This window comes from Rattus rattus, chromosome 5 (genome assembly GCF_011064425.1).
Source record: "Rattus rattus isolate New Zealand chromosome 5, Rrattus_CSIRO_v1, whole genome shotgun sequence".
NCBI lineage: Eukaryota > Metazoa > Chordata > Mammalia > Rodentia > Muridae > Rattus > Rattus rattus.
In genome coordinates this window covers 134,493,397-134,631,643 of record NC_046158.1, presented here as the reverse complement: position 1 = coordinate 134,631,643, position 138,247 = coordinate 134,493,397, and the positions used below count along the sequence as shown (strand labels likewise).

Genomic DNA, 138,247 nt, shown 5'->3' with positions numbered 1-138,247 from the left:
CTAAGGTCCTCTGTAATAATAGCAAAACTTGCCGAGCAATAATTGCCGGCAATCTCTCCAGACCCCCACCCAGGCTTTCAAAGAATTCTGAAACAGCTATAGAAAGCATAGACTTGCAGAGTGAGGTTAATAAGCGGTTTAGACAAAGCAGGAGAGAGTCACTGAATGGGAGTATATCAGAAGCGTTTTACTATGAGATGGAGAACATTCGGAATTGACAACACACTAAGTCCGAATTTACAGGTAGAGCCCCTGGGTAGAATAGAAAGAACTATGGTCTGGGAATGTTACTCAGGGTCAGGGTAGATTGATTCAAGGCCAGGATTAATGCCAGATGTAGCTGGCTTTTACTGTAATCCTAGCTCTATACGAGTTTGAGGCAGGAGGATGGGCTAGAGTTGAAGGAAAAAGATAAAACAAATGAATTTACAAAGGGCCATTGCTTGAAAAAAGTTAAAGTTTGTACTTCAGAAACAACATACAACTCACAGGGAAGAAATTGATGGAAGCTGGTAACCAAATTAACAGATGCATGTGTGATTCCCAACCACTACTTAATGTGGACATAAATAGTAGTGATTGTGGGGTACAAAGATGAGTTGCTCAGGTCACAAGAATTCAGCTAAGATTGCCTTAAAGAGGCTGGGTGGTGGTACACGCCTTAATCCCAGCGCTCTGTTAGGCAGAGACAGGATGATCTCTGGAGTTCAAGGCCACCCAGGTCTAGATAGTGAGACCTTGTGTTTTGGTTTTGGTTTTGCCTTTTAAATGCCCTAGGGAGCTGGTTCTGAGTGGGAAGATCCTGATTATTGTCTGCTTGGTCTGGTGTGGAGCTTGCCTGCCGGCATGGGGACATGAGTTCAATCTTGGGGTATGTTAGATCCTAGAGGCTGCCCCTACAAAGGCATTCATCCAGGCCTTGTATCCCATTTAGTAATTCTCCAAGCAGCTAAACTCCTAGTAGGTGACAGCCCCAAATTAGGGTGAGACAGTAGGATTGGTTTCCTAAATTATGACCTTAAATCCTATTTAGTGCCTCCACTAATCTTAGACCCCTTCCCCTCGGAGAAAGTCTGTTAGTGCAAAGGTTCTGAGGGTTCCTGCTAGACCTCTGGGTGTTCAGCTTCCCTTGCGGCAAGTGACAGGGTTCCTAAATCTGTCTCCAGACATCTCTCTACTGAACCCGGAAAGAATTTTTAATATTTAAAATATTAAAATATGTTCTGTCCGTGATGGCAAGACAAATGCCAACTTCCGCACACATACAGCAAGTAGATAAATGGAAAATAAAAAGTCAGACACAGCAGGAGGTGGTATTAAGAGAATAGAAATATAAAATATAGTTTTAAATACTGAACCCTGGGAGCCAGAAGCAGATGATGCAGGGACGTAGATAGGATGGTGAAGAGCATGGACGCAGAGCTGGGGGGATCTTATGCTAACCTGAAACAGCACCAAGGGCTGGCGGTGCAGGTCAGTGGTTAGAGTGCTCGCCCCCTGGGCAGGACACCCCAGGTTTGATCCCAGCATCACTTAGATTGGACGTGGTGGCATGTACCTGTCATCCCCAATTTTAGGATTGGCCAAGAAAAGAAGGAAGGCCATAGTGTTTACAAGAGGACTGCAGAGGAGCAATGTGCCATGTATGTGTGAAATATCGTGCGTGGGAAGTAAAAAGTTCATAATAAAAACTTAAAGTTGGAGCCAGTGAGATGACTCTGGTGAAGGTGCTTCCTGCCAAACCCAGTCATGTGAGTTCAGTCCCCCAAACCCTTGCAGTGAACGGAGCCAGTTTCTGCAAATTGACCTCTGACCAAACAAGGGGTTGGGGATTTAGCTCAGGGCCCTGGGTTCAGTCCTCAGCTCAAAACAAAACAAAACAAAACAAGTGCCAGGTATGTACAGAGAAAACCAAAAGAAGAAATGATAGAAAATTCACACACTGTAAGGCAAAGGTCACTCAGTATTAAAGGATTGAGAGAGTCCCTTCTAAATGATGGAGTTATTCTCTAGGAAGAGATAATTTTGAGCTCCATTCTGAGTTTATGAAAGACTGAACCAGCTGTTGTGGTGACTGGAGTCCTAGCATTTGGGAGGTAGAGGCAGGAGGAGGGTCGCAGTTCAAGGTCAGTCTGGTTAATGTGAGACCTTATCTCAAAAGAAGAAAAATGCCTTTGGTGGGCAGGGCTTGTAATCCCGGAATTTTGGAGGCTAAGATCAGAGGATCAGGTGACTTCAAGGCTAAACCGGGCTACAAACCAAATACATAGGACTCACTTAAATATCTTGATAGAGGAGACTCTTGCAGCCAACAGGGAGCAGACATCAGCAAACTTCATGAAAGTGACAAGGACTAAAGGCGTAGTCACCGGTGTGGCCTGGGCTCTGCTACCCGGTTGTGCAGCACCTTGAGGGCAGCGTCAGCCTGCGTGGCACAGCACACCACAGCGTTGCTTGATTGTTGACGTACTTGACCCGAGGGCCCCAGTTTACCCTTGGTACAGAGCCGTGTCTCCGAGTGTGCAAACCTCAGTGTCACAGAAATTGAGTGTTCCCGTGTCAGTAAGGGAGCTGGAAGAACTGGGTCAGCCGGTGGCCTTGGGGGAAGCGGTCACACCTGTCTCTTGTCACACTCCACACTCATCTACCTGACACCAGTGTGCTGCCTCCCTTTAGTCCTCTTAAACCTTTGGTCCCTGGGCCACCCCGTCTACCCAGAATTCAATAGCTCGGCCTCCTCAAGTTTTCCAAGTGAAACGTCTTTGGATGCCTTAAATTTGACTTGCCCAGAACAAACTCAGTATATCCCAAAATGTACTCCAAACCTCGGTCAGTCCGCCCCCGCGGCACAGCCTCAGACCCACTGCTCAGACCCTGGAGAGGTTTCTGTAATGTGACAGAGGTGACTTCATCCACCTCCTGGGCTAGAGCCACCACCTCTCAGAGGCCCACCTCTGCCTCCCAGGTTTCAAGGCATGAGTTACCGTGCCAGGCCGTGGCCTGCTTCTTAAACTCCAGAGGTTTTGTGGTTCGTCTGCCCGTGTGAGCTGCCACAGCAGGCTCAGATACTGTCTGTATTTTTAATTTATTCGTGTGCTGACGGCTCGTGTCTTTATTGCCGTCTCCTGAGGGGTACAGGCAGGCACTGAGCGGGTGCTGGGTGTGGGGCAGGGAGTGCATCGCTTTGAGAAGACATCACCAGGATTTTAAATGCTAGTGGCTCGTGTGCGTTCTTTCTCCCTATTACTTGAGAGATAGGGAAGGAGGGTCAGGAGTTCAAAGTTATTATTTTATATGTAACAAATTTGATGTTAGCCTGAGCTAACAAAAACAAAACAAAACAAAAAACTCAAAGACTTAATTTAGTGTGCTATTGTGTTTTAATTTTTATTTTTCCATTCTTTTCAACTAAGATGCAAACCCTGCCTGTCATGGCACGGTCGTTTATTCTCCCTGTCACTGCGTTGCTCAGGATTGAACCCAGAGTCTTCCTTTGCTACAGACTCTGTTCCCAAGGGTTTTCTCCTGTTTGGCTCCGCTCTATTCCAGCACATAGGTTGGTGCTAAATAAATAGACTTTGAATGGGTGACCTCCTCCTTGGTGTCTACCGTGTCATCTCTCCTTGGCGTGACTGTCTGTCTCCTTCCAGCCCCTAGATTTTGTGTGAGAACCGAGTTTGCAGCGAGCACAGTTGCTGGGAGAAGTCAGAAGCTGGGGTGGCGTCTCACCATGGTCCTCATGTCCTCTCACCTACCATTCCTTCCTGCCAGTCCAGAGCTCCTGACCTAGATCTGAGCCTGAGAAGGAGAGCAGTGCGGCTTTTCTGGGCCCTGCCAAGCGAAGGTGCAACAGCCCTGTCCCGGGGCACTGGTGTTACGCCGTCTTGGGTGGGTTCCATTTCTGCCTGAGAGCTTCACCGCAGGCTGGCCATAGACAGAGCTGGATCCAGAGTAGTTTTGTAGCTCACTGAATGACTTAAGCACGCTGTCTCAATTTTGTCATCTGCTGTCAGTGCTTCTCAACCTAGACAACCCTTTGGGGGGTCCATGTCACATATCCCAAATATTAGATTATTATGATCTGGCTCATAACAGTTACGAAGGAGCAGCGAAATAATTTTATGACTAGGGTTCATCACAACACGGAGAACTGCATTAAAGGGTCACAGCGTTAAGAAGGTTGAGAACCACTGTGCCAAGTAGAGAGAGTGTGGTGTGGTTCAGACCTTAGACCTCTCCCTCTGTCTGTCTGTCTGTCTGTCTGTCTGCCTCCCTCTCCCTCCTTCCCTCCTCCCCCCCTCTGGCATACAGACAGACACACCCTTAGTATGCACCTTCAGTCCCAGACCCAAAGAGTAAAGTTCATTTGTAGAATGAGGCACCCATGTTTGAAAGTGAGTCCTAAGACTGGAGAGATGGCTCAGTGGTTAAGAACTGAGTGGGTGTTCTGGAGGTCCTGAGTTCAGGTCCCAGCAACCACATGGTAGTTCGCAGCCATCTGTTATGGGATCTGGTGCCCTCTTCTGGTGTGTTTGAAGACAGCTACAGTGCACTTATATATAATAAATAAATAAATCTTTAAAAAAAGTGATGGCTAATTGAGTGGCAGACAAAGTGACCAATCAGAGAAAGATTTGACAGAATAGGACATGCCCAGCTCTCAAGAGAGGGAAGGGAAGCTACTTAAAGAACAGAGCAGAGAGAAGGGTAGAGAAGAAGGAGGCTGCTTTGCTGGGACAGTTGTACAAAGACAGGATGCAGAGAGAACAAGCTAGACATGGGTGAAGACAGACTGAGCCAAAGAATGAGGAGCCAGGAGATTAGAACAGACAGACAGACAGTTAGTTCAGCCAACCTGAACAAATCAGGAGCGGTCAAGAGAGAGGGAGGCCAGATTGAGTCAGCATGGGGAGGAGTCTGTCAGAATGGCTGAGTTGAACCAGCCAGCCAGAGCTCAGAAAGGACTAGAAAGAGTGAGCTTACTCAGCGGTAAGTCTCAGGCTGAAAACATTCTAGGCCTGGATCAGATGGTACAGAGGCTAGAAGCTTCCAGGGCTAGGCTAGGAGATGGAAGCAGGAAGCCTTGGAGACAACCAACAGGAAAATAAGTTACTTTTACAATTACCCAAGCGAGATCCCTGCAGCTACCTGCTTCTCTGCCTCTGCACAGCCAGTGGTCCAGCAGGACCCTCAGTTTACCCTAGAAGCCATGCTCATAACTGAGGACTGCTTCCCGGCGCTGCGGCTCAGGAGAGCAAGGTGATTGGATTTGAGTAACCGGGCCATTGGTAGAAAGTGCTGTATGGAGTCTTGGAGACCTTGGCGAGCCTATTGTAGCAGTTCTTCCCCAGCGGTGTGGACTATGAGTTCCATGTTTGAAGGATCCCACAACCATCTTTTAAAGTTTAGATGGGGTTCCCTGAGCTCAGACTGGCCTTTGTCTCTACTTCCCACGTGCTGGGATTACAGTGTGCACCCTCACATCCAGACTTTCAGCACTGGAGCTTGAACCCTGGGTTTCTCGAAAGCCACCAACAGAGTTACACTTCAGCCCTGTCTGTCTCGGGTGAGTGAAGTCAAGAATTACTACCCCTGCAGACAGTGGAATTGAAAGAAAGAAGGAACCTGAGTTCTGGACGCTAACCAGATCAACTAAAAATAAGTTTTGAATTACATCTGCGTGTGTGTTTAGCAACAACTTGCAGGAGGTCTCTCCGTCATGTGGGTCCTGAGGACTGAGCTCTGGTCATCACACTCTGTGGCAAGCACCTTGACCCGCTGACCCATCTTACTAGCACCAGGGTTTCGCCATGTGTAAGCCACTATTTTGCTCTTCTGCAGCTGAACCCTGTCCTAATTCAAACGGTTCGGGTGACCCCTCGACCTCAGTCCTTTGCTCCCCAGAACAGGTGTGGCCTCTCCTTTCTCTCACATTCTCTACCTCCTCTCGCTCTGGTGAGTTTCTCTGAAGCTCTTTGTTTCCGACACAGGGCTTTTCTGTGTAGCCCTGGCTCTCCTAGAACTCACTCTAGACCAGGCTGGCCTTGAACTCAGAGATCCGCCTGCCTCTGCCTCCTGAGTGCTGGGACTGAGGGTGTACACCACAAAGCTAGGCTTGGAGCTCTTTGCCCTTGGGTGCTAGAACCTGAGTTTTCCTTAGCAGCAGACACTGTTGATCTCAGCCCTAGGCCTAGCTCTTTTCTTTTTCCTTCCTTCCTTCCTTCCTTCCTTCCTTCCTTCCTTCCTTATTTATTAATTTTGAGACCGGGTCTCATGTTGCCCATCCGAGCCTCAATCTTATTAAGCTACAATTCCCAGCCTTCCCCCCAAGACAGAGTTTTCTTTATGAATCCCTGGCTGTCCTGGAATTCGCTCTGTACACCAGGCTAACCTTGAACTCACAGAGATCCTCCTGCCTCTGCCTCCTGACGTTTTTTTTTTTTTTTTTTTTTTTTTTTTTTTTTTTTTTTACGTTGTGTGACAGTACCTTATTGAATTAGTCAAGCTGGCCTTTGAATTTTCTCTGAAGCCTGGGCAAGATCCTCCGGCCTCAGCCTCCTAAGTAGATGGGATCAATGGGCTAGTGTAAATGACAGGAAATAATTTAGAAGTTACCAGTCAGTACCCATAGTTGGTAAAGTCACTTGCTGCCAAGGCTAATGATCTGAGCACCAGGCCTTACGTAGTAAAGGAACCAACTCTCACAGATTGTCCCCCGACCTCTACATGTGTGCTGCGGCAATGCCCCTACCACACACATGTGCACACACAATTAAGTAACTTTTGCTCTTTGAGAGTTTATATATATATATATATATATATATATATATATATATATATATATAAACATATGTCCATGTGTATACCATGTGTATACCATGTGTAGGCCTAGTGGCCACAGAGCCCGGAAGACAGTACTGTGTCCTCGGAACTAGGGTTAGAAGCAGTTGGGAACCATCTGATGTTAGTGCCGATGCGAGTTTGGGTCCTCTGTGAAAGCAAGTAATCCTAACAGCAGTTCGCCATTTCTTCAGCCTCTCTGAGCATTTCATAGATTTTTTTTTTCCTGTTCATCCCTAATTTACCTCCCCTTCTCTGCCCACCCAGGTTTGTGGCATTTTTTTTTAAGTCCTCCAAGGCCAATTTTATGGTATCTAATATTCTTGGATGTGTGGCCTTGTACTGGAGCATGGTCAAGGGGGAACCATTATCGGGGGTGCACTCTTAGAGAAAATCGCCTCTTCCTCTCCCAGCGGCTAACAATCGCTAGCAGTTTCACGGCCTGGGATGGGATTCTGTATTTCTCCCTCCTTGCTAGGATTCGGTGTGCCTCGGCATTGAGCGGGTTTTGTACATGCTGTTGCTACTGTTAGGAGTTCACGTGGGCAGCTGCCCTGCTGTGTCCAAGGGATTCTGTCTTGTAGTTGCCCACTGTCGCACGCTCTTACACACTTTCTTCCACCTCTTCTGCAATGGCCCCTTAGCCTGGGGAGATGGGGATGCATTATATTTGTTTCCTTATATATGTGCTTAGTAGGTCCGAGCATCTGTAGTCTCCTGTTTTCTGCAGTTTGGCCAATTGTGAGTCTCTGCAATTAGAAGTTTCTCAGACAATGAAGGGCATTGATCGATGGATAGAACGCAAGTCAGTGAGAGTCAGTTCAGCACTGTGTCCATCGGGCAGCGTAACAGTATAGAGTCTCCCCTAGGGCTTGTGACCTATTTAAGCCATAGGCTCTTAGCCAAGTAATGTTGCCAGGTATGTGTTCCGTCCTATAGAGAGTGATTTAGACGGAATCAAAAGGTAATTGGTTCTTCTCGTGATGGTTGTGCCACTATTAATCCAGTGAGCCTGCATTTCCAGGCTAGTCATTTTTGTAGCTTGAAGGGCTCATAGCTGGATATGACCGACAACTTTTCTCCTCCGTAACTTGCACAGCACCTTTCTGGACTATGCACGCTAACTAATCACTAGGGATAAACACTTCTGGGTTTGTACCAGCTTGATTTTTTGCCGTGTTCTGTGATTCAGGCATAAGCACCTTTAAGCATATGCTGTCTTCAGCGATACCATCTGGAGGGTAACCAAGAGTCACCTATAACATTTGGGACCTCAGTGGCCAGCCACGTCAATAGGAGCAGCTCATTCGTGGCACTGGATTTTTTTGTCAACCTCTGATGTCTAGGAAGGGTATTGTTGTCCTGTTAACACGGTAACTCGATTTCAACTTGTGTGCATATAAGCTTGTGTGTCTGTGGGGGAGAGAGAGACTTAAGGGAGTCTCTGCAGTAGTCACTTTCTAAGTCTTTTTTCAAAAGGTCATCAATGTTATTTATCCCTTGCTCTATTGTGTTCCCTACCTTACCCTTCACTTCCCCGCCCTAGTTTAACCCTTTCTATTCCATGATCTCTTCATAGCAGTGCAGATCTTCTCCTTTCCCTTGAACATGGCCCCTTCCTACTCGCCTGAGCTTCATGAGTATCGCAAATGAAACGCATGCATCTGAAGACTTAAGGCTAACATCCACAGATGAGAGAAAACGGGGCATCTAACTTCCTGGTTCTGGGTTACCTTACTCAGAAGGATCGTTTCCAGCTCTGCCCATTTACCTGTGGATTTTATAATTCCATTTTCTTAATAGAGAAGTAATAATCTGTTGTGTGACTCTGCCATATTTGCACCCATTCCTCAGTTGGTGGACATCTATTTAGTTCCGTTTCTTGGCCATCATGAATAGAGCAGCAGTAAACATCAGTGAGCAGGTACTCTACAGTAGGGTAAGGCAGCGCGATCCTTTGAGTGTATAACCAGGGTGGTAGAGCTGGCTTAGGTCTCTTTCTGGCTTTCTGAGGACCCTCCACGCTGACTTCCATGACACAATCAGGGACTAAGTGTTCCATCTCCACACATGCACAGCAGCGTTTGTTTGTCATTTGTGTTTAGTTGTCTCAACAGGAGGGTCTCACTGTGTGGCCCTGGCTGCCCTGAAACTGTGCAGATCAAGCTGTCCTTGAACTCAGAATAATCTACCTGCTCCTTTTGGAATGCTGGGCTCAGAGGCCAGGGCCACCCAGCCTGGAGCCACCAGGCCCGGCTACTTAATGTTTGTTTTATGTTAGCCATTCTCTTTGGAGTAAGGTGAAATCTCAGACAAGTCTTAGCCCCTAATGGCTAAGGATGTTCAACATTCTAAAAAAGTGTTTCTCAGCTGGGCAGTGGTGGTGCAAGCCTTTAATCCCAGCATTTGGGAGGTAAAGGCAAGCAGATCTCTGTGAGTTCAAGGTCAGCCTGGTCTACAGATCGAGTTCCAGGACAGCCAGGGCTGCACGGAGAAACCCTGTCTCAACAAACAAACAAACAAACAAACAAACATGCCTTTCCTGTGCCAGTTAGTTCAAGCATTTCCTCTCCCTTTTCCTCCATCAGAATCGGGGTATCAGGTCAGATGTTGAGGCCTTTCATCTATTTGGAGTTGGTTTGTGCAGAGTGAGAGATACAGATGAATTTCATCTTTATCCAGTTTGACCAGCATCATTCATCAAAGATGCATGGTGGCACATGTCTGTAATCTCAGCACTCACACTCGGGTGCTTTGAAGGCAGAGGGAGGAGGATCTCTGAGTTTAAGGCCAGCCTGGTCTGCGTAGTTCCAAGACCACATAGAGAGACGCTGTCCCAGCCTCCGCTTTCTAAAATCCAATTTTAAAGATGCTGTCTTGGGCTGGAGAGATGGCTCAGTGGTTAAGAGCACCGACTGCTCTTCCAGAGGTCCTGAGTTCAATTCCCAGCAACCACATGGTGGCTCACAACCATCTGTAATGGGATCTGATGCTTCCTCTGGTGTGACAGCGACAGTGTACTTACATATAATAAATAAATAAATCTTTTTTTAAAAAAGATGCTGTCTCTTCACTGTTTATTGTCAACTTCTTTATTAAAACTCAGATGACTCCAAGACTGAGTTCTGTTGTCATCTATTGATGAGTGAATGTTCTTCTGCCAGTGCCATGCTGTTCTGTTTCCGCTCCTGTAGCTGTGTAGTATGGCTTGAAATCCGGGAAGGTGCTGTCTCCTTTGCTGTTTTGAAGAAGCCCCAGTAGGTTCATATTGGTCCCTAGTTGCTGGAACTGTTTGGGAAGATGGAGGAGGTGTGGCCTTGTTGGAGGATGTGTATCACTGTGGGCAGGCTTAGATGTTTCAAAATACTGCCATGATTCCCAGTGCGCTCTGCCTAGCAGTTGTGGGTCAAATGTGAGCTCTCAGCAGTTCCTTCATTTTGCCATCAGGGCTCTGACTCTGGAACGGTAAGCCAGATCAAAACTTTGTTCATGGTTTTCACAGCAACAGAAAAAAGAGATTCCTCCAGCAGATTTTTTTGTTGTTTGGAATTGTTTTGGCAATCCTGTTTTTGTTTTGTTTTTATGTATTTCCATAGGAAATTTCAGATGTTTTTCAATTTCTGAAGGAAACAGGATGGCCGTTTTCACAATAGTAATCCTGCCCATCTATGAGCATAGGAGGCTTTTTCTCCTTCTGGTATCTTCTTCAATTTTCTTTTTAATATTTATGTGTGTGTGTGTGTGTGTGTGTGTGTGTGTGTGTGTGTGTCAAAGTTTTCATTGTACAGGTTTTCCCCATTGGTTAGATTTGTTTCAAGCTACTTTTGAGGCAGTTGTGAATAGTCCTGTTTCCTTGTCATTTGTCTGTATGTGAACACGACTGAGTGTGCGTGTGCTAAGGCCTTGCTACTTTGTTGAATGCATTTATTAGCTGTAGGAGTTGTTGTTGTTTTTTTTTTTTTTTTTAGCAGACTCTCTAGGGTCTTTAATTACAGAATTTATGATCTACAAATGGAATTGACTTCTTCCTTTTCTATCTGTATTTCCTTTGTCTCCTTGCTTTGTTTTATTGCTTCAAGTACTGTGCTGAACTGGGAATTGGGGTGGGAATCCTGGAATTCTTGTCTTGTTCCTGATCTTAGTGGAAATGCTTTTTGAATTTAAGATGATGTAGGCTGTGTATTGCCTCGTCGTGTTGAGACATGTCCCCTGCACCCTGTTCTCTTAGTGAATGGACGTTGGATTTTGTCAAAGGCCTCTTCTGCTGCTAGTGAGATTATGTGGTGAGTTGTGATTAGATGTTGAACTACCCAACTTGATCATGGTAGATAATCTTTTTGACATGTTCCTGAATTCAGTTTGTAAGTATCTTGTTGAGAAATTTTGTATCTATTAATCAGAGATAGTGGCCTGTAATTTTTTTCTTTTCTTTTTTTGGTTGGTTTTAGTATCATGGCAATACTGGGTTTGTAGAGGGAATTTTGCAGAATGGTTTGAAGAGTGTTGTTTGTTTTTTTTTAAACAGCAGAATTTCCGGGCATGGTAGCACATCTTTTACCTCACCCCCCTCCCCATTTTTAGATTTTAGATTTTATTTCTTTTATGTATATGAGTACACTGTAACTGTCTTCACACACACCAGAAGAGGGCATCAGATCCTATTACAGATGGTTTTGAGCCACCATGTGGTTGCTAGGAATTGAACTCAGGACCTCTGGAAGAGCAGTTGGTGCTCTTAACCGCTGAGCCATCGCTCCAGGTGACGAAGAGTGTCTTTTTAGTCCTTCTCTGCAGGTCTGCACTTAATCCATCTGGCTCTGAGCTGTTTTGGTTGGGAGATGTCCTACTGAGGGTTTCTATGGCTATGGTTAACACCATGGACACAAGCAACTCAAGGGACAAGTTTATTTTGCTTAAACTTCTACACCAAAGGAAGCCAGCGCCGGAACTGACAGAGACCATGGAAGAGTGCTGTGTGCTGGCTTACTCCCAATGGTTTGCCCAGCCTGCTTTCTTATAGCACCCAAGACCACCAGCCCATGGGTGCTACTGCCTACAGCGTGTTGGGAGGGACCTCCCACATTAATCATCAATCAAGAAAATGCACCCCAGACTTATCCACAGGCCAATTTGTTGTTGGGGGCATTTTCTCAGCTGAGTTCCCTCTTCCAAAATGACCGGCTGTGTGAAAACCAGACAGCATGGGAGATTTTTAATTACTGTTTCTGTCTCAGTTGGTGTTACAGATCCACCTAACATATTTTCTTCATCTTAACTTAGATTTTTTTTGTGTGTGTGTGTGTATACATACACACACACACACACACACACACACACACACACACATCAAGATTCTTTTTTAGATTTATGTTTGGTACAGTATATTTTTATTCTTTTCTTTTTTCTTTTTCGAAGCTGGGGACCGATATTTTTAAAAAGTATATTTTTAAAAAGTATTTATTTACTTTATGTGTATGTCTGTGTCACATGTGTGCCTGGTGCTCATGGTGGCCAAAAGGGGGCATTGGATCCTAAGATGGTTGTGAGCTGCCATGTGGGTGCTGGAAATCCACCCTAGGTCCTGTGGAAGAGCAGCTGTGTTCCCAGTTCCCACCCTCTCTCCAGCTCCTATTGGGCATTTCCCTGATTTATTTATTGACGTCAGAGGGCCCAGTTTGCTGTTGGTGATGCCACCCCTGTGTGCTATAAGAAACCAGGTGGAGGGAGGGCTGGAGAGGGGGCTCGGTGGTTAAGAACATTTGACTGCTCTTCCAGAGGACCCAGGTTCAATTCCCAGCAACCACATGCTAGCTCACAGCTGTCTGTAACTCCAAAATCTGACACCCTCACACAAACATACACGCAGGCAAAAGACCAATGCACATAGAACAAAAACAAAAACAGACAGACGGGTTGAACATGCTGTAAGGATCAAGCTACTGAACAGTGCTCCTCCACGGCTTCTGCTTCAGGTCCTGCCTCCAGGTTCCTGCCTCGATTTCTTGTCCTGACTTCCCTGGATGATGGACCAGAAGCTGTAAGAGGAAATAACCCTTCCTCCCCGAGCTGCTTTAAGGTCATGCTGTTTCATCACAGCAGTGGAAACCCTACTGTTAGTCTGTGTCTCTCCACTGAGAACTGGAGACCGTGTATATCATTATCGAACAGTGTATACTAAGCCCATTTATTTATTGCCTTGTTAGACTTCTTCTGATTTTGTTTTCCTGTTTATTTGCTCCTTGGGCCTTCTTGGGTGTGTTTAGTCTGCTTTTAAGACCTCAGTGGTCTCTCTAGAACAGGTGTAGGAGTCATAATATTTTAAAATCTGTTTTATAGTATCCCATATTCCGGCATGTGTCCTTACATTTTTTATTTGATAGTTTTTGACTGAATGATTGTTTGTATTTATTTTGAGATAGGGTCTTATTGTATACCCCTGAGTGGCTTTGAATTTGCAGAGATCCACCTGCTTCTGCCTCCCGAGAGCTAGTATTAAAGGCACCGTCACACCCACCTTCCTTAGATATTTTTGGTTTTGGCACAGGGCCAGTAATTTTCTTTTTCTTCTTTTAATAATGTCTCCCTATCCGGGCTGATCTCAACCCCCACTAGTTTTTTTCTCAGAACTTTGGAGACAAAAATTCTTCCAGTTTCTGATAATGCTGTAGGGATGCCAAATAGTTTTTATTAAAATGTACTCATCTATTTATTTGTGCAGGTCACAGCGCCTGCGGGCTCCCCGAGGAGGATCTGGGTAGAGCCGGAGCAAGGTTGGGGTTGTCTTTAATGGGCTGTCCCCCTCGCGCTGTGGATGACTCTCAGCGCCCTGTCTTCTGCGCCTGCGGGCTCCCCGAGGAGGATCTGGGTAGAGCCGGAGCACAGTCGGGGTTGTCTTTAGTGGGCTGTCCCCCTCGCACCGGGGATGACTCTCAGCGCCGTGTCTTCTGCGCCTGCGGGCTCCCTGAGGAGGATCTGGGTAGAGCCGGAGCACAGTCGGGGTTGTCTTTAGTGGGCTGTCCCCCTCGCGCCGTGGATGACTCTCAGCGCCCTGTCTTCTGCGCCTGCGGGCTCCCTGAGGAGGATCTGGGTAGAGCCGGAGCACAGTTGGGGTAGTCTTTAGTGGGCTGTCTCCCTCGCGCCGGGGATGACTCTCAGCGCCCTGTCTTCTGCGTCTGGGTCTGGCATACAGTAGGCAGTTACCGAGTAATAGCGGAATAGATAATGGAGCATGTCTCACAAAGGATGATAAAAAAGGAGGCACACATCCTATTTTGCTTTCCTAATAGGATATTAAAATCAAATGCATATCAAAAGGTATTTAGAACCCCAGAAACTCCAAAACACTATCAACCCCCTAATTTATCTTGCCATTTGCTGTGCATTTGAATGTTAAGTTAAACTTAGTGTCCCCTTGTTTTCCGCCCAGAACCACACACCTCGTTCATTGGCCACATGCAAGGGGAGCAGGCTGGGGACAGAACCACAGCCAAGGGGCCCGTGTTGTCTCTTACTCTTGCCCAGGCTGCAGCTGTGAGAGGAGAGAGGTGGAAAACAAGAGGGTTCTAGAAGGCTTCATGCTGGGAGCCCATAGTCAGCAGGTGGGGGCGATCTGGCTTCAGTTTGGGGGAGCAGAGGGTACAGATATATGGTAGGCCAGCCAGAAGTCACTCAGTGCACGGTGAGCTCTCCTCTCCCAGCTCAACAGCCTCTTAGCAACACTGGGGAAGTGATGGCCTTGAGGCGGGCAGGAAGGCTAAGGCCAGACACTGGCTGTCAGTGGAGGCTAGGGTCACAGTGCTTATCTCCATGAGCAGGTCACAGGTAATGTTTGCCCTGTGTGCATGGGAAGTACATTGGTGGGACAGACAGTGGGGAACAAAATCAAGCTGTTTTTGATGTACCTGGACTTGCTTAGTCAAAACAGAACTAGCAGTTTGAAAGAATTGCCCATGTAGGTAGGAATAAACTCTGTGTGTGTGTGTGTGTGTGTGTGTGTGTGTGTGTGTGAGAGAGAGAGAGAGAGAGAGAGAGAGAGAGAGAGAGAGACAGACAGACAGACAGACAGACAGACAGACAGACAGGGGGGTGGGCATGCTATAGTGTCTAAGGACAAGTTTGTGGAGCTCATTCTCACCAGGTTTGTCCTACAAGTGAGTTTACCTGCTATTGGCCCTATTTTCTTTTCTCATGTAGTGACTTTACTGCTTGAGTACACAGGACAGATTTGTGGCACTATAGAAGAGGCTATGGAGAACTCGTGCCTCTAGCTGGGTGGGAGAACCTTAGTTTTATAATGAGCCAATCATGAATCAGATCTCTGGCAGATTTTAAGGAATTTAGATCCGTAACTATCCTTTCCATCTCAAGATGCTGGCTAACTGCCACCACTCTTAGTTGAAAGATCAGGGGCGGGGGCTGGGGAGATGGCTCAGCAGTTCAGAGCACAGACTACTCTTCTGGTCTTGAGTTCAATTCCCGGCAACCACATGGTGGCTCACAACCATCTGTAATGGGATCTGATGCCCTCTTCTGGTATGTCTGAAGACAGCTACAATGTACTTACATATAATAAATCTTTTTCTTAAAAAAAAAAAAAAATCAGGGGCAAGGCAAACTTATCTTAAAGGATATTCAGAATTTGTCAGTTATAAGATGGACCTGTGCAACATCCAGATCCCTCAGCATGGCACCAACTGAGGGGGTCAGGGCTGTGTTAAGTTTGTTCCTTCAGTTAGCAGACTTCAGCCAGGCAGGCAGAGCCAAACGGGATGAGTGCTACCCAAGAGTGTGGTCTGTCCACAAAGAGGAGATGCTGAAGCCCTGGCCTGAACTTTAAAAAGTTCAATACTAGAGACTCACACAGCAGAGGGAGAAAACTGACCACCATAAGCTGTTCGCTGACCTACATAATGTACACACAAAAATAAAAAATTTTTTTTTGGTAGTGGGGGGGTAGTGCCATAGCAGCTATCAGGTCAGTTAAGAGTTGGTTTCTTGGGGTTGGGGATTTAGGTCAGTGGTAGAGCGCTTGCCTAGAAAGCACAAGGCCCTGGGTTCGGTCCCCAAAAAAAAAAAAAAAAAAAAAAAAAAAAAAAAAAAAAAAAAAAGGAGTTGGTTTCTCTTCAAATACAGATTCTAGAAATTGACCTCAGGCCATCAGGCTCGGTGACAAATGCTTTTATCAACTCAGCAACTTGCTCCGCCCCCAGCCCTCCTGGGCTAGGCTCCAGACTTTCAAACTTTTTGCCTTTACCTCCTGAGCACTGGTATTACTAATTAAAGCCACCATTCCAGCCTAAGGGTGTGTGTGTGTGTGTGTGTGTGTGTGTGTTCATGTACACGTGCCACAGACATTTGTTACACACACACACACACACACACACACACCCGTTGGGTGCTGGAAACTGAACTTGGGTGCTCTGGAAGAGCACAAAGTGCTCTGGGCTCTGAACTGCTGCACCATCTCGACAGCGTTTTAAATGTATTGGAGGTTATAATATACATTGGAGGTTATAATATACATTGGAGGTTATAATATACACTGCTTCCCCCTTCCCTTTCCTCCTCCCAACAACACTCCATGCTGTTTCTAATTCAGTCTCTTTTCATTAATTTTGAATCTGTTTTTTTTTTTTTTTTTTATTCTTTTTTTCGGAGCTGGGGACCAAACCCAGGGCCTTGTGCTTGCTAGGCAAGTGCTCTACCACTGAGCTAAATCCCCAACCCCTGAATCTGTTTTTTTAAGGCACAGTTTCATGTATCCCAGGCTGGCCCCTAACTAGATACATGTCCAATTTATGGGACTCTGGGGCTTGATCCCAGGGCCTTGCACATGCCAGGCTGTGTGCTCTCTTAAGATTCTAAGTTAGGTGTGACATCCCTGGAGGCCAGAAGAGGGTATGGGATCCCCTTGCAGCTAGAGTTAGTTACGGGTGGTCGACATACATGCTGGCAACTTAAATCGGGTCCTTTGCAGGAATAATATACACTCTTAGCTGCAAAGCAACCACTCCAGCTCCTGAACACCCTTTTGTCTTAAACGGAGTATTCTAATTCAGTGTCTGATCAACCAGAATTAGAAAGCACACCAGTCTCTTTCTGCACAACACGGAACAAAAGACAGAGGTGTAATGGCAAGTACAAGCGGCTTGGAGGCTGGTGAGGAGCAGCAGAGCGGGTACCCAGGGCCTTGGGAATAGCTCTGGTAAGGACCCCTTGCACACAACAATGCAGAAGGATGGTCACCAGGAATGAGCTCACTGGGAAAGGCAGGGGTCAGAGTTACTGAGTCACAGTGGAAAGCGCAGGCCACCCACGGACCCATGTTCCCAGCCATGAGACTCTGGGAACTACATGTTCCTTCCCACCCGTGTTTCTCCCAAGTCCCCAGCTCTCAGGTAGTCTTAACCCAATGATGTGAGCTCCTGAGGTATACCAGGTGCATTGTGGGTACTCAGTAGACACCGCTCTCTTCCCTTGCTTAGGGCAATGCAATAGAAAGAGGTGTCTAAAATAAAAGGCCCAGGAACCAGGGCACAAGTACATCCCAAGCCTCGTTCAGGAAGTGTGCCACAGGTCCTAGAAGGAGCAGGCCGGGGACCATGAAAACCTGCCTGTGGCTAGAAGTTGAGGGTATGTTCAGTTGACCACGTGCTAACACAGGAACAGGCCTTTCCAATCGAGTGAAGACACAACAGCCAGCAGGGGGTTGAAGTTATTTTTAGTTTAAAAAAACAAAAACAGCTTTCCAAGGGGGACAAAGTGAACTGAAGGTTAGAAGGAAGCTGGCTGTGGGCTTATCAAGAGCTCTCATTCCAAAGCCTGGAGAGAGAACTGAGCTCTTCTAGGGACTGACCGGATCATCAGAGGCACTCCTTGGTGGGGTGGGCAGAGCTGCCCTTCACCAATGCCAAGGTCTGCATGGCTCCAGGCAGCCACCATGTGCCCACTGACATGATTAACGCTATTATTCTCGGGGGACATTAAATTAAGGAATGACACAGGAAGCCAAGACAGTGCCTTATTCAGTTGGATTCTGAATCACAATCAGGAAATAGTCTTTATCTGAAAAAGAGAAAAACGTAAAAACAAGTTACTAAATGTAAACCAGGAGATGCTAACAGTAACCACTAACCATACAATGCAGGAGGGAGAGAGCTTTCAGAAGAGCATCCGCGCAGACTCTCCCCAGCTGGGGACAGGAAATAAGCTACAGGTTCCTTACTGTGGCCTGCCAAGTGGCTGATGGGAAGTGAGCGGCCTCTGCCACACTCCACTGTTTATTATTAAACAAGATAAGATTTGGAGGCTGCTAAGATAGTCTGAGTTCAACCCCCAGGGCTCACGTGGTGGAGGGAAACAGCCAGGTCCCAAGGGCTGTATTCTAACCCCTGCCGTTGAGTGTGCATGTGCGCAGGCGCGGACACACACTAGTGTAAGTGAGACTGACAGACACCTCAGTCCGTCCTATGAAGCCTGCTGACAGACCTGGCCTGCTCTGATCGCCACCTTCCTCAATCGGCACCCCCACCCAACCATTGAAAGGTCGCAGGAAGTTAACTGCTGCTTCCAAGCGAATTAGTCTCACGAATCAGGCTCTCCACAGAGGTGGACAGGCCTCATTTATCAAGAAAACAGGGCAACGTGCTCTCTGTCTGGGCAAACCTCACCGATTTGGGTCATTTTATTGTGGCACTGGGGCTTGTAAATGCCCTCAGTGTACTTGTAAATGTACCCTGAGGTAGACCCTCAAGCCTACATTCATGTATGGCTTTAGGTGCAGGTGCTCTGGTCACCGAGATGTCAACTGAAGCCTTGCAGCACAGTTCAGACATGGGGGCTTGTGCATCAGTGCTCTCACCTTGATGAGAAGGATTCGGTCTGCAGGTTTACAGAAACTGCCCTTCAATTCTGGGCATCAACTGCATCTATGGCAGGACTAGCTCTGTCATGGCACCTTTCAGGTTTCTCAAGTGGCATTCCAACGAACCCCCAGATCACTGTAGACGGGTGCTGGTGGGCTACTGTTTTACTAATAAAGCATAACGACTACTACACGTGACCACATGACCACAGTCTCACAGCTAAGCAATGCGCACGTAATAAGTCACAAGCAAAAATAAACACAACCAACAAGTTATAAGTCCTTCAGCACACATCACAGGCCTGTAGGAGGCAGTGTTTTATAATCATATTTAAAAGTGTGCTCTTTCCGTGCTCATGGGCTGAAGCAGGCACCAAACTATCTTACACACCTTAGTCTGTTAAAATATGGAGTGCTAAGCTCCTGAGAAGCCACACAGTCCATTTCTGTGAGAAGAGACTGAACCTCTTCCTTCCAGTCTGCCCACCCTGCAGGGTGGGACCATGCTGGGGCTGCCCTGCGGTAACCCTCAGGCGGTCTAGCCCGACTCAAAGAAGTTCTGGTCTCAAACCCAGAAATTCTGTATTGACCACATAAAACTGGGTATATAAAAGTATGTACTACGATTTTCATCTGAAACACCCCAGAAATGCCCCGGGGGCTGGAGAGACGGCTGGGCACCGGCTGCTCCTGCAGACCCTGCGGTTAGTTCCCAGCACTCGGGTGGCAGCCCACAATGTTCCCTTACTCCAGCTTCCGGGGGGATCTGGGCCCTCTTCTGACCTCCACTGATACTCAATGGACAAACTCATTCCCAGGCAGACATCCTTAACCCTAACCCTCTACCAAACCCACCCTAATCCACAATAGGGGAAGTCTCTCCAACAGGAGGAAATTAAAGCCATGTGGGGACTAGACATGGTGGCATAGGCCTTTGATCCCAGTACCTGAGAGGCAGTATCTGAGTTCAAGGCTGACTTGGTCTACATAGTAAATTCCAGAACACCTGAGCCTATGTAGAGAACCTCATCTCAAAACAACAAAAGCCATCTGTTGAATGCATTTGTTAAATACTAGGTACCTGGACAAGGCCACGAGGATCAAAGGCATGTTCTAGCGGGGGTGGAGGCGGCAGGAAGGGGAGTGGCAGTGTGGTGGGCCAAGAAACAGCACTGTTTATGGCCACCTTAACACATCCAGAGTATATCTAGACATATCTAGAGTATGAATGAGACACCACCCGCCAGCACGTATACTTCCTGCAGACCTTTCCATGTACTGTCCATGTGAGGGTCTGGCCACTCAACTCCACTGAGACTGGAGCCGCTTAGCCTGTGAACCCCAATGAGAACTCAAGCACCAACAATCCTCAGAGACTGAATGCCCGTGGTCTTCAAGGACCAACTGGAGGTGCTCTTGCGCTGAGCTGGAGTTTAGGTGGAGAGACATGACTACTAAGTGTTTGTCTCTGTGGCACCTGTCATGTCACCTGTCCTTCACGCTGAGTTTCTCAGGCTGCCACTGAGCACCTCAAGTCTGCACAGACATCACCACTAAGTGGAAAGATGATCCCCAATCCCAGTTTTATGGAAACAGAGATCTGTCCTTTACAGTCCCAGGCAGGACGCTGGGCTAGGGGTGTACCTAGCTCTGTGATCGTAACACAGTCCCCCAATGGTGTACATCCCAGAGGACCACACAGCACAGACCTCCACCTCATGTTTTAGAGATGTGGTTGTGGAAGCATCAGGTGGCAAGAGCTGTTCTGCAGCAGTTTTAGAGTAAAGGCACTGACAGCTCTTCTGTGAGCGACTCAGGTTCTCTCTGTCATCTCTCTAGCCAGGCAGACTGGGCTGGAGCAAGAAGAGGCCTGGGAACAGAAGCCACACTGGTCTGCTGCTAGGACTGGCACTTGACCCCACCCTCCAAACAGGGTTTGTGTAGCCCTAGTTGTCCTGGAAATCACTCTACACCAGGCTGGCCTCAAACTCAAGAGTTCTACCTGCCTCTGCCTCCTGGGTCCTGGGGTTAAAAGCATGTGCCGCCATGCCCAGCACCTTAGCTTACAGGATCAGATCCATACAGAGTCTGGATCCACTTATCCCCTCCTAATTAACATGTTCTGCAAACTGAGGCACGATTATGTACGAACTCACACATGTCTAGCCATGGCTTGGCAGAAGGACATTTAATTGGGGCTGGCTCACAGGTTCAGTCCATTATCATCAAGGTGGGAGCATGGCAGCATCCAGGCAGGCATGGTGCGAGCAGAGCTGAGAGATCTACATCCTCATCTGAAGGCTTCTAGGCAGAATACTGGCTTCCAGGCAGCAAGGGTCTTAAAGCCATGCCCCACAGTGACACACCTACTCCAACAAGGCCACACCACCTAACGGTGCCACGCCCTGGTCCAAGCTTATACAAACCATCACAGTTGTGTTGTGCAGAAGTCCTGTAGAATCTGTCTGGCACTCTAGTCTGTGAGTGTGAGTTAGAGGAGGCAGAGCAGGAGGCAGCCCCATGCCTCCCCGAGTTCCATCCTGTGGGCTCCTCCCAATGTGAGCCTCTCAGGGCAGGCTTAGACTACCCAGCCAAGCTTTTCACTGATGACTCAAAATGGCAATCTGCTCCCATCCAGTGGTGGTGGGGAGCTGGCTCTATGGGTTGGAGACAGGACTATAAATTCTTTTTCATATGGAAATAGCTTTTCCACCCTTCTGACTCATAGTTTCCTGGCTCTTAAGATTCAGCCCCTTTTTCTGAGAAATCTTTGTTGATTGTCCAGGCGGAACTGATCAACCCTTCCATGTCCCAAATTCTTATGGGATTCTTACCAAGTTGAGAATGACCATCATTAATATTTGTGTCTTTCTCCCTCATGAAACCACAATTCCTCTATGAGGCTTGCTGAAGATCGCTGGTGGATGCCACCGAGAGTGACTAGGCAGTAAAGCCAGTCGACTCTTTAATCCCCACGAGGCCTGCCTTGAACCTGGGGAGACACTAATGTGCCACACTTTCCTGCTAAGCCACAGAGAACCTGTTACAGGTTCAGGAACTAAATGTGAAGGTGCAAGAACTCTTTTTTTTTTTTTCTTCCTTTTTTTTCCGGAGCTGGGGACCAAACCCAGGGGCTTGCGCTTGTTAGGCAAGCGCTCTACCACTGAGCTAAATCCCCAACCCCGGTGCAAGAACTCTTACCTGGTGCCACCATAATTTCATTTTTCTTGGAGCGAATTCGAAGGAAGGTTAGGTCATTCTGGGGGTCAATCTCACGCACAGTGCTCCGCGCCTTTAAGATGAAGTTGTGCATGAGGTTGGCGTACTGTGTCGTGGTGGGATTGTCCATTGTGCTCTTGATGGGAATGCCTGTAGGGAGGACAAATGAAAAACAGGCAGAAAAGAGGTTGGACACTGGAGAGATGGCTCGATTGGGTTAAGAGCATTTGTTGTTGTTCCTGAGGTCATGAGTTCAATTCCCTGCAACTACGATGTAGCTCACAGCCACCTATAAAGGGATCTGAGGGTACTCTCTGTCATGCTGATGTATAGGAAAACAGAGCATCCGTTTATAAAAATAGAGGTCAGCTTATGCCGAGACATACCAGACACAACCCATTACTGTTCTAGGTAAGGCTGGCTGAACTCTATGTATACGTATGAAGATGCTTTCTTACCTCAGTGTGTCTCTATGTAAGTGCATTGCTGTCTTTAAAAGAGCCCAGTAAGAGGCTGGAGGTATAGCTTTAGTGGTAAAGGGAGTTTGTGTAGCCTGTCTAAGACCTTTCTAAGACTTGGATCCAGTACCTAGCACAACACAACTGTGATGGTTTGTATAAGCTTGGACCAGGGCGTGGCACTACTAGGAGGTGTGGCCTTGCTGGAATAGGTGTGTCACTGTGGGCATGGCTTTAAGACCTTTGCTGCCTGGAAGCCAGTCTTTTCATAGCAGCCTTCAGATGAAGATGTAGATCTTTCCGCTCTGCCTGCATCATGCCTGCCTAGATGCAGTCATGTTCCTGCCTTCATGATAATGGACTGAACCTGTGAGCCAGACCCAGTTAAATGTTGTCCTTATAGGAGTAGTCTTGGTCATGGTGTCTGCTCATAGCAGTAAAACCCTAACTAGGACAGAAGTTGTACCAGGAGTGGGGTATTGCTGTGATAGGCTTGACTGTGCTTTGTTGGATTTTGGGACTCTGGATTTGCAAAGCAGTGGAATGCTTCAAGTGGGGCTTAATGGGCCATCCTAGTAGGAATATGGAAGACTGTGTTGCTGAGAGTGATTTGAACTGTGCAGACCTGGCCCAAGAGGTTTCAGTGAAGTATTTCAGTATGTGGCCTAGAGACTCTTTTTGTGGTATTTTGGTGAAGAATGTGGCTGCTTTGTCCTTGTCTGAAGAGTCTGCCTAAGGTAAAATATTTATACCAATTGCATTGACAAAGGAAGTCTCAAAAAATCTTAACAGAGACTTTGTTCTCTGGTTTAGTCTTTTTTTTTTTTTTTTACGATTTATTTTATTTATATGAGTACACTGTCGCTGTCTTCAGACACACCAGAAGAGGGCACTGGATCTCATTACAGATGGTTGTAAGCCACCACGTGGTTGCTGGGAATTGAACTCAGGACCTCTTTTTTTTTTTTTTTTTTTTTTGGTTCTTTTTTTCAGAGCTGGGGTTGAACCCAGGGCCTTGCGCTGCCCTAGGGCAAGCGCTCTACCACTGAGCTAAATCCCCAACCCGAACTCAGGACCTCTTGAAGAGCAATCAGTGCTCTTAACTATTGAGCCACCTCTCCAGCCCTTATGGTTTAGTCTTATGAAGAACATTTTAATGAAAAGGAGCAAGCTAAAAAAGGAAAAGTACAATTAAATGTTTCACATATTTAAGGGGCACCAGGAAGTGGAATGGAGCTCAATCCTGTGTTCTAGGAGAGAGCAGCTTAAGGGAGAGGGCTTTGGAGCAAGATCCCCCAGCCTAAGTCCAGGCATGATGGTGCACACATTTAATTGCAGGAGACAAAGGCAAACAGAGCTCCAGTTTTAAGGCCAGCCAGGTACAGAGAAGGTTCCAAATAGAAAAAGATTAAATCTAGGCATGGTGGACCACACCTTTAATCTCAGCATTTAGGAGACAGGTATGCAGATCTCTGAGTTCAAAGTCAGTTTACAGAGAAAATTCCAGGATAACCAAGCTTAGGCAGAGAGTAATTCATCGAAAACAGAAAGCTGGATGGTTATCAAGAACAGCAGCAGCAAGTGGAGTGGAGTCTGATCTCAGAGTGCCACCAAAGGCAGAGCTGGAGAAGTGACACAAGCCCTTTGGAGCCCGGGTGATCATGTGTAGACCCCAGACACTGGAATCGGCTGTAAAGTTGAAGTTGCCTTGGATACCCCAAGATGTTATAATACCAGGGCCATGAGATACCTGCCGAGGACAGCTGCTAACGGAGTGGAAGCAGCCCAGAGAATGAAGCTTGTTGCTGCTGAATGCCAGAGCTGCCAACAGCAGTCAGCAAGGATGAGAGGAGTCAGATCTGAAGGCTGCCTTGACATCTGACAGGAAGACACAGTCTGGAGTTTGAACAGCTGATTTTCTGCCTTGCTTTGGTCCAGTAATTTTGACTTTATACAGGATCACAGTTAAGAAATTGCTTGAATCTCAGAAGAGGCTTTGAACTTTGGATTTTAATATTGTTGAGACTGCTATTTGGACTTCTGAAGTTGGATCAGATGTATTTTGCATTATGCTATGTTTAGGTATGGCCCCCATAGACTCGTGTTTGAGCACGAGGGAGTGGAATGTGATGGTTGGTAGGTGTTTGGCAACATGAGGTAGTGTGGCCTTGTTGGAGTGGGTGTGTCACTGTGGGTGTGGGCTTTAAGAAGCTCACTGCCCGGGAGCCAGTCTTTTCATAGCAGCCTTCAGATGAAGATGTAGAGGGGTTGGGGATTTAGCTCAGTGGTAGAGCGCTTGCCTAGGAAGCGCAAGGCCCTGGGTTTGGTCCCCAGCTCCAAAAAAAGAACCAAAAAAAAAAAAAAAAAAAAAAAAGATGTAGAACTCTCAGCTCCTCCTGTACCATGCCTGCCTGGATGCTCCTGCCTTGATGATAATGGACTGACCCTCTGAACCTGTAAGCCAGCCCCAATTAAATGTTGTCTATGAGTTGCTTTGGTCATGGCGTCTGTTCACAGCAGTAAAACCCTAACTAAGACACCAACAAATCACAAAAAGAGCCCATGAAGTAGGAGTCCATACACCCAGCATCCCTGTTGCTGGATTCTTAGGCTAGGCTTTTCCTGGTATAATTAACAGCCAATGACTATCATTGTGTATTAAGTCTCTCCTTTTGAAAATTGAACAATGAAATGAACACTGGGTGTCCTATTGTCATCACTGGTGCCTGCTGTCATGATGGTGAGGGATGAGGCTTCAGCCACATTCTGTTATCAGGTGCCTGAGAATTGGCTATGACCTGTCAGAATGCTCCATCCAAGAGAAGTCAGGACACTTGTGAAGAATGTGGGTTTTTTTTTTTAAAGAATTATTTATTTATTTATTTTATGCATATGAGTACACTGTACTGTCTTCAGATACACCAGAAGAGGGCATCAGATCCCATTACAGATGGCCGTGAGCCACCATGTGGTTGCTGGGAATTGAACTCAGGACCTCTGGAAGAGCAGTCAGTGCTCTTAACCACTGAGCCATCGCTCCAGCCCCGTGAAGAATGTGTTACAGGTGACGCCTCACACCTAAGTGCCTAGACACAGGCCCTGTGAATCTGGCCAACAGTGAACAAACAGCTTGGAGATTAGCCAAAGGCAGCCTCCCAACCATATTTTATTAGGCACCAGGAACACGTGAGGCAGCTGAGCAGGAGGGTGAAGGCACGGGAATGAACTGCAGTGGTCATTTGTCTTTAAGGGACTGATGCTAGGGCCTCAACGCTGCTATTGGGTCCTAGATGGCAAAAACATGCAGCCCTGAGCCTCATGAGGCCTCTCTACAGCTGTACTTTTCTAAGGGTGGCAGTGTGACTGGTGCCTGTTATAATCTATCCACAATGGGACGGTCCTTAAGGAAGGACCCTCGAGTCTGACGACATCCCAGCACCATGCAGTTTTTCTTTAGAGTAAGAGCCGAGCACACTCTATTAGGAAAGCAGACACTCATCTCCCACTGGACTGTAAGTTCCCTGGGGGCAGGACCTAATCTCATTTGCTCAGTAGCATCTGCAGTTACGAGGGAAGCATTTACTGATTCTGGTTATTACTGGAGTCCACCTTCAGACAGCAGAACGAGCTTGGTTATATATCGAGAGGCAAATGTTAAGGCACCAGCAAATTTAACCATGCAGCGGCTCACTCTAAAAAAGAGGAGGTAAAGGAACAGGAACCAAAATCTTGGAAGAACTTCAAACAAGGACGAAATAAAGAAGGATGACAGAGGTGGGGCCTCACAGAGGCCTGCTATTATTAGGCAGCCTAACCTAGTTCAAGCCCTTTTCTTCACAGATACTGTGTAGCTTGCAGAATTAAGTAGTTACCAGGGTAGCACAATTTTGAGGCATGGTGCAGTCAAGTGCTCTCAGAACAAGAAATCTACCCAAGCCCTTCAACGGGGCTCCTGGGTAGAGCGTTTGCCCAGCACTGAAAAGGGCAATGTCCCAGTCCTGCTACCAAGCACACACCCCACACTGACCCCGGCGGGCTGGAAGCAAAGGAGAGCGAGGTTCCTTGTTGACAAAGATGCTGCCCCCCACCCCTTGGCTTTCGGAGCCCAGGCCTCATGCATGCTCTCCTTAGACTTACTGTGTGGCTCAGGACGGGTTTTTAAGCTCAGTTCTTGGGCCTCTATCTCTCAAGTGCTGGATTACAGGCTAGTGCCACCATGCAAGGTACCTACCTGTTTCTCTGAATTTCAATTTCCTTGTGGTAAAATGGATTGTGGTTAAAAAATAAAATAAAAATAAAAAATAAAAACTGGGCTGGAGAGATGGCTCAGTGCTTAAAAGCACTGACTGCTCTTCCAGAGGTCCTGAGTTCAAATCCCAGCACCCACATGGCAGCTCGTAACCTCCTGTGACTCCAGGTCTAGCTCCTCATGCACATGCATATGGTGGCCACTTAACACGCAGGCAAAAACACCATATGCAGAAAATAAAAACAAAAGTAAATCTTAGAAAAGCTTTTGGCTTTGGCTTTGTAATGAGAGGCAGCCATCAATTAAATTTCTTCCTGTTTCTGTGAAGTCCTGGCTGTCCTGGAACTCACTCTGTAGACATGGCTGGCCTCAAACTCAGAGATCTGCCTGCATCTGCCTGAGCCTGGGATTAAAGGTGTGCAGCCCCACTGCCTGGCCTATCAGTTACATCTCTAAACTCACGTTTTCTCAATAAATGCAGGTACCAGGGCTGTCTGAAGGAGTAAAGCGCCCGTGCTCAGAATGAGCACCAGAGGATGTACCGGGCTAGTTCCCTTCTCTGCACCTCCGGTGTAGGAACGCCAACATCTGCCTCTTACTGGTCACTCACGTAAGCTCATTCCCCAGAAGACAGAAACGAGCTCTGAGCACACAGAAATCACCTGGAGGATTAGCCACAATCAATCAATCAATCAGTCAATAGCAGAATCACCACAAGTGGATGCACAGCATCCACCTGGGGAGCACACAGAGCAGGAGCAACATAAATAGATTAATCAGCATTGTGCTTGGCTGGGCACAGTGACTCAAGTTCGTAACCTAGCCAAGGCAGGTAGAAGGAATGCCGTGAATGCTAGGTCACCCTGGGCTATACGCTGAGTCCCAGTCTAACATGGGCTAAATAGTGAGACACAGTCTCAAAACTTTTTTTTTTCTAAAGATTTCTTTATTTATTATATATGAGTAAACTGTAGCTGTCTTCAGACACACCAGAAGAGGGCATCGGATCTCTTTACAGATGGTCGTGAGCCACCATGTGGTTGCTGGGATTTGAACTCAGGACGTCTGGGAGAGCACTCAGTGCTCTTAACCACTGAGCCATCTCTCCAGCCCTCAGAAATACTTAAAAAACAATTGTACTGACACTTTAAATTTTTACTTTAAAAGGGCTGAAGGGACAGTTCACTGAAAAAATGCTTTGTGCATGTGAGGCCTGCGTTCGATTCTCCGCACTTAAAAAAGGTTTTGCTTATGTAAAATCTACAAAACAAAACCTGCAAGGAAGACATTTAAAAGTGAACAACAATAGTCAGGTGTGATTGAAAACACCATTTTCCTGTTCTTGTTTTTTCTGAAGCAGGGCCTTTCTACAGATCCCTGCTTGTACTGGGACTATACAGACCAGACTGGCCTCAAACTCAAAAGAAATCCACCTGCCTGTGCCTCTCAAGTGCTGGAATTAAAGGCATTCAGGCTGGCATTAAAGGATTTGATGGTGCATACTTCAATGCCACCACCCAGAAGGCAAAGATCTCTTGAGTTTGAGGACAGCCTGATCTACATAATGAGACTTTAACTCAAAAATATAAATCTTAACAACTCTGATTATCACATGAGAAAGAAGTTGGATGATCACAAGAACTGAAAAACAGAGATTACTGACAGCTGTGGTCTGTCAGGGCAGTAGAACTGAGAAAAAACATTCATATTTACTAAGATTTCTAAGGTGGTGTAAGCCTTTAGCTCCAGCACATGGAGGGGAAAGCAGGAGGACTGTAATTTCCAGGATAGCTCAGGCCACACAGCAAGACCCTGCCTCAAAGAGGGAAGAAAAAAAGAATCTTAAGAATAGCATCAGGGTTGGGGGTTTAGCTCAGTGGGAGAGCGCTTGCGCACAAGGCCTTGGGTTCCGTCCTCAGCTCAAAAAAAACAAAACAAACAAACAAACAAAAAAAAACAAAAACAAAAAACCAAAAAACCAAAAAGCCAAAAAACCAACCAACCAAACAAACAAACAAACAAAAAACCAAGAATAGCATCAGCACTTTGGAAATGTTTTAAAGAAAGAAACTTAGAATGAATCTGGGCTCACTGGGATTGAGGAGGGACAATGCTTGTGGTTGGTCTGTGTTCTGGAGACCTGCCTGGGTGCAGGATGGACTAAGGGCCTACCTTCTGTGTTCACCACGATGATGCCCTGCACTCCTTTCTGGCTCTGAAGCCTCTTGAGTGTTTCCTCCACCTCTGCCTGCCAGGAAAGGAGACCAAGATTAGGAGTCAACAGGCAGGCTGGATTAACTTCTTCGATCCCAGCCCACGATGACAGTCGTCTAAGGGCACGGAACACCAGGCATTTGGCAGGGCTCCTTGGGCCACCACTGGCACCCGAGGTTCAGCACGGCATGAGGGGCACTGCTTCTGGCCCCTCACACGGGCCAGTCATCCCCTCCCTGCCCATCAGCTGTTTGAGAGCAGAATATAAACACCATTCACAGGAGCACAGACACACCCATGACCCATGACTCACACACAGGGCACAGTATTCTGATGAACTAGAAAAAAACAAAAAAACCTAAGTAGTTTTTAACAGGAAGGAGGCACTTTATTCTTTGTGGGTTAAATATCAAAAATGAAAATATTTCAAAGGGAGCAAAATGACCCCATAAGGATAAATTGAGTGACTTAAAAAGCTGTCACTCTATGTAGAGTGACACTTGGCATATAGAACAGGAAATATGTCTCAGGAAGAGTTCTGATTATGCAGAAACTGCTCAAGGTGGGATGCCCTAGCACAGAGCCCTATCAACTGAGCAGGTAAGGAGATGATGGAGCCTGCCTCTGACGTACATGCTTTTTTGGGTAAGATTTATTTATTTTATATAAGTACACTGTAGCTGTCTTCATGCACACCAGAAGAGGGCATTAGATCCCATTACAGATGGTTGTGCCACCATGTGGTTGCTGGGATTTGAACTCAGGACCTCTGGAAGAGCAGTCAGTGCTCTCAACCACTGAGCCATCTCTCCAGCCCCCATGCATGAATGCTTCTATATAGCCCTGGCTTTCCTGAACTCATTCTGTAGCCCAGGCTGGATTCAAACTAAGAGACAGCCTGCCTCTGCCTCAGCACTGGGATTAAAGATGTGTATTATCACACCTGGTCCTCGCCCCTTAAAAAACAAACTTACAAAGCTTCCTTTCTGAAACCAACAGTTTTCGAGATCATCTGAGACATCTAGATCATCTCTTCTAGACCTAGACTGTGACTCTGTGAGACAAATGTCAGATACTGTGTCTAGCTACTCAGTCTCTTAGAGTGGTCAGCAGAGCAGGTGCCCATAGAGAGGAGCCCAGCTGACCTTCCTTTCACTAGGGCTGGAGCCTGGCTTTGAAGTGTGCTTGGTCTCAGGGTGCGCCCTCCAGGGGCTTATCTAGTCATAAGCCCCTCGAAGGCAGAGTCAGGACGGCATTCAGTCCTCTGTTGGTTCAAGGCCAGTCTGGTCAGCCATGGTTTTGTAGAGACTATATCTCCAAAGAGGGGGAGGAAAAAGGGTCTTTGTAAACAGGGGTACCATTCACAGAAAGAACGGTTCTCCAGCCCCCAGGTCCAAACTGAAGATAGCACAATGGATTACTTTTATGAAAGGCTCCGGCCAACAATCTGGACACTAACAACCTACTTCCTGTAAGAACTGTACCAGATGCTACAGGAATAGGTGGAGGGCTTTTCCTACAAAGGGGCGAGCAACTTGATGCCTCTGAAATCTAGAACCTGGGTAAAAGGGCAGGGTTGTGTCAGGAGCCACTTGCCTGCTTCTGTGAAGAAGAGAGAGAGAGAGAGAGGCGGGGTGGGGGGGTTGGGGGGGTGAGGGTGTGGGGAGGGAATATAAAGAAAAGTCTGCCTGCCAGGAAGAGTCAGGCAGGTCAGGGTCTGCTGGCAGAGTTCCTGGCCTGCTGAGTCATGGAACTAAAAGAGGAGATGCACTTGAGGCTCAAGGTGAGGGCTGAAGATTCTGTTGACCTGGCGGGAGGAACAGGGAGGCTTTGGGATTAAAAACTGAAGTCTTACGTGTAATGTGTATATTTCAGCAGTTGTTTCTGTCAGCTTGTAGCTTTGCTTCCCACCATACTGTGAGATATAAAAGGGCTAAGAAAAGAAAAGGCTGACGTGGTGTTGACCTGCAGCCCTCCCGTATCTGTGTCTTGCATCTTTTTCCTGCCTTTCCTATCCTCACCCCGCCCCCACCCGCAGGGGCTGACTCATACAGTGAGCGGGTTAGTGGGGCTCTGAGAGTTAGGGATCAGGTGAAGGAAATGTGGGAAAAAGTGAGTGCTCGAAAGAGGATAAGGAGCTCAGTGGGTGAGAATTTCTTGTAACAGACACAGGAAAACACAGATAAGGGGCTTGGAAAAAATAAAAGACATAGAGAAAAAAGGAAAAAAGATGCGAAATGGAAACAATCGTATGCTTTTTGTACAAATGCTTAAGAATATGCTTTGCTAAAGTAGGGCAACAGCAATTATGTAATTTTTTAGGTTTTGTAGATTAAGTTTGTCCTTGGTTTCTTGAGGAAGGTACAATAAATTTAGCAACCTAGAAGAGAAAGACTTCAAGATTATTATGATGTGCACGGACCAGGTAAAGTGCCTGTGGATACCTTTAGTATTTGACCTAATTAAGGATAGATTAGATTCTAGACATGAAAGAGAAGCAGCGTCCAGGATGCTAGCAGCCCCAGAGCAGGTCACCATGGTGACAGCCGGGGAAGCAGTCCCCCTCCAGCCCCACTCCCCACCCTCTAGAAGACACTGGAGCACCCACTGACCTCCGAGAGGGTCAGGGGAAGTAGTGGGTAGGGAGACAGCAACTCAGAGCACGAGGCATGGCTGAGTCTGATCCAATCCAGCAGGTTAAGGTCTAAGAAAAACTGTTTATGGAAAATGTTTGAGATTGATAAATGCAAGTGATGAATGTTAGAGGGTGCAAAAATAACTAGATGAAAAATGTCTGGGTCTAAGAAGATGTTCTAATGTATATGAGTGTAAATTATAGAGATAAGAAATGATTTAAGGTATAAAAAAGGCAAATGTTTTATATTCCCCCCCTGCATGCTACTGTTATTTCAACATTCAGAATTTTAACATTGATCAATGGAGCTCTGATAAGCTCATGGAACACTGGCAGTTAACAATTCTGCCATAAGCTCTAGATTTTAATTTCCCTTTGGTTCTCTTCTGAATATAAACTTAAAGGTGCTTTTATCATGCTAAGAACATCTGCTCAATCTGCACATCTAAAGCTCTAACCTCTGACTTTTACTAGGTCTCAAAGCACGAGTCTACAGTTGTCTAACGGGCACCTCCTAACTATTTTTCTTATTTTTCTAAAATATGGATTTCAATACATTGGCATATCCTTTTGTAGACTAAAGTTCACATAAACTTTGGGGAATCAAGAGCCCTAAGACTTGGACTCGCCCGTGACAGATAAAATGCACCCCAGATAAGTACACTGCCTGTTCTGATCCAATCCAGCAGGTGACCCTAACTATAAATTATATAAACTAACGTATATTATACAAGGCAGAAATTATATACATTAAAACATGTATATAATAACCACATGCATGTTCACATATGCAAATATATATAAATTACCCACATAAATTATGCATCAAATATAAGTTATATGAGTTAAATATAAATTATATAAACTAACATATATCATACAAGGTAGAAATTATATACATTAGCATGTTCACATATGCAAATATATATATAAATTACCCATATAAATAAATTATGCATTAAATATAAGTTACGAGTTAAATATAAATTATGTAGTTTATATGACTTCTATGTGTTAATATATTACATACAGTAACTATAAATCGTATGCATTAAATATTAATTATGTACTTTTAAATTATATGTGTTAACTATAAATAATATGTTAAAATATGAATTAAATGAGTTAAATTATAAGTTATAATTTATATAATACACATAATTTCACATGTCCTCAAGGACAGGAAATTATAGAACAATTTCAAGGAGCTCTAAAAAAAAAAACAGTTAAAAAATTTAAAAAGGAGTTGCTGTAGGTTTTGATCTTGGATGCCATGGGACTCTTCCCTGCTGAGTGTCTGGCACCCTACAACTTGGCACAGTTATGCCCCGGTGAAATGGAAGGATCCTCTTACTGGCATATGGCGTGGTCCCTGACTCCAGAGTGGAATGTGATGTATATGCTCGGCCAAGGGAGTGGCACATTTGGAGGTATGGCCCTGCTGGAGTGGGTGTGTCACTGTGAGTGTGGGCTTAAGACCCTCACCCTCACTGCCTGGAAGCCAGTCTTCCACTAGCAGCCTTCAGATGAAGATGTAGAACTCTCAGCTCCTCCTGCACCATGCCTGCCTGGATGCTGCCATGTTTCCACCTTGATGATAATGGACTGAACCTCTGAACCTGTAAGCCGGCCCCAATTAAATGTTGTCTTCTGTAAGACTTGCCGTGGTCATGGTGTCCGTTCACAGCAGTAAAACCCTGACTAAGACAATAACTAAGACAGTCTATTTGGTTTTTGAGACAAGATTTTCACTTTATAGCCCAGGCAGGCCTCCAACTTGTGCCATTCTTTCTGCCTAAATTTGTTATTTGGTTTGTGGAGACCGGGCCTAATTCTGTAGCCTTGTTACTAGTGTCTCAGTGTATGTGCTTATGTGTCCACAGGTGCCTGCAGATGCCCAAAAATGCCATCAGGCCTCTCAAAGCTATCTGGAGTTCAAGACATTTGTAAACCACCCCACACAGGTGCTGATATCCAAAGCTTAATCCCCATGATTGGGCAGCAAGTACCTTCAACCACTGGGCCATCTCTCCATCACCCCCGATTAAGCTAAATCATGTGAAAGCAATGTACTGCAGGCAATAGAGGAGAGGAGACAGTATCCTTGCATTCTCTAACTAGATGTGTGTTTGCATCAGTAAAGCTCCAGGATTGTGGGGTCTGGTGCCACCACACCCAGTACCTCACAGCATTTAGAAAGATTCCAGGCTAGCCTGAGCTACATAGGGTGCATGTTTCTCGAAAACAAAAGAATAACCAAAACCCAAAAACAAACAAACCAACAACAATGGTAGATGATGTAGTGCAGTTGTAGTCCAGTAGGCACTAGACCTTGAGTTCTATCCCTAATATAGCAAAATCTAACAGGAAAAAAAAAAAAGCCTTTAGAAACATTACATAAAAGCTGGGCACGGTGGCTCACACCTTTAATCCTGGCACATAGGAGGCAGGAGCAGGTGGATCTTTGAGTTCAACACCAGCCTGGTCTACATACTGAGTCCCAGGACAGCCAGAGCTACACAGAGAAACTCTGACTCAAAAACAAAACAAAACAAACCAAGCAAAATGATTAAGAAACATAGCATGTGTCCAACAGGAGACAGAAAACAGAAAACACATCTAAGATAAATTACAAACACCTAAAGATTTTCATTCCTTTACAAGGAATGAAAACTCAACAATGCAGGACCATTTTAATGCTGGCTTCATTAAGGCATAGCTCGCAAGATTGATACCTAGCACCCCCTCCCCGCCCCACCGGGGAAAACCACACAACACAGCGTACGAAGCACAAGTGCTGCTCCTTTGGCCTCAGAAATGCTTTGCTTGAAACCCATCATAAATAATCTATTTCATTTAAAAGAAACAACCAAAAATTACAGACCACAGCATTACAACTGAGTTAAGAACTGCAAACAATTTAGATTGTACACCAGGGAAATGGTTTGCCAAATTCTGCTGGAATCATGGCTGGGTGTGGTGGTACACACATGTAATCCCAGCACTCTGGAAGCAGAGCCAGTAGATTTCTGAGTTCGAGGCTCGTCTGGCCTCTATAGCAAGTTCCTGGATAGCTAGCACTCTATATACATACATACATACAAACACACACACACACACACACACACATACATACATATTACACACACACACACACACACACACACACACACACACACACACCACTTTGTCAACTATTACATAGTAAACAGAAACGATCTATCATAGCTAGGTGATGGTGTATACCTTTAATCCTAGCACTTGGGGGGAGAGGGGACGGATCTCTGTGCGTGAGGCCAGCCTGGTTTACAGAGTCAGGTCCAGGACAGCAAAGGCTACACAAGGAAACCCAAAATTCATATAATGATGTCACAAGCATGGTTTGGTTAAATGCTTTTAGACAGCAAATACCAAACATGGACATCTTGAAGATATACATGTTAAGGAAAGACAGGAAAAGAGGAAACCAGCTACGTGATGGAGTAAAACTGGATAAAACGTGTGGATGTTTTATTTAATAGTTGTAATGAGCAGTTTCCACCAACATGAACTACAGAATAGTTCTATATGGCAGGAGTGTCAAAGATAAGGGCAATTACTACCAGCACTGTCTTGGGGAAACTAAACTAAATGTATGGGCGTAGGATACTGTTTGTTTGTTTATTTATTATATATAAATACACTGTAGCTGTCTTCAGACACTCCAGAAGAGGACATCAGATCTCATTACAGATGGTTGTGAGCCACCATCTGGTTGCTGGGATTTGAACTCAGGACCTCTGGAAGAGCAGTCAGTGCTCTTAACCACTGAGCCATCTCTCCAGCCCAACAGTAGATATTTTTAAGTGAATGGAGGAATGAATCAATGAATATACATACACATTCACACATACATATATTATGTGTGTAGTATATATAATTACTTTATAATCATGTCTATAGGTTTGTGCACATGAGTGTAGTGACCCAGGGGCCCAGAAGAGGGTGTTGGTCTCTGGAGCTGGAGTTACAGGCAGTTGTGACCTGTCTAATATGGGCACTGAGAACCTAACCCTGTTCCTCTGGAATGGTAGGATGTGCTCTTAGTCACTAAGCTCTTGCTCCAGATGAGAGTAAACATCTTTATAGTATCAGGTATCATAAAGTAAACCTTATGCCAAAATTACACTAGTATCAATGAGCATGGTGGCACATTGCCCAAATCCCAGCACTTAGACGGTAGAGGCAGGAGGACTGGAAGTTCAAGGTCACCCTTGGCTAAATGGCAAGTTGTGTGCTACATAAGGCACAAAGAAAAAAATAGTCCTGTGCACCAAACATATCAAAAAGGAAGCATACCCAGCTGTCAGCAGTGGTTAGCTTGGGGGTAGGGTAAGAAATGACCACACACACTTCCTACAGACTATATACTACAGTGCTTCATGAGTTTATTTGGAATCTAAATATGTAGCAATTTTACGGATGCAAACAATATAGTACTGATTATAGAAATCTACCATGTATGAAAAATCAGAGCACATTCACACTTACATAAATTACTCTGGGACGTGCTGGTGGAACACACTTTTTTTTTTTTTTTTTTTTTTTTTTCCGGAGCTGGGGACCGAACCCAGGGCCTTGCCTTCCCAGGCAAGCGCTCTACCACTGAGCTAAATCCCCAACCCCGGACACACTTTTAATCCCAGCACTTGGGAGGCAGAGGCAGGCAGATCTTTGTGAGTTCTAGGCCAGCGTGGCCTACAGAAGAACTTTCAGATATATCTGCACATTCCGGTATAGAAAAAACTCCCTGGTCTACAGAGGGAGTTTCACACATAGACACACAGACATAGACAGACAAATAGACACACACACACACACCTGGTTGTTCCTGAAGGAGACTGAAGCTGGGACTGGGGATAGATGGGAGAGGTATTTTTCACTTAGATCCTTTTGTATTTCTTAAAACTCTGAATAAGCTGTTAAAAATTTTAAAAATATATTGATGTATTTACTTTATATATGCACATGTGTATGCAGGAGCCTGCAGAAATCAGAAGAAGGTATCAGATCTAGAAGTGAAGTTACAACCAGTTGTATGTAGGTGTTGGGCTTGAACCTGAGGCTTCTGTAAGTACAACAAATACTCTCAATGGCTGAGACCATCTCTCCAGTTTCCTATTAACATGTTTTTACAGGTTAGTGTTGTGAAAAATAGCATTGCATAGATCTGAGGCAATACTGATCTGATGATGTAGAGACATTCTTTGTGACATCGTGAAAAACACAGAGCCCCAATTGAACAATCGATGCTGGCCACAACAAAAACAGAATAAGAACACCATCTGCAATGTACCCACATAGCCGCCTCTAGCTCGGTGGTTCCACCTTCCCAATGCTGCGACCCTAATAGCCACAAAACTACTTCACTGTCACTTCATAACTGTAAACATCTGATACCTGATCCTTGTGAGGGCTGAGACCCCACAGGTCGATAACCACTGTCTAGGTGGTGCCATTCTGTTTCTTTCTCAGTTGCTTTTTTATTTATAGTTTTCAGCCATCAGTAAATCCAGTTCTAATCTGATCCCTCATCAGGCACGTTATACATATACATGTAGTCCCTGAGCAGCAAGCTGAAGCTGTCAGAATGGCTACACCTCCTTTCCTGCCTCAGCCTGTAGCCCTCACAGGAGCTGTCCTCGGTGGTGCCAACTCCTTTCTCATCTCAGCTATCATGAGGTACCACTGAAGTAGTTGTCCATAGTGTTGGCACCTCCTCTCCGGCCTCCCCAAACAGCTCAGCAGTGATGCCACCTCAGCCAAAGCTGCCTGCAGTTGGGGAGCACTTCCCATCCTAGCTCACGGTCCTAGCGAAGGGAAACGGGGGATGAGGGGGCACCAATCCCAAAGCTCCCCAAGCTCAGGACTTAAAAATCCCAACCAATTCTCACTCCGGAAATCTCTGCCTGAGGAGCTCTGTCCCCTAAGAAATCCTATATAAGCCCTGTTCTTTGTTCAGTTTCTTGCTGCCGGCTCCCCAGAGCAGAGACGGCCATCCCAGGATTCGTCTCTCCACACCCTGGATTTGTCCCTGCAATGAGGCTCCTGAGTCCTCAGCTCAGCTGGGAATACCCTCCCAAGAACTGCAGCACCTCTGCTGAGGAAACTTCCTCTCAGAGCTGTGTGCTTCCTGGCCCTGTGTCTCAGGATGCCCTTCCATTGGGATACCTTCTCCCCTCAGAGCTGTGTACTTCCTGGGATTCTGAGGAATGCCCAGGATACCTTCTATTGCAGCAAGAACACTTACAATACAAACAAGCAAAACACTACTTATATACACAAAATATTTAACAACTAAAATTTCTATTAAGTTTTTGTTTTTGCGACACTGACCAAAACAAAACAAACAAAACAAAAAAGGCTCGGGCGTTTTATATCCCAAGCTGCCCTCCAACTGCAAATCCTTTTGCTCTAGCCTTCCCAGTGCTGGGTTTTTCAAGAGTGCACCCGTTGTAAATAAGATTCTGAGGTTTGCCTTAACGACGGAAAAGGCCTTTTAAATTCTGTACACTTGTGAGGGTTGAAAGCACCACCCTATTAAGGTAGGCAGAGATTTGGGGATCCCCAGGGTGGACCCCGCCGGTTCCTGACCCCAACGCCAAACCGAGCAGCCCACAGGCGGCAGTCAAGCCCGCAGAGTTCGAATCCCAGGGACGACAGTCTTTGGATTCTAAGAGTGAAGACGGCGCTAATGGCCGTACCTACTTCACAGAGCGGAGGAGGAAAGGCAATGCACGTAAAGCGCCTACGCCTACGGTGCCTGATATTTGCCAGACTTCAGGAAACGGTGCAGCCTGGCTGGGGTCTCTCAACACTGACCAAAGTGCTAAACTGTAATCGAGCCGGAGGGCGGGCCTCCGGGGCGGCCCTTCACACACCAGCTTCCGGTCGCTCCGCCTCGGCTGGGACTAAAGGCCCGCATCCCCGGGTCCCGCGGGGCGACACCCAACGACTAAAACCTCTGCCGGGGGATGGCCATGCCGGGCAGCCGGAGCCCACTGCCGCCGCCCTGGGTGGGCACTCACCATCTCGGACAGACACAGCAGCTCCGAATCGCCAACACTCAGCCGAGTTCCCCGCCCTTCTGAGCCTGCGCACAGTCCTTCGTGAAGACGGACAGATCGAACAACCAATCAGTAGACAGTAGTGATGGGGCGGGCTGACGTGAGTCATCGACGCATGAACTCTCCCCACTGGGAAAGACTGTAGCTCTTCTAGTGGAGAATTTCCTCTCCGGCTCTGAGGACGAGGTGTCAAGTCTTGGCTTTTTCAGTATTCAATCGAGGTCCCTGGGCTGAGGCCAACTGTTGCTGGGACTCCCTTTGGCCCAGATTGAGGCAGAAACAATGAACTTCAATGATCAGAGGACATGGGCAGCCCCGAGATTGGGCATCTCTGGAGCAAGCTCTGGGATGAATTAGTCAAGGCTGCCCTCGCTGTGTAAGATCTGGGATCGCGAACTCCTCTGCACGCCTGTGTTTCTTGGGAGACACTTATTTACTTCTCTGCCCTTCCATTTTCTCACCTCGTTAGAGGACCCATTTTCCAGAGACCTGTCTTTGTCCTCTGCTTATTCTTTACTCTTGGAGGTTATGAAAAATAATCCGGGTTTCTAGCAGAACACCTAACTTAAAACACTGGCATGCAAGGATCCTTTTGTCACAGGAAAGTCTGTAGCTTATACCTCAATAGCCTCATATGCGATTGGCATCCCCACTTTCTCCACGAACGTTTCTTCCTGCAATGGGACTTGCTGAAACCAAGCCTGATGATCTACCTCCAGAATTTCATGACAAGTGCCTTTTCTTCAGTGGGGGAAGAGTTCAGCGTGTGGGGTTTGCATCAAGAATGCAGCAGGCATCACTCAATCAGATCAAGGATAATGGTATCTGTATTGGTGTCCTGTGCACCTAGTATGATAGACTAAGGGAGCATGACCTCCAGGTTATTTGCCACAAAAATCCAATCTTAAGAAAATTAAACCCATATTGAGGGATATTCTCTAAGGACAGTCTTCAACTTTCCTAATACTCTGACTTTTTAACTCAGTTCCTCAGGTTGTTACCCCCAAACATACAATTATTTCATAGCTAATTCATAGCTAATTTCATTACTTATGAGTTGTAATGTAAACATCTGATATTCAGGATATCTGATATGTGACCCCAAAGGGGCCAAAACCCACTGCTCTTTGGCACCAAACAGCTCTCTCTCCAAAAGGGCATCTCTTTGAGGGGGATCTCAGAGTCAATCAGGTCTGGTTGGCATACAGCTATAATCTCAGCACTTGGGTGGTTGAAGCAGGATAATAACAGGTTCTAGGGCAGCCTGGGCTTCAAGATGGATGCATGTCTCCAAAGCAAAAACATAACCAACCCCCAACAAAACAAAATCTCCAGGTCCTGAAAGATAAGGAACTGTCACAAATTAGAATATTGGTAGAGATATGTGGACTTTGAGTAGGGAATGTAGGTAAGGTGCTATCATATTAATTTGTTAGTTTCAATAACTGTACCAGGTCAGCCAGGGTAACACTGGACAAAGCTAGATTTAAAAAGTGCAAACAACCCTGAAATTTCCTCAAAATAGGTTTTTAAAAGGGTCATTAGTACATGCCTTTAACACCAGCACTCAGGATTTCTCTAAGTTTGATGGCAGTCTAATTTCCATAGTTCCAGGACAGCCTGGATTACAAAGACTGTCTCAGGCAGGGAGGGGACTCACTGGTTAAGAGCACTCGGTCTTCTTGCTGAGGACTGGGTTCAGTTTCCAGCACACACATGGCAGTTCACAGTCATCTATCACTTTCCCAGTGATGATCTGAGCACCAGGCACACGCGGTGTACACACACACACAGAGGCAAACCACTCATTAAAAAAAAGGTTGTATGTTGAGTGTGGTGTTCAAAAAGACTGGAGGTTGGGTGTAATGGTGCACAATGCACAACTTTATGGAGGCAGAAGCGAGTGGATCTCTGATGTGGAGGCCAGCTTCATCTACAGAGCAAGTTCCAGGACAGCCAGGGCTACTCAGGAAAACCACTTCAAAAATATATATATTGTAAACGAAGAAATGGTTACTGAACGCTGGGAATAACGTATAGTGTCCCTCACCTCCAGGTCTTCATTCCAGGTAAGGGTAGGAGTGGTAGTGAGAATGGAGTCCTAAACGTCCAATGAATTAGTTAGAGCAAGGACCTTCACCTCCATCCTTCATGTGAGCCAGACAAGGATGCAGGATGGGGCAGCTCTGGTGAGGACTCAGTTACCAGTTATGGAGAATTATTCGATAGGTCTTGAAGTCTGATTAGAAAGTAAGACTGAGAGTCCCAAACCCGCGGATCCCGGCCCGCAGCAGCTCTCTGCTCCCAGACCCCGTGGGAGAGAGACCTCACCGCCTGGTCAGGTGGGCACTCCTGAGGCTGCAGAGCGGAAGAGACCACCAACACTGCCCACCCCTGCTCACATCCCTGGCCCAAGAGGAAACTGTATAAGGCCTCTGGGTTCCCGTGGAGGAGGGCCCAAGAGCAGCAGGACTGCTGCGTCTGAGACACCGCCAGAACCTGAAGGGATCCACCAGATAAACAGTTCTCTGCACCCAAATCCCGTGGGAGGGAGAGCTAAACCTTCAGAGAGGCAGACACGCCTGGGAAACCAGAAGAGACTGCACTCTGCACACATCTCGGACGCCAGAGGAAAACACCAAACGCCATCTGGAACCCTGGTGCACGGAAGCTCCCGGAAACGGCAGCGCAGATCTTCCTGGTTGCTGCCGCCACAGAGAGCTCGTGGGCAGCACCCCTCGAGCGAACTTGAGCCTGGGGACCACAGGTAAGACCAACTTTTCTGCTGCAAGTGACCTGCCTGGTGAACTCAAGACACAGGCCCACAGGAACAGCTGAAGACCTGTAGAGAGGAAAAACTACACGCCCAAAAGCAGAACACTCTGTCCCCATAACTGGCTGAAAGAAAACAGGAAAACAGGTCTACAGCACTCCTGACACACAGGCTTATAGGACAGTCTAGCCACTGTCAGAAATAGCAGAACAAAGTAACACTAGAGATAATCTGATGGCGAGAGGCAAGCGCAGGAACCCAAGCAAAGAAACCAAGACTACATGGCATCATCGGAGCCCAATTCTCCCATCAAAACAAACATGGAATATCCAAACACACCAGAAAAGCAAGATCTAGTTTCAAAATCATATTTGATCATGATGCTGGAGGACTTCAAGAAAGACGTGAAGAACTCCCTTAGAGAAACACAGGAAAACATTAATAAACAAGTAGAAGCCTACAGAGAGGAATCCCAAAAATCCTGAAAGAATTCCAGGAAAACACAATCAAACAGTTGAAGGAATTAAAATGGAAATAGAAGCAATCAAGAAAGAACACATGGAAACAACCCTGGATATAGAAAACCAAAAGAAGAGACAAGGAGCTGTAGATACAAGCTTCACCAACAGAATACAAGAGATGGAAGAGAGAATCTCAGGAGCAGAAGATTCCATAGAAATCATTGACTCAACTGTCAAAGATAATGTAAAAGCGGAAAAAGCTACTGGTCCAAAACATACAGGAAATCCAGGACTCAATGAGATGATCAAACCTAAGGATAATAGGTATAGAAGAGAGTGAAGACTCCCAGCTCAAAGGACCAGTAAATATCTTCAACAAAATCATAGAAGAAAACTTCTCTAACCTAAAAAAAGAGATACCCATAGGCATACAAGAAGCCTACAGAACTCCAAATAGATTGGACCAGAAAAGAAACACCTTCCGACACATAATAGTCAAAACACCAAATGCACAAAATAAAGAAAGAATATTAAAAGCAGCAAGGAAAAAGGTCAAGTAACATATAAAGGCAGACCTATCAGAATCACACAGACTTTTCAGCCAGAAACTATGAAGGCCAGAAGATCCTGGACTGATGTCATACAGACCCTAAGAGAACACAAATGCCAGCCCAGGTTACTGTATCCTGCAAAACTCAATTAATATAGATGGAGAAACCAAGATATTCCATGACAAAACCAAATTTACACAATATCTTTCTACAAATCCAGCACTACAAAGGATAATAAATGGTAAAGCCCAACATAAGGAGGCAAGCTATACCTAGAGAAGCAAGAAACTAATCATCTTGGCAACAAAACAAAGAGAAGAAAAGAAAGTAAGACTGAGTTGCCTAGGGGAACAGCTTCAGTTTATAAAAGCAATGTAGTATAAAAGGGTTTGGGAGTAAAAAACAATACTGAATTCTAATTTGGACTCTTTAATTCTATAGATGGCATTAACATATTTTGAGCTATTTTTCTTTAGGTAACCATGCCTCTCTGGAAATAGCCAGAAAGAGAATATAGGGTAGTCACCAGTGTCTGACACAGCTATTGCTAGCCCTGGGATACCATGACTGTTGATGTGCTGTGCTGTGCGAGGCGAGGGAAGACAAACAGAACAGGTCTGATTTAATAAGGACGAATAAAAGCATGGTTGCTAAGTGACCTACAGATATGACTGCAAACAGTCTAGGTATTTCCCTGAAGTTCTAAGGAAGCCCTCCTACCTAAAGCCACTCTTTGCTGAACAGGACTAACAGGGGACTGAGACCTAGGAGGGGCCTGCAGTTTCTACCAGTTGCTGTCAGGCCAGCATATTAAAAACTCACTTCCTGAAGTTTCCTTCTGCTGGGTCAGTTTTAAAGGAAACCACAACCATCCTTGTCTTCTTTCCTGACCCATCAGTAGGGGATTGGATGCGCCTAGTTCCTCTGGAGACACTGCAGGTCGTGCCCCCCCACCCCCTCATCAGACCCAGGTTTGTACCGTCAGCATTAGTGTTACTGTATATTTTTGGCTGTTGTTTATGTCATGTCTGGCTTACCATCTTCTTGTGTTTGAACTTAGAACACTGGGACAGTCTCGGACGACCCTCCTGACTGTTTTCCTAGACAAATTTAGAGACTTTAAAAGTAGGGCTAGAGATTTAGGGACAGAAGTTAGAAAGGACAGACTAATGACTTCCTGCAGGTCAGAGCAGACTGACCTAAGGAGAGGCTCCCTCAGTTAGACTACCACACACTAGGGGAAGAGCAGCCAGGGAGCAGACCAAACGGGAGACAGCAGATACCACTGTGACCCTCTCCCTTAGGACCACGGTGCCTCCAGATGACCAGGGGAACCAACCTATGCAATACCGGCCTTTTTCCACTAGTGACTTATACAACTGGAAGATGCAAACCCCTCTTTTTCAGAAAGGCAAGAGGCTCTCACGAACCTTCTAGATTGATCGATTTTCACCCATCAGCAAACTTGGGACGACTGCCAACAACCACTGCAGGATTTCTTTACCACAGAAGAGAGGGAGGGCTGAAGGGAAGGGGCGGCTCTGTCTACTGCCAGACTCTAAAGGCTGTTCTGGCAGCTTCTCACAGCCCAACCAATTTTGACTAAAATAAGAGACGTTAGACAGGAAGACAGGGAGTCCCCTGCAGCCTTTCTAGAAAGAGCATGACAGCATTCTGGACTTATACCCCGTTAAATCTGGAAGCACCAGAGAATGGGTTGGCCTAAAACCAGCAGCATCAGAGAATAGGTTGGCCACAGTGATGATGGCTTTCATCAACCAAGTCGTGCCAGACACAAATCATAAGTTACAAAGGGCCCAGCAGACTCAAGATTTGGCTAAAATTCTACTTGCAGCAAAGGCCAAGTCCTAAGGGGAGAAACAGCAACAACTTCAACTCTGGCAAGAGATGAAAGAAAGAAGCTTGCCCTTACCCCTGGGGACAAGCCCCGGCTCCAAAAGAATTATTGTGCATACTGTAAAGAGATGGGACATTAGATCAAGGACCAGGACACATCCCTCTCCCCCCAAAAAACAGAGGAGGGTCAAGCAAAAGTGATGGAAATAGAGGAACTAAGTGACTAGGGGAGATAGGGTTCAGTCCCTCTCCCTGAACCTAGAGTAACCATTAAAGTGGGGGAAAAAAACCCATCAAATTCTTAGTATATACAGGAACCCAACATTCGGTTCTCACAGGCTTAGTGCAAGCCTTCTGGCTACCCAGAAGTTGGCACCTGTACACTGCCCGGCCATCAAAAGGCAATGAGAGGGCAGATGCAACAGCAAAGGCTGCCATCCGTAATCCCTTGCCAAGTCTGGCCTTTCGTTTGCCAGATCCTGGGCCGCCTACTCTGCAAGGTAAAGTGTATACTCTAAGGAGGACAGTGCGTATGTCGGAAGTAAGTTACCTGTGCCTCACAGGCCCAGACTGCTGGATGACACCTCACTGGGGACCTGCTCCAGAACGTTCATCCCCTTGGTACAAGGAAAACAGAATTCCGGCGAACTTAAACATTATTCACCTACAATCTTTGGTAGAACAAATTACCTCCAAGTGCCTTACCTGCAAACTTACCAACGTGGACAAACAGCCCAAAGGGCTCCCAACAGAGAGGCGCCAAACCGGATGCCTATAGGGAAATGGACTTCGCTAAGGTAAAACCGGGCAAATATGGATACAGATGTTTATTAGAACTTGTACTTTTTCAGGATGGACTGAGGCCGTCCCTACTCAACATGAAACTGCTCAGTGATCAAGCCTTCCCAGGGATGTAACTCCTGTCATGCTGAACTCTGATAATGGACTTGCCTTCACTGCTCAGGTAACCCAGGGAATGGTGAAGGCCATCATTGTGGGTTGGGAATTACATTGTGTTTCTAGGCCCCGAAGCTCAGGACAGGTTGGATAGAACTCTAAAAGAGACCCTTACCAATTGACCATGGAGACTGGTGGGGACTGGGTAGCTCTTCTCCCTTTCCTTACAGCTTGGACCTGACCCCCTTAGAGATCATGTATGGGAGGCTCCCTCCCATATATCCTAATCTGAAATCAGAAGTATTAACTGAGTTTGCTAATAAACATATTCTTGATTTCCTTGAGACTCTTACATGCAGAAGGAGCTGTGGCCCCGGCTAAAGGCAATCTATGAGGCTGCTCCCCCACGTACCCTGCACACTACCAGACTGGCAGTTGGGTGTTCACCAAGTGACATCAGAGACAATCCCTGGAACATCATTCCATTGGAAAGGGCTATATAGTTGTGCTCATGACTCCCACTGCTCTCAAAGTTGACAGGATTGCTACTTGGATTCATCACACCTACACTGGCCAACCCTCACCCAGATCTGGGTGTGTGTGTGTGTGTCACACCCAAGTGGTGAGTGTACAAGGACAAGAACAGCCTTCTAAAACTCAGGCTTTGGTGTTCCTAGGTTTATTTCTTGTTCTAGTTTCTTCCAGATACCAACCCACATTGGCCTTGGAATTTGACTTGAGTCCTAAGTCATGCATCCACTGGGACATCCTCACCCAGTCAAGTAGGATAGCTCCCCTTGGGACTTGGTTCTCCCACCTTACCTTTGATGTCAAATCATCAATTAAGAATGGCATGGTAGACAGCTTTATCCACAAACTCCATTTTTATGTTTGTCCAGGCCGTAAGAACAAGATAAAAACTTAGACAAGTGTGGGGGTGCTGAGGGATATTTTTGCAAGTCTTAGGGCTGTGTAAGCACAGGACACCTTTGGTGGATGGCCCCAATTCAAGATGGCCTTCATAATGGTAGGTTGAAAACCTGGGGGCCTTCCTTGTGATAAAATACATTTTCATAATGGAGTGTGGTACAGATCCTGTATGTAACCCAATACTTGTCCACTTTATGGAAGAAAGGAGAAAGGGTGCAGACTGGGAGGCATGGAATACTTGGGGACTAAGGACTTAAACCAAGGTTCGCATGTTCCTGGGTGATGTGGGTGTTCTTTTTACTTTAAAATTAAATAGAAAAGTGTTCCAGTCCACTTCATTTGGTCTGGGACCCAGTCCACTATTGGCTCCACCAAAACCTGCACATTATCTTCTTACACCAGGTCCCAGTCCCAATACCCAAACATCAGGTAATCAGACCAATGAGGATCCAAACCTCTTCAATTTGCTAGAAGCTATTTATGAGTTTTTAAACATTACCCATAGCGAACTAACTTCTGATTGCTGGCTATGTATGCCTAAGTGCTAAGTACTCCCCCCCACCTCCACGATAGAATTGCTTATAATGCCTCAGTTACCAAATCCGCTGAAGTCAGTAACTGTAGATGGATGTCCTGAGCTACAGATCGGGCCTGGTTGCATTATTTTACAATCAATTAAGGGACAAGGGCTATGCATAGGTCACCGAGTACCCAAATGGCACTCTGGCCTTTGTGTCCAGACTGTTCTTGGGACGACTGCAATGGTTACTGTTTTAGCCCTGCCAGAAGATGCCTGGTGGGTGGGCCTGTTCAGCTGGTCTAACCCCATGCACTCACACGGAGGCTCTTAATGCCTCTGACTTGTGTCCTGGTCCAGCTGGTCCATAGGTAACTTACTACTCCTGAGACATGGTTCTCAGCCACCTCACTCCGAGTCCTCAGAGCAGGTTTAAGAGGGAGCCCCTTACAGCTGTCGTTTGCCAACCCTCCTAGGCATCAGTATCACAGGAGCTACAGGAATGAGGGTCACTGCTTTGATATTACAAGATGCACACTACTGCTCCTGATGAGAGGCCGTTGATGCAGATGTCCAAAGATTAGAAAATCAATGACAGCCCCAGAAAAGTCAATCTCTTCCCTAGCGGGAGTGGTTTTGCAAAATTACAAGGAGGGCTTTGTGTGGCCCTACAAGAAGAATGTTGTGTACATGCAGATTACACAGGAGTTGCCAGAGGAAATATGGCCAGATTACAGGACAGGCAGCTAGAATGAGAACATTCTATGGAATGGTATGGAAGTTTATTCAAGGGATCCCCCTGGCTAACTACACTGGTATCTTCTGTGGCTGGGCCGCTTATTCTATTGCTCCTGTTACTTTTGGACCCTGTACTCTTAGTTAGTTAACTTTGCCAAAGACTGAGTCAATACTGTCCAACTTATGGTCCTTAGGTCTCATTATCAATTATTAAACCTTGAGGCCATGGTAACTATCGAGGTCCCAGGATTGCCCTCTTAAAGAGGTACTTGTGAGAGGGAGGGGAGAATGAAGGGCCCATCAGCTAATTCTGTTTTGTGTTCAAATTCCATCTTATATCCAGCTTGTCCTCAATTTGAACTTGGTAACTGGAAAATCCACAGTTTGTTTCAGGAACCAAGATACCCCCCAAGTAACTGCCACTCCACCCTTGATAATGGGAAATGACCAGTGTCATGTCCAGGGCAAATGACTCAAGTTAACCACAATTAAATATATATAGCAAAGTTTATGACACTAGCTAAAATTTTTATGCAACCCATGCTTTCTGAAATGTCATCCAATCATGTAACTGCCAAGTAGGAAAGCCCCTTACCCAGCTTAAACTGTTTAAAAGGCAAGGCTGACACCACTCTGCACCTTCCACACCCATCCGCTGTGCGGGAGAACTTGGAGAAGTCCAAGCATGAGCTTGAAGAAAGACTTTTTGCTTCTGCATCCAGGTTGCACTCCTGGAGGTCCTTGGTGGTCTGTGGGGACCCCGCAGTCTGGGCATAACAGTATACAATACGTTGTGGTTACACCTACCACCTACCCCAAGTCCCCTCCTACCTTCTCCAGCAAGCCCGGCTCTAGCTCTCACCCCACTGTTGTGGATTGAATCTGAGCTCCTATGTAGTCTTGAGTGCGATAATAGCCACAATAACTCAGCAGCAGCTATGTTTGGTCTTTTGAGACAGGATCTCACTGAATTTGGAGTTTACCTAGTCAGCTATGCTGCCTCTCTGGCCAGAGTTTCAGGAATCTGCCCGTCTCGGCTAGTGCTGACAAGTCACTGCACTAGGCTGTTACATGTGTACAGAAGACCCAATTTGTGTCACAGCGCACCTTACAGACTGAACCGACCGTCTCCCCAGTTTCAGATCAGTTTTTGCTGTATCAGAAAGGCAATTCCGACAGCGGCCCCTGCACATCTCCTCATCCAGCCGCACCTGAGTTGCAGCTCTGCATTTTTCCACACCTCACAGTCCAGACGGGCTGATGACAAGCCACCATAGAAGACGTCACATACAAGGCTTTCCTACAGGTGATGTACACCATTTTCTTACCAGAACCAACAGAAAAGTATGCAAAATGAAGGACTCAAAAAACTTTAATTGTAAACAGTCTTACAACCTTCTGAAGGACTTTAGAAACCTGACTCCCTGTGATGTGTGGTTACCTGAGAGACAAAGGGAGGCTAGGCCAGCACAGGGACAGTGTCCCACTCCCTGGTTGACTTAATGAAGACACATACACAAAGGCTAAGGGAAAACCAGAAACGGTTGGTGGCGGCTGGAAATAACAACAGTACTGCACCGAGTAGTGACCCTTAAAGAAATTTAGATCCCAAACAGGCAAAAATGTTACCCTGCTAACATGTCAGGTAATTTAACCAGATAAGTAGGACACGGCAGAGAGGGCCGGGTAGAGCTCTGGGGCAGGTGAGCCAACCCTGGGTGAGGAGTCTGCACCTAGATGTGAACAGTCACTGTGAGTCTTAGGAGCTGAATCTGCACACGAAGGAGGAGAAGGCGGAAGGAGTTCATCACTGTCAGTGCTGTCGCTCCACTGCATGGCAGCCCTGTTGTAGAACCCATCGAAGAGCAGAAGAAAAGGCAAATGCTCATTTTACTCTGTTTTTATTTCAATGTAACATGCAGTAAGAAAAAAAAAACTTAACAGGTTGATTAGCATTTATGATGCTTACAGAGAAAAAGGTCTTAAAAGCAACTTAGTCCAGATTTAAGGAAAATCGCTAATTAAACACTCACAATAAATCTATTCCAAAATACTCATTTTGGACCAAAATTTGAAAGCATTTGGTAATATTTATGTCTGCTGTTTAGGTGCATTATCTTATATACTCTCTGATTCTTGGGATATCCAGCCCCCGTTTTTCTAACACAGCAGGGAAGACATATACATGTGATCAATTAAATTAAAGGAAAAAGTGGAGTTGGGAGACTCCAGGGCTGCAAAAATATATACAAGCATTTACCTTTTCCAGAACTAAACATTTCTTCCATAAAAATATTAAATAGCCAAGCCCTATAGAACTAGGGCCAGGACTACTTCAAATATAACTTCTGTATTTTAAAAATATAGGGCAGAAAGCCTTTTGGATGATATTTATACATTTTCACATAATATTTCTAGGTCCCTAAACGAATCATGAAGCATTATGCAGACTCAACAAAGCCTATTTCCTTACATTATCTCTTAATTTAATCTCATAAATCTCTAGTGAGTATGGTAGGTAACTATGCTTTAGTACAAGAATTGGATTCAACAGGAAGTCTTTGTGGAAGGCTTAATATTTATAGCCATTTATTACCAAAGTTCAGGCCTATGTAGTGAACGGGAAGTTGGCAGACATTCGCTCTGTAAGACAAAGCAATAGCATATACATTTTTAACCCTACCAACACAAAGGCAGAGATTCCCTACTTTGGAAATGACTAGGGCTTCTAGAGATGACATGTATCTGCTGTGGTATGAGAGTAAAGAGGGCCGGGGAGGAGCTGAGCCCTCCCTTCACCGACAGCTTCTCAATGAGGCAACCCCTCTGTCACACGTCTCTGCTGATGATGGCAGTGTTAAGGAGTACAGCTGCACGGGTTCAAACTGTCCCAGGACGAGAACAGGACGCGCAGCTAGGGACACAGAAACTCTTTCCTACGGGACAGGGGTTTGTCACACTCTGTGTTCTTGGCTTTATGCTATGCCACCAACACCTTTCAAGGTCCCTATTAGAATAATAAGGCTGATTTTGGGATTTGGCTACAAAAGGGACTCAACTGGCTGAGGTTTCATCCTATTGCCCATAATGTCTATGGCGGCAGCCATCTTGACAGTTTAATGCTAAGCCAAGGTGAATTAACTACAGAGAAGGTCAAAGTGCATTCATCAGTTACTAAAGGAGCAGTCTAAGATAAATGAGTCATGGAAAGAAAAGGGAGATCTAAAACTTTTAGAGGTGAGATTTGCGGATCAGGACCTGAAGAGGGTAGAATCGGCTCCTGCTGTGTCAGGAGTGGAGTGTGAAGACAGCGCAGCTGTGTGGCTGCTGGACGCTGTTCTGGCTGCATAGACTGCACCATTGACCTCCATTTGTGTTAGAAAATGGTTGCAATTTGAATATTTTAGCAAGAATGAAATGTAACTAAGGTGTTGGATTACATCAACACCATTAAGCTTTAATTTATGTGTAGAATTTAAAAATCAGGAATGATCTTACATGAATTCATCTGAACTTATTTTAATTCTAGGTAAATTTCTAAAAACCGTGAGGGAGCCACAGTGCTGATACTGTCTGTAAGGTTTCATATGTGCAAGGCAATAAACAATTACAAACTGAATGAAGAGAGGTATGAAGTCATATGTTGGCGGGGACCAAGTTTTCCCTGAATTCAAATAGACACAACTACTTTGTAGAGAAATGCAAGTCCTGCGTCACTTCCAGAAATAACAGCAGGATGGTGCACTGATTCATGCTCCAGGAATGAAAAACAACAGTCAGGCCAGGCTGAGAAGAGCGGGAGAGCACAAGCCGCAGCTGCTCGTGTGCCCAGACGCTGGGTTAAGCTTGCACCTCTTAGCTAGAGGCTTTACCAGGAAGACCTTGTGTTGTGTATTGCAGTTTCTGAAATGTCCCTGCAGAACCCTTTACAACACCCACTAAGAGACCTACGCCCAAGTGAGACTTTGGACAAATAGCAAACTGTTGTTAAGGGAACAATCTAGTGGAATAAGACAAGGGAGAATTCATCGCTGTGTTAAATCTCATGTTAAGTTTCTGACTACTGTTTGTAGATCTGCTTTCTGGAAACGTTGAGTAGAAATCCAGAATGACTGGAAGATCTCAACGATAATATTAATTTACTTACTCTCAGATAACTCTCTAGTCACAGTCCAAGTTTACAATAAGATGTGCAACAGGCAGAGAAGGAAAGGGACAGACACTGCAGACGAGTCCCTGGCCTCTGGTGGCCTAAGGTCTCAACAATTACTCTTGTCCAAATCCTTCTGTTTCTTCAATGGCAAATAACAGCTTTTCCTTCAGTTGCTCATAGCTCTTGTAGGGTGGGAGGTCCAGGCGGTTAAAACTGAAAGAAAGAATTGCTGGCTTGAGAAAAGGAAACATACAAAGATGCACAGGCAGTGCCCACAGCATCACTTCCGAGGTCTGACAATGTGTGATTAAACCACACAGCCTTCAAGAAATGCCTTTACCCTTCCAAGTGTCTCCTCTGGTAAACTGGGGCAGCAGCACCCACCACGGTGGTAGAGTTAGAAACAGGCACACAGCACCTTGCAGGTACTTAGCAGACCCTCAGCAATGCCAGTCTTCTCCTGCTGCTCCAACTACCCACTGTAGCCCAGTGGTCAGCAATCTTACTGTAAATGCAGGTGGTTTTAGGTGTATCATGTTAGAATAAGAAATGAGGGACCAGCTGTGGTGGCGCAAGCCTTTAATCCCAACATCAAGAGGAAGAGGCAAATGGGCCTCTGTGTGTTTTAGGCTAGCCTGGTCTATGTAGAAGATTTTGTCTCAAACAAAATCCATATAAACAAACTAAACTAAAATGACCCTCACCTAATACTCTGTTCCCTCTAGAGTCTCCTGTCCTGTTCTTAGCTGTGAATTTCTCCAGCAGAGCCATAGATGTTTTTAAGCAGGGTCTGGTTTCTGTGTGTTTCTTGAGGCTGGGTCTCACAGTCCAGGCTGCCCTCAGCTCACTGTAGAGTTAGGGTGACCCAGGGCTTCCAGCTCTGCTGCCTTTACTTCCAAGCCCTGGAACCGCCATCCCTGTCCTAAGTGTCCTCACATTTGTGCAATGCCATCTTCATAAGGTAGCAGGGAGGCTGCTCCTGAAGATGTTACTCATGAAGGAAGATAACTGAGCTTTGTTATCTCTTTGTCAGCATGTTTATGAAGAGCTGGTGAATTAAAACATACGTGTACAACATGAGTGCAAAACCAGTTATATTCTTAGATGGCTCAGCAGGTCAGATGACCCAAGTTATGTCCCTGGGACCCATGTGGTGCAAATGAAGGAACTCCTTCATGGCCCTGCCATTGTACAAATGTAGTAAGACTTCTGCTTCATGTATCTGCTTGTCTGTGTTGATTGTATGCCACACGTGTGTGGTGCCTTTTTAGGCCAGAGAAGAAAGAGTGTCAGGTTCCCTGGAGCTAGAGTAGGTGGTGGTGGTCACCTAAGAAGCTGCTTTCAACCTCCGAGCCATCGCTCTCTCCAGCTCATTTCAAAACAAGAAAAAGAAAAAAAGAAAAAAAAAAAAAACCCTCCAAAAATCTCCCAAACTGAGCACAGGTCCACACCTTGCTAATAAACTCAGAATGTTAAGGATGAGGCAGAAGGATCCTGAGTTTAAGGTTGACCTGGGCTGCATAATGAGATCCTACCTTAAACAAAAACCAACCAATTACTTCCTAGGCTGGTGAAATGGCTCAGTTGGGGAAGAGCTTGCTGCCTTGGGTCAGAAGGTGGAAGAAGAGACTGACTGTGTAGAGCATCCTGTGACTTCCTACCGCATGCTACTGCAACGCCTCCACGCCCACAGACAGACATGCACACACTCAAATAGGCTCATGAATGTAAAAAGTGGCTTCCATTAAAACCAAACTCCTTTCTGTAGTAGAACCAATTTTAATCATGTCAGCCCTGGCTAGCTTACAAACACGTGAAAGTCAGACTATGGTTATTTTATTTGGCTTTGACAATTACTGAGGGGCAACCCTTAATCTGCTTCTCTAACTGCTGGCCTGGCCACCTCCCCACCCCAGCGGTGTCCCCCAGATACCTGGTGTTTCTCCAGGCCTGCGCTAGTGCCACAGCCCATCTCCTCTCTGGCACTGTGTCCTCTCTCCTCATTCAGTCTTGGCCTCTAGCCTCTCCGCCCCCAACCAGGTAACTCAAAACCCACCTATCTTATTTAACCAACAGTTTTAAACTATGAAACAAGGTTTGCACAAGAAAAGCCTGTAACTGTGAGAATTCATTCACAGGCCTAGAGCTTAGGATACAGAATTTAGCATTACAATACAATACATAGCAACAGACCAAACCTCAACAGCTTTCTTAGTGTGAATCTGACTCCCTGCTGCTGCCAGTAGCCCCTACAAAGTCAACTGTGTGTTCCTAGGGGTATTGTACAAAATAAATAATTTACACACACCCCCCACAAAAAAAAACAAACAAACCAAGAAACCATACATTAGTCATACAAACTGAGGGAAGGATCTGATTCCATACATAAAAAGTACTTGACTTAACCAAAGTCCCAGAGACATACATACTGTCATCGGGAGCTGGAGATTCCAAGTGTGTGTTTAGAGAGCACACACCAGCCAATGGATGACAGGGATGCCTTCAGAAACATGTCAGCCCACTTAACAGCACTAAACTCCACACACCTATAAATGGTTAAAGTCCAATGTGCTTGACAGTAGACTGAATTCCAACATAAACTAACTGTACCTGAGATTAAGACCAGTTGATTTTTAGTTTAGTGCATTTTGGAAATGAGGTTAAACTACATTTTAAAAGAGAAAACAAGGGCTGGGGATATAGCTCTGTTAGCAGGTTTGCCTGGTATGTGCAAGCAATCCCGAGGATTGCAAAAAAAAATTTTTTTTTCCCCCTGTTTATCATATTGCTAAGTAAGGATTCTTAAGTTCAAACTCTGTTTCTTGTTTCAGAGAAAAGGTACAAGTATTCTAACCCATGGCAAACGACACACAGGGATCCTCTGTAACAATTACGCGGCTGCTTGCATTACACTGTAAGCCTACTGAGTGTCCGCAAATGAAGATGGGTTCAACTGCCTGGTACAGTAGAAATCCCAGCATCCGGGAAGTAGAAAGATGTGGCATTCGAGAGAAGCTTGAGCTATGAGTCCTGTCCCAAAAGGGGTGTGTGTGGCACTGCTGAGACAGCTCAGAGGTTAAGCGCTCTCTTGTGGCTCTTCTGGAGGACCTGGGTTCAACGGCCTGGAGCTGCATTAGTGGCTCAGAACACCTGTAACTTACACATGATGCACATATACTCATGCAGCCTCATACACACACACAAATAAATCTTTATTGGGTGATCCATAAATTCTGCCTCGGTAAAGTTGTTGAGATATGGGGGAATTATTTAAATTATTTCTTTACTAGTAAGTAACCATTCATTAGTAAGGCTAAATGAATAAAAGACTGTTTTCTTTATTTCTGATTTTGCTTACCAAGTATGGCTTCTGGGTAACCAATTTTCTTTGCCAACTTTTTCGATGCAGAACTTCTGTGGTCCATTACTCCCTAAAACATAATGAAAGTACAAAGTTTGTTGATTCAAAATTCTTTTTAATTATGCTTCCCAGTTCAACAGCAGTATTGCCATTCAGAACCACTGATACACAGGCCCTGTCCCAAACCTACTGCACTAAAAACTCCAGGAACAGAGGCCATGCTACACATTTTAACAAGCTTCCGGGTGCTTCCAACAAGTGCTGGCATTTGAGAATCATTTTGTTAATGAAAACCTGCAAATGTATTTATCATTCCTTAGCACATAGCACAATCACATATTTAATAACAGCCCACATAAGAATACATGAATGTCCAACTGTTGAAACTTTACCCTGTGGATTCAACAGGAGGCCAGTGCAAACAGGCCTGTACAGCTGAGCTTCGATGGACCCTCGCCTCTCCACGAGGCCTGCCTCCCCTCCCGTTAGACACAGCTATGCTGCTCATCAGCACCGAGTACTGCTTCACTGACAGGACACTGCTGCTCCCTCGGAAGCATTTACTGTGGCTAAAATGACTGTAGTGTCGCTGGCTTCTTTGAACTAGACGGCCCTGATGCCAAATGTTCTAAGTATACAGGACAGTCATGCACAAAAAGTCCCTGTGTCCTACTGACTAAATCCAGAGCAACAGAGATTGGGAGTTCTTTTGTGTCTGCAACAATGAGTCCTGGTCACTAGTAGTGATATATCCCAGTGAGGTAAGGGAACAGGAATGGTTATCACATACAAGAACTGTCAGAAATGTTGTGGACTAAGGAAGACAGTCATTCCCTCCGCATGCTTCCTTTTGTTCGCTACAGTGTCTCTAACTACAGAGACAAGCAGGAGACAGCTCCATTAACATGTAATGGAAAAGACTTGGAATTCAGTAGAGTCGCATCCCATGTGTCATAGGGCCATCGCCATGACTGCTCTTTCAAACTAGATGAAACAGTGACACACCAACTTTAAGCTGGAGGTCTGTAATTTCAGTATTGGGAAGTACTATCTGCAGACCAGGTCAAAGCCAACCTCTCCTACAGCTGAGACCAGCCCCAGTTATCTGTCTAAGAAAACAAGTAAAGAGGAAGAGATAGAAAAGAACATAACATATTTAAATTATTTCTTAGGCTGCCTGTTTTTATCCTTACCTTGACACTGTGCCATAATTACATATCTTCTATGCAGACTCCTGCTCTATAGTCCTAATTTTAGTCACCTTTCAAATGAGAAAGTACCCTACCATTTAATTTTTTTTTAAATATATTAGACCCTTGATTTATGGGGAAATTTTATGCAATAAAAATACAATAACAATAATGCAGGCATAGGGTTTTGTGTGTGTACTTGCATGCATAATAATGATATTAATAAATACATGGTAGGTGTGTATGTGCACTTGCATGCATGCTACAGTGTACAACTGGAGGTCACAGCTTTGTAGAGTGGTTCTTTCCTTCTACCTTTACATGAGTCCAAATCATCGGGCTTGTACAATGTCTATCTGCTGAGACATCTGATTAACACACGCACGCGATATGTTTACATTATTTTATGTATATGGGAGTGTTATCAGCATGTATGTCTGTATCCCAGTTGTGTTACTAGTGGCAAGAAGCCTGAAGAGGGCACTGACTCTCTTGAAACTGCATTACAGGTGGCTGTGAGCTGCCATGTGGGGGCTGAGAGTCAAACCCCAGTCATCTGAAAGAGCAGCCGGTGATCTTAGCCTCTTCTCTCTAGCCCCTAAAAATATATATTTTAACAATAAAATTTGTTTATTCCTTTTAAGGATAAAATCCAGGGCCTCAAGCATGCTAGTGAAGGGCTATACTACCAGCTCAACAGTATACTTTTATTAAGTAAGACCTGTCTTATTTTTCTCTGACCTTTAATAATTCACTTGGCAAGTGTATTACTCTACTATATTAAGCCTATTCCTTGTCTTTATTTTTGCGGCTGGGTCTTATGTGGCTGAAGCCAGCCTCAGTCATGCTGTGTAGCTAAGAGAGACTGGACTCCTAATCCTCTCCCGACAACCCCCATGTGTGGATTATAGGCATTTGCCAGCATATCCAGCCATTCCCATCTTTCCTTATGCTTTATGATTTTTCCAATGCTTAAGACTTTTTTCTTAAACTCAAATATAATCTTAAAAGTGGTAGTAAGAATTTGTCTACTTAAATTTATCTTTATCTATAGCTCTTTATCGAAAATACATGTAGAGGCAGGAGGACCAGGAATTCAGAATTAGCCTTGTCTACAGAGTGAGTCTAAAGCCAGTCTAGGGTACATGAGACCCCGTCATATAAAATAGGGGAAAATGTATTGAGATAACTCCATAGTCCAGGTCAATCGTGGCTGGTTAGAACAGGACATCTGTCTGTTGTGTCTGATGTGTGGCATACACCATTATCTCACAGAATAAGACAACCAGTCTCGGGGTTGGGGATTTAGCTCAGTGGTAGAGCGCTTGCCTAGCAAGTACAAGGCCCTGGGTTTGGTCCCCAGCTCTGAAAAAAAAAAAAAAGACAACCAGTCTCTACACAGACCTCCCGCTATACACACCCATGAGGTCAGCAAATCCTCCCACTGGCAATCGGCAGGTTCCAGTAACAAACTGCAGAAGTCGCATCCTCTTCTCGTTATCAATTTCTTTAACAAACTGTTAATATCACATTTAAGGAGAAATGTAAGTCACACATTATATACAGCATATTAAGCAAGAAAGCAAATGATCATTTCAAAACTGGAAAGAACGTGAGGAGTCAGCAACACTAGTCAGGAAATTGACCCATGCCCGCCAGCGCCCCAGCACTTTCCCTACTAGATCTCAGGATGATTTCTGCAGGCCATGCAAGGCCAGCTCCCTCCTGTGCAGCACAAATGTCTATTTTTCTAGGGCAGCTTTACCTGCTCTCTTTACGCCTGGCTGTCTTATAATGCACTGCTGTGATTACGCAGGACTCAAATGCCTAGCTTGAAATTTCTTGGTTTTATTACCAAATCAAATCAAACTCATGAAACCCAATAGCCTCTTTCCTCAAAATTTTAAGAGATTTGTAAGCCACATGTATGAATGGGTATTTTTTTTATCTCTTGAAAGTCTGGGTCTAAGTATAAGGTATACAGCAGGTAGTGTATTTTGTAGTGTATTTTGGCTAAGTGAAATATATTTTGTAAGGAAATATATTTTATGAATGCCAATTACTTATTCAGCTGGTTTTGAGACAGGGTCTCATGTAGTCCAGAGTAACCTCAAGACTGCTATATAGCTGACAATGTCCTTAAAAATTCAAAACCTTCCTGTTTTAGCCTCCTAATGCTAGGAAAATAGACATAATTACTTCAGCTAGTCTTTCTGAGGTCTGGTGGTGGTGGTGGTGGTGGTGGTGGTGGTGGGTGGTGGTGGTGGTGGTGGTGGTGGTGGTGGTGGTGGGTGGGTTTTTTTTTTTTTTTTTTTGAGACAGGGTTTCTCTGTGTAGCCCTGGCTGTCCTGGAACTTCCTCTGGAGACCATTCTGGCCTTGAACTCAAAGATCTGCCTGCCTCTGCCTCCCAAGTACTGGGATTAAAGGCCTGTGCTCCCACCACCCAGCTCATCTTTGTATTTAACGTGAGTTTTGTTACATGTATAGAGAACATTTTACATTTTATTTTTAAAAGTTATGGTAAGTGGCCAGTGAGATGCTTGCCTTAGCCTGATGTCTAAGCTCTATGTCTGTAACCACCTGACAGTAGGAAAGAGCTGATGCTGGCTATTGTTCTGACTCCATATACAAATGATGACATGCATGAACATACATGTAATAAACAGACAAATGAGTAAACAGAAGACTGTGGTAAAAGTCCCCATGTTAATTATTGTATGGGTATATAAACTTGTCATGTCCACATGCATGAGTACACATGGGTGCGCATGCGCCTATGTGGAGGCTAGAGGTCAATATTGGATATTTTCCTCAACAGCTCATTACCTTGTTTTCCCTATCTTTGAGACAAGATTCTCATGGAACCCACAGTTTGTGCTTTCAGCTATGCCAGACGGCTAGAACACCTCAGGGTCGCCCCTGTCTCTGGCTCCTCAGCTCTGTGATTAAGGAGTGTGCTGCTGTGTCCAGCTTTCTGTGTATGTGCTGCAGACAGCCATATTCCTAGTTCCCCATGTTAATAATTTTAAGTGGACAATACAACTGCATTAACTCATCCACACTATTATCTATTGTTACTATCATGAGAACACTTTCACAATCCTAAACAAAATTTACTCCCTATTGCCCGTTACCTCAATCCCACATTCTGTTTCAATAATCCTGTACATACAACCAGGCAGTGTCGGCGCACACCTTTTAATCCTTCTAACTCTAGAAGCAGAGGCAGGCAGATCTCTGTGAGTTTGGGGCCAGCCTGGTCTACTGAGTGAGTTCTAGGACAGCTACACAGAGAAACCCTGTCTCAAAAAACCCAAAACTAAAATAAAATAAATCTGTCCACTTAAAGAATCTCATGGTGGAATAAGTACATCTGTACATGTCTGGATGCAATTATTTAAAAATTAAGATATGCCTTCAGTAACAGCAGCTGGGAGGTGAAAGGCAGAACTGTAGTGATTCTCCAGCTTCCTGAGGACTGGAAGTACAGATGTGTGCTACCAAGTCAGGCCTCAAAACGTATTTCTTCACACAGTGCTGGGAATTGAACACAAGGCCTAGGTACAATAACTAGGCAAACATTCTGAGCTATATCCCCAGCCCCGATTGTTTCTTTCTTTTTTTTTTTTTTTTTGTTTTTTTTTTTCGGTGCTGGGGACCGAACCCAGGGCTTTGGGCTTCCTAGGCAAGCGCTCTACCATGCCCCAATTGTTTCTTAAACAGCCCCTAGCCCCAGTGTTGAAGACTGAATTTGGGGCCTGGAGCATGCTGGGTAAGCTGTACCTCCAGCACAAAATTCACATGTTTTCCTACTTCTGAGACAGGCTTTGCCTAGGCTGAGCCTCTAATACCTGTAATTACAGGCATGAGACACCATGCTCAGCTCAAAATGCATGCTGCTTTAAAGCCTTACACAACATTATGTATCAAAAGTTTCATTCATTTTTGGGGGCTAAATGATATTCCATTATATATACTCACTACTTCTGATTTGTTAATCCATTAATATGCATATGGGTTAATTCTGCCTTTGGGTAAGCCTGAACAACGCTGATAAAAACACTGGTATATAGCAAGACCCGCTTAGTTTCATGGTTTTAATTCTTTTGAAGGGAAACTGTTAAATCATGTTAACTACATATTTAACTGTTTTTGTTTTTAGGCAAAATCTCATGTAGCTAAGGCTGGCCTTCACCTCCTGATCCTTCTGCTTCTTAACTGTTATTATAGGAATGTGGCCGCCATGCCTGGGGATGTCTGATGTTTTGATGAACTGCCACTCTGTTTCCCACTGCAGTGCATTAAATTCTTACCAGAAATGAATGAGGGGTTTGGGTTTTCCACATGCTTGTCAAAGGTTATTTCTCTCCATTTCCTAAATTAATGTGCACAAAGTCCTATCTAGCTTGGGTTTTAATTTCCATTTCTTTAAGAGTTAAAGGTTCTAGGGCTGGAGAGATGACTCAGGGATTAAGAGCACTGACTGCTCTTCCAGAGGTCCTGAGTTCAATCCCAGCAACCACATGGTGGCTCACAGCCATCTGTAATGAGATCTGATGCCCTCTTCTGGTGTGCATGAAGACAAGAGTATTCATATACATAAAAATAGACAAATCTTTAAAATGTGTCTTATGTGCATGTGACTACAGGTGCTTGTGAAGGTCAAAGGCATTAGATACCCTGGAACTGGAGCTATAGTTTTGAGCCATGGACCCGGGTACTAGGAACTGACCCTGGGTCCTCTAGAATAGCAAGCAGGTGCTCTTAACTGCTGAGCCATATGTCCAGGCCCTGATTATTTTTTAAATTACTTGTTTTTGTGTGATTGTGTGTGGAGAGGTAATAAGTGCATGTGAAATTCAGAGGACAGCTTCCACGAATCTGTTCTCTCACTGTATCAGGTGGACCCTGAGGATCAAATTCAGGTCATGATTCTTGTTGGCAAGTGCACTGGCCCACTACGCCATCTTACCAGTCCCATTTTTATTTAAGAAAGAAAGAAGCAAACAAACAAATGAAAGAAAGGAAGAAGGAAAGAACAAGAGGGGGAGGGAGGAAGAAGGAAGGGAAGGGGAGGGGGAGGGAGGGAGGGAGGGAGGGGGGGGAAGATTTCATGTGTCTGTACCTGAGTTTATGTATGTGCACCAACTGTGTGCAAGTGCCCACAGAGAATGAAAGAGGACATCAGATCCCCTGACATTGGAAGCATAGCAAGCAGTTTGTCAGCACTGATGTGGTTGCTGGGTCCTTTGCAACCGAGAGCAACAAGTATTCTGTAAACTGCTGAGTCCTCTCTCCAGATCCATTTCATTTTTTCAAATAAGTTTAATTGCATTTTTATTTATTAAGTATGTGTCTGTGGGCACAGGAGGGCCCCAATGCATGTGGAGGTCAGAGGACAACCTTCAGAAGAAGTACACCCCAGTTCAGCAGGACTGGCAGCAGGCACATTTACCATCTACGTCATCTCTCCAGGTTCCAGTGTTATTCTTGCAGTTGGTGGTGGTGGTGATGGTATGTACATGTTGCACAACTGTGTGTACAGGTGTGCATGCATGTGCGCCTAGTATGTGTTGAAGCCAGAGGTCAATGTTGGAAATTTCCCTCTATTATTCTCCAGCTGTGTACGTGTGCATGTACACATCTCACTGAACCTGGAGCTCACTTACTGGCTAGAGTGGCCACTGAGCCCCCAGGGTCCTGAGGGGGCCCAACCTTTTTCCAGGTGGGTATTGAAAATCCCAACTCAGGTGCTCGGTGCTTCCATGGTAAACACTTTACCTAAGGAACAGCACAGACAGCAGGCACTTTTTGAGAGATCTCACTATGAACCTAAACTATATCTGTTAAATCTGGGAGCTGAACATTATATAATTCTTCATGAAGTAGCAGGGATCAAATCATACACGATGGTTCTAAAAGACTCCAAAGGAGTCACATCAAATGTAAATGAATCAATTATTTCTTACAATTTTTTAAGACTTGTTTATTTTATGTGCATGAGCGTTTCGCCTGCACGTAGCACACACACGTTCCTACGGATGGTTGTGAGCCACCACGTGGGTGCTGGGAACCAAACCTGGGTCCTCTGAAAGAACAGCAAGTGTTCTTTATAGCTGAACTATCCCTCCTACTCTTAAATGAGTGAATTTTACCTTCTGGAGTTATCTTACACTCTAGCAAAGGAACACGGTACGTGTTACTTGTAATAGTCTTTAAAGGATTTTGTTAAAATCATACTCATTTCTTACAAGGTATTATTACAATGCATAGCACAGAATACTTATTTTGGTAAATTCTAAGTAAAATAAAATCAAATGTATGTTGTGTCTATCTACAGAAATAAATTCATAAACGAACCTGCCAAAACCACACGATCTGCTTGCTTGTCCTGGTGTAGTGACGGTAGATGGCGTGTCTCTGCCAGTCATTCAAATCGATCTCCTGCATCCCACACAAAAGGACCTGCAGGAATGAAAAGCAACATAGCAAGTTGTTTCTTTAGGTAACGAAAATGTTTCACATACGTAGGGTAAAACAAACCACAGCAATTGAAACTACACGGAGCAAGCATGAGTAGACAACATCAAGAGTTCTGTCACAGTGGGCAGTTTCCATGTGCAGTGTCACATACTGAGCAAAATAGTTACTGGGTTGCAGAAAAACCTTACTAACAAGACTTTTTGAAAGCCCAATTCTTGACTTACTTTATGTGTGTCTACATATGCGTCTGTGGAGCACTTGAGAGCCTGGTACCCTCAGACCCGAGAACGGAAGTCACGTCCTCTGGAAGAGCGAGCACTGCTCAGAACCTCTGAACCACCCTCTCCAGTCCCAACAGTACTTTTTTTTTAAAGTAATGCTCTTTTTTGCTTTAGTATAAATTAAGGGTATTTCAAACATGTGCTAGCATAAAAAATACAAATACACTGAAACCAAGATTTTAAAATAGATATCTGAAGGAATATTTACCTGTGCTAAAGTAAATAAATTCATTACCTCTAATTCCTTCGCATCAAAATATTGCAAATATTGCTGAGGAAGAATTTCATTAAAGCCCTCAAAGAAAGCTTGTGTCTGCTCTTCAACTCCCCGAGACAACCTCCACTCAGCGACCATCCTGGCAAATAAGAATGGAGACTGTATCAGAAAATTAACATTTTACTTTATTAAGTACTGCATATAAAATTAAAAATGTAAACTTTATTATGAAAACCTGAGATATATATAAGAGTAGAGTAGCATGAACTTCTGTCATTTAAGGGAGGATCTTACAAAGAGGCCCAGGCTGGCCTCAAGCTCAAGACAATCCTGCCTCAGCTCCTATGGCTGTGAGAACAGGTATGGACCACCACGCCACATTTGAACACATAAAAATTTTAAGAGAATTACTTTCTCTAAACTTTTCTTTACCAAAAAATTGTAGATGCCAACTCTTTTTATATACATCTCTCAACAGTTAAAATCATGTAAAAGTTTTAGTTTTGTTTTAGAATATTTATTTTCTTTAAAATCTTTCTGACAGGCTGGAGAGATGGCTCAGTGGTTAGGAGCACTGACTGCTCTTCCAGAGGTCCTGAGTTTAGTTCCCAGCAACCACATGGTGGCTCACAACCATCTGTAATGAGATCCGATGCCCTCTTCTGGTGTCTGAAGACAGCTACTTGTATACATAAAATAAATCTTTAAAAAAATTGTTTTTTCTCTGACAAACAAATGGGTGTATTTTAGGCATCTTGACAGTAACTAACCCAACAACAGGAGCACATATGTACACAAGACAGGCCATATGCTGGCTTATAATACAAAATGACATTTCAAGGACATTCTCTGACCACAGATTTATCAAATTAGAAAAATAAGAGAAAGAAAGCAATTGGGTCAGGTTGGTTGACTGGCATATTAAGACCTGACTTTTGTTTTTCATCTATTTGATCCATCACTCATGTCTCCCTCTGTCCCTAGCCAAGCAGGGGCCCACTGAGCTGTGCTTGTTTTATTCAGGCTTGTAGCTCAGACCTGCCTCGGTTCTGCTCTGTAGCCAAAGACGACCTTGACCTCCACACCACTGTCTAACCAGGGGGACTTCAGGCTATGCCACAATGCCTGAGGCAAATCACACCTCGTTGAAAACAGAAAAGAACCAAGTTTTACAAATATATCTTAGATTAAAATTTGTCAATGGCTGATTATTCACCAGCAATTAGTAACTTGATTACAGCAATTGGTAATAAAGTCACCACTCTCATCCAACACAGGCCCAGGAATGTCTAAGCTTAGCTGCAGTTGGCTCTCACGAAGGTGAGTAAGCATTGGAAGGCAATGAATGAACTGACTCTAGGGTCAGAAGTGTGAACCAATGTAAAGCAGCATTGAAGGATGGACCACAACAACAGTTTTCCTCATACACTCTTACTACATCTACAGCACTCTCAATGAAAATATATGCTTTTCAGATTCTTGTTTCAACAGCTCAGTGCATGGCAAAGTGTTATAAAAGAGGACATCCATTCCAGGAGTGGTGGTGCCAGCCTTTCATCCCAACATGGGAAAAGCAGAGGCAGGAGGATCTCTGTGAGTTCAAGGCCAGACTGATGTATATAACAAGCTCCAGGACTGTCAGGGCTACATAGAATCTATCTCGAGATAGCAAATAAATAAATTAGTTAAATTAAGTGAGTCCCATGACTCCCTACCTTTAAAATTCAATTTTTAGGCTAATACTAGAAATAAGTGTTTACATAAAAATGATTACCATAAAACAAACACATTTTAAAAATACCACCCTTTACTATTATTAGACAATTAACAACAAAAAGGCTAAGTAAATGTTGTCAGAAGAAACATTGTCTTTTCTTCTAGAAATGATGAATATTTCTTTTCTTTGTGTTTATGTTGTGCGTGCCATGTTTGTGAGTTTCCATGAGGATGGAAAAGTGCTGGACCCCGAGCAAGCAGCTGGGGTTTCAGATGGTTGTCGGCCACCTAATGTGGGTGTGGGGATCAAATCAAGTGTCCTCACTGCTGAGCCACATACTCCCTTACACACACACTTTTAGGGACACTGCTTCTTACCTGATGTATTCTTCCTTATTTTCTTCTGTCACAAGAATATTGCCACCATTGGGTTTCAAATCATGACTCTTAATTTCACCTAGAATTTCTTTATCAACTGAGAAGTACATTTCCAAACCACATTCCTCGATATTGTTTTCTCTGCACAAATGAAATTAGCACTATTCGTTATACATGCAATTCAATCATAATTCAAATGTTTTAATTAAATTCAAATTCTAAGTTTAAGTAATAAGCCTTAAATTATAACATCTAATTCAAAGAAGTTGGATTACAGTCATATTACCTAAGACCTGGATGCACTTCTACAAGGTGTATCACACTGAACAATGGGAAGGTCTGACATGCAATAAAGCAGTGACGTGGCCGTGGTGGGAAGAGCTCACACGCAGCACAATAAAGCACAAACTGTATTTTAATAAAGGTAAAGAAAACTTACTTAACCCAGATGAGAGAATTGTAAAATTCTGGATCGATAGATTCTAAATCCTTAAGTCCCACTGGTTTATTCAAGATACGTTTATAGAATGGTAAAGAAAATCCGGTATCTATGAATTTCCCATGGAATAGAGCCTATACAGGGAGGAAGCAATACCATTTAAGATAATTGTATAAAAGTCATTAGACATCAAAATATTAGATAAAATCTCCATTCAAAAGCTGTGTCGAGCCTGGGTATGGTGGTGTATGACTTTAGAGGCAGCACTCCGTGACCAAGGGAGGCAGATCTGTGAACTAGAAGCCAGCCTGTCTACACAGTGATAGCCAAGACAGCCAAGGCTATAAAGTGAGACACTGCCTAACAAGCAGGCAAACAACTCACACTCTCTCTTTCTCTCTTTCTCTCTTTCTCTCTCTCTCTCTCTCTCTCTGTCACACACACACACACACACACACACACACACACACACACACACACACACACACACACACACACGATAGAGAACTCACTTTCCCTAAGGTTCACTCCCAGCTCCCATACAGGGGTCACTCCTGTCTAAACCTCCAGTCCCAGAGGATGTCACACCTTCTTCCAGGCTCCACAGACACCAGGCATGCACATGGTGCACAGATAGACAAGCAAGCAAAACACATGAACAGATACAATAAATAAATAAAAGAAAATTCTGTCACACGGTCTGTTATAACACTTGCACAAAAATTTAGTATTGCTGAGGTAGTAAACACAGTTTTGCACCTGTACTTACCATGGCAATAAATCTGCCAATAAAACGGAAGTATTTCAGGTGGTCTGGGTTGATATAAGAAGCGGGGTTTATCTGCAGGCAGTAGTTATCCTTCCCTGCATATTCAAACAGGCAATACATTGGGTTCAACACTTCATGTGACAAAAGAAAGAACCATTCTCTGAAATCAAAAGAAAACTTAGGATGAAAAATTGTGTAGGTAACCATGTCCACAAATCACAGAGCTGTCAGGACCTGCCCACACCAACTGGGATGGTTTTCTAACTGCTGTTGAGTTTTCTTGGTTCTGTTCAAACTCCCATTATGTTACACAGGAGAGTTATATACTCTTAAATTTCAAATAATCTAATATATCATTAGCTTTAAAGACTCTGACTTGATTGCCCAATAAAACTTTTCTATCCTTAATCAAAATATGCACTCTAATCTCAGAGATATTAAAATGTGAAAATGGTTTGAGTTGATAGAAGTTTATACACAGGCAAGTTTAAAATTCACTGCTGGGCCAGATAATTAGAGCAGCTGAATGGCAACTACTAGTCTACCTTCAATTAAGTTCCACAGTGTACTTCAGAACAGCCACTCTGCCAGACATCTCATTGTCACTTATTCCAGTCACTCAATTATTAGGAAAACGCCCTAAAAGCTTCTTTTATCCATGGTCTGTCTGTCTGTCCTTCTGTATGTGTGTGCGTGCATGTACACAAGTCACAACTGCCTTTAACTCTCATCCATCTTCTGAACTCTCAGCACTGCATTCTAGCATAACCACCTCCCACCCCAACACACACACATAATTACAGACAACAAACCCTTTGTTGTTGTTGTTTTCCAGACAGGGTTTCTCTGTGCAGGCCTGACTGTGCAGGAACTCATTCTACAGACCAAGCTGGCCGTGAACTCAGAACTGCGCCTGCCTCTGCCTCTGCCTCTGCCTCTGCCTCTCTGCCTCTCTCTCTGCCTCTCTCTCTGCCTCTGCCTCTGCCTCTGCCTCTGCCTCTGCCTCTGCCTCCAAGTGCTGGGATTACAGGCGTGCACCACCACCTCTTGCTAACAAGTAAAATCTTAAATAAGATTTAAAAAAAAGAGAGAGAAACCTAGTAACTAGTGAGATGCACTCACCAGTTAGTAAGCACACAAAGATTTGGGTTCTGAACTAACTCATCAAAAACCAGCATTTCAGGGAGGCATGGTGGTATATACCTTTATTCCCAGTACTTAGAGGCTAGAGGATCTCTGTGAGTTCAAGGGCAGCCTGGTCTATATAGTGAACTCCAGGATAGCAAGGGCTATGCAGACAGACAATGTCTCAAGAGACAGGCAGACAGACAGACAACATTTAAGAAGCTAGAGAAATGGCTCAGTGGCTCACAGGACAGGTTGCTCTTGCAGAGGACCTGGGCTCAGTTTCCCAGCACCCACGTGGTGGCTCACAACTATTTGTAACTCCAGTTCCAAGAGATCCAAGATCTTCTTTTGGTTCCCCAGCACCATGCACACATGTGGTGCATATACATACACATGGGAAAAACATACTTACACATAAACAAAACTAAATCTAAAAAAAAAACCAAAAAACCCCAAAAGCCCTCAGAGGCTGGAAAGATAGCTCATGGTTAAGAGTGCTTGTTGGGAGGACCTCAGTTTGGTCTCTGCGCCCCCATGGTGGCTCACAAAGAACCAGCACCCTCTTCTGGCCTTCAAGGGCACAAGGCACACACATACACTCATGCATATAAAATAATATAGGTAAATCTAAAGAAAGTCAAAAACACAAAAACCCAAACTAAGTATTTCTAATCTTCCTAATAATCCTACAAATAGATATTTGCTCAAAATAATAAAAATATTCAAATTCAGTCTTTCCTTCAAAATTCTTGCCTTTCCACATTGTTACCACTTGGTAATTTATTATTTTATTGGGAAAGGGTTTCATGTAGCCCAAGCTAGCCTTGAACAGATCCTCCTACCTCTACCTCCCAAGTGCTGGGGTTAGTCATGTGCCACCATACCCAGCTTAAATTTTTATTATCTATTCATTTTTAAAATATTTGGTTTTCCTTTAATTTTTATTTATTATCATTATGTGAATGCTAAATGTGTGTGCAGGTGTATGTAGGTATGTGTAGGTCATAGCACACAAAGGCCACAGGGTGCATGTGGAGGTTACATGCACATTATACTTTGAGAGTTGGTTTCTTTCCTTCTATGGATTTTGGGAATACACTAAAGTTGTCGGGGTTGTAACTTTACTCACTGAGCCACCTGTGGCCCTGGTTTAAATTTTAAACTGCTGTAATACCGTCGCAACAAGCAGAGGTGTCTCTTGCTCAAGGATGTCTAGTTTGAACAAATGCTCCAAAATGAATAGAACAGGACAGAGATCCCCAACTCTCCTTCTCACAGCACTCTATTCTCAGTGCTCAGTGAATCCTAGGTACTGCTAACTCTACCATACACTAGTGAAGAGGAAATGACTTGGTCACTGCAGGCTTTAGGTAATCCATGGAGCAGACAGGAGCTGGCTGACTGACACTAGTTACTGGTCAGAAAGTGAAGACCTTACATCTGCACAGCATGGCTCTCTAAATTTCATCATCTACCAGAGGGTTATTCTGAGGACCAAGTGAGTGACGTAGGTGCAACCGACTTAAAACAGGCGCTGAGTTAATGTTTGCTGGCGTTCTGTAGTTGCAGCATTGTAAAAGCAATAATAACTTTCTAATTTCGCTTTCCTGAAACATAATATTGAGAAAACACTGTGAACAAAGTGTAATGATACCTTTGGAAGAAAGGAACTAAGTTCTGAGTATTCATATATCACTACCTTGCTACACCTCCATAATCTAAACCTTCTTCTCCTGGGAAAATCACCCACAAACGTCTTCTCAGATCTTGCGGACTGAAGCTCATGATCTACAAAACAACAAAGCAAAGAGAGCTGTGACTGCAGCTGTGGAGCCGTCCCCATCACCTCCCACTGACTCCACTGTTGGTGACTGAAGGTCCATAGCAGCAGTGCTTAGTTAGCTAACGGTACACATACAGAAATGTTAGTAAGGTTTCATACATTTACTGTAAACATCTATATTTTTATATACTTTATAAATGAAACATGTGAAATAGTTCTATCAACTGTGTAGTGTACAGAGAAACTCTAGGCATGATCAGAGCTGAGCTGGAGGGAAGAGTAGTAGTAGGGCTGATTAGGGTTGGGTTTCTTTCAGTCAAAGGATACCCACAGAAAGCTAACTGACTAACAGTGGCTACAAAGAGAACTCACTTATCTTTGGAACATACACGGTGGGAATCTATAAACTATATAGAAGAACTACTACGTTGCCTCCCGCCCTGGGTGGCCGACAGTGTCGTGTTCAGATGTGATGGGCAGTAGCACTACAAAGCTACAGTGCATAGATAAACTTGTCTCACCCTCAGTAAATCTGTTTAATTATGTCCCTTTAGGAAAACCCCACAGGGGCCTGGAGAGGGATAGCTTGATATAATACCTATACTTTATTAAGTGATAAGAAGAATAAACTGTTAACACTGATTGTTAAATTCTCTCAGTTCCTTAGGAAACAGAAACAGATTCACCACTTTCAGGAGTTCGCAGGTTGCTCAAACAGCCAGCATCCACTAGAACAAAAAGTCTAGTTTAGCTCTCACTGCTGTGCAAGGTTATGATAAAATACCCTACAGCACCATAAGCTAGGCACTCAGCTACACGCTTGAGGGACATCACTAGGCTACCAATAGTTTGAACAATTCTCTTTAACAAGTGCTAATGTAAAGGAACTTCTTTTTCCATAAACTCCTACCATAAACATTGTACTATGCTAATTAAAAACATTAAAAAAAATTAAGGGGTTGAGGATTTAGCTCAGTGGTAGAGCACTTGTTTAGCAAGTGCAAGGCCCTGAGTTTGGTCCTCAGCTGGGGGGGTTGAGGACAGGGACAAAATAACAGAAAGACCAAAAACACCATTTAAAGCAATTTTATCCAGCACCTATGAAGAAAACCTATTGCTAACCTTTAAATTTTATCTTATTTTGATATCAGATTTATTACCTTTAAGCATATTTTGTCTTACATTATAACTGCTCATAAATTTAGTGGATGACAAATCTAGTTGAGAGTTTTAAATGTTTTAGAACATTATTGTGTCTGCAAAAGCCTTTCAGTTTTAAGAACAAAAAGATAAAGGTCTTGTTTAATCATGGTTTGCTTCTTGTCACTATAGCTACCAGTGAGTTATAGATAGTACAAAAAATTAGACAAAATAAAAGATTCAAAAGGCACTGACAGCTCAGTGACAAGAGAGTAACCAAGAGAACGGCCAAGGAACCTGACATCAGGCCATGGGTATAAACAATCCCCTAAGAGCCTCAATCTCCAAGTCCTCCTCTCTGTACCTATGTAGCAGGGTGCCAACCAACTGGCTTGTCTTTTATGTTAATAACTGAGGTTTCATTAGAAATGGAACTAACTCTTCCTAAAGTGAAGCAGCCCGCTAAGCCAGTGATTCTGATCTCGTTCCCTTCTGCACTCAGCTTGGTGCTCCTGGAGCTCTCACGATCAGTATACTGCAGGATCTTGAATATCAAGATTTCCACATGGAGTAATAAGACAAAGATGAGCAAGACGCTTTAAACAAAATCCCAACCACAGGGTGTTTTTCTACTCTAACACAACCGAATGCTTATTGGCCTGATCGTGATAGCTCAGGTAGAAAGGTCAATAATGAACTCACTGAGGGGAAATGAAAACTTTACGGACTACTGAAATTCATACAGCATCTTTTAGATGTTGTTACCAATGGCTAATTTCTTTCCTACTTAAAATCACTAATTCTAAGAGAAGCACATGCTTACAATAAAAAAGTAACAGGAAAGTATGAAACTCATCACACTATTCATGTGGTTATTTTTATAGCTCTGTCTAGTGACAGATTATGTTTCTACCTATGTATCTATTTTGGATCACACACAGAACTTGAGATTCACTAATCACTCTTATACTGAAGAGAACGCTGCATGGGACACTCACTCACTCCTAACTGGGGAGCACTGACACAGCTGGCAGTAACTGAAAAGTTCAATAGGTGCTGGGGAGTTAGCTCAAGGGGTAAAGCACAAGCATGAGGTCCTAAAGTCAGATTCCCAGCAACCACATAAGAGCCTGGTGGGACAGTGCATGCCTGTAAACCCAGTATCAGAGCGGCAAAGACATAGCCTAAGGTTTTGTGGCCAGCTAGCCTAGCCCAGTCATCAGTTCCAGGTACAATGAGGAACCCTATCTCAAAATGCAAGGTGGAGAGAGTGATGGAGCAAGGCACCTGACAGATACCTCTGGCCTCCACACCTACACACATAGACATACAGACACACACTCACACATTCGCTCTCACTCTAAACCTTTGGTGATCTCCAACCATAAAATGGTTTTTGTTTCTACTTTATAATCATAATTTTGCTACTATTATGACCTGAATATCTGTGTTTTCAAATCATTTTAGGTGACCCCTGTGACAGGGTCATTTGACAACCCCCAAAGGTTGAGAGCCACTGTTCTAAATTGTTATGATCTTACCAAGAGTAACAGAAAGTAGACAATATTGAGTAAAGCACATAAAGCTCATAATACCTGTTGAAAGGAATCCTCAAACAATGTTTTTCTTGTCACTGTGATCTTTATATGCTGTGGCATGGCCAGTTGCTGAAATGTAAGAAGGATTTAAGTCAACTCTCACCATTAAATAGCCTGGTAACAAAACCAAAAAAGTTTTACATCTTTGTTAATAAAACCAGACTTTGAATATGAACTGATACCCATGACTACCAACACCTTTGTCAGCATTCACGCTGCTTCTTTGAGAGATGAGGAAAATCAGATCTCATATGTAAAGTGCTTATGTAATGACTCAAGTAAGCCTTTGATTTTCAAATTTTAATTCAGAATTATGTTCCTCAGTTAATTATAAGAATTTGAATTTAAATCTTTAACATACTTTGATTAATGCATTCATCTTATTTAGAGTCCGTTCAGACAACATTAGTCATTTATTTAAACATCATAGAAGGAATATTCAACACACACACACACACACACACACACACACACACACACATTCATATGCATACTCATCAAAAACTAGACATGGAGTTACACATGAGGCACACATTTATACTCACACCATTCAGGAAGCTGAGGTAGGAGGAATGTGAGTTCAAAGCTAGTGTGGGCTATTTAGATTGTTCTGTCTCAAAAAAACCAAAATCTAAAACACACACATACACAGCCGGGCAATGGTGGCACATTCCTTTAATCCAGCACTCATTTGTTGAAGTCAGGTGGATCTCTGGGTTGGAAGCCAGCCTGGTCTACACAGTGAATTCCAGGACAGCCAGAGACTACACTGAGAAACTCTGTCTTGAAAAACAAAAGACAAAGCAAAACAAACCCCTTTCTCCACATACAAACATTTTGTTTCAAGACTTATACAACATGAAAATAACAGGTACTGCAGAAAAAAGTGACAATAATTTCTTATCCAAATGATTTCTAGCTTAATCTTTGGACAACCGAAGACACAATTGTCTAATTGATCAATATATTTCATTGTCCTAAAGATGCATGACTCCAATGCTTCACACGTTTTTTGTTAATACATGTTTTCATACTGCTGTGTAGCATAAGTAATATAACAAAGAGATACAGACACACAGAGCCAATACTAACCTGACACCAGAACCGGAAATACTGAACTTTTGCCTTGAAGTCCCGAACATAGGCTATCTGGGGTCCGTTGTCTCTGAAGAACAAAGATAAACATGACACATGCAACCGCTTGTAAAAGACATGCTAAAGGAAAGCAATATCCACCTTCCACTCAGTACCAGCCAAACACTGAAGCATCCAGCAGAGCGTATCTGTAATGGTCTTTTGTGAATGTTTCCTAAGCACTATTTCCAAGAAAGATCTTGTTGAGGCCTCTGCTGAGGGTGCTTTTTTTCTATGTGGGTGAATCTAACAGAGCTGGATAAAAGAGTTCCTACAAAGGAATGTCACCCTTCACATCTACTACTCTATCCTTTGTCCTTAAAAGAGGCTCATGATCAACCAGCAAATGTGACCTAGGACAGACATTTTCCAGTGTGACTACAGGTCGTCTAATGAGCTCTAACTACAAGTGCTGTCAGGGCTTCCAAGAAGTGAAATTTTTAAAGAAGCAAAGATAGCAGTTAAGAGTTTTGCTGTTCACTATTCCAGTGTGGCCTTTTTCCAAATGACAGCACAATGAGGGAAACCATGCAGCCAGTTGTAGAACAGGGAGAGTTCCAAGTCACTGGAAGCCTCCGTGTTGACTGTGTTTCAATATAGAAGTGATTTTGAAACCTGCAATCCTGGAAACTTGACCAGTTCTAGTAGCTTTCTCTATATTCCTCACAATTCTCACTACATATAATTTTCATCTGTGTGAAAGACAGACACCTTAATTCTTCCTCTCCAGCCTCTCTTCTACGTCCTTTTCTTATTTCTTTACACTTGGTTGCCTATGTAATACTGAATGGTAGCAATGATCATAACCACCTTCGATCTTATAGAGTAATTAGTCATCATTAGGCATGATGTTGGCTGAGGCTTTTGTCTGCACTCGTGTATGAAAGAGCTTTCCAAGGCGGGTGAAAGTGGATCATATAAGATTGCCTTGAATTTCATCAAAAGTTTTTACTGAATGATAGGACTTATTTTAAAGGATTCATTTATTTGTATGTACATGAGTCTTGGCCTGGCCTGCATGTATGTCCATGCACCATGTAAGTGCCTGTTGCCCAATGAGGCCAGAGAGGACACCGGGAAGTGAATTAACAGATGATTGTTAGCTGCTAAATCGATGCCAGAAACTGAACTGGAATCCTCTTCAAGAGCAGTGATGCTCTTAACTCCTGAGGCAACTACCCCAGGTCGTATGAGTTTTCTCCTCTAGTCTGTTTTTATGGTTGAGTTTACACTGTTGGCTTTAATTTTATCTAGAAGAGGGAGTGGGTACCAGAGGAGGTACTGGGAAGGCACTCAACCTCCCGGCACCTGAGTTACAGGTTATACATTTTACAGGTACACATCGTTATTGGCCCAGATTATTTTTAAATATTGTGGAGAAATATGCTAATATTGAATATAAGCTATTGTTGTTGTAGGACTTTATGTTATATGTACTCAAACTTAATTATAACTAAAATGAGTAATAACATTATCTACTTATAATTTACTTCCACATCTAAGTTATCTCTATAACTTTATTAATGCCTGATTGGACTGATTTCTCAGTTTCTGCTGTAAACACACATGCTTTTAATATGCAGAAGTATAAAACTCTCAGCAAAATAGTAGGAAAAGTATTTTAGCAGAATTAAAGAATTGATGTCTGAATCCTTCATACCATGTGGGAGTTACACTTAGACAACACATAAAATCATGTATTGACATAACAGCAACCAAGAGGGCTGGAGAGATGGCTCAGTGGTTAAGAGCACTGACTGCTCTATTAAAGGACCAGAACTTGGATCCCAGCACACTGGCTAGGTGGTTTACAAATGTCTGTGTATCTTGATTACATCATTTTTCTCATGCTTGACTTAATCTTGTGTTTTGTTCATCATGATCTTAGGCTACATCTGGGCTGAGTGTATATAATACATAGTCTAGCTGTGAAAGTATATTCTTCAATGCTCACATAATGAGGCATTTCTCATAACACGTTGAGTGAGTCATACCAATGTATAAGGAACTCCTAGGCAACTCGTTAAGAACAGCAGAAGCAGAGCCAGGTAATCTATAAGTTCAAGACCAGGATGGTCTAGAGGGTGATTTTCAGACCACCAGGGCTCATAGCATATCTACTTCAAAAAGAAAAACCAACAGCAAAAACACCCCCATTCATAAAATATGACCAAAAAACTAAACAATTCAATTTAAAAAACATGCAAATGCTACATTGTGGTGGTGCATATCTTAGAGGCATTGAAAACAAAGGTAGGCAGATCTCTGTGAGTTCAAGGCCAGTCTAGTTTACAGAGTGAGTTCTAGGTCGGTCAGGGCTACAAGGTGAGAATCTCTTCCCTATCCCTAAGCAAAAACAAAACAAAACAAAACAAGAAAACATTAAGATTACATGTACCGTGACCTACATAGGAGCCACCTCAAGTACAACTTTGTCTTTGTTAACTGAAATCTTTCGTGAAAATCCAAGAAATTAGCTGTGCTTCTGATTTATAATGTTTAGAGAACTTACAAGGCTGACTTTCCTGTGCGTGGATCTATGTAGGTAGTTGCTCTTCTATTGTGGTCCACAAAATATGGAATTCCATCCACTGTGAATCGCATTTCCCAGCCTTCTGGTAAGGGCTTTTCATTTAACTGACTACAAAATACAGAGGAAAACAAAGAATATTAAGACTTTCTTCGGGGTTGGGGATTTAGCTCAGTGGTAGAGCGCTTGCTAGGCCCTGGGTTCGGTCCCCAGCTCCGAAAAAAAGAAAAGACTTTCTTCTTTACCAAATACAGAAACTAAAAATACCCACGAACAATAAATCTTTCAGAAAACATACATGATTCTGTATTTTCAGGTGTACAATAAGAGATCCCTAGCTGGACATTTTACACACACATTAAAGTCATCAATAACAACATTCAAAATCAATCCTCACAGTTCTATCCCAATGTTCTCCATCCACTCAACAAGTCACCTCCAACAACTGCGGTACCTCAGCTCCCTCCCTCACTACCCTCTGACGCCTTCACACTTACCCTTAACTTTCCTTCCCACCATGGCTCTAGCTCTCCTCATCTGCACTATCCAAGCAGCCCCCTACATGGTTCTGCTGCTCCTGGTCTCACCTAGGTCTACATATGATACTGCTGACAGACCTCATCAATCCAATTTCCCTTTTACACCCCGTCTCAGGAACCCTGAGATCACACACACATGGCTATTGACCATTTTCCCGAACAAGTCACAACTGTCACAGCCAAATAACATATTCCCCCATTGACAAATTGTTTTCTCTGTTAAAGCAACTTAAATTTCTTTATGAACTATCCCTACCTACTTCCTTCACTTATCTTTATACCTGTCCTGGAACTCTGGGCAACCTTCTTTAACCTTTAAACTTCAGTTTCTTTATCCATAAAATACAGGCCACAGCAAGGCATGGTGGCACACACCTTTGATCCAAGTGCTCAAGAGACAGGGGCAGGTGAATCTCTGAGTTGCAGGACAGCCTGATCTACATAATGAATTCCAGGATAGCCTGGTCTATATACTGAAATCCTGTCTTAAAACAAAACAAAACAAAACCCAAAAAACGAAAGACAAAACTGGAGGCAACACATGGGCCTAAATGAACTACGTGGGCTATTTAAAGAATCACAATGAGGATATAAAGTTAAGCTGCACTGGGGAGGAGCCAGGCAGCAATGCTGCACACCTTCAATCCCAGCATTGAAGAGGCAGAAGCAGGCAGATTTCTGTGAGTCTGAGGTCAGCCTGTCTACAGAGTTCCAAGACAGCTAGGGCCACACAGAGAAACCCTGCCTTGAAAAAAAGAGATGGACTGAGGAGAACTGGAGGAGGGGGGAGTGGGATGAATAAGACCAAACATACTGCAGACATGAAATTCTCAAAAGACATATAAAAATATTAAACAATCAAGACAATATTATGTAGTAAGACTATATGAGAAAATGAAGTAAAAGAAAGTCTCTCCCAGGACTTCCTATGCACTGAGCACGGCGTCCCCGTCCTTCAAGGTGTATGTTGAAACCCTCCACTTTCCGACTGTTAAGTGAGGGTAGAGCCTAAGTGGATTATAAAGCAATAGTGACCTCTGTAAATAACCTGTTATATGCCCCATACTTGATGCATTTGCACAAATATTAAAATGAATTCTAGTAAACCGAGAATTTACCGTGGACATAAATGCAATCAGACTTTTCAGATGGTTGGGTAAAATGAATGAGACTTTTATTCATTTACTTTTCTCTTTCTTTTCTTTTGAGATAGGGTCTCATGTATGCTGGACTTGAACTCATCATATAGCTGGCTTAGCACAGCCTTGAACGTCTGACCTTCCTGTCTCTACTTCTCTAGCACTGAAATTACAGGCATATGCCACCCATGGGGCTCTTAAAGATCAAAACCAGGGCTCCATGCAACAACACTGTACCAACTGAGCTGTAGCCTCACCTCCCACCCCTGTGTCAGATCTGATGGGCTTGCTTTGAGCAAACATTGGAAATACTTAAGTTTACATTATAAAAAAACAAAAAGCAGAGACTCTGAGGCATTTAACATCATTCTATAGAGAAACACTACTAGTTTGGACTGTTACTTTCCTCAAATGTACTTTAAAAGGATAAAGTACTGTATTCAGAAGAACACTGTCTTAATTGTATTTTATAAACTATTAAAAATGTTAGGAATGTTTAGTCCGAAGACATGGTATGGTTATTAGTCATAAAGTACATGATAACCACACTATAATCAATAGACCAAAAGGAAGCTCAAGGGAAGATGGTTGAATCTTTCTCCGAAGGGGAAATAAAATAGGTATGGAGGTGGGTGCAGGGAGGAATCTGTGTGGGAGAGGGGACTGGGTGGAGAGTGGGGTGGGGAATCAGATATAGGGAGAGCAAGGAAGAGAGAATGGAAATTGGTGGTGGGGTGGGGGAGATCTCAGGAGATGTCAGAGACCTGGGATGGGGGAGCATCCAGAGGGTCTATGGGGGCAACTCTAGCTCAGACTCCTAGCAGTGGGGGATATGGAGCTTACAGTGGCCACTTCTGTAGCAGGCAGGACGGACTCCCAGTGGAGGGGTAAGGACACCAACCCACCCACAAAGCCAAAGATGTGTCGTGCCTACAAGACGTGCAAAGATAAAGATGGAGCAGAGACTGAGGGAGTGACTGTCTCAAACTGAGACCATCCCATGGGCGAGAATCAACCCCTGACAATACTAACGATGCTCTCTCCGTATGAGCGCTTCACCCAGCAGCCAGTGGAAACAGATGCAGAGACCCAAGGCCAAACATTAGATGGAGCTTGGGGAGTCTCATGGAAGAGTTGGGAAAAGGGTTGAGGGACCCAAAGAGGACAGGGACACCACAGGAAGATCAACAGAGTCAACTACCCTGGACCCTTGGGGGCTATCAGAAAAGGAAACATCAACCATCGAGCACGCCTGAGTTGGACCTAGGCTCATATGTAGGGGCACATAGGTAGCAGATGGGCAGCTCGGTGTTCATGCAGGTCCCCAACAATAGGAGCAGAGGCTGTCCCTGAATCTGTTGCCTGCCTGCTGTGGATCCTGTTCCCTTTACTGGGCAGCTTTGTCTGGCCTCAGAGGGAGAGGAGGTGCCTAGTCCTGCAATGACTTGATGTGCTGGGTGCTGACATGGGGTGGGGAGTAGTAGGAGGGTGAGATCTAGAGGGAGCTCCACCTTCTCAAAGGAGAAGGGGAGGGAGAAAATGGAGGATCTGTGTGAGGGGGGCAGGGAGGAGAGGGGGGCTGATACTGGGATGTATAGTGAATAATAATTTTAATAAAAAATTTAAAAGAATATTTAGTCATATTCTATAATTCAATACAAATGTCAGTATGTAGGTGGAAGAATGATCACTCAGAAGGGTAAATGGACATCTCACTGGAGTCCACAGACTTCCCTGGTTTGTAACATTTACATATTACCAACATTAAAGCATGCCTCTCTCCTTTAGCAATGGGGATTAGGACTCCTCTCAGACTTGTCTCTGTAAATGTCTTCCTTCTACTGTCTCTAGTATTTCTCTATAAAAAATATGACTGAATATAATTCAGCAATTCTAGTGGCTTTTGTTATTGCTGTTGCTGTTGCTGTTCTCAGGCAGGGGCTCACTAGGTAGTCCAGACTAGCCTGGAACTCATGATCTTCCTACTTAAAGTCTCCTAAATGCTTGAATTACTGGTGTATAATACCATTAGAGAGATAGAGATAGATAGATAGATAGATAGATAGATAGATAGACAGACAGACAGACAGACACATGATTATATATAATTATATATTACACTTCCTATAGGATATATCACACATCTTATAGGACTGGTGTTTATATAAAGAGGTGAAATTGGGGGATTGGGAATTTAGCTCAGTGGTAGAGTGCTTGCCTAACAAGCGCAAGGCCCTGGGTTCGGTCCCCAGCTCCGAAAAAAAGAAAGAAGAAGAAGAAGAAAAAAAGAGGTGAAATTAAAACAAAAATGTATATATAAAGAAAGCTGGGCTGGAGAGATGGCTCAGTGGCTAAGAGCACTGACTGATCTTCCAGAGGTCCTGAGTTCAAATCCCAGCAACCACATGGTGGCTCACAACCATCTGTAATGGGATCTGATGCCCTCTTCTGGTGTGTCTGAAGATAGCTACAGTGTACTCATATACAATAAATAAATAAATAAATCTTAAAAAAAAAAAAAAAAAGAAATGAGGTTGGAACCTCACTCAGTTAAGCTAATGAGTGTTATTAAAAAAAAAAAAAGAAAGAAAAGAAAGCTATTTGAAGACTAAAATACTGCTGATACAAGCCAACAAACTATAAGTTAGGAAAAGCCAGGCATGATGACCCATTCCTTTAATCCCAGCACTTGAGAAAACGGCAGGCAGATGTCTGAGTTTGAGGGCAGCCTGGTCTACAGAGTGCGTTCTGGGCAGCCAGGGTTACGAGGAGAAACCCTGCCTCAGAAAACAAACCAAGGAGGAGCAGCAGAGGAGATAGGAGTAGTGGCTGCTAGGGGGCTGAACCACACCCTTCCCTGTGCCTTCAAAGGTGTCATAGAGTCTGGTGACACCTTGATCTCTGATTTCTAGACTCCAGAACGCTAAGAAGATATGCTTACACGTGGAAATAGAAACAGAAACAGAGTTACTCAGTCTACCTCTGCCTCCCAGTGCTGGAATTAAAGGCATGTGAATTACTTTGAGCATGTGTATTTTTTTTTGTTTTGTTTTGTTTTAAACAAGGTCTTAGCTAGCTTTAGCACACAGAATGACAAACAGCTCAGAGAAATCATTGTATAGTGTCATCAAAGCATTAAAAAGGCAACTTGTAACGATAATATCTCTTCATATATGAAATAATAAACATATAAATATATTGAGATGTCTACAACTACAGAATTTTTATTTTTAGTTCTGTAACTGTATTTGGTGGGAAAGAGTTGTGCCCTGCCCCATGAAACTCATGAAATTCCAGCTTTTCATTACAGGTAATGATTAATTACATTATGAGCACTCATTTTTCTTCTTCAAAGATATGCGGGTAATTCATTGTAAGGTCTTTGGGGAAAATACATAAACGAGTCAAAGGTATAGCCTCTAGAGGCCACACACACACTGAAGTTCTTACCCTTGGCTTCTGGGGTCTTCCCACTGTGTAATCCGAGTGTTGTGGTTGACAAAATACACTCTGCCATTGCTATCAGTTCTCTTCTCTTCATTAAATAAAAAATGAAACACACAGCATTAATGTTGGAATAGTTTTCCTCTCAAACTAAGACAAAATAAGCTGAACCTGCCCATTCGGTGACTGCAGACCACACACGTGAAAGGATATCCTAGCTTTTGAGCATATGCCTTGCCCCCATCTCACTAATCCAGATGTTGGGATAATCTTTTTGTACACTGTGTGAAGATGTGTCTCTGTCCTCCTTCACCTGCCTATGGCACCTTCTATTGGCCTGATAAAGAGCTGAACGGCCAATAGTCGTTCAGGACAGGAGAGGAGAGGTGGGACTTCCACAAATTTTGGGAAAGACTCATCCAGGGTGTCATCAGCCAGAAACTGAGGCAAGGTAACAAGCCACAAGGCAGAACGTAGATCAGTATAAATAGGTTAAGTTACGTGAGTGAGCTGGGAACAAGCCATCTAAGGTCTAAAGCATTCATAATTAACATAAGTCTGCATGCCAGTACGTGGGGAACTGGTGAGTCAGAGATAATCCAGCCTTACCCACTCACACTTTTGAGAGTTCTTTCCGAATCTTAGTAAAATTATAAAATATTATTTTGGGGCTGGGAGCGGTCTTTGCACTTAAGAGCACTTGTGCTATTCTAGAGGACCTAGTTCAGTTCCCAGCACCCACATCAGGTAGTTCACAACTGTTTGTAACTCAAGAGTACTCGAGGTTTCTGAGGTATTATGTGCACATATCCACACATAGACCCACATATCCACATAAAATAAAAAACAAAAAAAATTTAAATAAAAAAATTTCTAAGAAGCTAAAAAAGATTATTTTACATTGTCCTGCCCATCTAACTTTCCAGCTACTTAGCTTTACACAAATGACATCTCGGTTGCTGCGTGTTAAAGTAGGTGTGAACTTAAAGTCTATGAGTACTAACTAGGTAAGCAATTTATGCCTGAGATACTCCTCCCGTAGCTCAGTCTCACACAGATACAGAAGGTAAGAACAACCGTGCAAGAAAGCTTTTCCATAAGGGCAACACAGCCCACAACTCAAACTGCTGAGACCAAGGGGTGATCTTTTCTACAGCTGCTTCAAAAGAGTAAAAATGGCGTGATAATAATCACCACCATAAAGACGAGTCCAAGTTCTTCTGCAATCAAATGAAAGGTCAGGGCTGGAGAGGTGGCTCAGTGGTTAAGAGCGCTGACTGCTCTTCCTGAGTTCAATGCCCAGAACCCATGTGGTGGCTCACACCCATCTGTAACTCAAGTTCCAGATCTGACCCACTCTTCTGTAGGCACCAGGTTACCCATGGTACACAAATACATATGCAGGCAAAACATGTGTGCATTATAAAATAAAAGTAAACATATATCCTAAGAAACAGAGGGTAGAATATAAACGTAGGGCCTTCATCTATACACAAATAGGACTGTAGAAACAAAGCATACGATCGATGTGTAGCGATGCAATCTGACAAGTTAGTTTCAACACCAAAGGGTCACACCTCCTCTTCTAAAGCATTTTGTTTTGTTTTATATCAACCATACACTGACCATTCCACTACCCTGACCATCCCTACACACCCCTTCTTCACAGAGAAAGGGCTTATTTGGCTCTGTTTGGTGATGGCTGTATATATGCTTAGTGGATGGGGATGTGCACATATACAAGCACGTTTATGCACATGCATATGGAGCCCAGAGGACAGCCTCACATGTGTTCCTTCTCAGGGACTACTTTGTCTTTTGAGCAAGAGTTTCTCCTTGACCCAGGACTCATTTGATTGAGCTAGCTTAGCCAGCCAGCAAACTCTAAGGATCCTCTCAGGTATCTTCTCCCCTAGAGATTATAAACGCCTGGGCACCACACCCATCTTTCTTCATAGGGAGTGGAGAGTAAACTCAGGTTCTATACTTATACAACAAGCACTTTACTCTCTTTCTGCCTTTGGTTGTTTTGTTTGGTTGAATCAGGATTTCCAATAGTTGATGCTGGTTTTAAACTCAGTGTGTAGACAAGGCTGGCCCGGAACTCCTTGTGCTGAGGTTAGAGGCACATACCAACCATCTCTCTGGGTTATTACTATGTTTTGAGTATAAATGATTTTAAGAAAAGAAACGATGGGTTTTTCTCAAGATGGATTATATGTGTTGCCGTCTATGTACAAGCCTGGCTTCCCTTAGTTTTTTAGACAAGTCTCTCTGATTCTGGAGGTCAACCATTTGATGAGGCTCGCTGACCAATAAACTTCAGGGATCTCCTGGTCTCCCTGACTTCCATGGGGCTGCAGGCATGTGCTACCATGCCTGGCTTTTTACCTGAGTTTTGAGAATTCAACTCGGATACTCCTGTTTGCACAGCAAACCTGTTTCTTACTTAAGCCATTTCCCCAACTCAGTTTCTTTTCATTAGAGATCTGGTCTAAAGTGTTTGGTGACAGTAATAGACACTGGCATCCCAAGAGTACTACAAGTACCTAATCTTGTGAAAATGGCCTTCCTCTGTAAGCATTAGCATCCTTGAGTTCCTTCTAGATTACTGCATCAATAATCTGTTTCTTTTCACTTTTTTACAATGCTAGTGACTAGACTCGGAGCTCTACCCTTGCTAGACAAACATTTCTAGTCCTGATTTTCTAATTAACAGATTTTTTAAATTAAAAAAACTTAATGTGCTTACCCCATCCAGGGGGCAAAGGACCAAGGGGATCAAACTCTTTGTTTTGTGATGTAGCAAACAAATCTTGATTCTATAAAAGAAATAAATAATTAAACAAATATAATTCATAACATAAACACATGATTTCAGAGCAAATGTATGAATTTCAGTATGACTTCCCTAGTGTACACAATACAACATATTCTTATAGAATTCACACCTTAGAGAATTTTATACAGTACTAAAATACTTACTTACTAAAAATATCTTTGAAAACCTATGTTATAGCAATAAATGTTGGTTTAAGATATAGCAAAAAGAAAGAAAGAAAAAGGAAAAAAGAAAGAAAGCAAGCACTATGGAATATTATCTAACATTTAAAAATTATGTAAAATTAAAATAGTATGTAATTACATAAATTCTTACCTATAAATTACTAGGTTTTTTTTTTTTTGTGATACAAAGTTTCCTCTACTAGTAACATAAAAATTATACCCCCTACCTCCCCACAAGACATTTATAAAACCAAAACCTAGAGTGGTAAGATAGCTGAAAACAATCTTGCATGTGTACTCAAAACCACAGAGAAACAGGAGACAGATGGAGCTGGGAGTAGAAAGACAGTAAGTGCCACCAAGGGTATTAAGTATCTATTTCTAATAGAAGGCAAGTGAGTCCTGGCGAGATTAAGTAGCTTATTCAAAGTTACTCAAAGTAACTGTGGAACCAAGAACCAGATGTATCTGACTCCCAAGTTATCTGAGAATCCTATGGGAACTAGGGTTGTAAACAGCAGGCAAGTTGAGTAGCCACACTTAGAAAAACAGAAACTAAAATGTAAAACAGAGCAGAGAAGAAGAAGAAAAGAAGAAGAAGAAGAAGAAGAAGAAGAAGAAGAAGAAGAAGAAGAAGAAGAAGAAGAAGAAGAAGAAGAAGAAGAAGAAGAAGAAGAAGAAGAAGAAGAAGAAAGGAAAGAGAGGATATGACTGGCATGGGCTTCTTGCTGTTTAGAAGGCTTAGCCAAGAAGATCTGAAGGTGAAGGCTGGCCTACACCAAGGAAGAGCAGCAACAATGTCTGCACTGGCCCATGGCAGTAGGTTCCCACAAGGACACAAGGTTATGAGGAGTGTAGCAAGCTGAGGCATGGCCAGCACTGGGATCACCTTTCCAAGCACATAACATTTCTGTGGCAAATGATAAGGGGGTATGTGGCTCTGCACCATATGAGCAATGCTTCGTGTCACTTGGTTCCTAAGCCACGTGAGCCCTCAGGCTCATGAAGAAGATGGTGAGGATGTACATCCAAGCAAGCCCAGAGGATGTGTGAGGAGCAGAGATGGTCATGAGGAAAGCAGCTGCCAAGAAGTTCTAAGTCTACCTATCCCTCAATAAACATGCCCCCACACTGTCTCTGATGAAGACGAATTTGTCCACTCAGTAAACAGACACCACTCTAATGATGAGGTCCAACAAAAAAGGCAGCAGAGGCTGGAGAGATGGCTAAAGTTAAGAACACAGGCTACTCTTACAGAGGACCTAGGTTCTGCTCCCAGAACCTTTATGGTGGCTTCACAACCATCTGTAATTCTAGTTGCATGGGGATGTGAACTTCTGACTCTGAATACTACATGTATGTGGTGTACAGATAAACATTCAGGTACTCATACACATAAAAGTAAATAAGGCCCTAAACACACAAACAAACAAAAGAAACAGGCAAGAAAATGGAGGAAAGGTACTCTCTGGGAGGGAAAGGAAAGCCATTTTCCTCTGGTGCAATGTGAAGAAAAGCTTGCACAGTGCTGCGGCACCAGCAATGGAGAGGCTCAGCTTCTCCCGGCCTGCAGAGCTGGTTCTTTGGTTTAAATTCTATCCACTACTGCAACAAACTGATTTGTTTTGACATGAACTATTTTACTTTTCTCAGACACAGTTCTGTGATATTTTATGACTTTAGGTTATAACATTCCTAGCAGCAAATCACACAGCAAGGAAAGCACTGATATATACTTTGTATATTTATCACTATATTTACATTATTAGTCTGAAGAAAAATATGTATTGAATCTATTTGTTTACATTTAGTAAAGGTTTTTTGTTATTTGTTTTTTGTTTCTTTTTGTTTTGTTTTTTGTTTATCTCTACTCTACCCTGACTCAACCCAGACAAGGTGGCTAACCTGGAACTCACAACATAGACCAGAATGACCTAGAAGTCAGAGATCCAACTGCTTTCACCTCCTGAGTGCTGGAATTAAAGCCATGTACCACCATGTCTGGTTATCTTTGGTGTTTTGGGTTTTGTTTTGTTTTGGTTTTGCTCTTGTTTTTTTAGTAGTACGTTAGTGTCTTGAGTTGTCTGGGCTGGTCTTGAACTCTTGAGCTTCACTGAGCCATCTGGTCAACTTCCCAAATGCTAGAGATAATAGGTGAACACCATCAACCCAGCTTTGTAAAGCAAATACTTTGTAAACTTCCACAGAGTAGACACATGTATAATGTAACACTTTGAGGACCACAAGCTCTTCAGCTGAGCAGCACACCAGTCTATTCAGGAGACTTTATCAGTAGGTTGTTAACCATTCCCAACTATGCAACTAAGTCAACCACTCTGGAAATCAATTTGGAGGTTCCTCAGAAAATTGGAAATAGGCTTACCTAAAGACCCAGATATTCTACTCTTGAGAATACACCCAAAAGATGCCCCACCATGCCACAGGGGCACGTGTTCCACTATGTTCATAGCGGCCTTATTTGTGATAGCCAAAAGCTGGAAACAACCCAGATGCCCCACGACAGAAAAATGGGTACAGAAAATGTGGTTCATTTACATAATGGAATACTACTCAACTATTAAGAACGAGGACATTCTGAGTTTTGCAGGCAAATGGATGGAACTAGAAAAATATCATCCTTAGTGAGGTAACTCAGATCCAAAAGGACATGCAGTATATTCTCTCTCTCTCTCTCTCTCTCTCTCTCTCTCTCTCTCTCTCTCTCACACACACACACACACACACACACACACACACACAGAGAGAGAGAGAGAGAGAGAGAGAGAGAGAGAGAGAGAGAGAGAGAGTCTACATAGAACTCAAAAAGCTGAAGGGCCCAAGAGAGAGAGAGAGAGAGAGAGAGAGAGAGAGAGAGAGAGAGAGAGAGAGAGAGAGAGAAAGAGAGAGTGAGTCTACATAGAACTCAAAAAGCTGAAGGGCCCAAGTGAGGACACCTCAGTCCCACTTAGGAGGGAGAATAAAGCAACCACAAGTGGGGAGGGAGGGAAAGGGGATGGGGTGGGAGGAGAGGGGAACATGATCTTGTATTGGGTCGCGGGGAAAGGACTGAAGTCCTGAGGACCAGCAGAAAGAATGGAAACAGGTAACCTTGGGAGGAAGGAGGTTGGGAGGACCCTCCAGAATGTACCAGAGACCTGGGAAGTGAGAGACTCTCAGGACTCAAAGGGGGGGGGGGCTAGATGAAAGGCCCTACAGTGGGGAGAGGAAACTTATTGAATCCACCTCCAGCAGAAAGACAGGGCATCTAGGGAGGAATGGGGTTGCTATCCCACAGCCAAAGCTCTGACCCATAATTCTTCCTGCTTGAAAGAAATGCAGGGATGGAAATGGAGAAGATCCTGAGGAAAAGATGGTCCAGAAACAGACCCCAAGTGGGATCCAGCTCAAGGGGAGGCCCGAGGACCTGACACCATTACTGAGGCTATGAGGCGCTCACCACCCTCCAAAACACCCAACAAACAGCTGAAAGAGTCAGATGCAGATATGTGCACCAACCAATGAACAGAAGCTACTGATCCCTCTGGTTGAATTAGGGAAAAGCTGGAGGAAGCTGAAGAGGAGGGCAACCCTGTAGGAGGACCAGCAGTCTCAATTAACCTGGACCCCCGAGGTCTCTCAGACACTGGATCACCAACCAGACAGTATACACTAGCTGAGATGTTGCCTTCATCACATATACAGCAGAGGACTCCTGGGTCTGGGTTCAGTCAGAGAAGATGCACCTAACCCTGAAGAGCCTGGAGGCCCTAGGAAGTTTAGAAATCTGGTAGGGTAGGTGGGGTGGGGACATCTTTGTGGAGACAGGGGTTCAGGGGGAGGGTATGGAGTGTGGAACAGTCAGAGGGTGAGCCGGGAGGGGAATATAATCTGGAGTGTAAAAATAAATAAATAAGGCTCCCTGAGACTTGAACTTTCAATTTTTCTAGTAAGTTATAGGCAGTTCTACATTTAGAATTGTTTTAATTCTTTTCAAAGTGCTTGGGTTCAATTTTATTAATCTTTTCTCCATGAATTTTAAAGAGTTCTAACTTCTTTTCTGTCTCTTTTTAACATTAATAGGAAAGAATCCATGACAAGATCAATACCTACAGAGGGCAGCACCTGGGTTACCATCCTACTGCCCTCCATTAGTGCTCACACGATGCATGCAATCAGTGTTTGAACACTGAAGACTGCTTGTTTATACAGAGTTTTGCCTGCATGTACACCTGCATGTTAGAAGAGGGCATAGCTCACTGTAGCTGGTTTTGTGTCACTACGCAGTTGCATGAATTGAACTTAGGTCCTCTGCAAGAGCAGCCAGTGAGTGGTCTTAACCTCTGAGCCTTCTCTTCAGCCCAACACTGAAGATTTTTATCAGTTACAATAACCAATAAATCAAACGCTCTTACCCCATAGATGAATCTCTGGTTAAACTGCTGCATTGCTCCCTGAAGTTGACTACGCTGGAGCTGCCACTGCTCATAGTTCCGGACAGATTCCAAGGTTGGCCTCTGCCATGTTGTGGTTCTCGTGAAATGGTCAACATAATAAATACGTCCCATATTGTCCACACGCCGTTCCCAGCTAAACCAGAAAAGAAACCACTAATTTAAGAAAACTTGTAGGGGTTGGGGATTTAGCTCAGTGGTAGAGCGCTTGCCTAGCAAGCGCAAGGCCCTGGGTTTGGTCCCCAGCTCCGAAAAAAAAAAAGAAAAGAAAAAAAATAAAAAGAAAAAAGAAAACTTGTACAAAGCATGTAAGGCTTTTACCTTGAGAAACGACTATTTTTCTCTTTGTACTGACAATGAAATCCAGGGCCTTACACATGCTATTGAGTGCAGTGTCACTGAGCTGCATTCTCAGCTCCTGATTTACCTGAAGTCATTCATTCATATTTACAAAGTGAACTTCAATGTTTCTAAAATTTTGTCCTTTAAAAGCCTGTAACATGGGCTGGAGAGATGGCTCAGTGGTTAAGAGCACTGACTGCTCTTCCAGAGGTCCTGAGTTCAATTCCCAGCAACCACAGGGTGGCTCACAACCATCTGTAAAGAGATCGAAGCCCTCTTCTGGTGTGTCTGAAGACAGCTACAGTGTACTTATATATAATAAATAAGTAAATCTTTAATAAAAAAAAAAAGCCTGTAACATGTATCAGTGAGGCCTTTTAAATGTAATATATATTCAGAATAAGAATCAAATGAAAAAACAGTTTACACAGGAATACGACTAACTTTTAATTTACTTGTAATAATAACTTTTAAGACAAAAAAGGTTTTTCTTCAAATTATTTCATAAGTATACTATACAGAATTACTAAAGATTGATATATATATGTATATATATATATGTATATATATATATGTATATATATATATATTATCAGATTCTTTTGGTGGAGACAAATTAACACTATTGCCAGCATTCCTATAGAGTTTCTCATCAACACTTAATGATATTACCTGCCAATTTAACAAGTCAAACCACTTTTAGGTATGCATTTCTGTAAGGGTTAGTTAATATTTGTTAATATCTAGCAAAGTTAATATTTTTCTAAAGATTCTGCACTTCTATGTATATGCACATGTGTGCTGGTGACTGCACAGGTAAGAAGGTAATGGATCCCCTGGAGCTTGAGTAACAGGCAGGTGTAAACTGTCTCATGTGAGTGCTGAGAAACAAATTCACAAACTACAAGGCAAACTCTCGAAGCCATCTTCAACCTCAGAGACACATACCCCTTACCCCGTATTTGCTACATATTCCCTTTGAATTAAAAAATATATTATCTTTCAATTTTATATAATATATACATTAAATGCTTAGTACCATGTTTACCATTTGCAATGATTTTAGTAAACATTAATAGGAGCTGCAGTTCTTTTCTTGGAATGGAGCCGCTGAGGCAGGTCTTACAGCACAGGCTGGCTTCTAACTTTATGTAGAGCTTTATGTGACCTTGCTCTCCTGATCCTCCAGCGTTTACTTCCCGAACGCTGATAATTCAGACAAGTGCCGCCATGCTTAGTAGAGTTATACCTCTTGAAGAAACTAATTTAAAATTTTGTGGCTCTTAGCTGGCTAAAAAGCTCAGAGAGAAAAGTACAAAGAATAAGAACTATGGAATCTTTAAATTAGACAAGATAAAAAGAAAAGTCACTCTTCGTGGTATGATACACATGCTATGGCAGCACAGGTCTGTAACTCAGAATTTGCAAGGCTGAAAGGCTGAGGCAGGAGGATCAAGAGTCTTCTCAGGATATGCAGTGATGAGACTCTGTCTAACAACAGCAACGACCCTCTCAGCGTGCTCAGAGTTGCTTCTTTAGCTCTCATCCTCCTAGTCTGTGTAGCAAACAAAGGAGAGGAAGCGAACAGGGACCGTGGGAGACCACAGGCACAGACACGATTTGTTCTTCTGGATAGACTGCCATTTTTAAATTCAGACACTTACCCAGGAGGTAGAGGTTCCGGTCTATCCCATGTTGTTCGCTTTTCAACATGGTCTACATAGTAAACACGCCCATGCTGGTCTACTCTCTGCTCCCACCTTAAATAGAGTCAAAGACGAGTAAGAACATTTTGTATTAATTTGGCTTTTTAATCCTGCCTACATCTTTCTACCTTAAATAATCATCTTAAATAAACATAACTGAAGAAAATGAACCTGCAGTCTATACAGGAGAAAACAGAATTAAAATACAGTCAAGAAATGTCATCTAAAAAGAGAGGGAAAAGCCCGAGAGTGATACCAGCTCAGTGAATGAGTTTTCTTTCTTCTGTTTGTTCTGGAAAAAAACATGCATTTCAAAGCCAATCAATCCACCTAGAAGACCAAAGTGTGTCTATGTAATCTGGCTACACTCCCTGAAACTTGAACAACTGAGTTAACTGAAAGACAAGATTTTGACTACAATGTTTAAAAAAGACAGAATTTAAAGCATAACTCTTTATCAAAAGCGTTCTTGCACATCACAGAAAGAGAGCTACAGACTAGCCACTGTAATGCTCTAGTCTTCTGTGCAGGTTTGTTGCCAAAGAGAACAGAAAAGCAGGAAACCATCCAGCTTGTTACTTTCACAATTACTTGCTTATTTATTTCTGTGTGTATGGATGCACTGACTGCATGTATGTCTGTACACCACGTGTGTGCCTGGTGCCCACAGAGGCCAGTAGAGGACATCAGATCCCTTGAGAGAGGAGTTACAAACAACTGTAAGTTGCCACATGGGTGCTTAGAATCAAAACTGGGTCCTCTAAAAGAGCAGCTAGTGCTCTTAATTGATGAGCCATTGTTCCAAACCTTATTTTTATTTTTAATTTTATTTTTTAGATTTACTTTAGTGTGTGTGCATGAGTGTTTTGCCTACATGTATGTATGTGTACCATCTGCATGCCTGGTGCCCACAAAGGTCAGAAGAGAGCACACAATTATGACCCATATAAGTAGTTAAATTCTCATCATGAGTTTAACTTACCAGTCAGCAAATAACTTTGACTGGCATTCTGAGCCCTGAACATTAGTTTTTGTTTTGATATGTGTGTGTGTGGTACTGAGGGTAGAACCTGGAACTACACACATACTACACAAGTTTTCTACCACTAGGCTATGCATTTATCCCTGATTGAGCTCTCAATTTGAATATCACAATGTATATAATGTTAAAAATAGGAGTTGGGGAGATGGCTCAGTGGTTATGAACACTTGCTATTCTTACAAAGGACCCCAGGCTCAGAACTGGCTGTAACTCAAGTTCTAGGGGTCCAGTGTCCTCCTTTATTCTGCAGGCACCATCCACATGTGGTACACATACAGACAAGACAAGCAGACTTCAATTTAAGAAAACATTTTAAAGTACAAATTAAAATGGTATTATAGAACTAACTTATCAGTTTACATTATTATATTGCTATGATGATTTTATAATGAAAAATAATTTGAGAATCTGCTTTTTCCCTACCTCATATAACTCGTTTATTACTTGGCTTTTGTTAACTTTCTATGGTGGTGGTGGGTTCCTCACTAACTGTTTGTTTTCCATGTGTACTGGGCAAACTTGGGCAGTAGAAGCAGAAGGGTCGCTACTTCAATGTTACCACAGTGAATCTGAGGTCAGTGAGGGCCACATAACAGTCCACCTCAACACTTGAAAAAAAAACTGGAGCCAGAGTCTCACGCTGTACCCCATGCTGGAACTCACAACAATCCTGCCTCAGACACCCGAGTGCTGAGATTCAGGCGTGTGCCAAAATACCTAGCTCAGTTTCCCTACTTCCTGCAAGAGGAGCAAGCATTTAGAATACAGTAAGCTTTCCTGGATTCCAAACTCCCCGAATCAATTACGATTACCTAAAAAACAATTATGGAAGAATATACTATAATCTTTTTAAATTAATGAGCACATTCAAAGGCTTAGTAAAAAACAAATATTAACCGTTACTTACCCAGGCGGGAGGGGAGCTTGACTGACAGTATTCAGCGGCCTAGGGCCTGAGCCCCCAGAGATGGTTAGAGGAATTATTAACCCAGATGCTGCTCCTTCCGATGCACTTGAATTTACATTTGTATTTGTGGGTGGCAAAGAGCCTGTGCTAGATCCATCGCTGTCAGAGTTCGTGGATGGTGAGCCATTGACAGAAGCTATACAAGGTTGGGTAAAAGAGAAGAAGCTTTTGCTTTCTAAAATCTAACCAGCACAGAATTTTAACTTAAAACTTAAAAGGGAGATGACAAATAAAACGGGTCTCATCAAATTACACAACATATACTATTCTAAATTCATAACCATATAAATAACTGTTTGGTTGGTTTTCCTGGTACAAGGAACTTGTGTATAATAGACAAGATACAACTCCTAACCCAGTAAAAACTTTTAGAATAGGAAACCATGGGTACCACTTTCCCGATCCTTAAAACTGCCTTCTCTATGTGACCCTGAAGATATGAGACTAATAGACTAATTTCTGATATTGGTAATGAGTGTACTGATACCTCTGATAGCTAATTAGAAAATGATATAACTATATAAATAATATTCATACTCTTATTACATGAAATATGTTCATTTAGTGAACATTTTTTGCTTTAAATTTGATTATCTTTACTAGTAAGCGTGAACGTTTTATCAGATTTATTCACTTAATTTTTGTGTGTTTGACTTGCATGTATGTCTGTGTGCACCACATGTGGTGCCTGGAGAGGTCAGAGGCATCTCCTGAAACAGGAGTGATGGGTGCTGGAGATCGAACACAGTTCCTCTGCAAGAGCAACAAGTACTCTTTAACAGCTGTCATTTTATTCACCCCTGCCCCATCAGCTTTTTAAAACATAGAATGGACTAAGCAACTAAACTCTTCTGTATAAGATATGTCACAGCCATCAACCACCCGGTTTCACTCTAACTGCACCGTACTGTTTATACTTTATATAACACATGCTAGTTTCATTCATCCATCCACTCTTTCTACCCCCACCCCTGACAGGGTTTCTCTGTGCGGTCTTGGCTGTCCAGGAACTCAATCTGATGGCCAGGCCCACGTCAAGCTCCAGAGATCCACTTGCCTTTACCTCCTGAGTGCTGAGATTAAAAGTGTGCATCGCCGCCACCTAGCATTATTTTCATTCTTAATAAAGTACTGTCTAATGGAACTTTATTCCTGAAAGAAAAACTTACAGAAAAGGCAATTCTTAGATGCCTATGGAAAGACCCTTCTCAGTTTTTAAGTTTTTAAATGTAAAAATGCAGAAGCCATATAATATGTGCAATCCCAGCACTTGAGAGTTGAAGCAGGATTACTAGGTTGGAGACCAGCCTATGCTACAGAGTAAGATTCTGTTTAAATAAAATACCAATGACCGAGGTTGGGGATTTAGCTCAGTGGTAGAGCGCTTGCCTAGGAAGCAAGGCCCTGGGTTCAGTCCCAGCTCGAAAAAAAAAAAAAAAAAAAAAAAAAAAAACCAATGGCCTCCCTGACACCTACCTGATAATCAGTCCCCAAACAGAATAGTATTTAAAAACACTAGGCATGGCAGTATTTTTTTTTTTTTTATTTCAGAGCTGGGGCCTTGCACTTGCTAGGCAAGCTGCTCTACCACTGAGCTAAATCCTCAACCCTGGCAGTATACTCTCTTGATCCTAGGCTGAGGAAGGAAACATTTGAGGCTAACAAGGGCACCATCTGGAGGCTCTCTTATTAACCTTTCCTACCAAAAAAACCCCTATTATTTACAAAACAGCACCAAAGGCTGCAATACATACCTGGTCTTCGTGGGGTGGGTGGAGGTGGTCTTGAAGGTCTAGGAGGTCTAGAAGGCTTAAAACCACCATTTGAAAGGGATGGAGAATTGTTCCCATTGGCCCTCTTGTTTTCCCCTGAGGCTGCAACCTCAGGGTCTTCTGATCCATTTGTGCTCACTCTGGATAAAAAGAAAACCACCTAATAATGTCATTTATTAAAAAGACATTTATTAAAGAGAATCCTTAAACAATGTAACTTTTTTTTTTTCCGGAGCTGAGGACCGAACCCAGGACCTTGAGCTTGCTAGGCAAGTGCTCTACCACTGAGCTAAATCCCCAACAAAATCATACATATTGCTACCGTGAGGACACATTCTCACAATTCTCTCTTGAGAGCCTGCACTCATATCTTGATGTGTACTGGCCTTTCCTAAGTGCCAGACAGGGCTACACATGCCTACAAACACAGCACTCTGGAAGTAGAAACAGGAGGAATTAGGATGTTCAAGACCAACCTTAACTACAATAAATGTGATTCTAACAAGGCAGAGTTCTAGTTGCTCTGACAGAACCACACTACAGACTTTGGTTTCCCTAAAGACTTTAACAGTGTGTTACTTTTCTTCCCTGCTGGGAATGGAACCAGCTTTGGGCTCATTGGGCAAGTGTTCCAGCAACTGAGTTACATCCAAGCTCTTTAAAATATTTTTAACATGAAAACGTCCACGCATTACATAGATAGGTAACATAGGCGTTTGCTGTACTAGTCTACCCAACTTCCAAACCGTAATACTTTACTCTACTTCCTTTTATACAGCACAGTCTAGCCTTAAACCCAGATAGTCAGAGTTGGTCTTTGAATGCCTGACCCTCCTGACTACTTCCCAAGCACTGGGACTCCAGGCCTGTCCCCTGCTTGGCTCCTGCTTCATCTGTTCTCCCCAGCGGCAATGTGATCAGATGACATGTTCTTTCTCTAATGACTTTTCTTATGACCCATGACATTGCTTTTTTGGTTCTCGTACTTTTTAAAGATTTATTTATACGTAATTACCTGTGTCTGTGTATAGGCACATATATTTAGGTAGGTGCCCACAGAGGCCAGAGATCCCGTGGAACTGGAGTTACACACAGTTTGTGAGATACCCAACATGTGTGCTAGCAGAATGTGCTTTTGTTTTTTTTGTTTTTGTTTTGTTTTTGAAAGAGCAGCAAGTACTCCCTACGCTGAGCCATCTCTCCAGCCCCTTGCTATAGTTTTTGTTTCTGTAGAAACTAGATTTCACGTAACTCAAGCTGGTTCTGAATTACTAATCCTATTCTTTCTCCCAAACTGGATTATAAATGTGTACTAACACTACCAACTTTTTAATGATTATTTTTTTAAAGACAGAGTTTCTCATTTAGTAGCCTAGGTTAGCCCAAGTCTGGCCACCTAAATGCTGGGACTGTATAGGTAAGTCAGAATACTTAGCCCATAACATATCAATCTGAATCTGAAAGTCAGTAATTATTCCCATGTGTTATGTATGCACTTGTGCATGCATATAAGATGTGTTTACATGAGTGTCTGTGAAAGCCAGAAGAAGACATCAGATCTCCTGAGCCCACTTTCCAGCCCCCTGAACCTGAAGTTTAAATGAATGGACTAAGTTAACTCTTTCTCTTTCACGCCTATGTCTGCATGGTAAGCAGTCATGAGCTCTTACCTTGTTTCATCTTTGGGTCTGCAGCCAGCGTCATTCTGTGTAGCACCTTTAACATCAATAAGTTTAAACAAAATGAGATTCAAGAGAATAGTTTTCAACTTAAACTAAAAGAAAAGAAAGCAAAGCCTTTTATTAAACTACTAAATCTTTCTAATAACAAATATAAATCCAAACATAAACTTTAAAAGGAAAATATGATCTTCAAATCCTTCAATTCCATACAAGTGCATATCAATATTTAGTGGGAGGTTAGCTACTTCTGCATTTTCTTGAGATCTATTTATGGCTCTAACTCAACAAGCTAGCACTGGACTCTGCACGCCTCTCCTCAGCCTTGTAGGATTAGAGTTGTGCATCTTCATACACAGCTTTTAACCATTTACTTTATCTGAGACATGGGAGAAAGTTACTAGTCAACAGTCAATATAAAAATAACTCCAAAATAACAAGGCTAATAATAACAACTCTTTATATAAAAATAGCTTGGATAAAAATCAGAGAAAATGAAAGACACAAAGAATTCTCTGAGAACAAGACTGTCTGAAAAAACAAGTTTCAAAGAAACCAAAATGAATGCTATAATATTCATACATTCTTCCAGTTTTATTCACAGGAAGGACTCCTAGGATTCTGTCAGGACTGCTGCTAGAGGTAAACACCAAAATCAGTCTGTGGACACTGAAAGAGACAGAAAACTGAAAACCACATAGGGCTCTAGATGAACATGTTAGGAGAATTTCCTGCCTGTAGGAGTCTCCCCATCTGGGAGTGGAGACCCCTAGTGAGCTTGCTGACCCAGCGTTCACTGTCAGGAGAATTTCAGGAAGGAGTATGTGCCCCTTTACCTTGACTGGTTAGCTCTACTTCCAGGGGTCTGACTGATTGTACAATTGATTAGGTAGTGGAGACCTTCGAGAGTGTGTGTGTGTGTGTGTGTGTGTGTGTGTGTGTGTGTGTGACTTTGTGACGTATTCATTTAGCTACCTATTCTTACTTCAAGCCAGATGACAAGGTATCCTCGGATTGGCTGCCTGTAGCTGTGGTTGGCTGATCAGGTTCCTGGATCCAGGTTCTTATTTCTAAGAAATAGAAATTTTGGCCTAGTCTCCCAACTGCCAGTTTGCAGCCTGTCATGGAGTCATCTTTGCTCTGGCTAACTCAGTCCTCTCAGACTAGATGCAACTGGCAAAAGCACAAAACTCCCAAAACACAGTCATGACTGCAGTAGTAAATCGCTAGCATACCACGCCACAGCTACTTGTAAACTCATTACAAAGACACTGATTCATAACCAGATTATGCCACAGCCTAGCAAGGGTGGTAGAAATCTACTGTTTCCCTTTTTATTTTAATTTATTTTATGTATGTGAGTACATTGTAACTGTCCTCAGACACACCAGAAGAGGGCATTGGATCCCATTACAGATGGCTGTGAGCTACCATGTGGTTGCTGGGATTTGAACTCAGGGCTTCTGGAAGAGCAGCCAGTGCTCTTAACCACTGGCCATCTCTCCAGTCCTTTTTCCCTTTTTTTAAGTACTAATGATCATAGAGAAATATACATTTAAAAATGATACAGTGGAATGAATAAATGTGGAATTGTTTTGTAATTGAAACTGTATTAAAATCTACAGTATTAAAAACAAGCTAGGGGTTGGGGATTTAGCTCAGTGGTAGAGTGCTTGCCTAGTAAGCACAAGGCCCTGAGTTCAGCCCCCAGATACAAAAAAAAAAAAAAAAAGAAAAAAAAAAAAACAAAAAAAAAACCACCAAAAACTAGCAAACCATGTCACCTCAAAAACATGCTAAATATGGGTTGGCAGATGACAGACAAAGGTGATTGCCACCAAACCTTACAACTTGAGTTTGAACCCTGGAACCCATCTGATGGAAGGAGAGAATGACTCACAAACGCTGGCCTCTAACCTCCATAGTCTCCCATACTCATACACACACATACGTAATTTTTATAAAAAAGCATTTACTATACACCCAAAAATGGTGAAGAACCTCATGATATATAAGATGTTTCTACAAACATAAAATGGTGCTGCTGGGAGTTCTCTGGAAGTTGGCAGTGAGGTGCTGAGTGACCTCTAGCAAAGTAGTAAATTTCCCATGTGGACAAATATACGTGAGGAGTTCAAGTCCCAGCATGTCAGCTTGCCCAAGGATATAGCCATGCTAGTCCTAGAATATATCTGATGTCCTGCATCTGATTAGAGATATCCTGGCAGTCAGCAAAGTCAGGAATGGTGACCCATGAACTAGAATCTCACATCCTACTGTTTTAGCAGCCATTACCCAAGAAGTCAAAGAAATGAAGCTGTGAACACCACCTTTCGAGCTTTACATAACTGTTCTTCCTCTCTAGCATTTTTCTGACAGTGTGATTACGTTGCTTTCTACTTCAGTATTTAAAAGACGATCAATATACATTAGAATGTGCTTGCACTGTTCTTGAGTCAAGCCAATAATACCATAGCCCTGTCATATGTGTGTGACTCTAAAGCCAGTGTGCTCCAGATCCAGCAGGCCACATGTGCTATATTCAGGAAGTGTCCAAGATCAGTTCACAGCTGTCACAGGGAAAGTCTGAGTTTCTTGTGGTGGTTTTTCTTATACAGGTGTTATATTTATGGTGACATGGATTTATGTTTCATTTCAATACATTGGAAACTTCCCGTTTTATCTGATAACCTATTGCATGTTACAAGACTGATTTAAAGAGGAGAATTCATAATCTTAAAAAAATAAGCCAAACCAAAACCATAACGGTGTAGGTCACTTGGTAGAATGCTTTCTTATATTTTTGGTTGTGAGCCTAGCCTTTAACGGCTGAGCCATCTCTCCAGCCCGGTAGAACGCTTTCTTAATATACACAAAACCCTGAATCTGAGCCTCAACTTTGCATATACCAGGTGTGATAGTTCACACCAGTTACCTCATCAAGAGACTGCAATTAGTTCAAGGTCAGTCTGGGACACATAATACATTACAGGTCAACCTGAGCTCCAGTGTGAAACTATCGCAAAATAAAATGAAACAAAGCTTTTCATGTGCATCATCTCTTCTTTAAATTGTTGATGGGTTGGGGTTTTAGCTCAGTGGTAGAGCGCTTGCCTAGCAAGCCAAGGCCCTGGGTTCGGTCCCCAGCTCCGAAAAAAAGAAGAAAAAAAAAAAAAAGAAAGAAAAAAAAATTGTTGATGATGCACAGGACGTAAGTGGAGTGAGAGAACTATGCCCCAAACAATGTAGCATTGAGTACTAAATCAAGCCAGTACCCCATTTCTCCCATAAGTAAAAATGTCACCAGTTGGAGTAGGGTAGCTCAGCAGGTAAAAGTGCTTGTCACGCAAGCCTCACCACTCATTTAATGTCTGGAACTTGCATGAAAAATCTAGACACAGTGGTGTGCACCCATAATCCAGTACTTCTAGAGCAAGCCTGGAGACAGACAGAAATGCCTAGGATCTCCCAGGCCAGCTGCCAGGAGTATACAGTAGAGCACCAGAAGAGGCCCTGCCTCACGTAGGCAGAGGTGAAAACCAACCACAAAAACTGTCTTCTGACCTTTACACATGCTTTATAGTAAATGGGCAACACACACACACACACACACACCCCATACAAATACACACTCACACACATGCACACGTACGTGCACAAGTGAACGTGCACGAATAAATGAGAAAGTAACTTGAAGATGAGCATGGTGATAAGAAATCTTATCAAAGTTCTAGATGCACAGGTTTTATCCACAGGAAGCTCTGGGAGATCTACAAAGATCTCACCTAAGTAAGCTAAATTAACAGAGTCCTCCCACCATAAAATAAGTTCCTAAAGCAACTTAGCAAACTTCTTATTCCTTGGCTGCCTGGCAATCTCAGAAACAAACATAGCTTGATTTGACATATCAGACCAGAAGCAGAACGCAGGTTCGAAACACTTTTATCTTGTGGCAGTTACCAGCTTTGAGGTCAGTCAGAAAGCCTCAGGCCAGCAACAAGGTGGGGAGTACTGAGCCAGTCACTGCACTGGGCTGGGGACCCCAGAAAGTAGAGTCAATGCTTTTTGGTTGCAGCAAACCCTGGTACTAGTTAACAAAAAGACATTTTCTCCAAATCAAAGAATTCTCAAGTTAGGCCTTTAAAATTTGGATAGACCAAGATAAATGGGAAATTTGCAATCAAAGAACATAAAATAGAAACCGAATGAGCCCCAATGAGGGAAAGAGAAAAATCATTTCTAAGTCAACATAGTGTTGCATGCCTATAATTTTAGTATTCAGCACTCAGAGGCAGACTCAAAAGACTGCTGCAAACGTGAGGCCAGCCTGATGCTCTATTTACATGGTGAGCTCCAGGCCAGCCAATATTATATATCAAGATCTCAAAACACCAAAAAATTTAAAAAAATCATTTATATCTTCAAAGGGTTTAGATAGAATTATTAAATAGGAAATATAGAGGAAAATCAGATCAAAAGAAAAGAAAATTAGTGTACTGGGCATGGTAGCATATGATAGTAATCCCAGTACTTGAGAATCAGATAGGCTGCTGAATTTGAGGCCAGGGCTACTTAGGGAGACCTGTCCCCAAAAACTAAAGATAAGGGCTGGGAGTGGAGCTCAGAGTACTTGTCCGAAATGCCAGCAGCCCTGGGACTCACACCTAGCACCCATAACACACGAATGGAATGTGTGGTGCACATACCTTGATCCCAGCATTTGGGAGGCAAAGCAGAGGACCAGAAAAATCCAAGGCAATCCCGAGTTACAGAGTGAGCATGAGGCTTGTACTACATGAGGCCCTATCTCAAAACTAAACAAATCTTTCAACATCCCCACACAAAGCCAGAAAATGTGAGACTAGCTACACAAGCACTAACAATTCCACTTACGAGTATATAACCAAGATAGTAAAACACCAGAGAAAATTTTCCTGAAAGTTAACAGCATTAGTTATAACTTAGAATAGCCAAAAGAAAATTCAGCTAAATGCCCACCTCGAGACGGGAAAATTGTAGTGTATATGTCCAGTAGGATGTCAGCTACCAGCTCAGAGAGGGGGATTTACTGTGCAAGCATAAGGACCACTGCGCAGAACCTAACGTGCACATAAAAGCCACACCACGTGATCCAGCACATGCTATAACCACAGCACTGAGAAGGGAGGAAACAGGAGTTAGTGCTGAGCTTGCTGGTGGTCAGTCGGTCAAAATGCCAGAGCTCCAAGTTTAGCAGAAGATGTTGTCTCCAAAGAACAAGGAAGAACAATAGAGGAGAAAAGCCACTGTGTTCTACCTGCAAGTGCATAGCTGAACACACATAGATGTGCACACACATCACACGCACTCACAAACGTTCAGCTACAATTTATTATGATGTAGTGGTTAACTTTCATTGCCAACTTGACTAGATTAAACAATGCTTGTGAGGTTAGTAAAGCACACTCTGATGGCAAAGATGACGAGCTCGTCTGACTTAATGGAAACATTATGCTGGCCTTCTTAAGAGGTTGTGGGAAGCAGGAAATGGGGACTTGATGAAGGAGGTCATAGGGCAGCAGTGTCCTTAAGAGAACGTGTTTACTTGGCCTTTTCCTATATTCCTTTCTCTTAATTCCTGTCTTCCATAATGTGAGCTACTTTATTCTGTCATAGTCTTCCCTGTTGTGATGAACATATACTTCTGAAAGCAGGAATCAAAATAAGTAATTCCTTTAAATTGTTTATGACAAGTATTCTGTCGAGGGGAGGGGGAGGGGAAGAGGGAGAGGGAGGAGAGAGAAGAGAGAACCAACTCTTCCAAGTTGTTTTTGGACCTCCACATTAGTGCTATGACATGTGAAGGCATCCACATACACAAATAAAAAAATGTGGTTAAAAACCCTTTTTTAAAAAGAGGACTGCTTCAAATTTAAGACCAACACAGGGTACAGGGCAAGTTCAAAGACAGCCAAAGCCACACAGTGAGGCAGGCCCTAAAATAACAACAATAATAAAACCTAAGGCAGGCATAGTGGCTCATACTTAAAAATCCCAAGGTTCAAGAGGCTGAGACAAGAGGATTACCTTGATTTCAAAGTCAGCCTGGACTACAGTTTGGGACTGTTTCAATGTTACCCCTACCCCAAATAAAAATGTCGGGTATGTGGTCAATGGTTTAATGCTTGCCTAGCACAAGTTTAATTCTACGAAGAGCTTGGGGTTTTCTTCTCCTCATGGTATTTTTTTTCCTGTATTTTAAACTTTATTATTAAAAATGTTTCAAAAGTCTTTTTAAAAAAGAATAAAGAAGGGGTTGGGGATTTAGCTCAGTGGTAGAGCGCTTGCCTACAAAGCGCAAGGCCCTGGGTTCGGTCCCCAGCTCCGAAAAAAAAAAAAAAAAAAAAAAAAGAATAAAGATCTCTGTACACACACTGTCTTGTCTTAGAGTAAACAATCAACAAATGGCAGCTGATATATCTGGGCAATTCAATTCTAAACCATTCAAACCTCTTCTAATTAAATTCTTCCAATTAACACCTCTCTAAAAAAATCAGGTTAAGTTATTTTCCCATTTGAGCTGAAAAATGTTAATATATAAATGTCAACTTCTATAGAAAATAAACAGTAAATCTCTAAGTATGTGAGCAGTTTAGATTTGAGCATGACTTTTGCATTAAGTGCCAGCTACTGAGAAAACTAGCCTACAAACAAAAAGCTGCACGTACCCAGGGTTAGGGCAGTTAAAAAACATGACTTATTTCTATTTTATCTTTTGTTGTGTGTCTGAGTCTGAAGATGTAATTACTACAGATTTCCTGTGAACAACATTCAGCTGAAGTTCAAGTCTGAGGCAGTATAACCATTTGTAAATTTTTCTTCTACTTTGTAATTCCTTTAAAAAAGGCAGGGAGGGGAGGGAGACACAAGAAGTTTCAGTTGGTTAAGGCACTTGCCACCAAGACCTATGAGCTAAGTTCAGTGCCCAAGACACTCAAGCTGTCCTGACGTCCACATGCAATGCACACTCACACAAGTTCCTGCTATAAAACAAAGCTGTGAGCTAAAGAGGAAATCAATCCTCCACTAGTGCACACCAGAGGGTATCAGAACCTGACAGGCAGACTGCTCTATAAATCCGTTCTAAGTAAAGTAGTCTGCTCAGACTAAACACCAAGCTATTACTTTATGTTCCATGTCATAGGGCCTTTGGAAATCTGTGTTAAAAGCAAAATTAGAGACAGGTATAATGGCACACTCCTTTAATCCCAGCACTTGGGAGGCAGAGGCAGGTGGAGCTCGGAGTTTGAGGCCAGCCTGGTCTACGAACAGTTGGAGCTACATAGTAAGACCCTGTCCAAAAAAGTAAAGTAAAGAAAAAGATAGAGAGGGAAGGGGAAGCAGGAAGAGGGTTGAAATATTAAACATGATTAAATAAGTTTAGCATATTACTAAATGAGAAAAATATCAGTTATGAATATCCTGGAAAGGTTTTACTAAAAGCACTATCAGATAATCAGGGATCACTAGAAACTTCTTCATTGTGGTTAATTCCTCTTTAACACAAACCAGTATATCCTATAAACTATAAAATGTACCAGCACACAGATAATTAATCAGGCTTTCTACTGTATTATCACAAAAGCTATCTCTGCAAACATGGCTCGCAGAATGAGTAGAAATGGCTAATGTGTTTAGTTTGTACTGACTATCTTGTACTACCAAGGAGCTGAAGTCACTTAAACTCACTCAGACACTGAGGTAGATGGTTTTATTCCACCGTTGGCAGTGGAGGGATGAATCTATGAGGACATCATGAATATATCATGAATGTCTGAATAGCATTCAGGATGTACTTTATCACTCAGTTCAGTAGTCACAGGTCAACTAGGACTCAACTTTTACTCACCTAACTCTAAAAATTCTTAGAAACGCTGCAACAAATAGTATTTAATGTGATCAGCATCTTTTCATTATTTGTTTACTTTATTTTGATGCTGGGGTTGAATTTAGGGCCTCACACATGTTAGGGAGTATTCTACCACTATATTCCTAGACCAATGCCTTTTTAAAAAGAAAATAAACATTTTTTAAAAGAACAGCAATTAACAATAATTTCAAATACCATACTAGCCATTTTCGTCAGAAGAATCACAAAGTAGTAACTGAACTGGAAATGCTGGCCTATATCTGCCTATAATCCCAGCACTTGGAAGGCCGAAGTTAGAAGACAGGAGTCCAAAACTAGCCTAGTACTCCAGTCTAGCAGTACTGGAGAGATGGCTACACAAGCATGAAGACCTGAGTTCAGCTTCCTAACATCCATGTAGAAACCTGGAGAGGCAGCACATGCCTCCCAGCACTGAGCAAAAAGGTGAAGGCAGGTAGATCCAGGGCTCTCTGGCTAGACAGCCTAGACAAACTAGATCATCATGAGAAATCCTGTCTCTAAAGAACACAGCAGAGGGGGATGGAGAGAGGACTTGGTGACTAACAACATATACTGCTCTTGTGAGGGCCAGAGCTAGATTACCAATGTCCCTACTAGGCAGTTTACAGTCCCCGTAACTCTAGCTCCAAGAGATTCCAGGGGAACCTATACACATATGACTTGGGCTCACAGACATGCACACAGACAAATAGACACACACAGAAAGAAAGAGAGAGAAAGAGAGAGAGAGGAAGGGAGGAGGGGGGAGAAGTCTATATTATAATATTGTCTTCAAAGGGGGCGTGAAAAAGTAGCCACTTACCCTCTGAGCATGAAGTTTCACCATTAGTAACAACTTCAGCTTCTACTTGCAGCCCATCAAGACAAACTGACAAATCTCCCATTGTCTCTGTTGGCTCTTTGTCACCTACAAGCTGCAAAGTCATAACTACTTCTTCAACTAAAAAAGAACAAAAATTATTTAAGAAAGATCACTCTTTCCTATGTATAAAGTATTTTACTTGACAAAGGATTAAGGACCTTTGAGACCAGAACATTGCTTCCCCACCCCACCCCCTAGACCACTGCTTTTTAAAGAGAATGAACTTCACCAATATATATAACATTTACTATGTGTGTGTGTGTATGTGTACATGTACACATACACATATATATGTATATATATATTATATGAATCATTTATTTTATTCATCCCAGGATTTGGACCATAGTATAAATCAAACCAACATGAAAATAAAGATCATTTAGCAACATAAACTTGAGATATATTGAATAAAAACATAATTTAATAATGGATTATATATAAGACCTAAATAAGGAAAAAAGTCCTTAAAATTATGTCAGGGAGTAGAACAATTAATATTCAAAATATGATATACTGAGTTATGAATTTATAATTAAAAATAAAACTATAAACACGGGGTTGAGGATTTAGCTCAGTGGTAGAGTGCTTGCCTAGCAAGCGCAAGGCCCTGGGTTCAGTCCTCGGCTCCAAAAAAAAAAAAACCTATAAACACCTAAAATAAGGAAACTTCAAAATTAAGCATTAGAAATACTGAGAAATCTACCTATGCCTTTATTCCTAACATCACATTGCCTCTCTAAAGTTTTTCTCCTTCATCTGCTTTAAATCTTTTAGTTTTCTATAACTATGTATTAATTTGTAAATATTTATTTACCAAGATAAATATTTACTAAAACAGTAATTTAAAATGAATGACCAAATCAAAGTCAGAATGCTTTAAACAGTTTTAAGATTTTTCTGTCATTGTTTATAACCACATAAATAATTGTACTTGCTTTGTTTTGCTTTAATCTATTTGTGACCGCACAGTGTAGCCCTGGCTGGCTTGGAACTCAGAGATCCATGTGCCTCTGCTTCCCAGGGCGATGACATCATCACCACCAGCAGCTCAGTGACCATTTAAACATAAGACAAACACTGATATGAGTTGTTCCACATTTCTAACATAACAGTTTCTTCCAAAAACACAGTATATTTTATGCTATTCTAACATACATACGTTTCATATTGTTTGACTTTAATGTTTCATAAATATCTAATCCAGCAGTTCCCAATAAAACATCAGATTTCAGGGTCTGGTGACTCCACACACGAAAACATAATTTACTCATAGGGGTAACGATACTGAAAGTAAAAAAGGAAAATGTTATTTTCATTAACCATCACAATGAGAGCCTTAATATGTTACAATAAAGCTGTGATGTCTAAACTGTTTTCATTGTACCTCTTTTTCTTAAACTCAAAAAAATTATACTTATTTATTTAGTTGGATGTGGGGGTCAGAGGATAACTTGCAGGAGTAGGTTCTCCCTTCTGCTATGTGGGTTTTAGAGATTAACTCAGGTCACTAGGACTGGAGCAGGCGCCTTCACTTGCAGAGCGACAGCCCAGTCCCTCACTGAGCTTCTTAAAGTCTGCTATTCCTCCAGGTGGTCTATGCTCTCAGATCTCATGAAAACTGTATCTGAGTAAAACTGGACTATAGGAACATCATAGATACACAAACACTGGAAACAAAATAAAACTGCTTAGAAAGCAACAAATTATTAAAGGAGAGGATTTACTGAAACTAACACGATATGCCCAAAAAGAATTTTATGTGTCAATTTTAAAATGTCTTTCTTAAAATAGTGAATTTACAATCAAATCCTTACATATGTGATAAATTTTACTGAATTCGAGGTATCATCCACACAGTCAGCTTATCAGGTGGGAATTAATTCTAAAAGTAATGCTCCTCCGAGAGGGGAGCAAACTGCCAGGGTCGTGCACCTAGGAAGCTAGCTGAAGTCTGGAATACAGTCTACTGTTACACACCCAGAGTCCTGCCGGCCATCACTCATGGGAGGAAAGTCCATGTGGGAGCCTGGAGAAGACACGGTCTCAAAACAGAAGCACAGACATCATGCGTGGCAAAGACACACAATAAAGAATGTGCTCTCTGAGAGACAGTTCAGTTGTTAAGAGGATTAAACATGCTTCCAAAGGACCAGATGATTCCAGCACAGGGAAACTGGGCTTCTGGCTTTTTTTGCACATACATATAAGTTAAAAAAATATTTTAAAAATGAACATAATAGGGGGCTGGAGAGATGGCTCAGTGGTTAAGAGCACCGACTGCTCTTCCTAATGTCCTGAGTTCAATTCCCAGCAACCACATGGTGGCTCACAACCATCTGTAATGGGATCTGATGCCCTCTTCTGGTGTGTCTGAAGGCAGCTACAGTGTACTCATATAATAAAATAAAATCTTAAAAAATAAATTAAAAAAAAAGAACATAATAAAAACAATGTTATAGAATGAAACATATAGTACAATTGTTTGGTATAACTTTTTATTATGTAATATTATAAAAATATAACAAAATTGAATGTTGGTTTGCGGGGGCACTATAACTTTTAAAATACAGGGTTTCTTTAAACAGAGTTTTGCAGTGTAGCAGGTATGTCTAATACCTGATATTCTCCTATCTCGGCCTGAGGAGGGCTGGGATTGTATGCATGCACCATCATACCCAACATTAGATACAGATACAGATACACACAAAACCCTATTTAAGATTAAAAAAAAAAAACTGCCTGCAGCGGCAGTGCCGCCTTTAGTCCCAGTACTTGGGCAGCAGAGAGCGATGGCTCTGCGTCAGAGGCCGACCTAGTCCACAGAGGTAGTCCCAGGACCGCGAGGGCTGCACAGGAGGACCGCAAGGGCTGCACAGGAAAGCCTTGTCTCAAAAAGGAAAAAATAACTAAGTGTGAGCCTGGGAGCGCACACCTACAGCACCTGCACCCAGGAGGCTGAGGCAACAGGGGAGAGAATGCAGGCCAGTCTGAGCAAGGCCTGCACTACACAGTGAGACTCTGTTTCAAAAAAGAACAAAACAAAACCAAAAAAACCACAAAGGTTTTAAAAAGTGAATTACTGTTAACCTGATTCAGCCCACGTGTAAGAAAGGGGCTCTTGGGACTACAAAGATGGCTAGGGGTAAGAGCACTTGCTCCTTTTTCAGAGGCCCTGGTTTCTGTGCCTAGCAGAACATGGTGGCTAACAAACATTTACAACTCCAATTCTAGGGGATCTAATACCTTCCTTTGACCTTCAAGGGTACTATACACATTAGTATAGTCATACATACAGGCAAAACACTCATACACAGAAAATAAGAATAAATCTTGTTTAAAGGCTATTATACTGATGTAAATATATCATTCATGTATGAAATTTTTAAAAATTAAAAACTAAAAATAACAGGACAAGCTATTGTAAAAAGCTCTTCCTACTTTTCTTCAGTGGCAACAGTGAAACCATCACCAACTAAATTGAGAAAATGAAGACAGACAGACAGACAGACAGAGCTAGACAGAGCAGGAGGGGACGAGTGCGAGGAAGCCAGCGCATCGGAGTGGCTCCCTGCTCGGTGCCACACTGGGGACTTACACTGTGAGGGGCTGCTTCCACTTGGGGCTGTTTGTATTGTTGCATTTTTCTGTCTTCTTTGACTGCCCATCTACTGTGACTTCTACATAAGGACTTGGTCCAAACCAATTCTTTTTATTTTCTTTAAGTTTGGCTGAGATGACTATAAAGAAAAGAGAAAACACTTTAATATTTGAAATAATAGTTTACTCCTTGGTCAAAGACATTTCATTAAAGATTAGGCCAATTATTTTTATTTAGAAGCAGCTATTCCCTAAAATATATCAATTTTGTTTATGATAATTATATTTCTTATATTTTCCTTATATTAGTAAATATATACATACGCACAGGACTTCTACACACCAGACACTCAAATAAGTACCAAGAAACCAGGAGACATCCCCCACAGTCAGTGCCAGGACCATGGGCACGCACACACACGCATGCACACACACACACACACACACACACACACACACACACACACACACACACACACACACACACAGAGTCAGTGCCAGGACCATGGGCACTACCCTCCCCAGTCAGTACCAGGACAGACCATGGGCACATCGCCCACACCCCCATGCCTGGCCAAATGAGTTACAGCACAGCTCCCAAGCAGTATGTCATGGAATCGCATAACGTCTAGAAGCCCAGCAAGCATATGCCAGGGGATGGACCTGAATCTCTGACTTCCCACACATCAAGTGGTTTTGAGTTGCGATGCTCATATGTCTTTGTGATGGCATTCAAGTCAGCTGCAGAGTAACTGTCCCTATGATGTCCCACACTCTGAACTGGAGCTTCGTCGGTATATTAAAATGAGTAGCTATGATGGCTTGCATAAAAAAGGCTCACAGGATATGACACTGTTAGGAGGTGTGGCTTTGCTAGGTGTTACTGGGGGTTACTTTTGAGGTTTCTGAAGTCCAAAATCAGGCCCAGTGTAAGCTTCTTCCTGCTGCCTGTCAATCCAGATAGACAACTCTCAGCTACCTCTCAAGCACCAGGACTGCCTGCATGCCATCATGATTCCTGCCGTGACCATGATGGACTGAACCTCTGAACCTATAAACCAGCCCAATTACACATTGTCCTTTATAAGAGTTGCCATGGTCAACTGGTATCTCTTCACAGCAGTAGAAACTCTTACTAAAAGAGTAAAATTTTCGAGAGATGATGGCGAATGCCTTTAATCCCAGCACTTCATAAGCAGAGGCAGGCCAATCTGTTAGCTTGAGGCCAGCCTGGTCTACAGTGAGTTCCAGGACAGGCAAGACTGCACAAAGAAACCCTGCCTCAAAAAACAAAAAACAAACAAAATATTAAAAACTTGAATACTGTATAAACATGCAACTCAACTCCTACATACACACCCAAGTGAAGAGAAGGCATTCATCCTCACAAAAACTATATAAACATTCATATCATTATTCATAATAGATTAAAGAGTACAAGTCTAGCAAGATGGCTGGAGAACACAGGTGCTGCTGAGGACTTTAGCTTGATCCAAAGAACCACATGATGGAGGAGACAACTACTGTCCACTGGCTTCCATACACATGCACATGCACATGCACACTTGGTTGTGCACAAAATGAACACACACACACTATGTAAATATAAAAATATAAAAGCAGAGGGGTTGGAGAGATAGCTCAGCAGTTAAGGTCACTGACTGCTCTTCCAGAGGTCCTGAGTTCAATTCCCTTCTATAACACGGTGGCTCACAACCATCTGTAATGGGATCCATTGCCCTCTTCTGGTGTGTCTGAAGACAGCGACAGTGTACTCATATACATAAAATAAATAAATCTTTAAAAAAATATACTAAAGCAGAAACAATCCAAGCATCCATCAACTAAAAGAAATGCATAAATAAAATATTGTACATTAACTCAATGGAATTATTGTTTGTCAGTAAAAAGAAATAATGTACTACTTATTCATGCTATAACATGAATAAACCTTAAAAACAGGAATGGTAAAAATGCTGTATATGAGCAATCCAAACCCACAAAAGTGGGTAAGTGAATGCCTAGATTTGTTTACCCAGAGTAAATAGTTTGTAATGCTAATAGACACAGGAATTCTTTCTTGAGAGACAAAAATAATTCTAAAGTTGTTGAACCGGGTTTGGGGGGCATATGTCTGTAATCTCAGCACTTAGGAGGTGGGAAGCAGGAAGTGTCCTGTTCAAGGTCATTCTTGGCTACATATCATATGTGGCACAATACTAAGCTAGAAGGTCTTGTCTAACAAAACAAAACAGAGAGAAAATAAATAAAAACATGATACATCCGACAGACGTGACACATAACACATCTACAGAATAGTCTATCCACTACCAAAGACCATACAATCTAAACCATATGATCTACTTAGGAGCCCATGCGAGTTCCTCTGAAACAGACAGAAAACAAATCTCAACAAAGTCAGAAAAGCTGAACGACTCTGTGTATCCTATATTACCACAATGTGATAAAGCTTAAAATAACATCAAATGAATCTCTGGTAATCACAAGAAAAATAGTTGAAAAATGTTGTCAACTATAGATCTGATAAAGGATTCGTGTGTGTGTGTGTGTGTGTGTGTGTGTGTTTAAACATTAAACACATTACTGAATGATGGATGAGTCAAAGAAGCTTAGGAAGAAATCTAAAAAGAAATAAAACTTTCCTTGAAATACTTGAAAACGAAAAGACAACAAAACCTCTGGACACATTAAAAGCAGTTCTAAGATGGAATCTTATAGCTCTAAGTACCTATGATAAAAAAAGAAAATGGATCAAAAGGAGCTGGACAAACAGCTCAGAGGTTAAGGGCACTGGTTACTCTTCCAGAGGACCCAGGTTCAAATCCCAGCACCCACATGGCAGCTCACCACTATCTATAATTCCCAGGTTCAGGAGTGAAGGCATCTTCACACAGATACACTTAAAGGCAAAACACAAATACACATAAAATAAATAATTTTTAAAAATGAATCAAAGACCTTTCTGTGAAACCTGAAACACTAAGATGCTGGACGAAAACAAGAGCAGTGCTCTGAAGCTAAAGGTGTGGGGAAGGATGGCTAAACAGGACAACTGATGGTGGGGGCGGGAGGTTCTAGTTAGTTCATCTAACTAGAAGTCTTCTGTGCAGCAAAGGAGACAACCAATTGAATTGAGGAAGAAAAATGTTGTCAACTATAGATCTGATAAAGGAGTCGTGTGTGTGTGTGTGTGTGTGTGTGTGTGTGTGTGTATGTGTGTGTGTGTGTGAACTCAGGACCTCTGGAAGAGCAGTCAGAGCTCTTAACTGCTGAGTCACGTCTCCAGCCCAAAGGATTAATTCTAATATAAACAAAGAACTCAAAGCTATGGGTCTGAACACAAGAGTTCTCAAAAGAAGAAATCAAAATAGCTAAGAAATTCTCTTAAAAGTGTTTAACATCATCAGCAATTTGAGAAATGAAAATTAAAACTACTCTGAGATCTCATCTTTCCCCAGTCAGAACGACTAAGATAGAAAATAATAAACTGACTAACAAATGCTGGTGACCAAATTGGCAAAGAATCTTCACTCACTGTTGGTGGAATGGCAAATAGGTGCCACCACTAGGATTATCAGTGTAGAGAATTCACAAAAAGCTAAAAAGTAAATATACCATGCGACCCAGCTACATCAACCCCTGGTGTGCCATAGCCTACTTTCCAGACACTTGCTTAGCCATTTCTACCGTTGCTCCATTCATAATAGCAAGAAAATGGAAACAGTCCCAGTGTTCAACTGACTGACAGATAATGAAATTGCTGTACATTTATACAACAGAATTCCATTCACTGCAAAGAAAAGTGAAACCATGCAATGTGCAGGTACATGAAGAGAACTAGAAGCCATCATCCTAAGTGAGTCAGCCCTAACCCAGAAAGATGGCAGCTGCATGTTCTCTCTTACTTGTGGATCCTAGCTCTGAATCTTTAGATCTGAGTACATAACCTGGTATAACTGCAGAAGCCAAGAAAGTACAAAGAGATCATGGGGGCAGAGTAGAAGGAAGCGCTCTAAAGAGGGGAATAGTAAGACATGGGTTCTATGAATGGGAAAATGGGAGAGAAAGGGGGCAATACACTGTAACTAGGAAAAGGGGAGGCAATACAGAGAAAGGGAAGGAAGGAGGAAGGATGAATAACATTAAGGAGGTTTGAAAAAGTCATAGGATAACATTTTATGTTCACATATATATCTTATATAATATATATAACTTAGCATTTACACATTGCTTCCCCCTAAGAACATCTAACAAAAACCCCAGTGCTAGACATGGAAAACCTCCCTTTGAGCTGTTGGTCAGGCAAGTCCAAAAAATTCCTAACACAATATAAGCTACTGACATTGCTCTAACTTACCTCTCAGGACTTGGAAGAATTGAGCTAGAACTGACCTAGAAGCCTCTTCCCTGTGAACTACTTTTCATAGCATCCAAAGGTGCTAAGAAGCTGCTAGAGGAGAAAAGCAATCAATAGTCCTACCCAGATTTAAAAGCTATAAACCGTAACAATGACCAGCACAGCAAGGGACCAACACGGGTCCACTAGCAACACTTATATCTCAGGGATAATAACAAGCTACTTAATTAAACTTAAGGCCCACTCAATTGGAGAGAATTTACAACCTGTGGTTGGTAAGTTCATGGACCGTAGAGGAAAACCTACTCCTACCACTTTCCTAACCGTGTAACTCCTTACTGCTCGCTAAGTACTCACTCATCCTTACACCCATAAGTAGGTGTACTTTTCACTCTTCATCAAAGTGGCTTGTTTTTGCTGCAAGTAGAGACCATCACAGAAATCCCAAACTGGTCAAAAATCAAAGAATAATCAAGCACAGAGTAGTTAACCCAAACGGCTACATCTACAGCACAGTCCTTATACCTAGACTCAGGGAACATTACAAAAGAGAGAACAGAAAGATTTGAAAAGCTAGAAGACTGGACTTCGGCTACAAGACAGTGTCTTCTATATATGACAGGGAAGTTATACCCATGAAATCTCAGCAGTATAGTCACCTAAACAAGATCTGCTCAACAATAGCTCAGGTGACACTACCGTGACTCAGGAGAACTCCCCTAAGACCCACTCCTAGGAAAAACCAAAGGGGGAAGAGTCAGGGTCAAGCTCCCTGATAGGTTATCCAGCTCCAAGTGGTCAGTCCTAAACACACACTCCACACACACACACCACACACACACACACACACACACACACACACACACACACACACTCTCTCACACACACATACACACAACACAACACACACATCGTACACACACTCACATACCACACTCACATACCACACACACACACACACACACACACACACACACACTCACACCCTACATGCTACTGTTTTGTGTGTGTGAGTGTGAGTGAGTGAGAGTGAGTGGTGAGTGTGTGTGTGTCTGTGTGTGTGTGTGTGTGTGTGTGTGTGTTTAACAATAATGACTAAAGAAGAAGTCATACATTTGAGGAGTGAGGAGGAACACAGGAGTTAGAAATGGAGGAAATGATGTAAATGCTATATTCCCATATGAAATTCTCAAAATTTAAAAATTTAAAAAGGTAAATAAGTAGTAACTGATTGTAGTGATAATGGATTAATTCTGTTTAATAAATTATTAAATTATATAGTAATGTATAATATAATTCATATATTGAAATATAACAAATTAATAAAATTATTAATATTAATAACAACAGTAATTGCCTAGATACCAGTTTAATGCAGGAGAATGAATCTATAAGACATCTTAAAATAAAAATGATTTTCCTATACCTTAACATTCCATTCATGTATTCATTCATCAAATACTGACTTGGTGCCTAAAATGTAATAGCCCACTACAGACATCGCTCTTGTAAGATTTTTAAAAAGGAAACTTTTTTATTTTTCTATTCAGATGTATGCATGTGTGTAAGTGAATACCACATGAGTGCAGGTGTCCTCAGAGCCAGAAGGACACTAGGTCCTCTGGAGTTGGGGTTGTGAGGCCCCACGTATGACACGGGTATTGGAAACTAAACCAGGGTCTACCGGAACTGCAGCAAGTGCTCTTAACCTGTGAACCATCTCTCCACTCACCAAGATTATTGTTTTTAATATAAGAGGCAGAGATATAAGATACTGTACCTTTGTAAAAGACTTACCAGTGATCTGAAGTTGAGATTTCATGGTCAGGCTACCCATTGACTCGAGCTGTGGTGCACTGTCAGACATACCATCAATAAGACAGCAAACCTGAAAACAAGATAAATGAGATATTATTAGTATCTCTGGCCTTTCCTAAAGGCTCCATAATAATCAATGGCCTTCACACTGCTCAACACAATTTTCAATTCTAGTATTTATCCTATTATCAGCAAAATTTAGACTTCCTCTTCCCTTGAGTTCCCAAGACACATTTTCTAGGTTTACAGTCTTCTGATTATTCTCAGTTTCTTAAAAAAGTCCTCTTGTAGGGGCTGAAGAGATGGGTCTGTGCTTAAGAACAGAACTTAGTGCTCTTATCAGGACCCCAGTTCAGATCCCAGCACCCACAGGAGGGGTCAGAACAATCTGTTTTTCCAGTTCCAGATCTAATACCCTGGTTTTATCTCTTTAGGCACCCAGTACATGCGTGGTACACATACATACATACAGGCAAAACATGAATATACATAAAACAAAATAAAATTTTAAAATGTCCTTGCTCTCTGTTCTTAATGCTGGCTTATACTGGCTCAATTCCTGCTCTCTCTATATTCATTCCCTGAGGACACTATCAGGTCTTAGAGCTTTAAACTGTTTCTACATAACAACATGACCCAAAAACTAAAGCTCTGGTCCACACCTTACTCCTAAAACCTAAAAAACTTCACTTGGTTATCAAAAAAATACCCCATACTGAAAATACCCCAAACTGAATATCCTGATAAAATACACCCCTTAGTCATCAGTAGTCGCCTCGGACACAAGAGAAATGAGATGTGATGTAAGAGCTTCAACTCTGCATAGTATGATGTCACTATCTGATTCACAAAGGAACCTCAGAAACTGTCATTCTGTGTTTACCACCTATTCCCCAATACCCAAAAGCATATTTGCCACAGATCTATGAAAAAATTAAGAAATACATAAGCAGTCAAGGAGCAAAATTCCTTGAGTTCTTAGAATAAGACCAACAGTAGTAGGAAGAAAATCTTGCAATTAAAATTTTATTTCTTCCTTTTACTCTCATTACTGCTTCCTTCATATGATTCTTCTTAAACTACTATAATAGCTCAACATTCCACATTAAAGAGGAAAAAGCCAATGGAACAGAGAAAAACAAAACAAAACAAAACGGAGGCCTAGAGGTGCAGCTCAGTTGGCAGAGTTCGTGGACAGCATATAGGATGCCCTGGGTTTAGTCCCGAGCACTGCATAAACCCTGGACATGGTGATGCATGGCTGTAATCCCAGGATTCCATAAGTGGAGGCAAAAGAATCAGAAGTTCAAGGTCCTCCTTGGCTATGCAGCCTGTTGGAAGCTATCTTAAGCTACATGAAACTCTAGTTTCAAAAAGAAAAAAAAAAAAGATCAATAATGGACCAAAACCATACACCAGCTGGACCTAGGCCTCTCCGCACGTATGTAGCAGATTTACAGCTTGGTCCTCATGTGGGTCCTGAAGAACTGGAGCTGGGCTCTCCCAAAAGCTGTTGCCTGTACTATGGCATATGTTCTTCTAGCTGGCTGCCTTGTCTGGCCTCAGTGGGAGAGGAAGTGCCTAGCCCCGCAGAGACTTGAAGTGTCCTCAGTGGGGAGATAACCAGGGAGCCTACACTCATCAGAGGAGAAGGGGTGGATGAGGGAAGGATTGTGGGAGGAGTGACTGGGAGGGGGCAGTGAGCAGGATGTAAAATGAATAAGTAATAAAATAAAATAAAATAAAATAAAGATCAATGGAGGAGCTTAGAGAGATGGCTTGTAGCCAAGAATTCCTGTTGTTCTGACAGAGGATCAGAGTATCTATGTAAGCTGGTTCATAACTACCTACAACTAACATCTTTCCTGGCCTTTGAGGGTACCCACATGTACATACATGCCACACACACACACACACACACACAAATCCTTTAAAAAACAAACAAACAAACAAACAAACAGTAGTCAAGATGGCGTAGTAGGTTAAGGCACTTGCTGCCAAGCCTGCCAACTTAAACTTGACCCTGGCACCCACATGGTGGAAGGAAAGAACAGTTCCCACATATTGTCTCTGACTTCTTTATACACACAGTAGAACATGGGTGCCCACACAATCAATCATCAATAAATAAATAAACACACATAATTAAATAGAATCAAATTAAGAATAGTTTTTAGAAAGTAAAAAATTAAAACCAACTATTGTTAGGTAAGTACTGAAACCTGTCAACCCAAAATACACTCATGGGAATGAGAAGAAAGAAATGTTCGGCACCCTTAGAATTTAGGCACAAGGGTTGGGGATTTAGCTCGGTGGTAGAGCACTTGCCTAGGAAGGGAAAGGCCCTGGGTTCGGTCCCAAGCTCCAAAAAAAAAAACCAAAAAAAAAAAAAAAAAAAAAAAAGAATTTAGGCACAATTAATGCAGGAAGAAAATATAGAAAGATCTGAACTTGTTAGAAGATTAGGAGCTGTGGTAGACAACCTCCAGCATGAGCCCCAGGAAGCCTTCCTTCAAATGTTTATATAACTCCTCTCCCACAGTGGAATGCTTGCCTTTGTGACCATAAGAATACAGTGTAAAAAAAGGTAAAGTTGTTTCCAAAGCTATATTATAAGACAGTACAGTTCTGCCTTGCTTTCCAGAACTGTCTGCTCTGGGAGTAGCCAGCACCACATCATGAAGAACTCAGGCAGTCCTAAGTAAAACAGAACTAAAGCTTCCCACTAAGAGCCAGCACCAACTTACCACACACAAGAAAGACAACACGCAAGCAACCTCCAGTCCCTGTCAGCAGAGCTGAAGAGACTTGCAGCCTGAGAAGCCCTGAGGCACAGCAGTCAGTCAAGTTGCTCCTATTTTCTACCCATCAAGTTTTTGAAAACTAACAAGCAGTCATGTAGTAAGTTATACAGCATAGCTATGGAAGCTAGCATTCTTAACAGAAACTGTTCAACCTGAGTCCAATAGTAAGAAATGATATACCCAGAATGTAAAACTACAGATCAAAGTGTGAGCGTCATGAAACAGATGACAAAAGAGGGCTTCTATAAAGGAAAAGCCTTAAGAGACAACCCACTAATTCTGGAAACAAAAATCATAAAAAATTTAAACAGAGAACTAGGATTTCCATGAGTTTGACACCAGCCTAGTCTCTATAGTGAGTTCCGGGTCAGCCAGTACTACATAGTGAGATTTTGCCTCAAAAAATATTATAAAATTTAACAAAACATGATAATACTATTATACCATTAATAAATTACTATTCTGTAGCAATTTCTTCCAAAATAACACATTTCATCTTAGAGGGAAAATTCAGGAAGCCCCTGAAGCTGGCCATTCACTAGACCCTGGCCTCCTGAAAGACAGGCGAAAACCACTCTCTAGCAGCGAAGCTGCCTGGGAAGACTCCCTCCAACCTGCCAAGCTGCACACAAGCTGTGCAGTGAGCTCCGGCTTCCCAGCTTTCCCGTTCTCTTGTCTCCCATGCTGGAATGGGCTTCTGGTTGATGCAGCTGTCTTTGGGTCATTTCTGCTCCTGTGAGTAAGCCTCACGCACATTGTTATAAATAATCCCAATAAAATTCACTGGCCACTAAGTGGACTTCCGTGGTGTCTGTACTTTCATCTATGATTGGCTCCACATCTGGGGTGAGTAGATGCTTGTTTATATCTCCCCAAAATAGTGTCACATGATAGTTACATGGGAAAATACTTGTTTTTCTTTCCAGAAATAATACAATAATGTGTTTAGGGTAAGATGATAACTATAAGCTTTGTTTTTTTTTTTTTCCTTTTTTTTTTTTTCAGAGCTGGGGACCGAACCCAGGGCCTTGTGCTTGCTAGGCAAGTGCTCTACCACTTAGCTAAATCCCCAACCCCCTTTGTTTATTTTTTTAAACTGCTTGTCTAATTTCTGTATGTATGTTTGGTGTATACACGTATGTATGTATATATATGTATGTAGGTGTATGTATGTGTGGAGATCAGAGGGGGAAATAAGGTGCCTTCCTCTATTACTCTTTGCCTTATTCCTTTGAGACAGGGTCTCTCCCTAAACCTGAAGCTCGTGGGGTTTGGTTTGGTTTGTTTTTTTCAGCTAGGCTAGCAGCCTACCAGTTCCAGTGATCCTGCTACCCCCATCTCCTCACAGTGCTGTGTAATGACACCAGATGTCACACAGATGCTGGGATAAAAACTCGGGCCTCACAGATGTGCAACAGGCACTCCTAAGTACCAAACTATCTCTCAACACTATTTTCTGGTTTGCTTGTTTGTTTGTTTATCTGTTTGTTTTGAGACAAGATCTCACTCTGCAGGTCAGACTGTTCTAGAACTCACTATATAATCCAGGATGCCATGAAATCCCAACAATCTTCCTGCCTAAGTCTCCCAAATACTGGGAGTCCAGGCATGAGCAGTACACAGCACAGTGGCAGAAGAAAAGAGCTTTTCCCTCAATGAGTTAGAAAATGAGAACCAACTCCCAAAAATTATCTTAACCTCTACCTGTTTCACCCTCTGACCTCTACCTACACCATCTCCCTCCCCCTCTCCCCCTTCTCCTTCCTCCCGCCTCTCTCCCTTCCCCCTCACACACACAAAATGAATTTTTAATTTTTTTTAAGTTACTCTGAATCTGAGGTATAACTCAGAGGTAGAACACTTGCTTAAGAATCAGTACCACCAAAAAATATTGAAAAACTTTTAAAATTAAATAAATAAAAATATCACCTAGGGATGAGAGACTACTGGGAAGCTGGTTCAGCTGACATGCTTACAAGCACAAGGGACCTAAGATCAACTTCCAGTATCATCATAAAATTAGGGAGAGTGACATGGGCAGAGACAGGAAGACCCTTTGTGTTCACAGACCAGCTGGTGTAGCCAATGGAGGAGCCCCATGTTCAAAAAGAGACCATGACTCAGGAAAGTGGAGATGGAGTGGGGGAACAGCGACATTAACTTCTGGTTTGCACATGCATATGTGCACCTTTACATGTTTACACTGGTGGTGAAACAACTGCCTAGAATGCATAAAGCCAGGAACATACTCAAGATCCAAGAATGAAGAAACAGTGTGTGTGTGTGTGTGTGTGTGTGTGTTCATGTGCCCAACACTATAACGCCTTCCCAAGATTTTTATCCATCCAAAACCTTAAAATGTAACTTTATCTGTTCTCATAGGGTCTTTGTAGACACAATCCAATCCAATCCACGTGGACATAGGGACACACACAGAGTGCAGATGATGTGAAGACACAGAAGAATGGCATCAGAAACAGACACAGATGAGAAAGAATCATACACAGGCCAAGAAACACCAATGATTGTAGGCAACCAGCAAAACCTAGGAAAAGGCATAGAATGAGAATTTTCCCTGCTCTAAGATACTGTCTTAGACTTCTGGACTCTTACCTGAACTGCAAAACATTACCTTTCTATCCCCACAACTTTAGGGTAATTTTGGAGGGAATGTTTGTTCCTGGCTTTACAAGATAAAGTCTCACTCTACAGTCCAGGCTGGCCTCAAATTGGCAGCAGTCTTCCTTGCTCCGCCTTCACAGTCTGGCATTGCAGAAAGAACCACGCCCAGCTTGTCCTGTGACAGCAGACCTTGGGAACCGACACACCCACATCCTAGGCTGGTGTTTACACAGCATTCCTTTTGTTTTCCTTTTGGCAGACTGTTACACTTGTAGTTTAAGCTGGAACCAAAGTGCTAGGATGATATATAATACTGTTTTTAAAATTATTTTAGATTATAATTATATCATTTTCTGGCCCTCTCTCCTTCTTCCCTCCAATCCCTCCCCATGTAACCACTTCCCTTACTCTCAAATTCATGGCCTCTTTAATGAGTTTTGTGTGTGCGTGTATATTCCTACATAAATAATACAAATATAACAACATTCTCAAAGGGGTCAAAATTGTTAGGGCAGAAGAATGCAAGTGTTTCTTAGGAGGTAAAAATGAGAAGACAGAAATAACTACAGAAGAGGGCCCTTCTTACATGTGTTTGTCAAAATTTGAAGAGCTGTGTACTGAAAAGAATGAAGATAGTATAATCTTAATAAGGCTGATTTCAATGAAGCAAAACTATACTACAAATTTGTTGAGCAAAAATACGCTGTTGCCAAGCATGGTGGCAAACAACTTTAATATCAGCACTTGGGAGGCAGAGGCCAGTGGGTCTCTCTGAGTTCAAGCCCAGGCTGGTCCACACAGTGAATTCCAGGCCAACCAGGGATGTCTAAAACAAACAAAAAGGTGTTAATCTTGTTTCTATAATTAAAAAAAATGGTGTTGGGGATTTAGCTCAGTGGTAGAGCGCTTGCCTAGGAATCGCAAGGCCCTGGGTTCGGTCCCCAGCTCCGAAAAAAAGAACCAAAAAAAAAGAAAGAAACCAAGCTGAGCTGGAGAGATGGCTCTGCGGCTCAGATCACTTGCTGCTCTTGCAGAAGATCCAGATTCTCTCTCCAGCACCACAGGGCAGTTTCTAAGTTCCTGTAACTCAAGTTCCAAGAGAGCTGATGCCCTCTCCAGGCCTCCATAGGCACAGGCCTGGTGCAGCTGTATTCAAATGCCAAATTCTGTACCCCAAGATCAGGTTGTCCCAAGACAAGTAAATCCTCAAGAACAACAACTTTTGTTGTGCAAACCTTGCTCCCCAAGTTAACTGGTCAATAAAAGCCTATAGCCTATAGCCTGTGAGAAAGTAGAGAAAGGTGGGACTTGAGAGTCAAGTGAGGGCTCACAGAAATACCAGAGGAGGAGAAGGGAAGAAAGTAAGAGAGGAAAAGAGAGGAGACAGAGAGGAGATGAACCATGAGCACGTGGCCAGGAGAAACAGCAAGTAACAAGGGACACTGACTGGGATATAAATTAATATAGCTCAAAGTCTGCCCAACCTCGGTTTACAGCTTGTAAATAAATACCAGGATTATGTGTCTTTTTTTTTTTGGTTCTTTTTTTTTTTTTGAACTGGGGACCCGAACCAGGGCCTTGCGCTTCCTAGGCAAGCGGCTCTACCACTGAGCTAAATCCCCAACCCGATTATGTGTCTTTTATATGGGCTTGATAGAATATAAAAATATCATTTACAAAAACTTTCTTTTTCCTGGAGCTGAAAACCGAACCCAGGACCCTGCGCTTGCTAGGCAAGCGCTCTACCACTGAGCTAAATCCCCAACCCCTACAAAAACTTTTTTTTTAAAGATTTATTTATTTAATGTATATAAGTACACTGTCGCTGTCCTCAGACACACCAGAAGAAGGCATCAGATTCCATTACAGATGGTTGTGAGCCACCATGTGGTTGCCGGGAATTGAACTCAGGACCTCTGGAAGAGCAGTCAGTGCTCTTAACCACTGAGCCATCTCTCCAGCCCACAAAAACTTTTTTACAAAAGTAAAATTACCCTTACCCTGAACATCTTGGGAAGATTTCTCAAAGACTCACTGTTTTTCCCTAGAGTCTCCTTTCTACCCACATCTCCTCCATGCCAGAATAACTTATGTCTCCCAAAGTCCTTTTCACTCTACAATCCAGCTTTATCTCTTCTACCTGCTCCTCTTGGACACTGTTTTGAAAGTTTACTTTTATTTTTCTTCATGTGCATGTGTGCTTGTGTGAGTATATGCCAGGTGTGTGGGGATACTAGTGGAAACCCAGAGAGGGTGTAGTATCCCCAGGAGCTGGAGTTACGGTGGTTGTAGCTGCTAGCCAGGGTGCTAGAAACTGACCTGGAGAAGCACTCTGAACTACTGAGCCACTGCTCTGTTCCTAACACTGAGTCTTTTTTAAAATAAGGTATTTATTTTTATTTCTGAGTATTTTACCTTCGTGTACATATATACATTTCATGCATGCCTGATGCCCACAATAGTCAGAAGAGGGTACCAAATCCCCAGGAACCAGAGTCACAGAAGGTCACATGTTGTCATGTGGGTGCTGGGAACTGAACCTGGGTCCTCTGCAAGAGCTCCTGACCACTGAGCCGTCTCTCCAAACACCTGTAATATTGACTTTTTAAGCCAAATTTCAGCTGTGCTTCCATCTTGTAGATCTAAAGTTCGTGAGATACACAGATGGATGCCTCTGCATGACTTTCCTATGGGTGGGGATGACTCTTTACATGTAATTTCTTTTTAAGACAGGGTCTCAGGCATGTAGTCTTGACTTATCTCAAGCTAAAAAGCCTCCTAAGTACAGAGTGGCATGTGTGATTTTTTTTTAAGCCTTCACAATCAACTATAATAGTTGAAAATGTACAATTTCACCTAGTAAATGACTGTGCTAGAACCAATGAAAGTATCAGTTTGAATCTAACTCTATCCTATTGCCTATGAGTTTGTCAATTACAATCTTCAAGTAGGGTTAATTCTTAACACTGCCTATCATTTTAGAAACATCCATTATTTAAGACTTCCCGTCAATCATCTTGTCCTGCCTACAAGATGCGCAGGGATAAAGTTGGAGCAGAGACTGAGGGAATGGTTAACTGGCCCAACCTGAGATCCATCCCATGGAACCCCTGACATGAACAATACTTTGCTATGCTTGCAGACAGGATCCTAACATCACTGTCTCTATTTCCAGCAGTGGATGGAAATAGATGCAGAGTCCCACAACCAAACATCAGCTGGAGCTCAGGAAGTCTTGTGGAAGAGTTGGGGATAGAATTGAGAGAGCTAGAGGGGCCAAGGACACCACAAAAAGACCTGCAGAGTCAACTAACCTGGGTCCATGGGGGTTCACAGAGACTGAACCACCAACCAAACAACATGCAGGACCTAGCCTCCCCCCAACATTTATAGCTGATATGCAGTTTGGTCTTCATGTGGGTTCCCTAACAATTGGGGGACAGGGGAGGCTGTCTCTGACTCTGTAGCCTGTCATCGGATCCCTTCCCTTACCTGGACTGCCTGGTTGAGCCTTAGTGGGAGAGGAGGTGCTCAGTCTTGCTGGTACTATATGTCCCAGGGTGGGGTGGTACCCAAGGGGGGGGTCCCCTTCTCTGAGGAGAAGGGGAAGTGGAAATGGGGGAGGAATTTGTAAGGGTGGGACTGAGAGGAAAAGAAGGAGGGATCTTCGAGTGGGATGTAATATAAATAAAAAATCAATTGTGGAAAGAAAAAGATACTTCCTATCATTTGAGAGAAACATTTATTATTTGTGATACATAGAATGCCTATTGTAAAAGTAAGGGCTACAATAAGGCCAGAGGTAAAACTAATTTAATATTTTCCTGTAAGGCAAAGAAAAGAAAATTGCAGAAAATAGATAATATCTTGTCATATAAGCATGTTTATCACCTTATTTTAAATATGCCTTCTATTTCTAGACAATTAAGATACTTGTTTTATTTTCAAAAATAAACATTCAACATAATATATTTATAGACTTCAATCTACTTTTAAGTTTTAAATAATTAAATGGAAGCCTGTATTTTCTTAATCAAAGGTACCAAAAAGACACATCTGCTTGCATCTTTTCCCCAGAAAAAGAAGGGAGTAAACTCAAACCCACTCAAGTAGGGAGGTGAAAGGTAAACCACTTTCTTTTCCCACAACAGTGTAACCTTGGCTCTGATCTTAAATCACTGGGATCCTTTTTGCCATTCCCAATGAATATCAGCATAGTTCCTAAAGCATATGTTACAAAACAGAGAAACAGGGAGCTGCAACTTTCAAGGTTCAATAATAGAGGAATAAAAGCTGATAGTGGCAGTAGTGTCTAACACTTAACATTAATTTGGTGATTCAAACTCTTTGATAATTTGAATGTAAAATGCCCCCACAGGCTGTGTGTTTAAACACTTGGTCCCCAGATCATAGCACTGTTTGGGAAAGTTGTAGGGCATCTGCTGTCAAGACCTTGCTGGGAGAAGGCTTCAGTGGAGGGGAGAACCCTGGAATATAATAGCTCACTATCCTTTCAGCTCCCTCTTTACTTCCTAAGTGCCAAAGCCCCTCGAACTTCTACTCCCATGCCTTTGTGACCTCAATGGACTGCATCCCTTTAAACAGTAAGCTGTTCTGTAGGCATTCTGTCACAGCGGACAAGAAAATAGCTAATACAAACTTGCACTTACTATTCCAATACCCCAAACAGCCTTCTAGAAAACAGTATTAATACTATAGAAAATTAAGTACTACAGAAAAGTAGTATTAGCTAGTGTTACCAGTTGTTTCTGGCTCTGACTGACTCATTCATTACTGGCTTTAAAGGATTTGGTGTGTTTCAGAGACATAACTAATGCAACAACACTACAGACCTGCTGTTCTCTCCAAACAGCTGTGTAAGATTATACAACTCAGAAATGCAGTAAGTTCAGTTTCTAGCTCTCAAGAAGTTCTTGTTTCTGATCATCTCTTTACACTTTATAGAATACCCACAAATCTTTAAAAATAAAAGACCCTGCCGGTGAGGATGTAGCTCATCCTAGCAGTACAAGGTTTGAGTCCTAACGTCACATACACCAGGCATGTAGAAAAAAAAAAAGAGAGAGAGAGAGAAGAAAAGAAGAAAATGAACGTTGGCCTGGTTGAAGCAAAAGCAACCCTAGTGTGCTGTTCCTGGGGTGTACACAGGTAAAGCCTGAGGGAAGTACTCTTAAGCTTAGTCAATCACTACCCTCCATCAATGCAAAAGTTAAGAATGCTGTAACATCTGACAGGCATGTATATGTCTGGAATCTTAGCACTTGAGAGGCAGATGGGGAAGAGAGAGAATTTGAGGCCAGCCCAGCCTACAGGTCAGCATGAACTACATATTGAGAACTTGTCTCAAAAAATTTTTTTAAAAGCTGGGTATAGTGGCCCACGCCTTTAATCTCAGCACTTAGGAGGCAAAAACACTGGATCTTTGTGAGTCTGGTCTACAGAGCAAGTTCCAGGACAGTCAGGGCTGTTACACAGAGAAACCCTGTCTTGAAAAACTAAACAAACAAACAAGTCAGGCAGTACATGCCTTTAACCCCAGCACTCAGGAGGCCAGCCCTGTCTCAATCAATCAATCAATCAATCAATAAAAAGAAAAATGTCAAATCTATAACTTTCAGTAGCTCAGTTAACTCATACATAGTATCATTGAATATGTTGATATGTGGCTTTGTGATATGGCTAAAACAAATTCAGGTAACATTTTTACTTAGAAGCAGGTCATTGGGTTGGGGATTTAGCTCAGTGGTAGAGCGCTTGCCTAACAAGCGCAAAGGCCCTGGGTTGGTCCCCAACTCGAAAAAAAAAAAAAAAAAAAAAAAAAAAAAAAAAAAAAATCCACGTCCCTAGGCTTTTGTTTCTTATATTTCACAATTTATTTTTCTAATCTTGAAAACATTTTAATTTCTATAACCATTACATTTGTGGGTTTTCCTAAAAGCTTAAGTAATATTTCAGTTGATTAAAAAGTATGTATTTAAAACATACAAAATATTTTGAATTTTATGTATACTGTGGAATATCTAAACTAGGCTAAATAGTAGATGTATAATCCCACCTACTGCGGTGATGTGTGTATAGAGAAACCTTTAACACCAGGCAGTGGGTTATTGTGCTGTATAAAAGCATATACGCTTTAATCCCAGCACTCAGGAGGCAGAGGCAGGCTGATATCTAAGTTAAAGGCCAGCCTGGTTCAAGGCCAGCCTGGTCTACAGAGATGAGTTCCAGGCTACATAAAGAAACCCTGCCTCAGGGGAAAAAACCAAACAAACCTTGGCTTGAGCTGAGGGTAGTTCAGTTGGTAGAATGTTTGCCTAAAACGCCTGATACCCTGGATTGGATCCCCAGCACCACATAAATCAGATGTGGTGGCACGTTCCTGTAACCTCAGCACGCAGAAAACAGATGCGGGGTGTGTGTGTGTGTGTGTGTGTGTGTGTGTCAGAAGTTCAAGGTCACATAGAGAATTTTAGGCCAGCATGGGCTGCATGAAACCATCAAAACAAAACAAAAAAAAACAAACTTCTGGGCCTCCTGGGTCAGACCTGTGATTCCACTCACAAGACTTAGACTGATGGATCTAAAATTCAAGGTTAGCCTAGACTACAAAGTAAGACCCTGTCTTCAGCTTTAAAAGGTAAGAGTATGGTGGCTCAAGCTTGTAATCACGGCAGAAGAGGTCACAGGAGGACTGCTGTGAGTAGCACTCCAGCTAGGGCTTCTAAGTGAGACTAGCTCAAAAGGAACATAGAAGGATGAGGATGTAGCTCAGCGTATATGGTTCCTGCCTTACATATAAGAAGCCCTGGGTTCAATGCACAATACCACAAAGTGATACACATGGTGTAATCCCAGCACTCAGGAAGTAAAGGATCAACAAGTTCAAAGTCATGGGGGTTGGTGAGTGGCTCAGGAGGTAAAGCACTTGTGCAAGCCTCACAGCTTGCATTCAATATTTGGAACCATGTAACAGTGGAAGGAAAGAATCAACTCTAAAACATGTTTTTTTCTGACTTCCACAAGAGTATGACCCCACCCTTACACAATAATAAAAATTTTAAAGTTCAAGGTCATTTTTAGAGAGCACAAAGCCCACCTACAACACATGATATTCTGTCTCAAACAAACAAAACCTGGTAATACTAATGAGCCAATGACTTTCCAAGTTCACAAAGTCTCACTCTGATCTGTCTTTACAGACTTAAATGTTTATCTAGCTCTTACAAACACCTAAGTCTACAATGTTCTTCAGCTCCGGCACAGTTAACCTCTGGAGTGAACCGTTAGCATCCTTCCTATTATCAAGACGGCATTGAGATCTCTGTCCTCACACTAATGACTAACAAGTTAATTGTTTTACCTACACGCAGACAGCAGATAGATAAAGGTGCTTGCTACCAAATCCAACAATCTGAACCTGATCCCCAAAACTCACAGGGTGGAGAGACCCTAATCCTGTAAGTTGTCCTCTGACCTCCACACCTGTACTAAAGCATCCGTGCACTAAAACATACATCCCCACCCACCCCAACACATACACACAAATAAATAAATATAATAAAAAAAGAAAGGGTTGGGGATTTGGCTCAGTGGTAGAGCACTTGCCTAGCAAAAGCGCAAGGCCCTGGGTTTGGTCCCCAGCTCCAAAAAAAAAAAAAAAAGAATTTTGCTGGGTAGTGGTGGCACATGCCTTTAATTCCAGCACTCAGAGGCAGCAACAGGCAGATCTCTATATATTCAAGGCCAGCCTGATCTATAAAGTGAGTTACAGGACAGCCAGGGCTACACAGTAAAACCCTGTCTCAAAAAAACAAAACAACAACCAACCAAGTTTTCTTCCATAAAATGTGAAACCCAAATAAAACAGTATTGATTTTCTCAGAAAGCAAGTTTATTGTGGGGCTCAATGATGGTTTAGTGAATAAAACAACTTACTGTGCACAATCATGAGAAACTGAGTTCAAACCCAAGCACCCATAGAAAAAGCCAAAAGTGACCACGCCCAGATCTCCAGTGCCATATAGAGCAGAGGCAAGAGGACTGCCAGGGCTTGGCGGTGGCCGGCCTGACTCTAAATCTCTGAGGAGTCTGTCAGGGGCTTGTGCAGAGTGACAGGACACCTGACTCCTCTTCCATTCTAGGCACACACATGTGCACACTCACCACACACACACATGTGCACACTCACCATACACATACAAGACAAAATACCAGAGAGCAAGCAAGCCACTGTTGGCCTTTCTGTGGGGACTAAGCTCAACATGCTGCTGCTACTATAAATAGTATGGTGTGGAAATGCTTCTCTTTTCTGGGATAGAAAACGATGTCTAAACATTAGGGTGAAGTTTCTAGACGTAGAGAGAAGTGGCAAGTTTCTTATTAGCAGATACTGCTTTCTCTTCTTTCTTTCACTTCCTTTCATCTCTTGAGAAGGGTCTCATGTAGACACAAGGGGCTCAAACTTACTATATAACTAAAAATGACCATGAATTTCTGATCCTCCTGAGTGCTGGGATCACTCTGTCATGCTGTGGGCCAAACTGAAGGCTATGTGAATGCTGGGGGGTCCTCTACCCACATCTCATATTTTTTAATACAGCCCAGGCTGTATTTGTCAAAAAATAACAAACCCCACTAACATTTCTATGCCTTGTCTCCTTCAAGTCTTTATGCCAAAGTTTAAGACAGAAGACAACATGCCCCCCACCCTCTATTTTTTTGTTTGTTTGTTTGTTTTTAAAAACAGAGACTCTTTATGTAGACCAGGCATAACAGGCTGGCCTCAAACTCAAACTTAGTCCCCGAGTGCTGGGACTAAGGCTGGCTCTAGCTTCTCACTTGTAAAACAGTGAATATTAGAAAATCTTATGTTACTGATATCAGTCCTATAGGGTGATGTCAACAAGGTCCTAAGGAAGTAGTGACTCAGCACATGAAAGACAAGGTGGAATCAGAGAGTGATCAGAAAGACATTGGAATGTCATAGGCAAACCTTCAGTAGGCAGGCGTGAGGTGGGCATCCTTGAAATTCTAGCATTTGGGAGGCTAAAGGTCATCCTTACGTACATAGTGACCTCAAGGCCAATCAGTGTTAGCTACCCTATCCTTTTTTTTTGGAGGTGGGTGATAGAAAACTCTAACAGATTTAAGTCAACTGCAGAAGATTACAGAAGACAAAAAAATACAACACAAGTCTCCCAGGTATCTTTCTTAAAAGAAATGTTTTGTGAGCTGGGGTAAGATAGATACTTTAAGGAACATTTTAAGATAGTTGAAAACAGGAAGTCTTTCCCAGTACTGGAATACTTTATTTTTTGCTGGTAAGTTAGACCATCATTGAAGGAATGGAAGCTAATTTGCTTCTTTATTGCAGATAACACCTTCTTTTTTTCCCTTTTTAAAATCTACATATTTTCATCTTTATGCCTTGTACCAATCTGAGATTTCTTTGCGCTCTAATTGCCTCTTCTCCCTCTTACCACTTCCTTCACAAATCACACCATTATCTACTTCCTTTTTCTCCGTATCTATCAAAAAGAACATATTTAAGCAAGCATTTGATTACAGCTAGTGGGACTCCTTTAAGAAGCCAACCAAGCCTTGTTCTGTCTTAAACATTTAGAGAGAGATTAGTTAACACAAACACAAACTAAATCGAAAGGTCACACAATGAGAGAAGAGTAAGCATTAATGTTCATGCTTGAGTGTGCTAAAAGAGACAGTGATGATGTGATTGACAACTAATTGTCTCAAGGTTGTGGTTAGACACTAATCTTCAGGGACCAATGCTTTCTTTTTCCTTTTTCCTCTGGTGTTTGTGTCTTTTTGAAACAAGATCTCAGATAGTCCAGGCTGTGTAAACAAGGATAGCCTTGTACTCCTGATCCTTCTGCTTTGGCTGTCCTAGAATTTACTATGTAGACTAGCCTTGAACTCACAAAGATCTGCCAGCCTCTGCCTCCCAGTGCTGGCATTAAAGGCATGTGCCATGATGCCATCCTTTCTTTTAAAAAAAATATCATCGTGTACGCATATATGTGAGCATAGGTCCATATGGTAATCAGAGGATAACAGCTGGGAGTCGGTTCTCCTTCCACATGGGTTGTAGGGATCTAACTTGGGTCATCAGGCTTGCTCAACAAGGCTTGCTCAACCTTTTTTTTTTTTGCTGCTTCACTGGGGTGCGCGCGCGCGCGCGCGTGTGTGTGTGTGTGTGTGTGTGTGTGTGTGCACCTGTGTGCTCATTCGTGCATATGATATGTACTTTGTGTACATGAATATAGATGGCAGTATTAACAGATGTAGCCTTTAAGCCTGAGGGTTATTTTATTAGAATTTAAAAGAAAAACCCCAGAAAAGGCAAGCTGCAAATCCCAGCTGTCAAGAGAAGGAAACTGACAAAGAGGAAGAGAAAAAAACATGCCATTTAAATTAGCATGTTCAGCAATGGAGGTTAGCATGAGGTGGACAAGCAGCAGCACTGCTTATAGTGAGGAGGGGGTTAGACTTCATAGAAAAAAAGAGCAAGAAAGGCCAGACTATCAGGGAAAGCATGATCTGGAAAAGGCAGGACTCAGAGACAAGGGCACATTTAACCCAGCTACATGGCTGTGGCTCCATAAGCAACTGCTCAGGTCTTTCTTTCCTCCGTCTAACGCCTTTCTATTTTGATACAGGGTCTCTCACTAATCCTAAAGCTCACTGGTTCTTCTAGGCTGACCAATGGCTTCAGAGATTTGCTGGTCTCTGCCCACACTCCCCACTGTAGGAGGCACAGGTACACCAGCACCACTGCCTGGCTTCGTAGGTGGGCTCTGCAGAGCAGACTCGTGCTTGTGCGGCAGGTCCTCTACCAACCAAGCCATTTCCACAGCCCAAATTTTACTCTTAGTTCACTTCAAGTACCTTATTATTACTGCACTCTGAAGGGGCTAAAGGGAGAGAAAGCCTCACCAGGTAACCCACACTAACCTCAAATTCACAAGCTTCCTACTTCAGTCTTCCAAGAGCTGAGGTTATAGTTATTCCTCTTTTAATTCTTAAGTTTGTATCATTTGACCAACATCTTCCTCTCAGTAACATCCTCCTCTCCATTTTTTTTTTTTTTTTTTTGGAGCTGGGGACCGAACCCAGGGCCTTGCGCTTGCTAGGCAAGCGCTCTACCACTGAGCTAAATCCCCAACCCCCCTCCTCTCCATTTTTAAGAGTGACATTTCTACATTCTCTATGTAAGTTAGATCATTTATTTGTTTGTTCATTAAGTTACCTGACAAAATGTCTTTCAGGTTCATCTATGCTGCCCCGAATGGACAGCTTTCCTTCTTTTTTAAGGCTGAGTAGTACTTCCTGTTATGCATATACATTATATTCTATGTGTGTGTATGTATAAAATAGTTTATAGTTACCCATTTGTCTATCAACAGACATGTCTGTTTCTATTAACATGGCTATTAAAAATAATTCTGCAACAAACCTATGGCAGTGCAGGCATTTCTCAGAGGTAATTACTGTAATTCCTTTGGGCAAATACCACAAAATTCTCTCTTCAGCTTCCTTACCTAATATTTCACTTTCACCTGAACTACTTCATTTTATACTTTATACATTTTCACATATACCTTAATCTTTCTCTACACTCTCTCTCTCTCTCTTTTTTAAGGAGACAGGGTCTCACTATGTTGCACTGGCTGACCTAGAGCTTCCTATGTAAACCAGGCTAGCCTCAAACTCACGGAGATCTGCTTGCCTCTGCCTCTGCCTACTGAGTAAAGGCATGTGCTACCGTCCCCAGCTCTACTCTTTCTTGACCTCTTCAAGTGAATCTATCTTATAATGTTTTCCTTATAATAGTACCAATTTATCCTATCTTAGATCTAGATATCTTCGGCTATGAATTAATTTTCTTTCTTTCCTTTTTTTTTAGCCCAGACAGGGTCTCGTGTGTCCCTGGATGGCCTCAAATTCACTGTTGTCAAAGGTGACCTTGAACTGCTGACCGTCCCGGGATCACAGGATCATTCCACTACACCCAACTACTTCAGTGCTAGGGTTGCACTTTAGAGCATCATGAACATCAGGCAAGCAACTGAACTATATCCCTGGCCCCTGATTACCAATTCTGAAGACTTAATGTACATTGTTTTATTTGGTACTCACAATAATCCCAGGGAGGTAGAAGAGAAAAATTATGTCTATAAAGAGGATAGATAACCTGAGGCCAGGAGGACTAAGAAAGTTGCCAAAAGCTACAGAATCTCAGTGCAAAATCAAACCAGAGCCCACATCTTTTCTTCCTATTTTCTGTACTGTACTATGATGCCTTTTTATTAATTTTCCACTTTTTCCCTCCCCCGAGGCAGGGTTTCTCTGTGTAGCCCTGGCCATCTTGGAACTCCCTCTGTAAACCAGGCTGGACTCAAATTCAGAGATCCACCTGCCTCTGCATCCTGAGTGCTTAAATCAAAGGCATGCATCACCACTGCCCAGTAATTCCTCTGCTTCTTAACCATCATGCACATATATCTGGCCATGTTTAAGGAGGTAAACGTAACACCACACACATGGAAAAGCAACTGATGTAAGCACTAACACTCTCCCACAGAGCTCTCCGTAGGAGTTAGATGAGCAGGACGTGCCCTCTACTCCATACTGCCCCCAAATGTCTCTCACAGGAAAGTCACCACACCTGAAGTTCTCAATGGTTGAGTCACTTCTGAGGGTTAAGGCGTTGTTTCCAGAAGGCCACTGTGAAATGCATGTTACCTGAAAGAGAAGAAGGGTCCATTAATAAAGTACTCTGGTTAAACAGAGAGATAGGGGATGATCTTGGGAATCTCACAAAACAGGTTCTTTATTTCCCCCAGCATAAAGCCTTCAAAAAAAAAAAAATCCACAGGAAAGATTTTTCTTATAAAGCATGGATAAGATAAGGCAGCAGCAACTTCTGAGGAAATGACTTGTACACAGTAAGGGATATTAATAATATCCACTTGCATAGGATGGATATTTGCAAAGTCAGGATGGACATATACACACATATTCTCCTATAAAGGCCACTGTGAAGTCGACTCCCACAAGTCAGACACTCCTAGGGACAGCATCTGAGTATTACTAGATTTTTTTTTTTTTTTTTTTTTGTTTTTTTTTTTGGTGCTGGGGACCGAACTCAGGGCCTTGCGCTTCCTAGGCAAGCGCTCTACCACTGAGCTAAATCCCCAACCCCGTATTACTAGATTTTAAAAGCTGCAAAAGAGCTGGCAACTGCTTTCCAACAACACTGACTATCTGACTGGAGGACAGGCCCCGGACAGCTTCTGATTAGTGTTGTTATTCGTGAGAATAGCTGCAACCTAGTATTTTCAGATGAGGGCAAACCTCTAACATGGAAGGCTACAATTCTATTCTGTGAGTCCCTTGCTGATCTATATCGACCCCAAACCAGTATCATTTACAGTACAAAAATTTGCATGTCTTTACTGAATGCTTATTATGAACCCATAATTTGACTAGGCACTATAAGTACAGGAAGAAAGAACAAGCTATAATACTTTGCCTCAGTTCTTACTATGGAGTCAATCCCCAAGCGATGAGAGGTAAGGCACAAGGAAGGAAAAAGAACCTGAAGACCGTCAGTTTCCTATTACTACCAACTCCATTTCCTGAGCTAAAAGGAGTAAGCTAACCTCACATCTAGGCTAAAATTCTTCATTAAACTCTTATTTAAACAATAAATAAGCATAGGGTAGAAGTTGTTTTTGTTTTCTCATCTGACACAGATGCTCTTAGCAGCATACATTCACCATGGTAATCTGAAGAATTAGCAGAGTTGTAACACTTGGTTGTAGTCTAACTCTGACTCTTAACTAGTTATGGTAAAATACTATTTTTTTTCTTCTCCTTTTCCTTCCTTCTCGTTTTGAAATAAGGTCTCATTGTGGCTGGCATGGAACTAGTTGTAGAAGCCAGGCAGATGGATCTCTGTGAGTTCAAAACCAGTCTGGTCTATATACTGAGACACTGTCTTCAAAAACAAAAACAGAAGCTAAGAGATGGGCCAATATAAGAATAGTATGTAAGGTATATATGTGTATATGCAGCATGTGCATACACACTACCAGATAACTGTTTACTAGAGATATCACAACAATCATAACATACTTCTCCAGAGAACTAACACAATCAGAATCAACTTTTGGGTGTGGGGCAGGGTCCTCACATTGAAGCAGGCTGGCCTGGAGTTCACTGTGTAGTCCAGGCTGACAATCCTTCTGACTCAGACTCCTGAGTGCTGGGATTAAAGGCATGAGCCACGATGACCAGAATCCTCCCTAATAGTACTTACAGAAGCTATTTCCAATCAAAGCTGGCCTACAACCTAAAACACATTTGCCACTTTAATATAATCTCTTCCAAATGTAAAGCTCAAGTACCAAGTTTCTGTGACTAGAAAACAACTGACCAAACATGGATCGATGTGCTGATAATAATCAATTATAGTCCAAAACTCATTCTCTTCCAAATTGCATCTCACCTGATTCTAATTTCTCAAAGACACTAATGAACATATTCTAAAAGCAAAAGAAGCCCTCAATCAGACTAGCCCTAAAACAATCCCCATCCAAAACCATAGCAACATTATTACATCAGCAAAATGAGACACTAACCTCTTAAGGAAGCCCCTCCGAGGCCAGCCTGTCACCTACCAGAGAAACTTCTGCCACAGTTACTCTGGCCCTTTCACTTTTATCATCAGAGCCATCTTTTTAAAATAAACACCAACTTACACCATTTCCTTTCCCCAAAACCTTGATCTCTCACAACATAAAATTCAAGAGAGCACCATACGCAGACCTTTTCTAGTGCAGGCTCCTTTTACCTTTCTGGTTCTGAGTCCCATAACCCTCTCCTCCACTGCTTTCTGTGCACTGAACCCCTTTTCTCCCACATCCCTCCTAAACCACACACGCTTCAACGCCTTGAGGCGTTTCCTTCGGCACTACCTTCCCTTTCTTCACCTGTCACATTCCTACTCATCCTCCAGAACAGCGGCTCCTGACGCTGCGACCCTTTAATACAGTGCTTCATGTAGTAGGGACCCCAACCATAAAATTATTTTTGCTGCTTCTGCATAATTATAATTTTGCTACTGTTATGAATACAATGTAAATATTTTTAGAGCTAGACATTTGCCAAAGGGGTCAAAACCCACAGTTTGAGAATCACTACTCTAGAACTTCAGGTCCATAGACAAAATCTTTTTTGAGCCAGGGCCCACTATGTAGCTCTGATGGGCTGGAACTCACTATGTTGCCTCTCATTGACAGGTCTTGCCACTCCCCTCATCAATTCCCACACCGACCACTTCCACTCTCTCTCCTATCTCAAAGCTTTCTGTGCCATCCTTGTTATAACCATACTATTATTTGCCTCAGTGTTCCCAAAACCATCCCCACTACCTATAGCACATTTGTAAATAAAGTGAGAAAAGCCAATCCAGATCCACTAATCAATCTCAAAAATGAGACCTGAGAACGTCTACTTTTTAAAAAGGGTCTCAAGCAGCCCAGGCTGGCCTCACCTCCCAATACTGCTGAGAGTTAAATAAACTCTGGCCCTTGTCTATGGTAAACAAGTGCTCTACCAACTGGGCTGCAAACTCTACTTTCAACGATCTCCTGGTCCAGCAAAATAGCTCAACAGAAAGCCACTTGCTACACAAGTCCGATGACCTGAGTTTGAACCCTGGAACCCACAGGAAAGAGGAAACACTCTTGAAGGTTATCCTCAGACTTCCAACTCAAGTCACAGTGTGCGCACGCATACATATACACACACAAATAAACAAATCTAAAAATTTCTCCTGAGCCCATTCTGATGGTATGTACCTATAATCCCAGCACAAGGGAGGGAGAGGCAAGAAAACAGAATGTTTGATGCCAGTCTAAGTTTACTACAAACAGTATGTTCTAGTCCAGTCAGAGATACATAGCAAATCATGTCTCAAAACAAAAACAAAAAACTCAAAAGCTCTTGTAATTGTGCTAATGGACAAATTCTGAGACCATGGATCAGTCTGTCTCTTAAGTAAAGCTGGTTTTTGTTTTGTTGTTTTGTTTTGTTTTTTTTTAAAGAATGTAGAACTTACTCTAGAATACAATAAAAAAGTATTAGGCACTTGCTTTTGGTTTCATAGTATATCCTTGTTGACACCTATTCTAAAGTCTGAATTCCTGAACTCACGCACACAAAGTACATTCAGTGTTCAAAAGAGAATTTCAATCTTTCCTAAACATGCAAAATTAAGCCTTAAGTAAACCTGTGATACACAAGGTTGAATTTCAAATGTGTCCCCCAAAAGACTTTATTTCAGATGAGAACGGAGCCCTTTGCCAATCCTGGGAGTGAACAGACACGGTCTTTACCTACTTTCATAAGATAAGGAGACAGGAGAAACACCCACTTAAGAGAACAATGATGGGGGGCTAGATTGTGTTCTGTCAACTTTGAAGAGGAAGAAAACCTCACTCTTCTCCCCCACTGCTCCCTTTAGAGAGAGTTCACTGCAGCTCTTAAAGAGGAGCAGAAAACTGAACAGGATTAGTATTCTAACACAGTCAAGAAAACAAGTGACTGGGGAACCGTGAATTTTGGGTACTTTGCAAGTTCACCTGGTCACATCTCTAATTGGGGCCCAATGTCTACTTCGGGTGCACTGACCCTTTATATATATTTTTTCTCTTTTGAAGTTGCAGCCAGGAACTAAGTCTTCTATTTAAAAGTCCTGCCCTCATCAGGCTTCCACCTTTCAAATACGCTCACCTCTACTTTTTTTCCCCCCCCAAAGAAAAGTACGCTCTCGGTAGGAAGGACTGTGACAGCTCCACGTCTGCAAAAGTCGGCGGCGCCGGTCTGGGCCGGGACCACCACGAGTGGGGACAATGGAGGGAGGAGGGAAGTACAAGACAGAAGGAGAGGCAGTCAGTGGGGAAGGTCCTCCGCGAGTGGGAGCTTGGAAAAGTCTCGGGGGAGCCTGCCAAGTGGCAGGTGGGCCCGGCCGCCGCCCCTCAAAGGGCCACGTCGCGCGGGCGGGCCGCTGCCACCGGGCCCCGCGCGTAGGCCGAGCCGCAGGAGAGGAGCCCCCGGGCGCGGCAGCGGGGCGCGGGGCTGGACCCTGCCCACGTCCGCCGCGGCTCGGCTCTCTCCCAACTTGGGGCTCGCGGGCCCACAGGCTCCGGGCGCCTAGGCCAAGCACTAGCAGTTCAGCTCGACCTGCTGACCCACCCGCCACCCGGCTCCGGCCACCAGCCCGCTCTCCGGGCGCCCCCCACGGACACCGGCTGTGGGAAGAGCAGCCCCGGCTCTAGGTCTCGACTCGAACGCAACACTCCTCTACCCTTCGCATTCTCCATGCCTTTTCATCCAAGCTCCCTCCAAGCCACAGAAATGACCCCAGTCTGCCTGCGGGTGTTTACCGGGACTCGGGGCGGCGACGACTCCTCAGTCCCTCCGCTAAGATGGCAGCCGGTCCCGAGCCCCGACTACAGCGACTAGAGCTAGTTCACACTTAGTGCGCAGGCGCGTCCTCTTAGACGCAGTCCGGACTACAAGCCCCAACAGGCCTTGCGCGCCAGCCTGCTAAATCATTTTTCCTCACCTCCAGGTGAAGTGAGTCTAGCCTTGCTCTCTACATATCCACGGCGTTTTCTTTTCTTCCTTCTTTTTCTTCTTTCCTTTCTCCTTTCCTTTCTTTCTCCCTTCCTTGTTGCCCCTTCTTCCCTGCCAGAACCTCTAAAAACTGTTACCAAACGCTAGGGTGTCTCAGAATCACTTGACCAGCTTTTAAAAACAGACTGCTGATCTCCACCACCAGTTTCTGACTCAGTAGATCTGGCATGGAGTGCGGGGTGTTGGGGGGTGTTTTACAATTTGCATTTTTAACAAGTTCTCTACTGATACTCCTGACAGCAGGAATCACAATTTAAGAAGCACTGTGCGGGTTCTATCCTTCTGGAGTTAACACTGATTGGGTTCAAATTCTCCTTTCTCCACCTTTTGACAGGGCGTTCTTAGGAGGGTGACAGCTTGACGGCGCCAACGCGGCCTGAATTCTAAAAACTGGAAAGCATACTTCCTAACGTTTACAACAAAACTGAGAAAAATGCCTGTTGTTACCTTTTCAGATGCTTACATTAAACCGCATGCAGGATTTCTTAACCCAGGCAAATCGCATCTAAGCCTATCCCCAATCTCCTTCATGGAGGTGTTTGTGAGAATTAATAGGCTGTGCAGTAGTAGTAATAGAGGCACTACTTAAGCACTTAAATAATTAGCAGACTTTGCTATTTATGTTTATCCAGTTTCCTCGTATGGAAACCATCTAGAAAGTCACTTACACTTTTTGAAATACCTTTGAAACTACCATATTATGAATTACGTGCCGAGAGATTATTAAACAATAAAGACTCTGGGTTGGAAAGATGGTTCAGTGGGTAAACGCTCTTGCCGTGCAAGCACAA

At 43.0% G+C, this 138,247-nt stretch overlaps 2 protein-coding genes across 2 annotated transcripts; both read right to left on the bottom strand.

The window, feature by feature from the left end:
- Positions 1–17,543: 17,543 nt before the first annotated feature.
- Positions 17,544–38,641, bottom strand: Dynlrb1 (dynein light chain roadblock-type 1). Its single transcript, XM_032904514.1, has 4 exons — positions 38,546–38,641; positions 28,802–28,877; positions 21,905–22,072; positions 17,544–17,904 (listed from the first exon to the last, which is right to left on the bottom strand). The coding sequence occupies exons 1-4, from the start codon at positions 38,546–38,548 to the stop codon at positions 17,861–17,863; spliced, it is 291 nt and encodes a 96-aa protein (XP_032760405.1). The 5' UTR covers positions 38,549–38,641; the 3' UTR covers positions 17,544–17,860.
- A 10,551-nt stretch (positions 38,642–49,192) lies between these two features.
- Itch (itchy E3 ubiquitin protein ligase) lies at positions 49,193–137,299 on the bottom strand. The gene is made up of 25 exons (XM_032904513.1): positions 137,204–137,299; positions 132,418–132,494; positions 114,265–114,355; positions 108,088–108,229; positions 105,652–105,776; positions 104,430–104,567; positions 95,689–95,734; positions 94,001–94,158; positions 92,187–92,382; positions 90,196–90,291; positions 88,151–88,325; positions 83,485–83,554; positions 80,739–80,823; positions 75,593–75,721; positions 73,039–73,111; positions 71,944–72,015; positions 69,125–69,213; positions 66,298–66,457; positions 65,529–65,662; positions 65,090–65,230; positions 63,014–63,134; positions 62,375–62,479; positions 57,433–57,529; positions 54,820–54,892; positions 49,193–51,674 (listed from the first exon to the last, which is right to left on the bottom strand). The coding sequence occupies exons 3-25, from the start codon at positions 114,332–114,334 to the stop codon at positions 51,575–51,577; spliced, it is 2,595 nt and encodes an 864-aa protein (XP_032760404.1). The 5' UTR covers positions 114,335–114,355; positions 132,418–132,494; positions 137,204–137,299; the 3' UTR covers positions 49,193–51,574.
- Between the last annotated feature and the right edge of the window lie 948 nt (positions 137,300–138,247).

Coding starts and splice junctions, on each gene's coding strand:
- Dynlrb1 (XM_032904514.1), bottom strand. Junction 22,073..28,801: donor CATCGTGGTGAACACAGAAG/GTAGGCCCTTAG, acceptor TCCTCCCTACAG/GCATTCCCATCAAGAGCACA. Junction 17,905..21,904: donor TGAAATTATGGTGGCACCAG/GTAAGAGTTCTT, acceptor TCTCTTTTTCAG/ATAAAGACTATTTCCTGATT.
- Itch (XM_032904513.1), bottom strand. CDS start 114,334: ATGTCTGACAGTGCACCACAGCTCGAGTCAATGGGTAGCCTGACCATG. Junction 105,777..108,087: donor TGGAAGCAGCCCCTCACAGT/GTAAGTCCCCAG, acceptor TTTTACTTTCAG/TATCGTTACCCCTATGAGTA. Junction 54,893..57,432: donor AGGATTTGCTGACCTCATGG/GTGTGTATAGCG, acceptor ATTATGTTTTAG/GGAGTAATGGACCACAGAAG.